The sequence below is a fragment of the Dermochelys coriacea genome, chromosome 7 (genome assembly GCF_009764565.3).
Source record: "Dermochelys coriacea isolate rDerCor1 chromosome 7, rDerCor1.pri.v4, whole genome shotgun sequence".
Lineage (NCBI taxonomy): Eukaryota > Metazoa > Chordata > Testudines > Dermochelyidae > Dermochelys > Dermochelys coriacea.
Genome location: NC_050074.1, coordinates 114,948,368 through 115,070,263, shown reverse-complemented (window position 1 = coordinate 115,070,263; position 121,896 = coordinate 114,948,368). Strand labels below are relative to the sequence as shown.

The 121,896-nt window shown below is 39.7% G+C and overlaps 2 protein-coding genes and 1 long non-coding RNA gene across 6 annotated transcripts; 2 read left to right on the top strand and 1 right to left on the bottom strand.

Moving 5' to 3' along the window:
* Positions 1-1,684: 1,684 nt before the first annotated feature.
* On the bottom strand, positions 1,685-28,750 carry DCLRE1A (DNA cross-link repair 1A). Of its 2 annotated transcripts, none has more exons than XM_038408383.2 (10): positions 28,585-28,750; positions 26,332-27,245; positions 23,351-24,970; positions 21,196-21,329; positions 19,425-19,543; positions 17,189-17,332; positions 16,116-16,261; positions 13,189-13,343; positions 3,523-3,664; positions 1,685-2,817 (listed from the first exon to the last, which is right to left on the bottom strand). In XM_038408383.2, the coding sequence occupies exons 2-10, from the start codon at positions 26,825-26,827 to the stop codon at positions 2,588-2,590; spliced, it is 3,186 nt and encodes a 1,061-aa protein (XP_038264311.1). In that variant the 5' UTR covers positions 26,828-27,245; positions 28,585-28,750; the 3' UTR covers positions 1,685-2,587. The 2 variants fall into 2 exon arrangements, with proteins under 2 accessions (XP_038264311.1, XP_038264312.1); XM_038408384.1 differs by having other exon boundaries at positions 27,419-28,586.
* LOC122461227 lies at positions 8,140-9,843 on the top strand. Its single transcript, XR_006283060.1, has 2 exons — positions 8,140-8,310; positions 8,414-9,843. It is a non-coding gene; the product is annotated as an uncharacterized LOC122461227 (long non-coding RNA).
* A 94-nt stretch (positions 28,751-28,844) lies between the features above and the next one.
* Positions 28,845-84,887, top strand: NHLRC2 (NHL repeat containing 2). Of its 3 annotated transcripts, none has more exons than XM_043520048.1 (11): positions 28,845-29,256; positions 33,990-34,142; positions 48,969-49,424; positions 51,890-52,011; positions 54,021-54,150; positions 71,977-72,076; positions 72,387-72,618; positions 73,069-73,191; positions 78,395-78,604; positions 80,731-80,956; positions 83,792-84,887. In XM_043520048.1, the coding sequence occupies exons 1-11, from the start codon at positions 29,091-29,093 to the stop codon at positions 84,046-84,048; spliced, it is 2,175 nt and encodes a 724-aa protein (XP_043375983.1). In that variant the 5' UTR covers positions 28,845-29,090; the 3' UTR covers positions 84,049-84,887. The 3 variants fall into 3 exon arrangements, with proteins under 3 accessions (XP_043375983.1, XP_043375984.1, XP_038264320.1); XM_043520049.1 differs by lacking the exon at positions 28,845-29,256 and adding an exon at positions 31,038-31,076; XM_038408392.2 differs by lacking the exon at positions 28,845-29,256 and adding an exon at positions 37,778-37,906 and having other exon boundaries at positions 34,006-34,142.
* The last annotated feature ends 37,009 nt before the right edge of the window (positions 84,888-121,896 follow it).

The following is a 121,896-nucleotide window of genomic DNA, read 5'->3' as shown; positions in this document are numbered from 1 at the left end:
CAGCCAATATCTTCTTGTTTCCTTCCTGTACTCAAAACGTACAATTTAAAACATATTTTTATCTACTTACACAGTGTCACTGGAAAATATACAAATTGAAAAATCTGATGAGAAATGCGGGTTGGATTTTAAATATTTACATTATTTGTACTACAATAGAGTCCACCTCATCTAGTAATTGTGAACGTATAGCATAAGATGACCATCCCTACCCCAAATAGCTAACTATCTAAACGCTGGGGGTGAGATTCTCTTCCACACCTCCAGGATGGGGAGCAGATAAGGTACAGCCCAGAGGAAGAGGACAAAAGAAGTTTTAACCCATCTTTGTGTCATTCTAATTCTGGGCTGCTTCAAGGGCTCAAAAAGCCCTGGTGTAACTTAAGGCAGCTTTGTGGCCATGGCCCCACTCCCTAGCACATCCCTCCCGCGTCCAAACAAGGTCCCAGTAAACTGTGTGTGTCAGTTCAGTCTCTGACTTGCATTGCTTCTAGCCCAGATGTAGGGGTATGTTCAGAAGGAAGGGAGCCTGGCCAGAGCGAAACTGTGCTCTGGTCATTCCTGGTTGGTGGAACATCTGCTTAAGGGCTGTTGGCAGCCAACACTAATTAGAGAAGTTCTGAGGCTGCTCTATGTTATGTCAGGAACCAAATCAGCCCCAATATCAGGGTGAAGCATGAAAACCACCTTTCATGACTCCCACTCCTGCTGAACGCAGCCTGGCCTAATCCAGGGACTGATGCCTGTACAAAGCTTTACTAATCAGTGGTATTAAGTAGCTCTTGTGATGAGAGAAATTCTCATAATTAATTAAGGTTAATCCTGAATGCTAAACACTGATTAAAGTAAAAACCTGACAGAATCGCAGATTTTTGAGTTGCTTAATGTAGATACAATTATGTAACTTACTGATACATTTCAGTACATCTAAATGTAATTGCTTCTAGTTGAAAAATTTGTAATGTAGCCAAGATCTTTTTTCAACAAAAAGATGTATATGGGGATATTATTTCCCTGTGAAAGAGAACTGAGAGACTATTTGCTCATCATAAACACAGAGCTCACTACTATAGGAAAGTGTCTGATTATCTTTACAAAGATCAGTAAAGAAAGATTTTCCCCAAGAAAATGTGCCACCTTTCTGGATTATTTTTATAAATGATGCTTTTTGTTGTTGTTTCTTCTAGATATATGCAATGAATCCTGAAATGAAATCTTATTCTGATGTTTAAATTAAAATACTGGTGTGGAAGCCCACAGTCACTTTCTTAAACTACGTGAACACTGTGCAAGATTCAGGAAAACAGCACAGCAGACAAAACTTATATTACTATTGCCATCTCCTAGTATTTGCTTCCCTTCTTTCTGTGAGGCTGAGGACAGACCAGCCTATATGTGCAGACTTAGGACCTGATCTTGCAAATATGCACATGGCTTAATTTTAAACACCTGAGAAGTTTCATTGGCTTCAATGGGACCAAATGCATGGTTAAAAATGTACATAAATGTTTGCATGACCCAGGGTATGGAATCAATCTTGTATGCCCAGGGCACATGTGTAACACATAGTGTCTTCAATGGGCATTCTGAATTAAGAAGGCTTATTAGGCTGGCCTTGCAACAGGTACTCACATTCACTTCCTCTTAATTGTGAAGGCCTTTATCTGAAGAAAAAACAACAGGCTTAATTTAGATTCTTTATTTAAAATAGATTTATAAAAATGTTCATATACTGAACGTTAAAAATACACAAGGGTGGGAATATCTTTATAAACATTCATTATTCTACAAAGTGCCTAATTGCATAATACTGTAGCAGCCCAAATTGGTCCTCTGTTATGGTGTAAAGTTTGCAGATATTGCAATTAGCGTTATAACCCTTAGCTCTGCCTCACAATGGAACAACCTGCTCTCCGAATTTACATTGTGCCACATAAACGGATGTCATCCCCTCATTCATTACAGTCATTTCTCAGAAATGCTTGATCTGGTACTGAAATGACTGAAAACTCCACTTCCTTTTAAATGATTTAATACCATGTTAATTCAAATGTCCTCTTGTACCTTTAGTAATATGGGTTGGTCTGTCCCGCATTTTAAAGGCCAATGTCATACATGTGGACATTAGACTGATATCAGAAAGAATGTATAATTCTGACACACTGGTAATAATCATGGTTCAGTTTCTTTTGTTGAACTCTGCAACATCCTAAAGCCATATCATGCAAGCAAAAGTTGGCAAAGAGGAGCGAAACTTAGGCTGGAATCCAGCACTTCAGCATGTGCCTAACTTTAAACATCTGAGCAGTCCCAGTGAACTCAATGGGACTATTCAGGGGCTTAAACTTATGAAAGTGCTTAAGTGTTTTACTGGATAGTTTTGTGGAAAGCAAATACACTGAATAATTTTCCAAAATAACCTGAAAGACACATTTGCAGTTTTTTTGAAAGTGTAAGCTAGGAGAAAATAGGTTAATGGTTACACAGGAAAGTTAGGCCTACTTGTGGGAAAATCTGACCGTACTCTCTCTTGCAGGAGAATGGCAGCTTGTTTCTTCTCAAACGAGGCTTCATAGAAAAAGGAAGGCTAGATAAAATTCCTGGGTAGTTCAATCGCTCCCCTGGCACACATGCTTTGGAACGTACATTCTTCCCTCTGCTCAGTAGGCTCCATCTTCCAGTCTCTAAAATGCTTTTCCATCATGTTTCTGGCTCTCCAGTCACCAACATTTACAGTGGGAATGATTTTCTGTGGCTTCAGCCACTGGACAAATCGTTTCATTTCTAGGTAACTGCTGTGTTCACTGTAAGGAATCCCTGTAGCAAAACAATGCAAAGGTATCTCAGGCAGTCTGCTTAGCTGTAGGTCTTACTAAAAATATTTTTGCAAGAAACAAAGAAATACTTAAAAAGAATATTTTAATTAAATGGAGATTTAAACTTTACTCCAAGGATCAAGTAAAAATCCAGACTTCATTATTGGAAGGATTAACTAGGATCAATCTACAGTGTCAATCATTAGTGCAAATTCAGTGAACCCAGCTACTTTGTTGAGTGACAAGAGGAGAGATTTTCTAGGAGCTTTAACTCCATCCATAAATTGTTTGCCAGAGACTGCACCAATAAGAACAGAAGAAACAGGCTGGTACCTACGGAAGCTCTGCAGCAGGCACAGCATCTTTCACATGAAACCACATATGGAGTGAAATCCCTGGCAAAACTCATATTGGGTTCAATGGGAATAGCATTTTACCCATGGAGTCTGTGTTTGTCTTAAAGCATCAGATCAAACTGTTTTTGAAAGAGGGGCATTAAAGGAAACAGTATTTAAAATCTGCATTTACAGTGTTCCAGACTGGTCAATTTTTAGACTTATGCTGGAGACATTTATCTGCTCAGCTTCTTAACAGAGGTGATACCAATAAGTAGATAATATGATGAACAATAAGAGGTACTAGAATAAAATGTATACAAACAATCCACACAGAATTAAATGTACTGAGCCATTTATAATGCTTGTACCATATATGGTGATCTTTCCCCTGGTCTGAGGTTTGATATCTGCCAGAGCGTAACATGAATCGGAGTACGTCCATCCAGTGGGCCTGAAAGCCAGAACTTGGTCAAACTTCTCTGAGAATTTGCTTAAGTGGTTTTGCAAGCCCTGTTAATAAAAAAAAAACAGCACATTCATGAAGACTATTAAACACCACCACAATCACAATGATCCAATAGTCTAAAAAGTTTTGGGGTTTGGAGAGGGAGACACTGGAGATTAAACTATATTTCTGTACAACACTTCAATAGGTTTCAGAGTAGCAGCCGTGTTAGTCTGTATTCGCAAAAAGAAAAGGAGTACTTGTGGCACCTTAGAGACTAACAAATTTATTTGAGCATAAGCTTTCATGAGCTACAGCTCACTTCATTGGATGCTTTCAGTGGAAAATACAATGGGGAGATTTATACACACACACACACACAGAGAACATGATACAGTGGGTTTTATCATACACCCTGTAAGGAGAGTGATCACTTAAGATGAGCCATCACCAGCAGTGGGGGGCGGGGGGAAAGGAGGAAAACCTTTCATGGTGACAAGCAAGGTGGGCCATTTCCAGCAGTTAACAAGAACATCTGAGGAACAGTGGGGGGTGGGGTGGAGGGGAGAAATACCATGGGGAAATAGTTTTACTTTGTGTAATGACTCATCCATTCCCAGTCTCTATTCAAGCCTAAGTTAATTGTATCCAGCTTGCAAATTAATTCCAATTCAGCAGTCTCTGGCTGGAGTCTGTTTTTGAAGTTTTTTTGTTGAAGGATAGCCACCCTCATGTCTGTAATCGAGTGACCGGAGAGATTGAAGTGTTCTCCGACTGGTTTTTGAATGTTATAATTCTTGATGTCTGATTTGTGTACATTTATTCTTTTACGTAGAGACTGTCCAGTTTGACCAATGTACATGGCAGAGGGGCATTGCTGGCACATGATGGCATAACACGATCCATTGTCTACAGCCAAGCTCTACGATATAACCGCATTTGCTCCAACCCCTCAGACAGAGACACCTACAAGATCTCTATCATGCATTCTTACAACTACAATATCTACCTGCTGAAGTGAAGAAACAGATTGATAGAGCCAGAAGAGTACCCAGAAGTCATCTACTACAGGACAGGCCCAACAAAGAAAATAACAGAACGCCACTAGCTATCACCTTCAGCCCCCAACTAAAACCTCTCCAACGCATCATCAAGATCTACAACCTATCCTGAAGGACGACCCATCACTCTCACAGATCTTGGGAGACAGGCCAGTCCTTGCTTACAGACAGCCCCCTAACCTGAAGCAAATACTCACCAGCAACCACACACCACACAACAGAACCACTAACCCAGGAACCTATCCTTGCAACAAAGCCCGTTGCCAACTCTGTCCACATATCTATTCAGGGGACACCATCATAGGGCCTAATCACATCAGCCACACTATCAGAGACTCGTTCACCTGCGCATCTATCAATGTGATATATGCCATCATGTGCCAGCAATGCCCCTCTGCCATGTACATTGGTCAAACTGGACAGTCTCTACGTAAAAGAATAAATGGACACAAATCAGACGTCAAGAATTGTAACATTCAAAAACCAGTCGGAGAACACTTCAATCTCTCCGGTCACTCGATTACAGACATGAGGGTGGCTATCCTTCAACAAAAAAACTTCAAAAACAGACTCCAGCCAGAGACTGCTGAATTGGAATTAATTTGCAAACTGGATACAATTAACTTAGGCTTGAATAGAGACTGGGAGTGGATGAGTCATTATACAAAGAAAAACTATTTCCCCATATTATTTCTCCCCCCACCCCACCCCCCACTGTTCCTCAGATGTTCTTGTTAACTGCTGGAAATGGCCCACCTTGCTTGTCACCATGAAAGGTTTTCCTCCTTCCCCCCCTCCTGCTGGTGATGGCTCATCTTAAGTGATCACTCTCCTTACAGTGTGTATGATAAAACCCATTGTTTCATGATCTCTGTGTGTGTGTATATAAATCTCCCCACTGTATTTTCCACCGAATGCATCCGATGAAGTGAGCTGTAGCTCATGAAAGCTTATGCTCAAATAAATTTGTTAGTCTCTAAGGTGCCACAAGTACTCCTTTTCTTTTTGCGAACACTTTAATAGGCACTTTCTCTTTTTTTTGTTTTAAATGCCAGCTGGCTAGAAAACAGTTATGATCAATACTTTACACTTAAATAGCACCTTTCAGCTTAGGACCTCAAAATGCTCTACAAATACAAACAAATATTATTAGCTCCGTATTACAGATGGGAACTCTGCTGCTCAGAGAGAGTAAGTGACCCACAAAAAACAACACAGCAAGTCCCTTGCTCAGACCATTAGACCATGCTTCCAAAAACCAAACTGAACATGACCTGAGGGAATAGTTTCACTTCTTTTAACTCAACTGATTCAAAAGATCTGTCCTGAAACTCGCATAATTTGCCTGAGGCAGCCTTCAATTTTGTTTATGGGTTAGCAAAAGAATAAGGGTAAAAAAGGGAGAGGAAGAAGTGTAAGGAATCTTCAATCCTACATTAGCATAAAGAGAAATCAGAAACAGGAAATCAGTTTCACATGTGTACTGTAGATATCCACTTTGTCCATCTGAAAGCCCTACAAGATGTTAGATTTCAGAACAGTTAACAACAAGCCAGGAGCAGGAAGAAGAACACAAGATAAATAATGACTGCTTGAAAGAAAAGAGAATAACTGTGATTTAGCACCAACTGGCAACTGCAGACGCTGCAGAGTTTCGGGAAAGGGAAGTGAAATGCTGCCACCAGCAGCATCATGGTTCCAGTATACACTTGACAGCAATATTCAGAACTACCAAGACAGGCACATTTGAAAATAAAGGACAATAAATAAATAAGTACACTCTTTATTCAGTAATGGGAGCTATGGCCATTCTTCAAAGACTCCATTTACCTAGTACAGTGGAAAAGGTTAGGTTTCATTAAGATGGCAATCATAAGCCTAAAAGGACTATATCTGCCCATCATGATTCGTTTTTAAGGAGATTGACATTTCGTACTGCACTCTTCATAAGATAATACACGTGCATTATACTTGCCCCTCTTGTCTTAATAACAACCAAGGACAGTACATGCCGTTCTAGTAGGACAATTATGACATGAACTAAAATTCAGTAGAACAATTATGAGATTAGCCTACTCTCAGATTTTGTTATGAGTTTATTAATCAGGTACATACTGTTAATTTGTAAGGGTGGGATTTTCTGTCTGACTGAAAGTCAAATGTGCTTCTAAATCACGTAGGTTATGTCCACACTGCAATAAGATACCCACGGCTTGCCTGTGCTAGCTGACTTGGGCTCCTGGGGCTTAGGCTAAGGGGCTGTTTAATTGTGTTGTAGATGTTTGGGCTCAGGATGCAGCCCAAGCTCTGGGATCTTCCTACCTCGCCCAGTCCTAGAGCCTGGGCTCCAGCCCAAACGTCTATCCTGCAATTAAACAGCCCCTTAGCCTGTGTCCACGAGCCTGAATCAGCTGGTACAGGGCAGCTGTGGGTTTTTAACTGCCACGTAGGCATATCCTTAGACTATTCTGAAAATCCCACCCTAATGCTTGTATATTACAGTCGCACCCCATTGTGGTAAGTCATGAATAGAGCACATATAAGACATAGACCTTGCCCTGGAAACCTTGTGCTCTTTGAAATTCTTCAACTATGAATTTAAATGGAAAAAGTCTCATGATTTCACTGATACAAACAGATGTTTGGGTGATTCTAGGGGAATTCTTTTAATGTTAACGTTTTTAGGGGGAAAAGGCTTCCTTCCTACAAGAACATGGCAAACTTCAGAGCTTCTTCATAAAGAGTTAAACAAGAAACATATTCATACTCCTTTTTTAAAATTCCTCAGACCCTCAGTCAATACGGCTCCAAAACCTTCATCCTTTTAAAATGGAAAATATAATTCATTCCTCAATCAACCTCCTTCAATCTGACAGCTGTTATCTACTATTTTGCTGAAGTCAGCAGCAGCATGAGCAAATGGATCCCATATGGTATAAGAAGGCTCAAACATGATTAAATGGTTAATTTACAATCAGCCCTGACAACACTTCCCTGCAGCTTGCTTATTCAAGAGCAGATATTCATCAGTATTTAAATGACCCCAGCATTTTTTTGTTGTCAAACTAAGCATTCCATTGAAGTAACCAGTCTCTTTGAAATACCCATTTTCCCTTTCTTTTCACACAGCAAATCCATTTGCATTACTGGAGCAATTAATCTATTTTATTCTTCCTATGCTTTCAAAAAACAAAGCTTTGCATAGTAAAGGATTTGGAAAAAGGACATCCAGAATGTGAACCTGTAACCCTGCATCTTGCTTTCACTTGATAGAATGTCTGTAAAATAGTTGTATTTTAATATCTAACTTTGATTCCTTTACTGGTCTCAAGAAAATGTTGCAAAATTAGTAGTTAATATTTGACCACACTCATCCAGTACCAGGCTGAAAGTAGTCGTAACTGTAACAACTGCAGATAGAGAATATTGAATTGAATATTGATTTGACTTGGATAACAAGCAGGGATGCTATTTATAGGGAAAAAAGGGTATGCTTGCTTTCCAGGTTTTGATTTGTTTCTTTGGTACACTCTTTGATGCAATGTGACTTACCCTTCCTGGTCTAGCTTGGGGGTTTTTGTGAGAACTGTTATTCAACGTATGTAAAGCTTTTGTAGATAAAAAGTTCTATATACACTCTATTGGGGCAGGTTTCAGAGTAGCAGCCGTGTTAGTCTGTATTCGCAAAAAGAAAAGGAGTACTTGTGGCACCTTAGAGACTAACAAATTTATTAGAGCACTCTATTGGGGCAGTTACAGCCTGCACCTTCAATGCTGTAATAGTCATTAGTGCAGATTGCACTTCAGTACAAAGAAGAATGGACCCACATAGGGAGAAGGATACACGCCCTCTGCACAGCACAGAACTTAGCTAACAAGCTTGGAGCCCAAGGGAGGAAGTATGGCAGGGATAAGCTTGGGATGCACTAGAGCCACAGAAGTCTACTTTGATCCTTACCGTGCCCTTGAAATTTCTAGTGCCCAGCCTGCTACTTGACTTATTATTATTGATCATAATCATAACTAGTACAGAATCTTAGAGTAGTGATATTTGTCTGCTTCAGGTCTAGGCTGAAGATGCTGATATTAAAAAAATCTTTAAACTCTGGACACTGTTTAGGAGAAAGGGAGAGCGATTTCTGTGGTTTTTATAATTAGCCAAGGGGTCTTTAGATGAGTGAGGTTCTCTGCTGAATCAACATAGCACCTATAAACCATACATGGAGAGCTAAACCACATGTTGGCAAATAATTAAGTAGCTTCTTCCAAAATGAAAAAAAAAGAACCTGTTTTGATTTTGCTCTTGAAAATCAAGATGGGATGAAGGCGCAGAGGCCAAATAAATTGAAATCTGGAATTAAGCAGATGTACAAAAGTTTAAAAAAAAATCACAACGTACACACACTTCTGATTCTTTAGCTTTAGAATCAGGGAGAGTGAATAAAAAGATAAGATATACAAGAGAAAGCAAAAACGCTAGGAAGCAATTTGAGGTTAGAAAAAGGAGCTGTGAGGAATGAAGTGAAGAGAGCATGAGTCCGTATGACTTGCAAAGTGCAGCTACAAAATATCAGAATATTTATCAAAAAGAAATAATCAGTTATCCCTACAATTATATTTAAAAGAAAGTATGTTTTCTAGTAAAGCTGTAGAAGTCTACTAGGAGGCTGGCATTTTGGAAGGAAGTGAATGTGCCTATGATCGCTTCAGAAGACCTGTTAGTGAAGAAGGAAGTCACGGAATGCAAGACTCTTTCATAACACTGAACTCATTTTTTGTTAACCCACTCCAGGTACCATCTCATGGATAACTTTGTTCCAGGCAAGTTTTAAAATATTCACTGTTTGAGAAGAGGCAAAATCTGACTTGACTGAGTGGAAATAAAAGCCAAAGACATCCAGCTTTGATCGAGGGAACCTCAGAAGTGTTCTTCAGAAATGCACAATTTTATGATCAGCTATCACTTAAACTAACCTTCAATCATGAAAAGCCTGTTTAATTTTTAGAGCTTCTTTTTCAGTTCTTTACCTGGAAGCAGGTTATTGGGGAGGCATTAACTGTCTAAGTGAGAAGAACCGCAGCACAATCCTTAAAATTGACAAGACTAACCTCTTTGCAGCCAGGACAGTCTTTTTGTTATGTGTCTGTACAGTGCCTAGAACAATGGGTCCCTGGTACATAACTGGGGCTTCTGGGCACTGCTGCAATACAGAATAAATAATAATAATGATATGCATCTTTTAAAAGCCACCTGATGTTTGAGATCACAGATGGATTCAAAACATAAATTAAATGCTGAACCTGAGCTCCTGACTTAGACAATTTCCCTAGTGACTTCATAGGCTTTGCAGGTCTCTGAGCTAGCACAAAGCTTTAGTTATCAGAAATCAATTGAGCTGAGGAACAATATCAGGACTAGTCCCTAAATAGGGCTAGGGATTGAACAAAATGCATATCAAAACAAGATACGGGGCAGACTCAGAAATCTTGATATAGGATGGACTAGTGGATAGGGCACTGGACTGGATTGGGACTCCGGAGACCGGTGTTCAATTCACATCTCAGTCAGAGAATTCCTGTGTGATCTTAGGGAAATCAACTATTTCTCAGTTCCCCATACGTAAAACTGGGATTTTCTATAACTCACAGGATGGGTTCAAGGATAAAATTGATTAAAATGACAGTGTGGTTTACATGTGTTTCTATCTGTTGTACATGACTGTAAAATGACAGTAATAAGGGCATACAAGTAGCCAGATTTCCTAGGTAACGAGTCTACAATTCAGGACAAAGGTTGCTCAGCTGAGCATGAAAAAAATAAAAGAGGGAAGAACCACTTGGGTAAACAAATGTATACTGTATAAAAAATTACTCATATTATTTATTATTCCTTAATCCAAACAGACTGCCAGATACTAGCTGATTTATTGTTTACAACATTGTTCTTTTGATTTTCACACATTTACTAAACAGACGCCAGGTTAATGCTGCATGGGCTCATCCATAAGCATTGAACACCTGTTCAACTGAGTTTGTGATCTCTATACAACTTAATGACATCACTGGCACCCGGACACAGACTCCAGCTATTGGCTTCACTGAAAACTTATCACACTGGCAGATCTAGATGGTTCTTTTGTTTGGGGGCAAAGTAATCCTCATAATGGTAACTGGAGGCCACACTGAGGTGACAGAAATGGTAAAATTACATGTCTGTAACTTACATACTAAAGGGACAGAAGGATGGGATTTTAGCAGGAAGAGCATCTAGAAAGGATGGTGAAAGGTAAAAAGATTCTCCCTCCACACATTTTTTCTTACACTTTCTAACTGGTTGTCTTTCCTGTACAGCCCTGGCCTTTCCCCTCCGCCCCACAGTGTAATTTAGGCAGGGGTTCTCAACCTTTTGCATTCTGAAGCACCCCCAAAAGGCAATAAAAACTCCATGACCCACCTGTGCCACAACAACTGTTTTTTCTGCTCCAGGGCCGCCAGTGGGGGGTAGTAAACAGCACCCCACACCACAGGGGGCCCCCATGAAGCCAAGTTGCTGGGACTTCAGCTTCAGCCCTGGGTGGCTCAGACATTGGCTTTCTGCATGGGCCCCAGCGACCCCAACGCCGGCCCTGCTCTCTAGTTTATTTTGGAGGATCCCCAGTAACCAGCTCATATCCCCCCCAAAAAGGGCCATGGACCCCCGGTTGAGATCCTCTGACTTATCGCACTACATGTGTTTCTATCTATCTACCTAAGTCAACTTATATGGCCCCCACCCCTGGAACATGAACACCTCAGTCAATGTATTTATCCTTACAACACCCCTCTGAGGTAGGACAACAGTATCATCATTTTACAGATAGAGAATGAGGCAGAGAGTGACTAAGTCATAGAATCATAGAATATCAGAGTTGAAAGGGACCTCAGGAGGTCATCTAGTCCAATCCCCTGCTCAAAGCAAGACCAATCCCCAATTTTTGCCCCAGATCCCTAATGGCCCCCTCAAGGATTGAACTCACAACCCTGGGTTTAGCAGACCAATGCTCAAACCACTGAGCTATTCCTCCCACATACACTGGTAGTCTGTGGCAGAGCAAGGAACCAAACCCAGGACCCCAGATTAGCATCCTCATCACTTCCTCTCTGTTTTATGTCACCTTTAAACTTGGTCCAATTGTTCTGTTTTTATTTCTTTTTTCAGTATTGTCCTATTTAAAGGCTAGACATATTTGCCTATACACTATGCATCTTTCATGACATGGAAATTTCCTGAGATTCAGTCAACATAACAGTACCTGTACACTAACATTAAAGTGTAATGTAGAATTTACCAACTTCTCATACAATTAAAGGGTGCAATGTATCTCAATTAGCATACAACAAATAGAGAGCTCCTCCCTATTGTGCTGACGGCCTGTTGTTGCTCTGCACTTTCAAATCTATTTCAAAAATGCTCTGTTTTCCCATTCCCCCTCAACCTATATGCTCTGGTAAAATCAACACAGACCTATAAACTCACCTTAAATCTGCTTTTTATGGGAGTCAATATTCTAGCTTTTAAATAAGAAGGGGGAATGAATCTTTTAAAAACTAAAATAAAACTAAAATAAAAATATTTTTATCCCTTCCATCATCTATGAATACTTATGATATGATCTCAGGGTTCATTTCAGAACAAACAGATGGCACTTGATTCCCTTGTATAAAACTTGTACACAAAAGTCAACTTAAAAAATAACACACACTTCTGTCTAAAATCCTTTTATTTACTGTCGTTACAAGTAACACCTGATATTCTTATAACTGAAAGACGGGAATCTATTTCTTCTTCAGTTTGATCATGATGTTCATTTAACTACATTTTGTGTCAGTTTCACTGTTTCTCATATAGTCCATTTCCTTCTGTAGTTTGTGCAGGTCTTCCACACAGCAACAGAGGAAAGAAAAACTGTCTAAAATGAGGAAAGGTGAATGTAAAACTATAAAAACTAGCAGTGGATTCAGGGGCATGTGTCATAGCTGAAATGACTTTTTTTTTTTAAAAAAACACAAGAATAGAATTTTTGACGATGTCAAGTTGACAATATCCCTTCTATTAACTGCCTGAAACGAGAGGAAGTTTGAGGAAGAGAACCCCTTCGGTCCTTTTTTATAGCACACAAATTAATGGAAAGAGAGAAGCCAGGACTAAGTGTCCCAGTATATTAATTGTTAATAGGAGAGATCCTGCAATCATTAAATAAAACCTACTTCAAAAAAAAGGCCACAAATGGTAAGCCTTTGAACAAGTCTCATCTAATCTTGTTCCATGAACACTACATTAGAGTGAAATTACACTTTCTGTGCATTATGTTTGGAGTCTGTTATTAATGTTTAATTGCATCTCATTTTCAATGTGTTGCTATATGTCAAAACATTGCTAAATAAATATGATCTGACAGGTGGCAAAAAGCACCAAAGATATCCTATTGCTGTTATATCATCCAGGCTAAGGTTAGCCAACAGGTGCAGATGATATTTTCTACACTTACCTTAAAATTAATTTGCATCATGGGAAGAAGGTGAAGCAAAGTATTGTTCCAGTCCATGGTGATGAGGGAATTAACAGCTGCTGATTCCAAGCACTGCAGCGTTTTGTATTTATCTTGGGACATGCTCACTTTAGAGCCCAGAACTTGAGCAATTGCTGTAAGGTGAAAGGGAAAAGATCAGACATAATGAAGACAAAGTTTTCAAATAATAAAGATTTCCATTGTTGTTTCTGAGATGTTCCTGATCATCTCACTGATTCACTGGTTATCATTACAAAAATCCATGCTTGCCAACAAAGCTATTTCATATTCTAAAATATATAGAGGAGAACTGTGATAACTGTTGGCAAACACTGATTGCTGTACTGTAGCTTCAGAATTATTTTCAGAGAGAGGAGTAGTAAAAGTATATTAATAGGTTGCAAATCATACCTCCTCAATAATACATTGATGTTCAAGGGAGCAAACGGACATTTCTTTCTAAGACGCTAGAACCTGGTACAGTTCTGAAGAAGGGACAAACAACCCATGTTAATGATGGCCTGAATTTCAGTGAGAGAAATTCTAGTACCAAGGACTTTGAAAATCTTTTAAAAAGTATGAATGTTGCATGGCTGTCTGCTCTAGAAAGTACAGTCAGGTAATCACTGTCCTGATTTAAGCCTGGGGCACAACAGGCTGAATTAAAGACAGAAAACAGCAGAAAGAAGCAGTGAGCTGCTGGGAATGTTTTTAATAAATAGTTCATTTGTATGACTTGCTTCCATTTTACAGGGAACTATATAATATCACCCTTGGAAATAAGTGTTAATAGAACTGAAATTTAAAAATAATTATATTTCTTTCACTGTGTTACTAATAGCACTCGAGATTATTAAAATTGAAAACAAATGTTATAATCTCACCAGTGATGCTGGTTTGTTTTTGTTTTTTAAAGTAAACTATTGGCACTTCACGTGGTATGGTTAAATAAATTAGATTGCTTAGTTTCACTTTCTGTGTGTAGCCACTTTGTGCATTCTATGCAATAGCACAATATGGTTTGGTTAAGTTTGCAAACATGGCAGGTGACTGTTTATATCATAAACTTGTTTTTAGTTGAATTTTTAAAACTTTCTGACATTTAAAAAAATTAATATTAGATTTTAAAATTTACTTTCTCTTAGGGCTGTCAAGCAATTAAAAAAATTAATCGCGATTAATCGCACTGTTAAACAATAATAGAATACCATTTATTTAAATATTTTTGGATGTTTTCTACATTTTCAAATATACTGATTTCAATTACATCACAGAATACAAAGTGTACAGTGCTAATTTTACATTTTTGATTACAAGTATTTGCACTGTAAAAAAACAAAAGAAATAGTATTTTTCAATTCACCTAATACAAGTACTGTAATGCAATCTCTTTATCATGAAAGTTGAACTTACAAATGTAGAATTATACACACAAAAAAAACCTGCATTCAAAAATAAAACAAATGTAAAACTTTACAGCCTACAAGTCTATTCAGTCCTACTTCTTGTTCAGCCAGTCACTCAGACAAACAAGTTAGTTTACATTTGCAGGAGATAACGCTGCCCGTTTCTTGTTTACAATGTCACCTGAAAGAGACAACAGGCATTTGCATGGCACTGTTGTAGCTGGCACTGCAAGATATTTACGTGCCAGATGCGATAAAGATTCATATGTCTCTTCATCTTCAACCACCATTCCAGAGGACATGCGTCCATGCTGTTGATGGGTTCTGCTCAATAACGATCCAAAGCAGTGCAGACTGACGAATGTTCACTTTCATCATCTGAGTCAGATGCCACCAGCAGAAAGTTGATTTTCTTTTTTGATGGTTTGGGTTCTGTAGTTTCCGCATTCGAGTGTTGCTCTTTTAAGACATCTGAAAGCATGCACCACACCTTGTCCCTCTCAGATTTTGGAAGGAACTTCAGATTCTTAAACATTGGGTCGAGTGCTGTAGCTATCTTTAGAAATCTCACATTGGTACCTTCTTTGCGTTTTGTCAGATCTGCAGGTAAGTGTTATTAAAATGAACAACATGTGCTGGGTCATCATCTGAGACTGCTATAATATGAAATACATGGCAGAATGCAGGTAAATCAGAGCAGGAGACATACTATTCCCTCCGCAAGGAGTTTAGACAAAATTTAATTAACACATTACTTTTTAATGAGCGCAATCAGCATGGAAACATGTCCTCTGGAATGGTAGCCGAAGCATGAAGGGGCATACGAATGTTTAGCGTCTCTGGCATGTACATACCTTGCAATGCCAGCTACAAAAGTGCCATGCAAACGCCTCTTCTCACTTTCTGATGATATTGTAAATGAGAAGCTGGTAGCATTATCTCCCATAAATGTAATCACACTTGTTTGTCTTAGCGATTGGCTGACAAGAAGTAGGACTGAGTGGACTTGTAGGCTCTAAAGTTTTACATTGTTTTGTTTTTGAGTGCAGTTATGTAAAACAAATGTAGTTTTTTTTTTAAGTTGCACTTACACAATAAAGAGATTTGCATTATGGTACTTATATGAGGTGAACTGAAAAATACTATTTCTTTTGTTTATCATTTTCTACAGTGCAAATATTTGTAATAAAAATAATATAAAGTGAGCTCTGTACACTTTGAATTCTGTGTTGTAATTTAAGTCAATATATTTGAAAATGTAGAAAAACATTCAAAAATAGTTTAAAAATTCCAGTTGATATTCTACTGTTTAACAGTGCAATTAATTGCGATTAATTTTTTTGAGTTAATCGCGTGAGTTAACAGCCATACTTTCTTTTGCTATACACAAAATCTAAGTTCAGCCTAAGCTACCTTCATGCATACTTTAAGGAAAAGCTCATTTTACATTGATTCAGATATGCATATATTCATTTTGATTTGATATGTCCATTTACACACCTAGAAAGACCTTTTCTTTTCCAATGGAGTAAGTTCCACAGATGACCAATGTACGTGGGTTTAGAGTTACTGTCTCAAAGGCAGTGTTGATAGCAAACTGGATAACCTCTTGTTGAGAAGGAAAAGTATATTCAGGACTGCAGTATCTAATAAATGGAAATTGGATATGAATATGTAATAGAACATAATACAGGAGGCATCCTACTTTATAAATAGGCTTTGTCAGAAACTGCACACAACAATGACATAAGGAAGAGAAAGCCAAGTTATTCGTCAATATCAATTCAACTTATTATTTACTTATTAAAAATCATGGTGGCATATGGTAATTTTTTTAAGATTAAACTTTAATCTTTTTCAATAAATCATTTTAAGTTATATAATGTACATACTTTTCTATATGCACATTTAAGAACACTGCCAATATTCACTCATCTGACACTATGGACTAGTGAAATCTTTTCCTCTTTTGAGTACTATTTTTATAGTCACATACTAATTACATCCATAGGTCTTGTATGACAATTATGTGCATTATGCCAAAAAATAAAAGGCATTATTCATTCACAGTAATAGAATATGGGTCAGAAAACGAAAGCACTGCAACTGGGTATTAGTCATCATACATTGAAAAACAGTTTCACATGGATGAACCAAAAAAAGGTCTAATGAAAAACTGGACAACTGACCCCAACATTTAGCAGCCTTTCATTGTTTGAATATTTGTTTCTTGCATTAAGGGCCTGACCCATAGAAAGCCAATTTCAATTTCATAAACCTCTGCTTTTACAGGGACAAATGGCACTCACAATTGAATACCACTTATGATTAATTTGGCCATCTCAAATGAATACTGCAAAAACCTTTATGCCACACACTATTATTATATCCCTATTTATATAAAGTCAACAGACATTATGCAAATGGCCTTTTAACAAATACCTTATTTCTTTACATACTCATTTAGCTCTGATGAGTGGTATCACAATACTCATATTAATTTTTTTAGCTATAAAGTACTATTATTGGACACAGTTGTTGTTGTGACATGAAAGAAGGATATACTAGCTTACGTAGTATCCAAGTACAGGGTGTGAATCTTTCGACTGATCAGAAGAGGACAACGCTCCATAGAAGGATCTGCCCTGAAGTCCCCAGTGTGTAGCATGACAGTTCCATTGGGAAGGCAAAAAAGGATCATTGTGGCACCTGGACAACTAGGAGAAGGGAAAAAAAAGAAAAAGAAAAAAACAACCCACAACATATTCTTAATTTCCAAAGTGGCATCCATTACCACACAAACTATACTGCTTTCAAGCAGCAGGGGGGATAAAGCACGGTAAATTACAGATATTCAGCCCCACGCATTGGCAGATCAAGACTGGGAAACTCCTGCTTTTTAATGCTAGCTATGCCACCTATTTGTCTTGCGACCCCAAACAAGCAACCACCTCTCAAACTGTGTCTCAGTTTCCTCATCTGAAAAATGAGGATAATGACTGCCCACAGTGCTGTTGGAAGATTAATATCTACACAGGATTTTGAAATTGTGAAGTGCTATTTAAGTGCAAAGTTTCCTTCGTCTTCCAATTCCAGTGAAGCTAAAAAAATAAACTCCTGTTTAAGTCCTATTAATAGACTATAATTTTTAGGTTAGATGGACAGTGGGAGAACAACAATTACACCTAAATGACTAATAAAGCATTAGCTGCCTTTTGTGTTGATCATTCTTCCAGCACATGCGGCACAAGAGATACACCAGGCTCATCTTTTTATGTTTATCAGTCTCTCTGGTCCAATATGAATTTTAAATAAAGGGGAAATGGCAGGCTTGGGAAAGAAGAGGCATTGTTATGATTTAGGAAAAATAGAAACTGAATAATTGTAGGTGCTATCTTCAGTGCTGTGGGAGTTGGTGCAATATTTGCTTTTTAAGTTCTCTTTGCAGATTTTAAAAACATTATTCTGCATCCAGAATTTATTGTTGGGTAGGTACCATTTCCTGTTTGCTATGATTGCAGTGAGTCCATTGCTACTAGTGCAGCTCCTCACCAAAATTACTCTGTTTTGTCGGGCAGACACTCAGACTGGGCAGCCAAAATAGGAGTATTTTGGACACGAGTCATATACATAAAGTTTAAAAAAAAAAAAAAAAAAAAAAAGGAAGGACTGGCCATAGATCATAGCTTAGAAGACAGAGTTTGTAAGTGCTCCAAAAACTTGAACTTTATACCTATAGTTTATATTCCTTTTAAAACGCAGGGGAAAGGAAAAACTGAAAAATGTCCAAATTACATAAGCTACAAGGCTTCTTTCATTCCCAGCAAGCATTTTCAAAGGACTTGCACGGAATCTTATCTCTCAAACTATAAACAACTCCTAAGATAAGTATTATTCAAACCAGCTGCAACAGAATTCTGCATTTAAATTTATATAATAAAAAGAGAGGACTTTTATTCCAATACACAAATAAGGTGCCAAGAGGCAAAATGATCAGAACTCAGGACTGAAAGCCAAAAGCTACTGAATTCTAATCCTGACATTACCACAGACTGTCTACATGGCCTTGGGCAGTTAAGGTTTGGCCCTGCACCGCTGAATTCAATAAAAGCTTTGCCAAAGATTTCAATGGGAGCAAGATCAGGTCTTTTTAGAGCTGAATTTTCAAACTGTCGAATGATTTTTGTGTCCAGCTTGAGACCCCGTGGGCCTGATTTTCACTATCTGAAGCGCCGATTGTCATCAGCAAACTGTAAAGTTCTTAACGTCTCCGAAAATAAGGCCCAGCACGCCTCACATTGGGCACTAAAAACTGAAACACTCAGAATCTGGACCACTTTGGAAACCCTAGTCCTAAATCTTGCTGTGCTTCTATTTCCTTACCTACTTCAGAGAAGAGTTCTAAGTATCAGTCAGGATTAATGTCTGTAAAGAAATGTGAAAATTAAAGCACTCTATCACTAGCATCTAGATATCTTGGTGATGAGCTCATTACAAATGCACAAAATATTTTTAGGGTAAAATTTTTAAAGGAGCCTAATTCCAATTCTTAAAAGTAACTTTGGCACTTAGAAGACTAAGTCTCATTGGCATTCAATAAGATTTACCTCCTATGTCCCTAACTCGCTTTTGAAAACAACATTTATGCTCCTAAATCACTTAAGCACTTTAAAAAAATTTATCCTTAGTCTTCCAGATCCACTGAAGCCAAAAAAATCATGACGGTATAAACCACTTCTAAACAATAACTTATCTTTGACATTCACTATTTGTAAATGATGTATGTAATTCAGCTGCAAAGATACATACTGATTGGCATCAAGCAAGACCACTTTGATTCCATTCACTATACACTCTGTTTCCATTGGCAATGTATGGACATACTGTTCTTGCACTCGAAGTTTACTCTTCACCAAGTTGCCAGTTATCTGAAAAAGAGAAAGAGCTTAGTACTGAGGGCTGGTCTACACTACATAGTTAGGTTGACATACGGCAGCTTATGTTGACCTAATTATGTTAGTGTCTACGCTATAGCCTTCCTCCTGCCGATGTAAGTACCTTATTACATTGACATCATAACTCCACCTCCACGAGAGGCATAAGGCTTATGTCAGTGTAGTCAGGACGACACAGTATCTGGGTAGACACTGCGTCCCTTACATTGGTGTCTTGTCAATTTCAGGGTAGGAGAATGGACCCTCCTCCCAGCTGGGAGCCAAGATGTGAAATTGACAAGGCTGTCCAACTCCCAGTAAGGAGCAGGCTGAAAAGCTGGGGCAGATAGACCCTGCTCCCCAGGGGTGAGAAGCCCTGTGCAGCTTCCCATGGCTCCTGGCAGGGAGGAGAGAAGCCCCAGGAGGCTTCCCCTGCTTCCAGTGCGGAACAGGAAATGGAAGTGGGGGGCAGTCCACCGGAAGCCCAGGAGCCTGTGGGGCAGCAGAGCTCCCTGTAGGGAGCTGCCAACAGAGCTGAGAGACCGGGCTCTCAGCTCCCCACACTGCCATTCTTAGATCGGTAAAAGAACTCCTGGTGAGGACACGCACCACAAACCCAAGGAGGGTAGTATGGACATGCACCACAGCAGTAAGTCAACCTTACATACATAGACATATTCTAGTGTGGACATACCCGGAGACAACAAACAAAAAGACCATGTCAACCCCATGTGCTTTACCTGATAGTTAATGTAGAAAGACAGAGAAAGACATCTAAACATTTCAGGGGAAAACAATTAATGGGAACAAAGTTCACTTTTTTAGTGCTCAGGGTTTTTTTTTTAAAAAGTCATTTTTCTACTAGTGCCAGAGGGTAAAAACCCAAGCATAAATACCACACAGTATGGCTAAAGTTATGGCAAGGACCATTACAAACAGAGGTAGCATCTCTGGTGTTTAGATCCTGAGACTAGGAGCCAGAAACCCCTAAATTCTATTCCTGACGCTACAACAGACTTTCTGCGTGCCTGCAGGAAAAGTAATCTTTATGCCTCCACATGCCAATCTCTACACTTGTTTATATCACAGGGACGGTGCGTAAGATTCTTTAAAGATATAAGCATTGTGGAATTTCTAAATATTATTTAATTTTATTAGATTATATTGTAAATATTTAGAAGGATCTCAAAGCCACAGAGCACAATATGTGCATTATGAAAGATTATGGCTACAACACTGGCCTGTGCTCCAGCATCTTAGAACATCTGCTATATCTGGGTTACAGAAACTCCTGGGTAGGGGGAGAGCCTCTAGTCCCCTCACGTACTTCCTTCCAGCTGGCTCAAGAAAGAGGATCTAATAAGGCCTTCCTTACATCTGTCTGATCCATCACTACTATAACAGCTCTTTGGGGCTGTTAGCAACTGGTGCTAGTTACAGCAGCCTCTGGGATACTGGCCTGACACAGAATCACCTCATGAGGGAGCGAAGGGTTCCTTTACCCAGATTCGCCATGCCAAATGCTCCTCAGCCACAGCAGAGATTCTGGTTCTATATCCATAGAATCTGAACACTGTATTCTTTTGGTTTTCATTCATAGTTGCATACTAATTTGGTAATTATCAAGTAACCTTAGCAAATCTTACCTTATTACAATAGATTGGAAATGTAAATTTTTTTGTTAGGCCAGTATAATGATCAGAATGGAAATGAGTGAGGAAATAGGCTACGCAGCCTTCGATTTCTCCATATTGAAATGCATCAACTGTAAAACCAGTTCCTACAACATAAATACAACAGGAGCAAGTCAATTAATAAGAACCGAGTAGCTACAGCCAATTACTGGTCAGATTTTTTTTTAAGTAGAAAATGCATTAAAATAGTATACTCCTTTTTTGCTGAACGTGATAACAAATGCAGCTTGCAGACATGAGCGTTATCCAAACAGCAAGGAGAGAGACAGCTTCACTGATTAAAGTCATAACTAAGCAAACTAAACAATCTTCAAATACAAACTTCGACATATTCCTCCCAAACAAACACCTGTTGTTCATCTGCCATCCTACATTTCAGTTATACCTGATAAACTGAGTAAACATACATTTGTATTCAAAATGGCATTTCTGAAATGCTTACACAGTGCAAGCTGCCCAAAGCACTGACTATGTATTTCACTTCCAATCTGCACCATGCCAGTTCCATACATATAACACTCTTCCTAAATGTTACTACCATTAGCAGGCAACTGACCTGGGTTCTTAAAAAATCTCTATCTGCTGATGGTTATATATCACAAATTTGGTATTATATATTTAAATCAGTTATTATTTCTCATGATAAAAACAGATGTAAGGAGTCTTTTCTATTCTCTGCAAATGAGAAATCAATAATGTGAAAAAACTATCAAATTTATTGGTAGACATTTTCTTTAAATTTAAAGGAGTACTTGTGGCACCTTAGAGACTAACAAATTTATTAGAGCATAAGCTTTCGTGAGCTACAGCTCACTGTTAGTCTCTAAGGTGCCACAAGTACTCCTTTTCTTTTTGCGAATACAGACTAACACGGCTGCTACTCTGAAATCTTTAAATTTAGTTATATATTCCAAAAAATCGCCAAAAATTTCATATAATTGCTCCCACACCATTCAACCCATTAAGATGTAACCATTTGAAAAGTACATTTCCAAGTTATTTGAAAACAATATAGAAAATAAATTCAGAAATATTTCAAATAAAACTGATGTGGTTCAAAACAAAAGCTAGATAGGCAGCCAAAGAAACTGACAATTATACTGTAGATATGGGGCCCGATCCTCCAGACTCTTACAAGCAGAGGATCCTCAGGACTTAACTGACATCATAGGGCTCCATACAAGCTTAAGGGTCTACCTGCATGCATCAGGTTGCTGAATCAAGGTCACGGAGATAGACTACATGCTTACGACATTTACTACCCCAACTTTCATCTTCCTTGTATCTTTATCCAGGATTCCAGAATCAAAAAGCACAACTAAGATGATCCTCTGTTGGTGATCTGAAATCTGTGAAGTTTAACCTTTTCAAACTATTCATCAGTCTTCCTTATACATTGGATAATTATTTGAGAAGATTTTGGTAAATTCTGAGCGCTTTCTTTAGCTTCAGAAAGTATTTTTTAAGAACGCTACTAATTAACACTGGAGAATATCATTCTAGTGTAATACTATACCTTAAACACAAAATGAAACTCAATTAGCGTACTTGGTCCATGGTAAAGTAATTACAAGAGTGACAAACATTTTGGGTATTAGCCAACCTTTCTTATGACTTCAAAATAAGTTATGTAAAAGTTACAAGTGATGAATTGGACAAGGCAAACATTAGTTAAGAGATTTGAAAAGATACTACAGGATTTAGGAGCATAAGTCTCACTTTCAATGGGACCTGTGCTCCTAAATCCCTTAGATGCTTTTGAAAATCTCCCCCTTAGGCTACGTGCCCTGTAAAACGTAATTTAAGTCAAAACATTTATTTTTCTAGCACTATCTTTAAAAGATTATATTTTTACAAAATTATTTCCTTTTTTCATTGCTGCTCAGTCATAGAATGAGCCGCTGTAATCTTGTAAATGTCTATGGCCCTGAATCCTACTAACTTCAAGGGGGTCCACCCAAGTGGAAATCATTAAAGGATTGAGGCCTAAAACGTTTTTACAATGAAACAGAATAAAAAAGCCTCATATTAAAATGGGAAAAGAGCTATATCCACTAGACAGTTCTAAAATCAACTATTACAATTAAAAGTCACAATTACATCTCACCTGGTATCTTCTTATAAAAGGGACACTTTTTGTTTTTTGTTCCTTCTTCTGTAGAAGATGATTCTCTAAATTTTTTTCTCCAACTTCGCTTCCCACCAGATGTTGTATCTACACAGATTCCATTTTTATTTGAACTTTCTGTGACCGCATCTATGTCCCCCAGAGATCCTTCAGCTTTCCTCTTTTGTTGTCTGGGCCTCTTTCCATTGGGAGTTACAGGACTTGAGGACTGTGTTCCCTCACCAAAATGTTTTTTTCCTTTGGTCTCTTCTTTTGCTTTGGGTTTTAACCCAAAGAAAACACCAATGTCCATTTGTTTCAGTTCTTTGGCTGAAATAGATTTGGCGTTCATATTTGCAACAGAAACGGATGGCAGCGTTTGACAGACCGTACTGGGAAGGGGTACGGCCACTGTATTAGGAAGACTTCCTTCTTCCTCTATTACTGGCTGTGAACTCTTCTGGTATAATGTAGTTCCACTTGTGTTAGTAGTCATTTTATTTCTATTGATTAGGAAGTTACTAGGTTCCTTCAAAACTTCACTTTGCTTTGACAGAAGAGATCTACCACCTTCTTCTTTGACTTTCAAGGGCAATGATGGATCACTCACAGCCAAGTTTGCATAATCCAAATGGCAAGCATTAAAATCTTTTAGCTCCAAATTACCTGTATTAGAAACAGAGGCACTGAATATTGGCCAATCAAATTCCTTCTTAGTTATATCACAATTAAGGGAAAGAGAGGATTGTGCAGGTAGTGCCCCTTGTGGGTGTTTTAACTGATTAGCAGCACTTCCTGAATTAGAGAACATGCTGTTCATGTGCTTCTGCGAAACAGGTTTAACAAAACCATCTAAACTACTCAGTCCATTCAATACTTCACAAGGTTCATTTTGTATTATGAAACCACCTATTTTAAGGCAGCCATACCTGTGTACTTGCTGAAGTGGAGAACAATCCAATTTAGTAAACAACATACAGCTAGATTCCTCCTTTTCGGTGCTCTCATCTTCAGAGTTCTGGGTGTGAAATAATCTCTTTTGTGAATTTTTTACTTTCTTCTCCTCCTCCTCTTCCTCTGTTTCCTCTTTATTTTCCTCATCAGTATTAAGTGGGGAGTAGGAAATTTCACAGTCACTGAAGTCAGCTTCTGGAAGTAGCAGCTTTAACTGATTTGAGTCATTCTGACTATCCAGATCTCCACTAGCTTTGCTTCCTTGAGAAAATGGAAACTCCGAAGACTCAAGCTGGCCATTATCATCTGCTGACTGTGTAAGTGGAAGAGTCTGTTGGGGCTTTAGAATGTTTGTGGAAGACACAGTAGCTACATTGGTTACATTTGGAGATTTTGCTTGTGTTGAACTCTGTATCACCAATGTATGATCCTCATTTGGGGCATTTCTTACATTCCTGGTCAATTTCTCACACTGCGAGGTTCCATCCACAAGGCCTGGGAAACAGCTTGAGTTAGCAGCATCAGAGCATGTGAACTTTCTCTCTGGGCTATATGTTGAAGAGCTGACAAGATAATCCCCTGCTCTGCTTGTAGCAAGTATGAAATGGGTATAGCGCTTGTAGTGCGATGGAAGTGTGGAAGTGCACATTAGACCATCAGGACACTCTAAGGAAACAAACAGAATATCTTGTCAAAAAGCATTTTTAGCACAAACACATACAGTGATTTTATATTAACGTTATGGCATAGCTGTTAAGAGCTTTCCCTTAAAAATTGAGTTGTCTGAGGCCAGAGCCAGGCCTGAGCTATTCTGAATCACATCAACCTGACATTCCACCTCACAGTTGTCAGCTGCGATACAATGAACTTTTAAAAATGCTACTGGAACTATTCACAGGAATTAGTGTTTTTATGTTCAACCTTATGAAATAGTCAGTAGTTGTCTCTCTCTTTTTGTTTTTTTAACATTGTCACAAAATGTTGAGGTCTATGTCTTACTAACCTAATCACATTGAGAATTTTAGGATCAGTGGATAAATCAGTGCCAAACAGCAAGATTCTACAGCTGTTACTTTAAAGCTGGAAGTAAGGTGGGAGATATATTTGCCTGCAGTTAAAACTATAAAAAAACTAAGGGCTAAGGGCTTCATTTTCATAATAAAACAGTGACTTCAAACATCCCTTCAATAAAAGACAAAGATATAAGAAAAGGGGCAGCCTTTACTTTAACTTAAAGTTTCCTGGCTGTTTTTCAAACAGAAAAAATGTATTAAAATCACAGATTAGGTTCCTGGAAGATTTACAAGGTCTCCACAGACCCATGAAAGCACTGGATATCATCACATAAAACTATATGTTAGAGGGTCCCACCCATCTCCCAGACTAAAATAAGTCTGTGATCTCTTGTGTTCTCACAGCATACCCGGTCAATATAGGGTTGCTAAAGTACACAGGCCCTGGGATTGAGGTCTGAAGTATATCATCTCCAGTCTTTGGTAGACCAAGCATTCAGATCTTCATTTCAGCTTCCAACTTTTGTAAGTATCCTGGAAAATCTGAAAACAGCGTGGGCCAATGTTCCTCCCCACCCCAGGAAGAGGGGCTGTGTGGCAGAAGGAAGCAAAAAATTCATTATGGATTGAGACCTAAGTGTCAGTGGTTTAGATCTCAAACCTGTGAGATGCTGAACAAGCAATACCCTCAAGACCTTCAACTCCTATTTCAATCCAATGAGAGTTGAGTGCAACACCTCTAAGAGGGAGTCAACACCTTTAAAGATTGGACCTTCAATCTTTATCAATGCTTCAGAAAAAGAGATCACACAGCCCCAGATCTGATATGAAAATAATGCTGATAAACAATTAATAACATTGCAATAGTCATTCCAACCATACTATACATTCTCTCAGATTCCAAACTGATGTGAGGTTCTATACTACTAAATCTGACCTAAATTTCAAGCAACTTTCTTTGAATAACCTTTAAAATCTATTTGAATGGGCTATTTCTCCTCACCAGAGCCTTACCTTTTTCAGTGGATCTTTGAGTGTCCAAACATTCAGTAACATGCCACCGAGGTGTCTGGGCTAACAGTAAAGAGAAAGGCATCTGGCAGCTTGGGCAGTATCCATCATAAACTGGCTTTGCATTTGGTGTGGTTTGTTTTTTGTTACAAGTCCTGCTTTGCTTTGTTGGCGTAGTTACACTTTCCTGGGACTGCACAATATGGTCCTCTTTAGATAGATTTATGTTCTGGTCAGGTTTTATAAGTGGTTGAATACCTTTCTGTCTTGGTCCCTGTTCACTTTTCTTAGACTTGTCCTTGTTTTCAAATACTTTTTTATTATTCCTACCTCCACTTCCTTTTGATTTGCACTTCCCATCATTTGCTTTCTGCACAGATGTAGAGATATTCACTGAATTATTATTTTGATATACTGACTTTGGTTTCCGAATGGATTTGTACTCCCAAATATCTTCTTCCAATTCGTCATTTTCAGACATGGTAAAATAGCAACACATCAAATATTTTCCTCAGCTTTAAGCAATAGTATTTCAATGTTCCTAAGTCTGGGGATTGTTCTTTTAATGCTTTTCCTTTTTAATTTCCCTAGACCTGAAGCTGAAAGGCACTTGAACTCCATTTGAAATGTTACACTGGGCCACAAACTGGATAGCCATCACAGATGGGTCTGAAAGACCAAGAGCTCTAGCTTTAAAAGAACTCAGGGGAGGGTTGTATATTTTAATGCTATTGTTAAATCAAATCGAAGTGGATCATAGGTGTACTTATTTGTGCAGAAAGCCATTTGCCGAAGTTACTGTTCTTCCACTGGAGCACTGTAGATAATCACAGCCTCTGTAAAGCCAGGTTAGAGGTTGCAAATCCAAATCTGACAGAGACTCCTTCCAGGGTCTTGCGGGCCTGAAAGGTGGGAGCCTGAAAGCAAATGAGATGTTAATATGTATGTGGATGCCCACAGAACAAAAAGCAGTATGAGGTGATAGACTGAGTGGCTTTATCGAGCAGATCCAACTCCTGCTGCAGTGAGTGGCAAATCTTCCATTGACTTTAAGGGGACTTGGATCAGGTCCTGCCTTTGGTTCACTCACACGTCACACTTGCAGTCTTCTGCCTCAAAGGCACCTCCGGGCTCAGGCTGCCAGCACCTCAGTGGAAGGGCTAAAAACTGACCCATTGGGAGGAGACATCCCCCATCCCGACCAGGGTTGGGTGATCTGGAATGTTGTATATATTGTTGTATATATAAGGTAAATCCCCTAATCAGTGGTGGATTAACGCCCAGGCTCATGGGACACAGGCCCAGGGGCCTCAGTCAATTTGAGGGCCCGCACAGGAGCATCAGAACCTGGGTAGAAAGGGGAGGCCATCACACTGGAACAGTGGCCCTGCTCGTCCTCTTCCCTCCAAGACCTCACCCCCTGGCCAGGCCAGAAGCTGGAGCCAGGCAGTGGTAAGAGCCACCCAGGGAGCCTGGGCTGCTGTGGGGAGCCGTGGACCCTCCACCTGTTCTGAGCGGGGGCCAGAGTGCAGCCCCTAGCTGGTGTACCCATCCCCCACCCGCGGGCATGCTATTGCCAATGGGACCCAGGGGCAAGGGCTCCCGTCCTGCCTCCTACTCCCTCCCCAGAGCCTGTAGACATGCTCTGCGGGGAAAGGAAGCCCTGCCTGGCCTAGGAGGAGGAGCTGGGGAGCCCCAGGAATGTCACAGGCAGGGAGGGCTTCTGCAGCTACTGCACACCTGGGCTTGCTCAGTGCCTGTGCCCAGCTCCCGCTGGCAGGCTGCCCCACCAGCTGCCGTCTGGGCTTTGTGCCTGAGGCAGCAACCACGTGTGGCACCGCTCCTCCTGTCGCCTCTGGCCCGAGGCTTGCAACTGGGGGGGGGGCATTGCCCCCCAACTATGCCCATGCCACCACGGCCCCGTGCATGCCTGAGGCTACTATGTCCATGTTAAAGAGTGGACGGGCATGGCCCCCTTGGGCCTCCCGCCAGCTCTGGGACCCCAGGGTGTGGGGGACCCAACTGTTCTTGGTGCCCAGAGCCCCAATACATCTTCATCCACCTCTGCCCCTGATGGCGGGATGTCTGGTGTCCCTGGGCACAGCCCCCCTCCCACTGGTTAACCCACTTCTACGGGAACAGCCGCCCCACTGCCACAGGGGCCGGAGCCCCAAGGGTCTTGTCCCGGGAGGGGCCGACCCCCTCCCGCTCCCAGCCGGCCCAGCCCCCTCCTCCACCACACCCGCGGCAACAGACCTTCCACTCCCTCCCGGCAGCATCGCCCTATCCGCTGCCGCACATTCCATTCCACTGTATAGCTCCACTTTCCGCCTCTCCCAAAGGGAAGGGGGGACTCAATAGTAATAGTCAAGGTTGTTTTAATCCTTGAGTTTTTCACGTTGCTCCCATCCTTTTTTTTTTTTTTTTTTTTCTTCTAATAACCGGCGAACCAAACGTGCTGCGTCGAATCCGCTAAGCCGAAACTACCACTCGCTCGGATTTTGTTTGTTTGACGAATATGCTACTGGGAATATGAAGGGTGTTTTTAATCTTTTCAAAAATCAACCGTTTGCTTTGCTTTAAAAAGGTATGAACTTTTTATTATTTTAAATTTAGTGATTTTTTTTAAAAAGAAAAATCCCCCGTTTGTTGTTGTTCCTATCGATCGAAGAAATGGGAGGTATGGGTGTCGAATATGCTGAGAGAAAAAGGCAGTTCAGTAAACAGTGTCTGTCGTTACACCGGCCAGGCAGGAAGACAACATGGCGGCGGGGGGCGGCCTCCCTGGGCTCCTGCCTGCCCAGACCCAGCTGGAGTATGCCCTGCTGGACGCCCTCACCCCTCAGGAGAAGGACAACCTGGTCTACCAGTACCTGAGGAAGGTGGACAGCTGGGAGCAGGACCTCAAGGTCCCCGACTTTGGAGGAGGTGGGTGATCGGCGAGGGCTGGGCCCTTCCCCGGGCCGGGGGCTGGTGATAAACCCTGAGTTCTAATCCCGCTCCTTTCTGTAAAAAGAAAAGGAGGACTTGTGGCACCTTAGAGACTCACGCATTTATATGAGCATGAGCTTTCGTGAGCTACAGCTCACTTCATCGGATGCATCCATATAGCCCAGTATCCTGTCTTCCGACAGTGGCCAGTGCCAGATGTTTCAGGGGAAAGGAACAGCGCAGGACAATTATCTAGTGATGGATCCCCTGCTGTCCAGTTCCAGCATCTGGCAGTCAGAGGCTTAGCCAGCTTGGCTAATAGCAATTAATGGACCTACCCCCACGAATTTACCCATTTTTTTTTAACCCCATTATACTTTCGGCATTCACAACATCTCCTGGCAATGAGTTCCACTGATTGACTGGGATTTGTATGAAGAAGTACTTCCTTTTGTTTATTTTAAACCTGCTCCCTATTAATTTCATTGGCTGAACCCATGTTCTTGTGCTACAAGAAGAGATAAATAACACTTCCTTATCCACTTTCTCTACACCATTCATGATTTTATCGACTTTTGTCCTATCCCACCTTAGTCATCTCTTTTCCAGGCTGAACAGTCCTAGTCTTTTTAATCTCCCTTCACATGGAAGCTGATCCATGCCCCCAATTTTTTATAAACCCTTCTCTGTTCCTTTTCCAATTCTAATGTATTGTTTTGAGATGGAGCAATCAGAATTGGATGCAGTATTCAAGGTGTGGGCATATCATGGATTTATATTGATATTTGTCTTATTTTCTATCTGTTTCCTAATGGTTCCTAACATTCCATTAGCTTTTTTGACTGCTGCTGCACACTGACCAAATGTTTTCAGAGAACTACCCACAGTGACTCCAAGATTTCTTTCTTGAATGGTAACAGCTAATTTAGATGCCATCATTTTATTTTGTATGATAGTTGGGATTATGTTTTCCAGTGTGCATTACTTTGAATTTATCAACATTGAATTTTATCTGCCATTTTGTTGCCCAATCACCCAGTTTTGTGAGATCCCTTTGTAACTCTTTGCAGTCTGGTTTGGACTTAAGTATCTTGAGTAATTTTGTACCATCTGCAAATTTTGTCACCTCACTGTTTTCCCCTTTTTCTAGATCATTTAAGAATATGTTGAACAGCACGGGTCCTAGTTCAGATCCTTAGGAGACCCTGTCATTTATCTCTCTTCATTCTGTAAACTTACCATTTATTCCTGACGGTTTATTCCAACCATTTATGTTTCTTATGACAGGTTTCAGAGTAGCAGCCGTGTTAGTCTGTATTTGCAAAAAGAAAAGGAGTACTTGTGGCACCTTAGAGACTAACAAATTTATTGGAGCATAAGCTTTCGTGAGCTGCAGCTCACTTCGTCGGATGCATAAGTGAGCTGTAGCTCATGAAAGCTTATGCTCTAATAAATGTGTTAGTCTCTAAGGTGCCACAAGTACTCCTTTTCTTTTTATGTTTCTTATGTTAACATTGTTCACTAGCCAGGAAACTGTTGGAGCTTCTTTGACTTTTATTATTCTGCATATCTACATTAGGAGTATTTGGGCTCTTAAGCAATTGAAAAATGCTATTGCTTCTTAAATGCAAAGCTAGAATTTACTAATTATTTGACAGGGGACCTGAAACAAATACTTCACCACAACTACTTGGCATTATACAGACTTCCAGGCTTGTTCTTTCCCACACAAATACTGTAATTTTTCTATAATAGATTTAAGGACTGCTTCAGGATTTTTCCCAAACCCTAAAGGATGATGTCCCATTTCTGCCCTGGTACTGTATTTACAGTATTAAATGAAAACCTCTTCATGCCTATCCATCTAATGCTAAAATAAAGCAAAATTATTTACTTTGATCTCCATGGCAGATGTTCAAGATACCACTATTGTCAATGGGAGCGCTCATGTAGTGTGAACAAATGGTCAAACCATCTTTTGTTCAGTTTTGAGAGAAGAATTTTGTCCTGTATAATTTAAGCTACAATTGTAGGTTGTTTTTTTCCTCCCCAGTTTCCACATTTTTCCTTCTGTTGTATATGTTGAGACAGTTTGACAGATTATCCCCAGCCTTTCCCAGATCTTAGATTGGGAACTAGGCTACTTTGAAAGAAAATAAGAATAAAGAAATTTATTAGCAGTTTCATTATTTATTAAAAGACCTGTCTGTTTTTGTCTCCAGTATATCTGATACCGCACTCATACTTTGTCCTTGTTGATCACTGGGACCACCTCATTGAATCCTTCCTGAGCTTTCCCTGTTACATTGCATCAAGTTCTTGTTCTCCATTTAAAGACCGTTCACCACTCTTCCTCTCCCTACTTGTCGTCTTTGATCTTTTTTCTGTTCTTTACACTCCACATACCAAGTCAGTGATACCAGCCTCACATGCTGAGGTGTCAGTTTCTCACAGGTATGCCTCTGTACCTTTTTCCATACTGCCTTTTATGTATCAAAGCTTAAATACTTCAAGAGGGTTTACCTACACACAGCCATACTGACTCAGACAGCTGGTTGGGGTGTGCGTGTGGGGTCTAGGAGGGAGTTTGGGTGCAGGAGGGGGCTCAGGGCTGGGGCTGGGGATTGGCGTATGGGGGGGTGTTTGGGGTGCAGGCTCAAGGAGGGGGTTCCAACCTGGGGTTGGGGTGCAGGAGAAGGTTCAGGGTGCAGACTCTGGCCAGGCAGCACTTACCTTAGGCGGCTTCCAGTTGGCAATGCAGCAGGACTAAGGCAGGCTCCCTGGCTCCGCACCGCTCCAGGAAGCGGCTGGCATTTGCAGCCCCTAGGTGGAGGCATGCTGCCTGCCCCCGCAGGCGCCGCCTCCACAGCTCCCATGGACTGTGGTTCCAGGCCAATAGGAGATGGCGCTGCGGGCGGGGTCAGCACGCAACACTTCCCTGATCGCATCTGCTCCTAGACGCCGGAGGGACATGCCAGCTGCTTCTGGGGAGCTGTGCGGAGCTGGCAGGGAGCCTGTCTTACCTCTGCTGCGCCGTCGACAGAACTTTTAATGGCCCGGTCAGCGATGCTGACCTGAGCTACCAGGGTCCCCTTTCGACTAGAACCGGATGCAACCCTACCATATAGAGCAGTTTGCCGGCTTGAGGCCTAAATGTGTAAAATTCAAAAAGCAGCATTGGATAGGTTAAAATGAAAGTATCCATCATGGAAGTGCATTTGATTTGTGACTAATGAGGCAATATGAGCTGCTAGCTAGATTTAGGATTCTTGGATTCCATTCTCAGTTCTGCCACTTATGTGCAAGCTCACCTTGGGCTGGTCACTGATAGGTTAATCCTGCTCCCCTGTGCTTTTTGACAGGGCCTGAAAAGCAGCACAAATAAACAGCAAATGTTTTCTATTCCCTGCATATTTGTATCCAGTTCATGAAAGATATTTTATGGCATTTCTCCTTCTCTTACTGGAGTTAAAGTATAAATCTCATTCTGTTGCGGTTTTTAATAATTGATGGTCTGGTAGTGTAAATAGACTCTTCTTAGCTTATGTGAATAAGTGCCATTAACGTTACCAGTGCTGTAAATATGTAGCTAAGGCCCAGTCCTCTTAGTGAAGTAAAAGGCATAACTCCTGTTGACTTCAATGTCAGGATTGTCCTGGAGCCTATGGGCTGATGAGAATCTAGTCTGTTGAAATAGTCATAAAATGGAATTTTCAGAAGTGCCTAAGTGGCTTGGGAACACAAGTCTTATTCAAAAATATAATAAAATTTATTGTCCTAAATCACTTAAGTACTTTTGAAAATCCCACCCGTATGTTGATCTTTATTATTTTCAGAAAAAGTGTTTTCTACTGTTTAGAGCATATGATTGTAAGATAGGATTTTTAATTGAATTGTCTCATTCGCACCATCCCCCACTTGGTAAGGCAACTCCTTTTTCATGTACTGTGTATTTATACCTGCCTACTATATTTTCCACTCCATGCATCTGATGAAGTGGGTTTTAGCCCACGAAAGCTTGTGGCCAAATAAATTTGTTAGTCTCTAAGGAGCCACAAGTACTCCTCGTTGTTTTTGCTGATACAGACTAACATGGCTATCATTCTGATTCCTAGCTTTGTTACTGACTTCCCATCCATCCTTGGGAAGTCACTTCTTATTGGAATAGTAGTTTTTATTATTGGAAATTAGTATGTAAACAGATATTTATAGCTGTCATTTAATATTGTTACAGTAAAATTTAAGGAGAACAAAACCAGAAACATAGCACAGGTTATTTAAATATACTTTCAGTAAGAGATTTTACATCTTTGTAAGACATTCACAACAAAGTTCAGAAGGTATTTAATTTACTAACATCAGTTATTTCTAAGTATCTGTTCATTGCATTGATGTGAATACAGATATGTATCTATATGATTTTCTCATGTGGTTGAGTTTTGGAGATCATATTTTCTGAACAGAACAAATGTTTCTAAGGTTTATCTGTGAATTATCATTAGCCTATGTTAGATTTCTAACTGTACACTAATGTTCCTTTAAAATAATTAATTATGAAGAATTACAGATCATGAAAACACGTTTACCATCTGTAAGTTTTTTGGCTTGCCTTCCTGTTTGCATAGAAAGTTATGTTTTATATTGTACTGAAGTGTACCAAGAATTTTGAACACTGTCATCTGTTCTTTCATTCTTTAATTAATTGAGTACCTCTGTTTTCAAAATTCCAGATTTAGAGTGGCTGAACACTGAAGGTCCCATTGCTCTGTACAAAGACCTTTGTGGAAAAGTGGTGGTTTTGGATTTCTTCACTTACTGCTGCATCAACTGCATACACCTGCTGCCTGACCTCCATGCATTAGAGCACAAATACTGTGATAAAGGTATCAGTGCTTTAGTTTGTTTGGAATAGAATTTCTTAGCAATGTCACAGGTAGAGTAGCTGAGTCACTTTGTTGCTGGTTACTAAACACTTGGCAAGACTTCAGTGGTGTCTAAAAGTACCTTCTAATCTATGATAGCCTTAAAAAAAAGGAGGACTGTATGTACTCCCACAGCACTTCTAAAAGGTGTTACAACTGCCATTTGGCAGTTGTTGCATCTGTGTATTTAGAAAAGCGATATTAATACGTAAAAGTCCAGGTCTGCTACTCTCATAAATAGGGCTGTTTGCAGAGTAAGGTACTACTCAATGTGAGTAAGGGTGCAAGAACTGGGCCCTGAATTTCTAGACATATGTGATCCACTGAATTTGCTTTCAAGGCTTGATAAGTTTAAAAAAAAAATAAATCTGAATTTAAGAAGGTGAGGTTCCCTACCTGCTCTGATCAGAGGATACGTACATTGTGGATGATCTGTACTTACACCATTCCTGGGATTTGGTTTTATTAATGACTGCAATAACAACAAAACAGAAACCTGAGCTAAAGTTTTTTCCCAAATTTGGCTTTTCCTATGGTTTTTCCTGCAGGACCTCCTCATCTCCACTCCTACTCTTCTTTGATCCAGAGACGCATTTCGACTCTTCCTCCTAAATTCTGGTTGGAGATAAAGTCTGCCTATCTTTCTTGACTAGGGTAGACAGGTAATATCTTTTACAGGACCAACTTCTGTTTGGTGAGAGAGACAAGCTTTCGAGCTACATAGACGGGTAGTAATTGCCCTCTATCTTTATGCAAAATTCTGATCTCCTGACATCAGGATGAGTCAGAAGAGGAGAATTGCATTCTTATGCAGGCTCCTAAATGCTTCTAACCTGTGATGGACACTTTATGACATATTGGAAAGATATTTTCTTCTGATGAGATGAAGAGAATTGAAACTAATTTCATTAACTCTTTGTTACAAACTATGATAATTTATTATGTTTAACCCTCCCATGTACCTCTCTTATTAGTTATCTTGTTGATATTTAACTTTATTGCATTGTTCACTTCAGTTAGAGTACTAAAACTTAGCTAGTTTTGCATAAAGTACTGTTATTTATATACTGTAATAAATACACACAGCACTTTTAAGAAGACTTAAAAAGAGAAGTTCCCTGCCCTGAAGAGTTTATAACTTATTTCAGAGAAATACAATACTTGGTACAATGGTTGAGATGCAAGAAGTTGCCAGTGAGAAAATACTGTAACCACAATTTGTGAGAGAAGCTAACTTTAGGTGGGATGGGAAAGTGATTGACACACACAAAATGGGCTGTTCTGGAGTGGCAGGAAAGGTTTAAGCAAAAAGTGCTGTGTATGGTGACACTGGTATTTCTGTGAATAGTATATCTTTTTCTTCTGCTTTTAGCCTTAGTTTTATCTATATGGCATTGACTCTTCGAGTTCCACTCCATTCCAGTCTGTCTTGAAGCAGTTCCTTGGAAACTCTGCAGCTAATCAAATCATTTTGAATGAAATCCAACCATCTAGTTTTTGTGTCTTTAACTCTTCTGTTACCCTCCATTCCTAAGTTGAACACCCTGTTTCCGATCTTCTTTTCATATGCCTAAAACATTTATGCTTTTCTATAACTGACACCACCTTCACACTTGCCCTAATTCAATCATTCTGAATATGATCCATCCTTGTAACTCAAAGCATCCATCGTTTCCACTGTATTCAAGGTCTGCTCCTGTCTCTTCCTCAGTGCATTCAGAGCCATTCAAAAGTGCAGGCCTAATTAGCATCCTGTAGACCTGACTTTTCAATTGACAGGCATTCTTTATTGCAGATCACTTCTCTCCATTTAGTCCACGTCTTTCCTATTCTGATTATTATAAGTTCGTTGTTGAGTTCACCATTATCCTGTACTCTTGAAGCTAGGTGCTTGTACTGCTGTACCTTTGTTAGTGCCTGACCTCCCCAGACTTAGTCTCATTGTCTTCTTGCAAGGTATCATGGGATCTACAGACCATATATTCTATTTTATTTATGCTGATTTTCATGCCATTTCTTTCAAGTGTGCCCTTGGTTTTCTTTCAGTCTCCCACTTGGTCTTTGCTCTCCTCCATGAGCAGTACATCATCTGCAAAAAGCATGCACCAAGGTGCCGCTCTCTGAATGTTTTCTGTAAGTGCATCAGGCATCAATGTGAATAAAAAAGGGCTTAAGTACCGAGCTTTGATGTTCTCTGACTCTTATTAGAAACTGTTTACTTTGTCTTCTCACTGTGGTAACAGCACCCGTAGACATGTTCTGGAAGAATCTGATGCAGCCTTCATGTATCTATTTCATTCTCATGCATCACTGGGATGACTTCTCTCAGAATGTGGTCCTAAGCCTTCTTAAGTTCAGTGAATGCCGTGTGCAGAGTTTTCCTCTTCTCTCTCCATATTTTTCCACAAGCAGTCTTATTGCAAAGATAGCATCTAGTGTTGACTTTCCTGACATGAGTCAAATCTGATTGTCCTGACCTCTACTGCTCTTTAAAGTCTATTATCAATAACTTTCTCCTAGATCATCATCATCATGTGGCTCGTAAATTTAATGCGCAGTAGTTACCACATTCTTGTGTGTAGCCTTTTCTCTTAAATATTGGTGGTAATTTTTTTTTTTTTTCAGGCATCTTCTTAGTCCTCATGATGCTATGAAACAGTTATGTCAATGTGTTCAGACCTACTTGCCCCAAGCACTTGTGTACTTCTGCTGGTATGCTATTGGGGCTGAGAGCTCTCTTGTTTCTTATTGCTCAATGCCTCTGCAACTCGTATGACTGGTGCCACCAGATCCTGTCTTGGTTTTATCATTTGGCGTGCTTCTCTTAGATTCTCTTCATTCATAATCGGTTCAAAGTTATTTCTCTACTGTTCATTAATCTGTTTCTCATTGATCAACATATTGCCACTTTCATCTTTAGTGACTTTGATCTCACTGATGTCTTCAGTTCTCTTATCGCAGGTCTTTGCCACTCTGTGTATTTTTCTAAACCTTCCTTCATTTCAAGATGGCTATATACGCCCTCCATGGCTTTAGGCTTAGTGGCTACCACCTCTTTCTTTGTTGTCTTTTTGGGTATTTTACACTGCTGAAAATCCTGCTGTTGGAGCCTCATTTGTCAAAGTTTAAAACAGTTTTTATTTTCTTTCACAGCCTCTTGAACTTCTCATTCCACCACCAGATCTCACTGGGGAAAAAGGCTTTTGCTTTTGTTTCACAAATAGGCTCTTTGCAAGCAAAATTTAAAAACATGCAATATGATTCCACCATTGATTCTGTTTATTCAAATTATATTATATTAAATATTTGAAATTCATGGCTTTATATTAGCATACTAGGGTCCTTAGCACTCAGCTGAATGCCAAGTTGGGGAATTTTTCTGTTTTGTTTTTTTCTGATTATAATAATTTACTTAACTTTCCTAGCACTGTGCACTATTATAGTGAATGTAGGTGCTACTACAATATACACAATAATACAGTAATCAAGGTGAGAGATTTCTTAACTCAGAGAACAAGGGTTTTAGTAGTGGTGACAGGGAAGGAAGGAAGGGGTGTGTGTGTGTGTGTGTGTGTGTGTGTGTTGATATTAAACAGGAAAGTGACTCAAGACTTAGCGAACATTTGGATAAGGAGAAAAGGACCAAGAGAAATATCAGAGTTTGTGAACCTGGGGAGATGAAGGTTAAGAAGAATAAGGCTGGAGATAAAAGGACAATAAAATGGGTTAGTATTCCAATTTATGTAAAATATTCATCTAACAAAAAATGCAGTAAAAAGAGTGAAGAAAGCTTGGTTTTAAAATAAAAATTTTTTAACAGACATTTTGTTTTTCAAATCTATATACTTCAGGCTTTAAAAGTATATATAACTTAAAGTTCGGGAGGTTTTAAACTCCATTTGTGTCCCTACAGCCAGCCATCCGCTCACTCTCAAATACTGCCCTATTAGCTCTTGAAGGGTGGGTATACCTTCTAGTGGAAAACCTGAGTCAGGAGTTGGATATGATCTCAGTTTTAGCTTTTTCTTCTAGTAAATAAAACTTTAACGATGCACACCTGCAACTGTAGCTCTGTTGAACTTAGAAAGCAGATGTGTGCTTCAAAAAGAAGAAGAAAAAGTTTTAAAAGGCCTTCTTTGGCCATACTGTTCTCCTTTCAGTAACCTTTCACCAGAAACCTGGGATTTTTTTTAAGTTAAACTGTTTCAGTATGTTTCCTAAAATAATCTAAAGATTGACTGCAGGCTAAACAAATTGTTGAATGCAATGATTGGGCCTTCGGGGATTAAGGAATTGGGGAATGGGCCTGAAATAGGAGTTCAGGAAGAGCTCTAGACAGCTTCAGAAAGTCAGAGTTGGACACGAAAAGATTTTTAAAAACAATGAAAAGATTTGATGCAGATGGTACAGTGTGTTTCTTCTACTTTTCTCCTAAACTTTTTTAAAACATTCCCCCTGAAAAGATATGTCCAGTAAAATGGAGATGATATTTTAAGAATGTTAAGATACGATTATGATTATTAATGTAGTGCCTCGATGGGCTGATGTTCAGTGTATAAGAAAAACCTTAGAAATGTAGATATAATACCCTATATGCATAAGAGTCTAAAACCACTTTGCAAACTATACACATACAGCATCACTGAAATGATAGAGGATGTCAGCCTGGTGGACAACTTGTTTCACAATGGAAGGGATAGCGGAAGTTTTGGCCAGACATCGCGGGAAACTTCTGTTTTGACAAAAAGAGATTTGGGATCTTTTAATGTCTATGCAGAGCAGAAATGCTGGGGTAGGTATGGGAATGGTCTGTACTACTTCTTCCCACCAGCCAGAGGTGGGGAGGGGTGCTCGACCCTTGCTGTGCCCCAGGTGCAGCCCCCACTCCTCCCTTCCCCCCCCAAGGCCACATCCCCACCCTGCCTCTTCCCACCCTGTTCCATCTCCTCCCCCAAGGCACCCGCCTTTGCTCCTCTCCCTCCCCTCCAGCGCCTCCTGCATGCCACAAAACAGCCAGTTGTGGTGGGCAGGAGGCACTGGAAGGGAGGGTGAGGCTCTGATCGGCGGGGCTGCCAGCGGGCGGGAGGCACTGCAGGGGCTGCCGGTGGCTGCTCAGCACAACCGGGTTTTTTTCCCATGAGTGCTCCAGCCCCGGAGCACCCACGGAGTTGGCGCCTATGCTCTTAGGCAGAGTCAGACTTGTTTGCTGCTAAAAACCTCCAATTTTGATTTGCCTGAGTGCTTTGCCCTGCTATAGGGTTCCACTACTGCTTGTGACAAAAAATAGCTTCGGGTAGGCAGCTCACAGGGAGATGGTGGCTTAATGCCTGGAAGTCTCCCTGCTGAAGAGGTTTGCAGGAGATAGGCTGGGAGGCGGTGAGGGGGGTTCAAACTGTGGGTCGTTTTAAGCCGGCCTGCAAGCTCCCACTGGGGAGCAGGGTCAGGGGCCGCACCATGGTTCCCGGAAGCCGCAGCCTGGCCCCGCTCCAATGGCCCTCTCTAGCGCTTCAATGGGAGCTGCAGGGGCAGTGCCTGTGAATGGGGCAGCACACAGAGCTTTCTGGTTACGCTGCCGCATAGGAGCCAGAGAAGGGACATGCCGCTGCTTCTGGGAGCCACTTGAGGTAAGTGGCGCTGGGAGCCTGCACTCCTGAGCCTCTCCCTATACCTCCACTCCCTCCCCCAGCCCTGACCCCCTTCTGCCCTCCAAACCTCTCGATCCCAGCCTGGGGCACATTCTTACACCCCAAAGTCATCATCCCCAGTCCCACCCTGAACTCCTAATTTCTGGCCCCACCCCGGAGCCCGCACCCCCAACCGGAGCCCTCACCACCACCCCCCGCACCTCAACCCCAATTTTGTGAGCATTCGTGGCCCGCCATACAATTTCTATTCCCAGATGTGGCCCTCGGGCCATAACGTTTGCCCCACCCCTGAGATAGGCAGACCAGAAGTGAGAAACTTGCTCTATGAAGGGGGGCAGTGATGACTAGGGATATTGGGATAGGGGAAGGAGAGCTGTTCCCAGAGAAGGGATGGAAAAGGTGACAGAACAATGAGGGTGGCAGGTTGGTGCAGGTTGCTGCAGGTTGGTGGTGAGAGTGAGAAGAAATAGGGGCTGAATTTACTTGTCTCCCATTCCTTACTTTGTAAGAGTGAAAATACTTGGTGTTTCTGTGGCTTAATGTATGATCTGGATATTTGAAGGCACACTGCCTTTTTTCCCTTCTGCTTTACTACTACTGGAAACGTGCATTAATGGTCACATAAAACATGCATGCGAGTATCTTTTTCCAAATTATTGTACTGTACACTAACTTCAGAGTATTTTTTGACATTCTAACATTTTATTTGATGATCGCATGGTGCAAGTACCATCTTAACATACAACAGTATGATGCCAGAATGATGGAACTTGAGCAATATGCTGCTGTGACATGAGATGCCTGAACACAAGAATCTGTTGTTTTAAGATGATCAGAAACATCAACTATATCTACATGCATATACACACGTTTATTATCTGGATCTTCAATAGGTTTATCTCAAAATAAAGCTCACTTTCCATTGGACTAAATGCCACACAAGGTCTTTATCTGATATGTTCTTGCTCGTATCTGCAGCAGCACTATTTCTGTTTTCAAAGTCGCATTCAGGCTGTTATTTTAAACCCTGGGGCATATTTAGTTCATGTTATCAGTAGACCAGAAATTGCCTGTTGGCAATTTCTATAAGAAGAAATACTTTTTAATATTCAGAAACAGTTTGGCAGAGGTCCAAATTTGTGCTTTTGTATAATCCTTGAAACTAAGGTTTAAATCTGGGGTATATTAAAATGGCAACACATTCATCAGTTCACACAGTAGTGTGCACAATTTAGATTAAATTGGCTTTTAAAAAAAAACAACCCGAAATCTCCTCTGGGCTCACATATTGTAGGATATATTTAAATCAAATGCAGATTAAAAATCATTGAAATAACTAACTTTCTTAGATTCCTACCACAAAACCATTTATGTCATTTAAAATTCTATGAAGGCAGGAACTGTGTAGCAAAAATAACAACTTTTAGCTTGGCAGCCATCTTTACAGAGTAAATCCAGTGAGCAGTAACAATCAAAAATGCATTGTAGCAGAAAATTACTTTTGCTGAAACAGGAGACAGAAAACCGTATTGTATTTTTGTATGCCAAGTTCCTTTTTTGTAGCAAGAAGGGAAGGGATTGCCTTTTTTAATCTCATAGTACATTAGAAAGGGGGAGCAGTTAATTTCTCTCATTATTTATATGGCACCATAATTGTGCATGACACTGTAGAGTGGGTGGGATGTGCTCAATGGTTAACAGAATCCTGCTTCAAAGATAGACACTACAAAATAATACAGAACATACTAAATAAAGAGTGGAGCTTTAATGCCTTGCATGTTAAATGGGTCCTTAGAATCTTTGAATTAGGAAGTGGAGCGAACTGGATGTACATTATCCATAATTCCAGATGTTTTGAATGCTGGGAAGAAAACATGGGATTAGTATTTACTTTTGGGGGATTCTGTGCCACTGTGCAATGCAGAATTTTGCAGAAATTAATGTTGTGCACACAGAATTTCCTTTTTTCCCCACAGAAATGGGCCGCAGAGATGTTGGCCGCCACTAGGAGACGCTGGACCTGGCAAACCCCAGCTCATAAATAAAAGACAAGGCCAGGGGGGAGTGAGCGGGAACGGGAGGGTTTCCAGCAGTTGCCGTTTCCAGCATGTCCTGAAGGAAGGTGACCGCGATGTGCAGGAAACTCCCGGCAAGCCCAGGACCCAGCATCAGGCTGTTTCTCCCTCTGGATCCCTAGGTTCTAGGAGATAGAGTCTGTGAGTGTCTTGGCCGGGGGCAGCCCGCAGCTGGGCTCTGTGGCATAGAGGATATGAGTGTCTGGGCTGGGCAGAGGGACCCTGCAGCTGGCCTCTGGTGGGTAGGGGGTGGTGGTGAGAGTGTGTGTGGGCTGGGGGGGCCCTGCAATTTGCTTCTGGGGGGAGAATGTGTGGGCTGGGGGGGGCTGCAATTGGGCTCGGGGGGGAGGGAGGGAGAGTGCGGGAGGCGCTGCAGTTGGGCTCTGGGGAGGGGTGGGGGTGTGAGTGTCTCTGCTGGAGCGGCCCTGCAGTTGGGCTCTGGAGGGGGTGTATGTCTCTGGCCCCCCAGTTGGGCTCTGCAGGGAGGGGGCAGAGAAGCAGGAACTGGGTTGTCACAGAGGTTTCTTTAACTCTCTACTCCTAGGGAGGGTTTTGTGTGTCTATTGTTGCTGACAGGTATTATGAAAAAAATTACCAAAATAATTGAAAATAGCATGGTTAGATAATGTTATTTTGACAAAATGTGCAGAATATTGCAGAATTTTTAATTTTTTAATGCAAAATTCCCCCATGAGTAAGTGTTGGATGGAAGAGACAAAGGAAATGGCTAGGATGGCAGCTTAGGTGGGAGTGTATGGTGAAGCAGTGAGCGGATACAAAGATGGAGGGGAGGTGCAGGCACTTGAGGGGGAGGAGGAGAAGCTTGAACTTTATTGGCTCACGCTTTTCCTCTACATAAAATACTTAAGAAATGTAGGAGACCAGGTCAGAGCAGTAGGAAAAGATGATGATTTTGGCAGCTTTGTTTTAGATGCATTAGAGCAGGGCAGCCCATAGGGGGAGATGTTGCAGTTTTTGAGCCAGAATATGAGGGCATTGACTGCTGTTTTGACAGTAAGACTAAAGAAGACAAGATGAATTTGAGATATTATAGAGGAAATAGTGGCAGGATTTGACAAGGACATGAATGTAAGAGGTAACAGGAAGGAGAACAATCAAAGATTGCACCATGGTTGTGAGTGTGGGTAACAGGAAGAATGGTATTGCTGGCAGGAAAAGTGAGGAAGAGAATGAGTTTGAGAGAAAAGAGTAACTTCCTTTAGACCAGTGGTTCTCAAACTTTTGTACTGGTGACCCCTTTCACATAGCAAGCCTCTGAGTGCAGACCCTCTCCCCTTATAAATTAAAAACACTTTTTTTAATATATTTAACACCATTATAAATGCAGGAGGCAAAGCGTGGTTTGGGATGGAGGCTGACGGCTCACAACCGCCCCTGAGAGCTCCCGAATCCCAGTTTGAGACGTACTGGACCAAATTTGCTGTTGGTATAACTTCATTGACTTAATTGAACTTGCTCCCATTTATGCCTGTAGTGAATTTGTTCATTGAATGGAAGGTGTTGGCAAGACATCGAAGAAGAGTGGTCAGAGAGGGCAGATGGAGATGTGCAGAGATGGACAGAGATCACAGGTGGATAAATATTTGAGAATAATTATTGTAGAAGTGGTAGCTGAATCAATAAGAGCTGATCAAATGAGTTAAGGATATTAGCGTAGAGGAAGAAAAGGCAAGGACCTAGGATGGAATACAGTAGAATTCAGGGCTTTGGAGCTGTACTCTGGCTCCGCTCCAGCTCCAGGCAAAAACCTGCAGCTCCACTGCTATGGAGCTGCTCCGCACTCCAGCTCTGGGCTCCGCTCCAAAGCCCTGGTAGAATTCCAGCTAAGACACCTGTAGTAATACTCTTTTTCGCTACTGATACTGAATTGTAACTAATTTTGGTTTCTGTTGAAATGAAGGCGCTATTCTCTTGAGAGTATTATTAATGGAAACTCTATAGATTTGTTGTAGACATTACAGTGTTTGAGTGAGAATTTATTGTCGAACATTATTTTTTAACCACAACCTAAAATACAAAACAATTCAAAGCTCTTTTATTCTACTACATGAGGACTCTGAAGTGTGTTGCAGAAATCAAATTGAAAGGAAAATCTGATAGTTGCCACTGTCTTTAAAAACTTGTTTTTTAGGATTCAGTTTATTAATACAAGGCATGTTGTGTATTTACAATTTCATTTATGATGATATTCTGTCAACACTGTATAACAGAAAGGAAAGAAAACATTCTTCTGAGATTTTCTATGTGAGGTGCTGAAAGGTTGATGTAACTTGTGTAAAGATTTTAAAAAATCAGTCTGTCAGTATAAAGTATAAACTAAGCTTGTTTTTTCACAAAGAAAGATTGATTTAATCCTTGGCATACGTATTTCAGTGCCTTGGACCTCTACTGCTGTATACAGAAAGTAAGTTTTCAAATGTTATCTGAAAGTTTCATTGCTTAGTGGTTTTAAACACTTCCATGTTTTTCCACATCTTAAAATTATTATATTAATTTGTGATTATTTAGTTTTTAAAAAGACTGACAACGAAACAAGCGTTCACCTTTGCAGAAATTACTTTAACACAGTAAAGAGCTGTACTTTGATTTAATGCCTAGTTTATCTGTATTGTTTGTTTCATTTGTTTAATATTGCATAACATACTGTACAAATTATACACAGGCTAATTGTAAAGATTTCCTAAGCATACACTGTATTAAAAATGGGCTGGAAGAATAGATCAGATACACAGTTATCTATGAATATTTGAAGACTCTGTTCAGTAATCAGAGAGAGTTTAGTGTGGTACAAAAAGGGTTAAAATGGAGTAAGTAGTTGAAATCACAAAAAGGAAAACTAGGCTGAAAAAACTCCTAATGGTAAGATCTGTTGTACTGTAGAATAGTCACCTATGAGAACTGTGGGAAACCCTATTATATGAGGCATTTAAAGTAAGACTGGACAACGTACTAGAAAACATATTAAGAATGGCCATACTAGATCAGACCTGTGGTCTGTGCAGTCCTGTATCATGTCTTCTGACAGTGGCCAATGCCAGATGCTTCAGTGGGAATGAACAGAACAGGGCACTTATTGAGTGATCCATCCATCCCCTGTTGAAAGAAACTATCCTGCAATGGCAAGTAGAAGGAGTAGGGCTCTGATTCTGAAATCAGATCTATGCAGTTAGACACTTACCCAATGGGGCTTCCTATGGGTGTATATCAACACTGCAGCTGGGAGCACATCTCCCAGCTCAGGTAGACAGACACATGCTAGCTCTGCATTAGCTAGCACACTAAAAATAACTGTGTGGATGTTGTGGCAGGGCAGTGGCTTGGGTTAACCACCCTAGTTCAAACCCTGGCAGTCGGGTGGGCTTGGACTGAGGCTGCTAGCCCAAGCCACTGCCCATCACAACATCCACACTTACTTTTAGTATGGTAGTTGAGCAAAGCTAGCACAAGAGTTTGTCTACTCAGGCAGGGAGGCGTGCTCCCAGCTGCAGTGTTGACATACCTACTGACTTCAGTATTCTCAGACTAAAAACTTAAAAATGTGTTTCAGTGGAGTCCAATAAATTCCCTCCTCCCACCTACCCAGAAACATGTACTTTACAAAATATTCCTCACTGCCATGTACTCTTTCGTTCTTTACTATCACTCCACCTGATTTACCACCACTGCATAATACAGTTATAGTATAAGAAACAGAGTGACGTCTATATTCAGGTAGTATACACATTTCTATTCAAAGGAATCGTTTTTGTTTCTTTAACACTTTCCCTTTTACCTGTTAGACTGAAATTTTGGCAGGTGTTCAGTGTGCAAGAACTTCTTAAAATCTGAGCCAAAAGTTTCAACCGTTTTCCAGAATGAAAAATATTTTCCCATTATTTAAAAAAAACAAAACATGCAAGCTAGAAACTTGAAATCTTGGCAGGGAGTTGGTGTCTTGGTTGCTAATGTGCCTGTGGGTGATCTGGTGATTTGTCAATGGTATAAGAGTTTAAAAACATGTTTGTGTGTTTTGTGCATGCACGAGCATGCTTGATTGTTACACAATATATTCACAAGGAGAGAGAGAGGAGATGCAGCAGGGGCAAAAGCCTTTCAGCTTCTGTTCACCCTACCCCACCCCACCCATGGCTCCCATCCAAGCACTATAGGAGGTCTTCATACTGTCGACCTATAGTACCACTTTGACAGATTTACTCTGGTCCTTCCGATTAGGAGTCCTGTCTGGTGAACCGCAGAGAATTCACCTGAGAAGCAAACTGCTTCATAATCAAAGTTGGTAGCTCTGCTCTTGAAGTAATTTCATTTGCCATTTCCCCCTCTCCCTGCTCCTGTTTATAATGGCTAGGAGTATGGATAAGGAGAGCCTTGAAATTGAAGGCTCAGCACAGAAACACTCAACTTCCTGAGTGCTACTCTCTCCTAAAGGAATAATACAAATTGGAAGTGGGGTGCTTGGAATCTCTGGTGTCATAAACTTTTTCTGTATGCATGGTAAAAAGAAAAGTTGACATCAGATGAAGAAAAGAATACAAAAAATGGTCAATTATCTTGAATTTGGCCCTTCGCACTCTACTCTGGCGAGGGATGCATGGGGAGGGTACTATGCGCAGCCTGCAATGGAGCAGGGAATGGATTCTAGAACGGACAGTGGGGACTGGTCAGTGCCCTGGGGCATGGGGTTCTCCGATCCTCCACTGCAAATCAGCACACCCAAAGCCCTCCACTAGCAACCAAGTTGGAGAGGATAGTTCGATGCATGATGGGGGGGGGGTTCCCAATACTCCCCAGTGCAAAATATCATGCACATACCCCTCTGCCTGCAAGCCAGATGTTGAGAAAGGGAGGAGAAAACCTTCCAGCTGAGCCTCTGCTGCTATCCCAACCCAACTTTTCTTCCCCTCCCCCCCCCCCCAAAATCTCTCTTCCAATCCCTCACTCCAAACTCTCCCTACACATGCTCTCCATGCAGGCTCTATCAGGCAGGGCAAGTGGATGAGGTTGTGCGCCTTGGAACTGTGCTGAAGGGCCAGGATTGGGAGGGGAGTGGAAAGATGCAGTTTGGGAGGGACAGTGCCCCTACACGCCCCCCCCCATCTCCACTCCCTGATGTGATATCACAACATGACAAACGTTGCTCTTATGTGGTAGCTATGTTCCTGTTACCAAGTGGACAATTCACAGTAGGGAAAGTCTCTTCTCAGGGGAAATATTGCTTGTAAGCGGCGGTTGCTCTTACAAGGTGTTGCTGCAAACCAGGGTCTGCTGTACCCTAGATGTTGTTTATGGTTCCAGAACACTTACACTATCCAGAAGCATAAGTGATCTTGGAAAAGTACTGGCTATATTATGCTTTGCCAGGGTTTTCCATTGTATTAAAAATTCTGATTTCTTGTCAAGTAGTAGCTTTATACAACTGCCTAGTTGATGTAATTTTGCTCCATTCAAGAAAAGGAATGAGAGACAATGGGATCATAGCTGTGAGCAGCGCAGTCTGGGAAACAGATTCCAGAACTTGTCTGAACCACAATCCCAGACTATCTGATCTGTTCCACTCAGATCTGTAAGGTTAGGAAGAACAGAGTTCGTGAATTACTTTTGTATAACATAAAAATATAGCTATGGCTAATAGCACTCTAGGATTTTGCTAAGAAAGATTGGGAAATATCATTGTCACATACACAGTTAAATTCCTTTAATATAACAGCATAATCTCTCACCAAAACACAATATAAAACCTTAAATAGGATGTACCACTCTCCTATAAACTGAATACTACAAATAGTACTGTGCTTTCACCTCTGTCCCAACTATAAACAACGTGGGACTGTTTGCGCCTTTTATGTAATATATGTAGTTGTGTCCTGAAATGTAAAAGTATGCAGAAATGATACATAATAAAGGTATACAATGAACCTTGGACACTAATATCGATTAATCCTTCTGAGATAGTTCTGGTTTCTCCTTGCCAAAATATGGTAAATAGAAAATTAAATAGTCTCGGCTTTGTTCCCTGGAAGATTACTAAAAGGTGAAGTGAAGCTTCTTTCTCTTACTTTCTGGCAGGAGAGGAGCAGCGTCCATAAGTGCCAAGTATAATAGAACTAAGTAAACTTAACCTTTGTCATGAAAAGAAAATTAACTAGAAATGAAAAACTTACTTTGAATTTTATGAAAGCAGAGAAAAAGTAGTCAAGGAACTTAAGGATAGTGACTAGCTGATTGTTTCCATCTTATTTATGGAATACCTAGGGTGGCTGCTGGTGTACATTACTTGAATTATAATAATACTTTTCACTTATATAGCACCTTTTCTCTTAGGATATCAAGGCTGTTATCCTCTCTTTTTCTTATGGGGAAAATCAGAGGCAGTTTGGGTTCTTTAGCTGATTTCTAAGACTCTGTATTAATCCTCCCTAAAATGAAGTACATGAAAAGTTTTATATCTGGCTTGTCATAAGCACTATTTGTTATACTGATGTGTTTCTAATGTTTGTTAAAACATTGAATGCTACAGTATCTCAGTCTCCAACTATTTATTTATATCCTACTTACTAGTTCCAGAGTTCTGTGGTAAGTTTGATTACCAGTTTTAGAATGTAGTTTTCCATTACTGTATTTTTCTAAAGCAGAAAAGCTGTGCAGTAAAATTAAAAGTAATATGTTGATGAGATGAATGCTTGAGAAAATTTTAAATTTCAGTAGAACCATTAGCATCTCCATATTATTACCTGTGAAGGGGTCCAAGCAATCAAGAAAAAAATTTTGATGCACTAAATCTTAACCAGCTTGGGAAGAAATAGCATCTAAACTGTACTGAAATCTTACTTGTAAACCATAGTATTTAGTATTAATGGATAGGTTGTGCAGCCATTACTATATTGAGCTTTGATTTTTATTTTATTTAATTTATATCGCACCTCTTTCACTTTGTAATGAAGTCAGTCATGTTGTGATTTAGGATTGTACTTTGTTTTTAATCTCTTATTCAAACTCTTATTCAGATGCAGGCATGTTTCAGTGCAAGACTCTTTTATTTTTGCTTTCAGATGGTCTTCTTGTTGTTGGTGTCCATTCAGCGAAGTTCCCAAACGAAAAGGTTCTCAATAACATTAAAAGTGCTGTTCTTAGATATAACATTACCCACCCTGTGGTAAATGATGCTGATGCAACACTTTGGCATGAGCTAGAAGTGTCTTGCTGGCCAACTGTGGTCATTCTTGGACCTCGTGGAAATATGCTGTTTTCTCTTGTTGGAGAGGGACACAAAGATAAATTATTTTTATTTACTTCTATTGCTCTAAAGTTCTACAAAGAGAGAGGACAAATTACAGATAACAAAATTGGAATAAAATTGTACAGAGACTCTCTGCCTTCTTCTCCCTTGCTGTTTCCTGGCAAAGTGACTGTAGACAATTCAGGAGATAGACTTGTGATAGCAGATACCGGACATCACAGGATTTTGGTTGTCAGGAAAAATGGGAAAATCCTACATACCATTGGAGGTAAGATTTACATAAATTTCTCAGAATCACGTTATTTTAGAGCATAGGCTTTTCAGAGAAGTCTGCATTCTTTGTGTTCAGCGCTCAGCATATTGTAGACATTTGAAAATAATTACTGATTTTTTTAACTATTTTGTTTAAGCATTTTGCTTACAACTCCCTTTTAAATATTTTTTGGATAGTAAAATAAGTTTTAGAACAAATCTGTGTGAGAGACTCTATGAATACACTTGTTTAAGGTGCCTCATGTTTCTAATTGTTAGAGTAATTTTGACATTTTTATATTTATTTCAACATGCAGTATAGATAGCAGAGTATAGAATCTGTCCAGACAATTACTAGTTGTAGATCGCTTTGTGTACATGGTGCTATACATCTAAATAGCAGGTACTGTGTCGCTCCTTCCCTGACACCACAAAGACAGAATCCACTGCAAGGGAGTGGGTGAGCCAGGGAGATGGGGCGAGACACAAACACCTCCCTCAGTGCACTGAAAATGCAATGCTGATGAACCCTTTCTTATTAGTGGAATCCTGAGGCCAGCTGCTAACTAGGGATTCCCTAGGATTGTTGCTCTTTAACAATCTCACGTAGTGTCTGCAACAAATTAATTGAAGTCTTGTATTGTTGTTGTATAGGAACCTAAAAGTCTAGAAATTGACTAGAAATAATTGTCAAACTGCCTAGTCATTTTTGCCTAACAAAGCAAGAATGCAAAAATAACATACTGCATAGTGAGAAGTAAACTACATGTTTAAATTTAGTTGCTAAGATAGCCTGAGTAGCAAAGGTAATTTTTAATGTCTCTTTAAAAGTGTTCAGCTTTCTCTTTTGTTCACCACACAGACCTAATCATTCTTCTGCACCTCTTGTATGCATTTTTTTGTTATAATCTTACATAAAAAAGTGAACAGTGATTCCATCTTATAGGTGCTTTTGGTCATATCTATATTAAGCGTATACCTGTTATAACAGCCCAATTACAAGCCATCCTACTGACAACCACTATTGACAAATTTTGCTATGGGTCTGATGCAAAACCATTAAAGTCAAAGGAAAGTTTCCCATTACATCAGTGAGTTTTTTGCACCAGGCCCTCTGTGTATATATGGATTATTTCAATTCATCTGCCATTGAATAACACCTGCTTCATTGTAGGATGTAGCAGTTATTAAAACAATGCCAGCAATACTACAGTTTTTAAAACAGGAACCTTATTACTTGAATCACAGCAGATTAAGTAGGCAGAATATAATTATCCAAGTGAAAAATCTGATCAGGACACCAGCGTTAGCACCTTCCACAACAGCAGATGTTTTATGTGAAATTCTTATGACCAGTAAGATGGCGTCTCTAACAGAAAGGTATTCCTTAATATGATGTTGGGTTAGCCATTCAATAGTGATTCAAAGGGAAGAGTACTATCTATTTTAATTAATAAGACCACTTATCACATCTTGTGCAGTCCCTGAGAGGTCTTGCATCCAAGTACTTTTTGAGCTTGATTCTGCATAACTAATTAAATTTGGCATTGTCACATCCTGTATTTGCTATCTGTAAACCCTAAACAGTCATCTTACAATTTATATGTAAAAGTTAATAGTAATTTGTTTATTTTAGTGACTCAGTAAAAGAGCTGTGGGCAGAAAACAATGTAGTGAAGATTATAATTAAGTAATAAGTGTTGGTATCCACTGAGGTTATAATAACTGGATTTGCGTCAGAGATCGTGATGCAAACTTAATAAAGACTAAATGTCTTCCTGTGACAGCTGCAGCTAATTCATTTTACAGTATACTCTGTCTCTGATTGTAAGATATGATACTTACGTTTACAGTTTTTTATGTAGATCATGATGCTCTTCTGTCTCCTTATCGTGCTGTCTAGAAGGCTAACTAGATCCATTCTTCATGCTGCCCTTTACATGCAGTTCAATACCTCTTTGTTGCTAATAATTACTGATCAAGAACTGTTTTTGCTAGCTGAACATTACCTTGATTTGTAGCTTATCCAGAACACTAAATAATTGAAGTAAATAAAAGAAAAGTAATGAAGTTAAAATGTTTGTAGCTAATTTGCTTTGATGTAGCCAGGATTAAAATACAGAGGGATGGTTTTTCTGAAATTGTGTCTTTTAGTCCAAGAAAAGAGGAGCAATTTAGAATCCCAATAAAAGACTTTTATTGTGAATGTTGCTTGAGTGGAGAATCCATGTATGCCTAGAACTTGAGGAGAAAAATGTCAGAATATTGAATTGTATCATTGCTGTTGCACAGCAAGGTGATTCTAAAATGAAACTATATAGAAGAGATCTAAAAAATAACTGAACTGTATGCAGAGCTGCAAAAGCACCTTGTGGAAAATGCTTAAATCTGTAAAATAATTGTAAATGTGATTGCTTACTGTTTTTTCCTTTTTTTGCAGTGTGAAATTTTATTCTCTTAATTGGGTTGTTTCATGTTTAGGACCAAACAGTGGGAGAAAAGATGGAAGATTTTCAGAGGCAACATTCAATTCACCACAGGGAGTGGCTATAAAGAATAACATTATTTTTGTAGCTGATACAGAAAACCATCTGATTAGAAAGGTAAAATTTTCATTTAAAAGCAAGTTAAAGGATAACAGTGGAAATTCTATTCCCAGTTGCACAGATGAAAATTGACATCAAAGAAATTATTCACAAATTATGCTGTGTAACTGAGAGTAGAATTTGGCCCAGTATTTATCAATAACTAAACCAATACTTTTTTCCCAATTTGTTTTTAGAGGAATGATGTCCACTTTTGCTATATTTAAATACTTGAAAACTATTAATGACAGCAGTTTAATACTTTCCTAATGGAAAATGTTCAATAATAATTGAAATATTGTGTGCCAAGACATTTTTTTCCAGTAAAATGATGCATACATGATTGTCCTGACAAACCCCTGATTTGCCTATTATTTGGCTATGAGAAATATCTAGTGTTAGTAATGAATATGGAAATTGTTTTCCCTTCATTTCAAGTTACAAACCTAACATCATATTCTTATTTACAGTACAAGTATTGTGGCGCTGAGGTAGAGTAGGTCTCATAGTTTTTGTAGAGCTATTCAGTAGAGTAACAAGCCACAAGTAATCATTTATATTCTTATAAATTTAGGATTCTCACTATGTGAATTTATAGACTCAGTTCCTCCCAGTTATTAAATGAAGGGCTATGCTGTCATAAATGCGGTACTCCTTAAATTTGTGATTTGGATCTTGGATGTGACCTGTGATTGATTCAGAAGACCCAGGAGTTGAAGTTCATGGGAGCAAAAAGACGACATCTTACTGATTGAAAGTATTTTCTACATACCATAGAAACTTATTGCTTTAGCACATAGTTATTCCTAGATGATTAACCATTGCCCTTTTTGTGAAGGGGTACCTCGATAGCACAATCTTTAAAGAATTGAGGTAATCTAAAGCTATTTTTGTGTGCTTTCAGTTGTTTTTGATGCTGGCAAAAGACCAATTTAAATGTAAAAGTGGAATTATTGGTACAGATGTGGTGTAATATTGCATATAAACAGACTCTTTATTCCTTTTTTACATAATCATCAAGAGTAATTAATGGCAAATTGGAGGAAGACTCAATCAGAAAATCCTTTGTGAAAATTGAAAATGAATGCAGGAGGAGAGAGGGGGATTGGGAAGGCAGAAATGAACAGAACATTCTTTTTCACTGAAATAGGCATAAATTAAGCTTTGTCTACACTAGCACTTGTGGAGGAGTGGAGAGCTCCTACACAGGAGACCTTATAGCTGTGCAGCTGCAGTGGTGTAAGATCTGTAGTGTAGACATAGCCTGAGTTGCATATCTTACTAATTAATTAAATTGTAGAGTATCATTTGCTGTGTGCACATTATGATACATGGTATGTTTTTGTGTGTATATTTTTTTAAAACACGTTGTTTTATTTTAAAATAAAATTCTAACATAAGTGTCCATTGTCCATGCAAGAAGACCTGATATATTTCTTTAGTTGCTTTGACTTAATGATGACAGAAAGGTCATTTACCATTTTGGTGCAGATGGAAAATAAATTGAGGCTTTTCAATAAGTCTACTAATTTTAGCAAAGTTGTTAATTGTCTTGTAAAATACCTGACTCTCAAATTGGCAATCAGTTTCTGTCTGTAGGCAACTTGTTACATAGCAGACTTTCTGTTTTAGGGTAAGTCTACACAGGAGCTAGAGCTGTAATTCCTAGCTTGTAAACATATCCACTCTAGCCCTGATCAAACTAGCTTGTTAAAAACTAGAAATGAAGCCTCCATGGCATGAGCAGTGCGTTGGGCTAACCACCCGTGAGAATGGTCCTGTCTGAAACCATAGGCACATACTTGGAGCGGCTTGCCCGTTCCATCGCTTACAAAACCACAGCTATACTTCTATTTTTAGTGTGCTCACTCGATGAGAGCTTAGCACAGGTGTAATTACCCAACTGGGAAATTACATCTCCTGCTCCAGTGTAGACATACCCTAGATATTTAGATCAGTTAGCGAAGGAAGAAGTCAATATCACTGCCTATAAAATTATTGCATGTATTACTTTTTTCCCCTCATAGATTGACCTTGAATTAGAGATGGTGAACACTGTAGCAGGCATTGGAATACAAGGCACGGACAAGGAGGGTGGAGCAAAAGGAGAGGAGCAGCCCATCAGCTCACCATGGGATGTGATCTTTGGAAGTTCAGGTCTTGTATCAATTGAGCTTGAAATTTTGCACATTTAAATAAGAATTTTGGCATATTTAAATCAGCTTGCTCAATATTTTTTTTTTTTTACTAATTATCTAATTCTTAGATGTAAAATCAGTTTTTTTTCATAATCTTGCCTAATGAGCTATGGCTTTCATACACACAGATACCACAGTTTTCCGCAGGTATCAAATCCAGGATTGTTAGCATAAAAACTTAAGGTTCTGCTACCTGAGGAGAACTTCGTGAATTGTAGGAGGCTGAATAATCCCTGAGATCAGACGCTAGAGGGAGTCATGATCACTTGCACTAGCCCAGGGGTAGGCAACCTATGGCACGCGTGCCAAAGGCGGCACGCAAGCTGATTTTCAGTGGCACTCTCAATACCTGAGTCCTGGCCGCCGGTCCGGGGGGCTCTGCATTTTAATTTAATTTTAAATGAAGCTTCCTAAACATTTTAAAAACCTTGTTTACTTTACATACAACAATAGTTTAGTTATATATTAGAGAGAGATTTCAGAGTAGCAGCCGTGTTAGTCTGTATTCGCAAAAAGAAAAGGAGTACTTGTGGCACCTTAGAGACTAACAAATTTATTTGAGCATAAGCTTTCGTGAGCTACAGCTCACTTCATCGGCCCGGAGCTGTAGCTCACGAAAGCTTATGCTCAAATAAATTTATTAGAGAGAGAGACGTTCTAAAAATGTTAAAATGTATTACTGCACTAGCCCATTGTATTGCTCAAGAATCATTCAGACAGCAACTGTAATTTAATAGGATCTTTTAAAATGTGTGTATACATTAGAAAGCTAATGCACCACCTTCCTACAATAAGCCATCCAAAGATCTCTAACCATTTGTAAACATTAGGATTCAGGAAATGGAAATGACACTAATTTGGGATTTGCTTTGTTCATTCCTGGATCCGTGACAAAAAGCATTGCTAGATGGAAGGACTGTTGTTGACTCAGTCTGATATTTCATGAACAATCTGGGCTAAAAATGAAAGCTCTACTCTGGTAAGACAAAAAATATCTCAGCTTCCCACGGATATATAACTTTCTTTCCCAGTACAGTTGATACACATTTGAGCTTGACATCACATAACTGTGATTTAATATTTTACTTTTTCACTCAATGTCTATTCCAACGTGATTTAGCAGCTGCTATTTCAAGATCCATAACAACTAGAAACCAATATTTCATATCACCTTAAAGTTTGGAACCTCAGCATTCAGTTGGTATAAAAAGTTGACTTCTAACTCCAGCTTTTCTTCTAAATAAGCCTCTAAAATAATGTCAGAAGTTGAAGGTGTAGGCAAAAAAGAGTGTGATATGAATGGTATGAGTTGAGTCTGATATCTCTAACTAGAAGTACTTTGGTGAGCCCAGTACAAATACTTCCAGGACAGTAAAGTTTTCTAAGCACTAATCTTGGATCAGATATCAGAGAAAAACAATCTGAGTGTGAATTCAAAGAATTTAAATCTGTGTAATGGAGAGTGGTACCATCAGTGGTCTTGGGTATTGGGAAGTGTGACAGGTAACTGCACCCATATGTATTATTAGCATTTTTAGTTTGTCCTGAATTAGTGCTACATGATCTTTCTTATGTATGTGGTTTCTGTCCAAAGAGTTTTCTCCATATGGTTAGGGTTCATCAATAACCTGCCTACAAAAGGCCTAGTCACTAATGTGAAGTGAATGCCTTGCGTTGTGCAGTGTGGTGTAGCTAGAGGCTGAGTCTTCTGAACTTTATCCTGACTGGTTATGCCATTCTGCTTTATTTCTGGAACATGATGTAATGAGTAGCCAATTGCCTGGATTATATGAATATGGTCTTTTGTGGGACCCTTGGGACCATGCGGCGCCCTGAACTTGGACAAACAGATACGCACAGCTTTGAACTGTGCAGTGTGTAACTTAAGCTGCTTAGTGAAGTAGTTTGAAGTATCCAATAAGCAAGTGTATATTTTGCTTATAATTTATTTCATGGTTCTGGCCTCTATTTCTATCAGGTGCCAAAAAAATCTGTTTATTTTTTGTTTTTTAAAGATAGCATTGATTGTTAAATGAGGCATTAATTGATGGGCTCTTTGTGAGAGACAGGAATAGAAATTGTGGATAACAGCCTAGGCATCTGACACATTAAAAATATAGTGCCTGATTTTCCACTGCCTTTCACCTTCTGATTTGATAGCATTTTACTGTCACATTTCACAAATATAAATGACTGCACATAATGAAAGGCAGTTGAGAATCAGGTCTACATGGTATTTAGCTTCATGACATATTGATTCTTGATACAGTTGCCAGATTTTTATATATGCCAGTTTTTGTAAATGCTCTTACCTCAGAACTTGTGTGGATTTTTCAAACTGCATTGGGTCCTAGCAATCAGTTGTCCATTTATGTGCATGTTTACTAGACTTAAATCAATACTCTCTTTTTTATTTATTTACCTTTTAAAAAAATGTTTAGTGCTTCTCTATTGCCAACTAGACAGCCCTGGAGACTGAAATCTTCTAGCTAGGTACAGAACAGACACAGCAGGAACATCAGTAGGGCCTGCTTTTGTGACATTCTGCCTCGACCTTGACCTCGAGGTCCATCTCTGTTGGTGAATAACAGAGGTTCATCTGGTCTTTTGGTGTGTGTTGAAGCCATTGAGTACCAATTCTGATGTTTTTAGATACGTATTCTCTAGAAATTGGTGAGTGACCACAAACTCATCTTGCTTAATGGAGGCTATTGAACAGCCTTTCAGCTCCTAATAATTTTTATCCATCACCAGCCTCGACCAAATTTCTACCAAGATCCAAAGACTATGATCTGCATTCCATTTCCAGTCCCCCTTAATCAGTGCCATTTGTATGACTTCAGTTCTTACTGACTGATATGCAACAATTTAGAGTTGGCAGAATATTTTCATGATTTAGAGCAGGGGTCAGCAACCTTTCAGAAGAGATGTGCCAAGTCTTCATATATTCACTCTAACTTAAGGTTTGCATGCCAGTAATACAGTAACAATAGTTTACTTATATATATTATAGACTTGTAGAAAGAGACCTTCTAAAAACATTAAAATGTATTACTGGCACGTGAAACCTTAAATTAGAGTGGAAAAAATGAAGCTGCTTAAACTTTTTAAAAACCTTATTTACTTTACATACAACAATAGTTTACAGAGTAGCAGCCGTGTTAGTCTGTATTCGCAAAAAGAAAAGGAGTACTTGTGGCACCTAAGAGACTAACAAATTTATTCATGAGCTACAACTCACTTCATCGGATGCATTCAGTAGAAAATACAGTGGGGAGATTTATATACACAGAGAACATGAAACAATGGGTGTTACCATACACACTGTAAGGAGAGTGATCACTTAAGATGAGCTATTACCAGCAGGAGGGGGGGAGGAAGAAAACCTTTTGTAGTGATAATCAAGATGGGCCATTTCCAGCAGTTGACAAGAACGTCTGAGGAACAGTGGGAGGTTTGGGGGGGAGAAATAACATGGGGAAATAGTTATATTTTGTGTAACGACCCATCCACTCCCAGTCTCTATTCAAGCCTAAATTAATTGTATCCAGTTTGCAAATTAATTCCAATTCAGCAGTCTCTCATTGGAGTCTGTTTTTGAAGTTTTTTTGTTGAAGAATAGCCACTCTTAGGTCTGTAATCGAGTGACCAGAGAGATTGAAATGTTCTCCGACTGGTTTTTGAATGTTATAATTCTTGATGTCTGATTTGTGTCTATTTATCCTTTTACGTAGAGACTGTCCAGTTTGACCAATGTACATGGCAGAGGGGCATATCTGGCACATGCTGGTATACATCACATTGGTAGATGTGCAGGTGAACGAGCCTCTGATCGTGTGGCTGATGTGATTAGGCCCTATGATGATGTCCCCGGAATAGATATATGGACAGAGTTGGCAACGGGCTTTGTTGCAAGGATAGGCTTCTGGGTTAGTGGTTCTGTTGTGTGGTGTGTGGTTGCTGGTGAGTATTTGCTTCAGGTTGGGGGGCTGTCTGTAAGCAAGGACTGGCCTGTCTCCCAAGATCTGTGAGAGTGATGGGTTGTCCTTCAAGATAGGTTGTAGATCCTTGATGATGCGTTGGAGAGGTTTTAGTTGGGGGCTGAAGGTGATGGCTAGTGGCATTCTGTTATTTTCTTTGTTGGGCCTGTCCTGTAGTAGGTGACTTCTGGGTACTCTTCTGTTTCTTCACTTCAGCAGGTGGGTATTGTAGTTGTAAGAATGCTTGATAGATATCTTGTCAGTGTTTATCTCTGTCTGAGGGGTTGGAACAAATGCAATAGTTTAGTTATATATTATAGAGAGACACCTTCTAAAAACGTTAAAATGTATTACTGGCACGCGAAACCTTAAGTTAGAATGAATAAATGAAGACTTGGAATACCACTTCTGAAAGGTTGCCAACCCCTGGTTTAGTGTGATCCTTCCCCTTGCTTTTCCTTGCTGAGTTTTCCAATATCTGGCACGTATTTGGATAGTTTAAGGTGCACACAGGCTTCTGAGTGATCAGTTGTTAACCGGCTCCGAGAGAGACAGACGACAGATTTCAAGTGTGAAAATACCTGTTCACACAGGTATGTGGATCCAAATGCTGAAAGCATTGCAAATGCAGTTTTCTTCAGACAGTTAAATTTCACTGGCAGGGATGTCCAGCAGGTCAGAATAGAGGCCCCATAATCTCTCTCGGTAGCTTTAAGTGCACTCTGCAGATCTCCAAACTTTGTTGCCCACAATTCTGAGATTTTTAACTGAATGAGCTGCATTATGAAGTCTTCAACACCCATCCACTGAAATACAGACAAATCCAAGTCGCTTTCGTTGACCTTTTCAGGTTTAATTAGAAAAGAAAGCATTGGGCCAAATCGCTGGAAATCTTGAAATCTGTCAGAAAATTCTGATTCCAGTTCTTGCATGTACATTCCAATCTCATCAGCACTGATAGTGCAATGTGTTGATAGCTCTTTTATGTGTTGGAAGTAGCAGAAAGTCGAAGTTCGAATATCCCGAGAAGAAACTGCGAGTTTTACAACAAATGCCTTCCAGGTTTCATAAAGTTCCGGAACCATTTTCCCTGCATCCTGGAGACTGAGGTTGAGTTCATTTAGGTGAGCGGTGATGTCAGTTAGAAACATGAGCTTACATAGCCATTAGTCATCATCCAGTTCGGGGTAGTTTTGTCCTTTTTCCAACAAAAGGCCTTGATTGCATCAAAACAGTTTACAAAGTGCACCAAAACCTTGCCACAACTTAGCCACCAAATGTTGCTGTGAAGTGAAATGAATAGACATCTAACTTTGCTTTCTTAGGAGCTGACATTTTGTCAAATGTACCCCTCAACTTACAGTGGGGGGAAAAATAGCGACAGACAGCATGCACAATGTCAAATGCAATGTGCAGTTCCACATGACGTGATAGTGATGTAAGCAGCAAATCAGGACTTTAAAATATCCCAGCAGAGTGGCGCTGGAACAATTTTTAAGATGGGGGTGCTGAGCTGTGCCCCCTCTTGCCCCTGTCTGCACCCCTCACTACCCCAGGCTGGGGGCAGTGGGCCACAGCTGGGGGCAGCTGTAGAGCCGCAGGCCAGCGTCCGGGACCCGGGCAGTGTGAGTGCCACTCAGAATCATCTTGCATGCTGCCTTTGGCACGTGGGCCATAGGTTGCTGACCCCTGATTTAGAGTATATTTTTATGTTTAGATGCTATGTTGCGTTACAGTCCTATCACTTATACTAATGTATCTATGTAAAGGACATTCAGATTTATCTTGTATGGTGTTCAGAAAATATTACTATTGTAATAATATTTTTAAATGTGAAATTAGATGAAATGTGTCACACTAAAGCTTTGTGAAAGCACAAGGTAATGTCAACTGCTCTACTTTAATAGTGGTAAAATATGTGATTTGATATGTTAGAAGATATATTCAAAATTCAAGTAATGCTATATAAAATACAATTTTGTAGGAATATCCTGGCCCAAGAAACGTAAAGGTTCCATTTCCAGGCAGAGATTCAGCTCTCCTGTTGATTTTCAGTGTGCTATGTTCGGATAAGTAGAACTGATATTCATAGTGCATTGGGAATTGATGTTTTAATGTCTGTGTTGTGGATTTGGATGGATGAAATAAAGGACTGGATTTTCAAAAGTCACTTCTGTGCATGTCCAAATGCCAACAGGATTGAACAGTCTCTAATTTGCATATGCAGCAAGTATCTCCGGGCAAGCTGGGGGTTACACATGAGCAAATTAAGGTTGATGATCTATGAATTGTTTCATTTGACTTGTGTTACTAACTGGCATAGTGTATGGAATGGAGAATACCTATAGCACACATTTTCACTTTCCTGCATGCTTGCTCCTCTTTTAGTAGGATGTATATAACTTAACTATGCCCCAGAAGATTTTTTTTTTTCAGCGCCTATATGTATACAGATTTCACAGGGTTTTAAACAGGAGACAGTTGTGCGTCTCCTTTTCTGTGCCAAAAGCCATGATATTCAGGGTATGGAAGACAGGCGAAAAGGGGCTTAAATGCTTAAGCTCTGTATATATTATACTAGACACTTATGATATAAAACAACTTGTGCTGACCTTTTTCAAAGTCTCAAAGAAAAAGGTTACATCTTAAAAGTGACTCACTTTTTCTGTTGTTTTAAGAGATTAATCCTTCTCTATAAAGTAATTTATAGCACGTATTAGTATTTTAAAAGACTTCTATACTAAATTTTTTTTTAATTGCCTGTGTGTTTCACTGGAGAACAGAAACAATTTTAAATCTTTTGTATTGGTTTAAAAGACACATTGTTTGTATTGGTGTATCACTGGTGCTCTTACAACACTAGATCAATTAGTGGTCAGTTCTATTTCAAAATGTTTATCTTCAAAGATATGAAGTATATGGTTGTGTTAGTTACAACATTTCATAGTGTTTGGATTCTAGGTGATAGGCTTTGGATCAGGCCCTTACTGTGGAATTGTGGCTTGATAATTCAGGAAAGGTGTCTTATATCAAATAAATGGATCATAGATTTTTGCCTTAGGTTTTTGAGTAAAGCATTTCACAAAATCTGTTCTGAAATTTGTTTAAATTCCATGTGCTTGCTGTTATTTTGCAATATATCAAGGAGTCTTCTAAATTCTAGTGTGAAAAGCTGTGTAGTAGATGGTCTGGTCATCCTAGAAAACACTGCAGAATTTTTATTTAGAGGGACAAACCATTCAAACAATCAGACAATCAAAATGGATTGAAATGGATACACTAATAGGTATTATTCTAGGATCATCAATACAATCTGTGTGTAAAGATCAGTACTTGATGGATTTATGCCGGACCTGGAAGGAAGGTGCATTGTACAAAAATGGTCATGGAAAAGCAAAATACTTGGAGCACATTTCATCAAGGATCTCAGTGTCCCATTTATCAGGCCTCACAACATCTCTATGAGGTCAGTTAGCTTTTTGTATACCCATTTTACAGTTGGCAAAAACTGAGGCAAAGAGGTTAAGTGACTGCTGAGCCACCGTAAGAAAATTGAAACAAATATATCTCTTTAAAGTAGGGAATTTATGAAGACAAGGCAAATTATTAAATTGTTGATTAAAATCCTGTTTTTTATCTCTGATTTCATTGCTGTACCCATTGAAATGTTGTCTTAGTATGCTTTATAATTCTTGAGTGAACCCCATGGGTTAAATCCTGGCCCCATTGAAGTCGATGACAAAACTCCCATTGACTTAAATGGAGTAGGATTTCACCCCAATTTTTCATATGGAGGGGTATGCCTTTAAAAATGTATTATTAATTTTGAAGCTCTCTTCTATTTTCATTCAGTGGCTGTTGAAAGCAAGTGATACTTAAATGCACAGTTGATCTAAGTGCGAAATGTTCTTGATAGCTGCATTCTTACTGGAAGGAACAGAACTGTGACCCATGCTTAGTGACACAGCTGTGTGTTTTAGATTCCAAAATCCAGTCTTGAACTACATGATTTGCTTCTATTTATAGAAACGCCGAGTATTGACCACACTTTCAGTAAACTACCTGGAAGTTTGTACTTTCTTCAAACCGCTGTAAGTTTTATGTGGATCAAATTTAAATGAAACTGCAATATTTTATTAAAGAAGTACAAATTCTATAACCTTTAAAAGGCAAAGGAATGCAAGATTTTTCCGTGTTTCTGTTAACGGCTTATTTACAAAAATTGCATACTATAATTTTTCTGAATTATTCCTGATGATTCACCCATAATTCCACAAGTTAATAACAACTCCATACCATTTAACAGGTGCTCTTTGATTTCTCAGACCATCAAGGCGCAGAAAGAGCTCTGAACTTTGGCTCTTTGTTATCACAGAGTTTAACTATTTTAGGCTCTCTAAACGCACATTTCTCGTGATCTCATTACACAATGTGTATTCTAATTTACAGACAATCTTGTAATAGAAATATAATTGGAATGTAACAGTAGGGGCTACAGATGTATTTGTGAATGAGATCCCAAAATTCCCAGATATGTCTTTGTAAAGGAAAACTTAAGGGTCTTTCTTTCAAATACTTTGGAGAACAAAATTAAAAATTGTTCAATAGTGAGGACAGGGCTGGACAAATGAGTGGAAGGTAACACTGGGATTTTATTTCCCATATCAAAAGTACTTAAAGAGAAAAGGTCTTTTGAGAAATGTGATATAAAAAGTCACAGCAAAACATCATGCCATGCACAAGTGGAGTAGCCAGGAAATTTTTCACTGTTTTGGAAAGATTTCTTAGTGTGTGATTTCCTTGTACGTATTATCTGAATGTATGGAACAGCTGTCTTCAGCCTTGCTTACAAAACTCACAGAAGGAAAGAATAAATAGATATAATGGGAACTTTCACATGTCCTAAACAAGTTGTATCCTGGGTTCTCCACCCCTATCTGGCAAGTGTAATAATTCCTAAATTGGCAGTGTTTTTCCATTTAGGCATCTGAAGGGAAGCTAATCGAGGAGAGACTTGGCACAGAGTTGATATAGTTTTGTGTGGTCAAGTAGTCAGCTACTCTGGCATACTTCGTAACAACTACACAACAATCAATTTAAGCTATTGACTTCTATTTACTGTCCTTTATCAAGCCAAAAGAGTGGTGTTTAGGGGGTTATTAAAATGCCTTATATTCCATTAATAATTTAAATGTACATAATAGAAATATGTTACAAGAAAAAAATGGGTGTTTTAATATTACAAAACTGCTTTTTACTAGAAAAAGATCTTTTGAACAGAAATAACAAGGAAACACTTCATTCCATAGAGTGTAATGAACTGTAAAGGTGAATTTCCAGTGACAAACTTATAAAACTTAATTTGACAGCTGTAATGTCTAATAATTTAGACATCTCTGAATTTTGAGAAAGCAGATGATTATGATCCTTTCTAATAGTAAAATGAAACTTTGGTTCTAGCAAAGTTGTCAACATAACAGAAGGCAAATTTAGTATTTCCCAATCTGCAAATTTACAATGTACTTTGTAAAATATTATGATATTTCTACATGCAATGGTGATTGACTGTTTTCCACAGGCAGTAACTTTGTTCTGTTAATCATATTAAGACTGTGATTAAAAAAAACCTAAACAGTGGGCATTAATAAATTTATTGTGAATTAGATTCCTAAGCACTGTTTGAAGTTCTGGATTTTTTTCTGTACTGTGAATGCCAGATGCATAGCTGCCAAAAATAAATATGCTTGACAACTCCGAAAGAGATTTTTAAGTCGTCTTCTATTGCTCTAATTCAATGTTAAAAGTTCTTTTGTAATGTTATCTAGTTTAAGGGGAAAATCACCATTATTGCTGCTCAATACTTTTAATATATTTTTAATATATTATCAAACAAGATATGTAAGCATGCTTAGCTGTCTATCTTCGATTTTTGCAAAACAAATGCTGTCACATGAAATAATGCATCAAAAGCTATAATTTGTGAGTGAATCTTTATAATATAACTATATCACATTAACAAGAAAAACTTTTGCTTTGATGCTGCAAGCAGCACTAGAGATAAAACTATGCATTCCCAAATAAGGAGAAACTACATTGGATTTAAAAAAACCTTCCAAGATAGATTGGAATGTAGTGTTTAATTGTGTAAACGTAAAAGAATTACTTTGTTCTTTTTATTGGATAATTATTTTATAATAAAGCCTTTGAAAATAAATAAATCCTCACCATACAAGGATTATAAGGAGTACTTGGTATTATCATATTAACTGCAATGAGAGTAAAGTCTAGTTCAGCATTTGGTTTCCTCCCTGCTTTTGTCGGTGTCTTCTTTCTATGTATACTCCTGGTTTTGCTGTTTTTTTTTTCTAAATTGCTTCCTCTTCAAAGTAGAGCATTTTCTGTCATTCGTGTAAGAAGAATAAACTTTTGTAATATGCCCATCATCAGAGCACTGTAAAACAAACTAAGTGTCTTACTTTTAAAAATACCCACGGATATGCTACGACAGATGTTAATTGTTTTGCTTTTCTGTGGTAATTTTGAGATTAGAAATCTTTTCTTGTTTTTCATAATCCAAACATTTGGTTTGTGCCATATCTGTTTCTTTTTTGTTGTTGTTGTTGTTGATCTAATAGTTGTCCTAGAAAGAACTACTTGACTTGCATGACTACAGTTGTTGGGTATTTTTCATAGTTCTTCTGTCTCCATTCTTTGGGGAGAGAAGAACATTTCTCTATACCAATATTTCATATATTTAATAAAACTTAAAATAAATACTGATACTTGGTTTCTCTGCAACACATTTAGTGGGCTCTACAGGCACATAATTTGAAAAGAAAGTTTAGATTTTATTATCTTTACACCATCTTTCAATCTTTCAATTCAATTTCATTGAATAGAAATGCCTATATTTGAACAATATTAGAATTAATCTTTCTAGGTTGGATTTTCATAAGCTGTAGGTGTTGGCCTAACTGCTGTCACTGAAATCTATGGGAGCTTTTGAAATCCTGAGTGCTTTTAAAAATCCTACCCCATATTCTGATTTTGGTAGAGCATCTTTGCATACTCATCATCCTGTAGTCTTGTAATCACCACTCTCTATCTTTGTTGCAAGAATACATCTGAAATCCATGACTTCAACACCTAATTTTTTTTAACCTTGCTTTTTTTCTCTCTTTTTCATATAGTTCTTTATGGTGTTGTCCCAGTTACAATGAGATACTTGCATAGAATATCAGGGTTGGAAGGGACCTCAGGAGATCATCTAGTCCAACCCCCTGCTCAAAGCAGGACCAGTCCCCCAATTTTTGCCACAGAACCCTAAATGGCCCCCTCAAGGATTGAACTCACAACCCTGGGTTTAGCAGACCAATGTTCAAACCACTGAGCTATCATTGTTCTTCAGATGCTCACTTAAATGTTTAGTTCACTTAGGACATGTACAATGGTAATATGAATGTGCATTGTCACCTAGCAGGGTATCTTTTTTTTTCTAGGTAAGGATGCAACTTTTGCATTTCTGCTTTTAGCTGTGGCATTTGGGGCTGCATTTTTTTTTTTTTTCAGATCTTGATAGCTAAGCAGAATCAGGCTTAGCCAGTGATGTTAGCGCCAAGGAAAATTTAAGGTGCGTATGGGTGCTTTTGTGCTAATGTTCATCATGTGCATAGCTTTAGTCATGTGAATAGCCCTAAAACATTAAGTAGAGGTATACATATGTAATTGTGTGCAGTATCAAGGCCTTTGTATGTGTCATTCTTTCCACTTAGTCAGTTTTGAACCAGTGCCACTCTGTAGTTCTGGAGATCTTATGTTTCATTTGAGATGTAAATTACAGGTACTGAGAACTTGTAACCATAAAAGATCCCATGGCACTTTGGGCAATCATTGGCCTAGGATTTTTAACCTGAGTTCATGGGTAAATTCTGCTTTGGGTAATTATATTCTGTTTACCAAAATCCTTCCCTGACTTTCAGTGAAATAAGGTGAGCTTCATCTGATAGCTCAGTGGTTTGAGCATTGGCTTGCTAAACGCAGGGTTGTGAGTTCAATCCTTGAGGGGGCCATTTAGGGATCTGGGGCAAAAATTAGGGATTGGTCCTGCTTTGAGCAGGGGGTTGGATTAGATGATCTCCTGAGGTCCCTTCCAACCCTGATATTCTATGATTCTATCTCCTTCTCTAAATAGTTTCGATTGTGTTGCTATTTTATGTTGAAACAGCTGCTACTTTCCACCTCAGAGTATGCTGTATTTAATTGGATGGATGAAGTGAATATTGAATAATTTATCAAATATTTTGAGATCCTTCAGAATAAACTGCACATATAAATGTATGATAAAATCCTAAATTTTCAAAAGTGACTAATGATTGTCAATACCAAACTTGAGGTACCAAAATTGTGACTCACTTTTGAAAATTTAGACCATAATGTATTAGAATAGTAACATATAAAATTGCTGTGAAATTAAGCAGATACTAATACACATTTCTATAGCATATTTACTTAGAGAATCTTAGGTGAGCTGATAGTAATATTTTCTTTCATTTTGAGGCTGGAATGCAGCATAGTGATTATTAATGGATTATCTGTACCAGACTCCAAATGTATCAAATTTCCAATTAATTTTAAAATAGAAAAGAGGTAACAATTTTGATTTTTTCCAAAAGGTATTTAAAATCCTTAATGTATCAAATTGACAAATTACAAGAATTGACCATATTCCATTTGACTTCTTTCCAGGTAGAAAGTAATTAGGAGATGATATTCCCAAATAACGTCTGTTAGCATGGAATATTTTTATATATATATAATATAATATAATGAAAACTGGAATGTCATTTTTGTTAATTGTGTGGAAGCCTTTGATCAACCTAATATATTCTATTTCGAGCGAATAACTTGGAATTATGGTGGGGGAAAGTGTGAATATTATCCATGTTTGTGTGGTGTTGGCATTGTGCACATGATCAGAGGATGACAGCATATTTAAATTTCTGTTGATTTAAATTTTACTTCAATTTTAAACAAATTTCTCTAACACAAACATAGCTACTATAGATTTAAGATTGATGTCTCAAGTGCAAGATTATAACTTTACCAGCAGGATCCATCAGAAGATAGGCTGTGAGGGAAAGGTCCCCTTTAAAAATGCACACACTAAATAGTGGCAAAGGAAATAATGAAAAGTACTAGTCAGGCTGATTATTTGTATTCTCACAAGTTTGTTCCAGTACAAAAATCCAAAGATAAGTTTCTAGTAATGTCCACCAGGATGCACTCTCTGTTTTCTAACTGAAGATAGTACACAATATTGAATTTTCTTTTAATGCTGTTTATGGATTATTTGTGGAAAAACTCCTTAGAGGAAGGTTAAGGAATTTATCTGCTGGTTTAAAGATTTACTACATAGGTATCAACTGAATCTACCAAATAAAACAGATAAGAATTAAAGCATATATACTGTGTGATGCATAATTGCTGTCCTTACTACAAAAACGTATTTTCCTTTGTCCTGTCTCCTCCTTGCTTCTCTTCCAGTTTTATTATTGAGAAGAGTGATTTAGATATTTACCAGTTACTATTGGATAGATTGTGACTTGGACTACAATCCCATATGTGAGGGGACAGGGACTGGGGCTGGGGGAGTAAGAACCCCTTACATCTTCATGTGGGCTTTCTGGACCATGGGTCTAAGTATGCAGTAGTAAGTGGATATTCTGTATCTGATATTCCCCCATGCACACTGGAGGAGGAGAGGGAAGAGGTGGAGCCTTTGCTCCATCATCAGTTCACCAGCCAATACAGCAGAGCTATTGTTGGGGGTGTAGCCAGCAGCAAATTATAAACTTCCCTGGAGGCCTAATTTGTTCCTTGTGCTGCTCCTGTGGTGGCACAGCTACATGCCATCCCGTACACCGGGCTTGTTCCAAAGCCAGAAATCTAGCTCTGTATAAATCATTGCTGTCTGCTGTATTCTCCAGAACCTATGATCAGACACTTTAAATGTAGCCTTGCTGTGGTTCAAGAGCTAAACGTAAAATTGTATATTTACTGTTTAGTAATGGCATGTGGCACTTTACAAAGCACATTCTCTAAGCACTTCACAGACTGTAATTGTTTTGCATCAACTCTAACACATTTTTCAGATGGAGAAACTGAAGTACAGTGGTGTTAAGGCGTCCTAGTAATTCACTTTCAGAGAGAGCTAAGTGAAAAGAACCCATGAGATCTGTCTATCAAATTTGGTTCTAGTTATTAGAAAGCATTCCCACTTGCCACAGTACACTTGTCCATACAACAGTCTCATTAAAATATTATAGGGCAAAAATAGACATTGGAAGTTATATTATGCAGCAGCCAGACTTTTTAAATGATATAGTGGTTGCTCAGTATTGACTGTGTTCTCTCTCTCAACTGGTTAACCAACTGTGTTCTCTCTCTCAACTGGTTGATAGAACAGTGGTAGAAATTACTTTTAAGATGCCTTCGTATGCTACAATAATTACAATATATTCGTCTTCCACTTGAAATTAGAAATTAGGAAATAAGACTCTCAAAAACAAGCGATGATCAAAGATGATGGCAGTGGCAGACTTCTCTTAAGAATGTTCTGTGCTTTGGTGTACACCCCCCCCCCCCCGAGTTATAACATGTTTGTAATTGGATTTTTGAACTCTTCGGCAGATCTTTCTACTCACCAACAGTTTATAGATGATGTATATGTTAACTTTATTCCTGGAACTTTTGTTTGAATAAAAATGCTGAGTATGTGGAGGAGCAGGAGATATTCAGTGGCGTTCTCTTTGATCAAAGTCTTGGAAACTCATATCTTGATCCCTGCAGAGGAAAGGCATGGAGAAAATTAATGGCATTAAGAGTGCATTACTTTTTTGGTATAGGCAAGGAATATTCTTAGGATGGCTCACCAGTGTCAGAACTCTGTTTTTGAAGTTGGAAAAAATACAGATTTTTTTTTTCCTCCCGATATTGCAAGTGTAATCCCAGCCACATGGAAGTTTCTCCTTTTAATGAAAAAGTGGGTTTGGAGTTGGAAGGACAATTTGGTGTTCCAGATGTGACATGGAGGCTTAAAATATTGTGTAGATTTCTTGGGTTGGTTTTGTTTTGGGAAGGTTGATCTGGTCTAACTCTCAGGATGTAGTACATGTAACTTTTCTGCAATGGAATTTGAAACATAGGTAATAAACTATTTAAATTCTGAGGTTAGAGAATCTAAACGTCTGGTTGCCCTATTAACATCCCTGCAAGAGCAGAGCTAGGGAACCCAAAGTTACTGGATATTTGTGACAGGTTTCCGATGAAGTGAGCTGTAGCTCACGAAAGCTTATGTTCAAATAAATTTGTTAGTCTCTAAGGTGCCACAAGTACTCCTTTTCTTTTTGTAGATATTTGTAAGTTCATGTTAATGATTACGAGCTTTGATATAAATTTAAAAAAATTTTAAATGTAAGAATTCCAGTATTTGATGTAATGGGGTTTTTTTAGCTCTTTTGAAGGTCTGTTAATCAGTGTGTGATTTGCAATGTTTTAATAGCTAATTGGTTTTGGAAAACAAAAATTCTTAGTGCAGTATGTGGCTATATATGACAGTTGTGTGCAATTCATTTAGATGGATCCTATTCTTTATTAGTGCTTTTATTAGGAAGATGATAGATTGTGTGCTTTAATGCAATACTCCTTGGTCAATTTTTCTGTCCTTTTTAATTTTGTTCTTTTTGTATAGAAACATGAGTTTAGATAGTACTTTTCTTTATCTGTTCCTATAGGCCTTTGATTGCTCGCATTTATATGCCATTCATTGTGTTGACTTAACGATGGAAATGTAATATGTTGTAAAATGAGGTGCATCCATTTAATCTTATATTTAAATCTTTGTCATTTTTTACTGGAAAATAAATAACAGCTGGGCAAATTTTGTGTCTAATTTTATAAATGTGCTGATAATCAGTAGCTTTATAGTATATAAATATTTGGCAAAATGATAAGCACTATATACCTTTTGTAAAAGCAAGTTTTAAAAAATTAGGGAATTAAGAACCACTTATCTCAACAGCAAGTTTATCTTATTATGTAAGTGGGGACTGAGGCATATAAGCAGGGCAGTGTGGGAGTAGGGGGAAATGTGGGCAGTGGCTATGCTTGGCAGACCTGCTTCTGGAAAAAATAGCAGATTTCAGTCTCCAGTATTGATCTGCACTTCCAAAAGCACCACGGTCAATTGGCCCCGATCCTTGACTACTTTGAGTGGTCCCATTCATTTCAATGAGACTTTTCAAGGTTCTCTTAAGGATATGCATATTTGCAAGATTGGGGCCTTAGATTTTAAAGCTAAACTAAATGAACTAATAATGAATATAAAATATAAGTGAGAGGCTATACTCTTCACTACATATCTCCTAAATCCTATAAAAAGCTGCATTCAATGATCACTTCCAGTTTTCTCACTAGTTCGACTCTTCAGTGTCTCTGCCAAGTTCTGGTTTGTTATTCAATGGTTTCAGAGTAGCAGCCGTGTTAGTCTGTATCTGCAAAAAGAAAAGGAGTGCTTGTGGTACCTTAGAGACTAACAAATTTATTTGAGCATAAGCTTTCGTGAGCTACAGCTCACTTCATCGGATGCATGCAGTGGAAAATAAAGTGGGGAGATTTTATATACACAGAGAACACGAAACAATGGGTGTTACCATACAGACTGTAACAAGAGTGATCAGATAAAGTGAGCTATTACCAGCAGGAGAGCGGGGTGGGAGGAGACCTTTTGTAGTGATAATCAAGGTGGGCCATTTCCAGCAGTTGACAAGAACGTGTGAGGAACAGTAGGGGGGGAAATAAACAAGGGGAAATAGTTTTACTTCGTGTAATGACACATCTACTCCCAGTCTTTATTCAAGCCTAAGTTAATTGTATCCAGTTTGCAAATTAATTCCAATTCAGCGGTCTCTCGTTGGAGTCTGTTTTTGAAGTTTTTTCTTGAAGAATTGCCACTTTTAGGTCTGTAATCGAGTGACCAAAGAGATTGAAGTGTTCCCCCACTGGTTTTTGAATGTTATAATTCTTGACCTCTGATTTGTGTCCATGTATTATTTTACTTAGAGACTGTCCAGTTTGGCCAATGTACCCAGCAGAGGGGCATTGCTGGCACATGATGGCATATATCACATTGGTAGATGCGCAGGTGAGCGAGCCTCTGATAGTGTGGCTGATGTGATTAGGCCCTATAATGGTGTCCCTGAATAGATATGTGGACAGAGTTGGCAACGAGCTTTGTTGCAAGGATAGGTTCCTGGGTTAGTGGTTTTTGTTGTGTGGTGTGTGGTTGCTGGTGAGTATTTGCTTCAGGTTTGGGGGCTGTCTGCAAGCAAGGACTGGCCTGTCTCTCAAGATCTGTGAGAGTGATGGGTCATCCTTCAGGATAGGTTGTAGATCCTTGATGATGCGTTGGAGAGGTTTTAGTGGGGGGCTAAAGGTGATGGCTAGTGGCGTTCTGTTATTTTCTTAGTTGGGACTGTCCTGTAGATATTGTTATTCAATATCATTGTTGAGACACTGAGTAAAATGTATATCCACTATCAGAACGACTGCTGACTGCATTTCCTAGTAGAAGTGGTATCTTCAACAAAGATTAAAAGGTACAACTTTTTCTCCCCTAGTGAAGCTACAGAAGAATAATGGCTAAGTAACTGAAAGTAATTCACTTTTTTTTCATGACCGAGGTACTTCCTTTTTGCAAATATTGCCCGAGGTCCATTCTACGATATTTATACTCATATTTGGTAAAGTTTCAGGGACCCATGAAGATGATGTTCTATGGATAGCCATGGCAGGTACTCATCAAATCTGGGCTCTCATGTTGGAATGCGGAAAACTCCCAAAAGGAAGGTACGCCACTATAATTATAGATATTAGAAACAGCTATTAACTTTTGATGAGCAAGAGCCTTTAAACTTCAAGGAGACTTATCCTCGTGGAGAACACTTATACATACATATAATTAAATATTGTTTTACTTTTCATTATGCTATATCATTTAAGTATTAATTATAAACCAAGATGAAATACAAATTAAAATAAAAGCATTTCAAATGCCGTTATTTTGGTAACGTATATTTACCAAACAGAAACTATATAAGAATTCTGTCTGAACTATTTCAGACTTGTCTTTGAACCTGGGCACTTGTTTTTTCTTTAGTGATTTAAAGAAAGGAACCTGCCTTCGATTTGCTGGGAGTGGGAATGAAGAGAACCGAAACAATACATACCCCCATAAGGCAGCCTTTGCCCAGCCTTCAGGTCTTTCTCTGGCTTCTGAAGAACCCTGGAACTGTATTTTTGTAGCAGACAGTGAGAGCAGCACTGTGCGAACAATCTCACTGAAAGATGGAGCAGTGAAACATCTTGTAGGAGGAGAGAGAGATCCATTGGTAATAGACTAACACACAACTTCAATCTTCCCGGCAACATCCTACCAATATTCCTCAAGCCTGATCTTAAGGAACCACTTTTAGGGGCAAGAGGGTAGTTCTGTCTCCAGGCTCATTCATTTCTTAATTTCACTGTTTAGTGTGCCAACACAAGTTTTGTAATGCAGATTGTTGGTCAATGAGAACGGTACTGACCAACTCATTCACAAAATCCACTGAATAACCATGTGTGGCATTTGATTGCTATTGAAATGGGTGGGATTGGTGGCCTAGAATGCAAAGGCTCCACACCTATATCCAGTCCCCTAAGTGCTTCATTTCCCATGAGTGCATTTTTTTAAAATTAGCCAGTTAATTTCCATTTAATTACGATGATTTCCACTGTCTACTGCTTATGTCAACATTGCATAACCAGCTAATTGTACAAATATAATAAATTCACTCCTTTAGAATTTGTTTGCCTTTGGTGATGTTGATGAAGCAGGAATAAATGCAAAGCTGCAGCACCCCCTTGGAGTAACTTGGGACAAGAAAAGGAAACTGCTTTATGTAGCAGATTCCTATAATCATAAGGTAAGTCGGTCTAATATATTATGCAAAACACTATTTATGTAACTCATTTCACCACCAGCATCAGAGTCAGATAGCATCAGAAAAGCATGTCTCTATGGTTCAGTAACATAAAATTATATTATAAGGAAGTAAATGACATACTTTTTTTTTTTTCTTGTTTTTGATCTTGGACCTTTATCTGGTCACGTGGTTTACTATGTGTCTAGACTTGTGTACTGATGGGCAGATACACTGGCCGGGGAAGGTAAAATAAAGCTCTAAACAGTTCAGTCCAAGGCCCTTTCTTCAAGGCTGGTTTTATTAAGACACAAAAAGATGCAAAACAAGAGCAGAGTAATTCAGAATGCTTGGTCACAGCCACTAGCGGTCTTTTCAGCTTTGAGCAATTTGGAAAGAGGATATGCCCCTCATCCATATAGCCTCCCATACCTCTGAGAGATAGAAGGGTTGGTGGTTATGCTTATTGGATCATTGATGGGCCAGTCATGAGGTGAGATAAAGATTGTGAAGTGTAGATGTTTTATATCCCTGTTTCTATGAGTGTTGTAATTCCACATTGATTAGCTTATGTACTCAACTAAAACAAATTATTGATCCTGGCCAGGTCTACACAACTCTGTGTGGGTTAGCGTTGTGCTTCTCCATCTCTTCCCCCACTCCCACCCTGACTTTTCTATACTGGCAAAATCCTAGCGTAGGCACAATTTTACTGGCATAAAAGTGCTTTTGTCTGTATACAGTTAACTTAGGCTTGGATAAAGACTGGGAGTGGATGGGTCATTACACAAGTAAAACTATTTCTCCTTGTTTATTTTCCCTCCTACTGTTCTTGTCAACTTCTGGAAATGGCCCACCTTGATTATCACTACAAAAGGTCCCCCCCATCCTCCCTCATGCTCTCTCCTGCTGGTAATAGCTCACCTTTCCTGGCCACTCTTGTTACAGTCTGTATGGTAACACCCATTATTTCATGTTCTCTGTGAATATAAAATCTCCCCACTTTATTTTCCACTGCATGCATCCGATGAAGTGAGCTGTAACTCACGAAAGCTTATGCTCTAATAAATTTGTTAGTCTCTAAGGTGCCACAAGTACTCCTTTTCTTATAACCCACTCAGACATCTCTCTTATAGTTTACATTGCTGACCCATGAAGTAGACCTATAGCCCTGTACTCTACTTCATAGCTAACAGAAAACTGTTTCGTTGTTTTCTACATTTAGGGCATACATTTAGTTCACTCAAGACTAATTTCTTTGAATTATGGCATAAATCTTACAGTAATAAATAGCTAAAATCATGCTTTAGGAAGGGAAACAACTAGTTCCCCAGGCTCCTATTGAAAAGCTGAAAGTTTGAAGGGACTTGACAACCCTGTGATTAAATAAACTCAGTCAATCTTTCTCCCTTCCCCTATTTTACATAGAATTAGATAAGATGCCTTTTAACCAGTGAATTGTTACCCAGCTCATAAATTTTCAAGAAAGTGACTTTTTCATTTCCAGTTGTGATAATGAAACTACAGATGGATGATTGAAGTGATAGATGTTTGTATAATTTTTATTATCCTATATCTTAATTATCTGCGAGACTTAAATTGCATTTACTGCTTATTTTGCTGTAAAATAGATTATTCTATGGTTCCATTATTATAATGTTTTTAAATATTTACTGAGGGTTTATTTAAAATTACACAATATGATGAAGTCAGTACTGTAAATTAAAAAATAAAATAAAAATAGCAACAAAAATTAAATACCGAATGTTATGAATTACAGATGTAGTATTAGCATTCATTGTTTTTATCCATGGCCTTCAATCTCTTCCTTTCTGCTTTCTTTTATCTTTCATGTTGCTAAGAACTAGGGCTGTCAAACAATTAAAAAAATTAATCGGAATTAATCTAATCGCACTGTTAAACAATAATAGAATACCATTTATTTAAATATTTTTGGATGTTTTCTACATTTTCAAATATACTGATTTCAATTACCACACAGAATACAACGTGTACAGTGTTCACTTTATATTATTTTTATTACAAATACTTGCACAGTAAAAAACAAAAGACATACTATTTTTCAATTCACCTAATACAAATAACGTAGTGCAGTCTTTTTATCTTGTTTCAGAGTGATAGTCTGTATCAGCAAAAAGAACGAGGAGTACTTGTGGCACCTTAGAGACTAACAAATTTATTTGAGCATAAGCTTTCGTGGGTTAAAGCCCACTTTGTCAGATGCATGCACTGGAAAATACAGTAGGAAGATAGATCATGAAAGTTGAACTTACAAATGTAGAATTATATAAAAATTAAAACCTACACTCAAAAACAAAACAATGTAAAACTTTAGAGCCTACAAGTCCACTCAGTCCTACTTCTTGTTCAGCCAATCGCTAAGACAGACAAATTTGTTTACATTTGCAGGAGATAATGCTGCCCGCTTCTTGTTTACAATGTTGCCTGAAAGTGACAACAGGTGTTCACATGGCATTGTTGTAGCTGGAGTTGCAAGATATTTACGTGTCAGATGTACTAACAATTCATATGTCCCTTCATGCTTCAACCACCATTCCAGATGACATGCATCCATGCCGATTACTGGTTCTGCTCAATAACGATCCAAAGCAGTGCGGACTGACGCGTGTTCATTTTCATCATCTGAGTCAGATGCCACTAGCAGAAGGTTGATTTTCTTTTTGGTGGTTCAGGTTCTGTAGTTTCCACATCGGAGTGTTGCTCTTTTAAGACTTCTGAAAGCAAGCTCCACACCTCATCCATCTGAGATTTTGGAAGGCACTTCAGATTCTTAAATCTTGTGTTGAGTGCTGTAGCTACCTTTTGAAATTTCACATTGGCACCTTCTTTGCGTTTTGTCAAATCTGCAGTGAAAGTGTTCTTAAAATCAACAACTTTTGCTGGGTCATCATCCAAGATTGCTGTAACATGAAATATATGTCATAATGCGGGTAAAACAGAGCAGTTTCTCCCGCAAGGAATTCAGCCACAAATGTAATTAACACTTTTTTTTTTTTTTTTAAACGAGGCACATCAGCATGGAAGCATGTCCTCTGGAATGGTGGCCGAAGCATGAAGGGGCATATGAATGTTTAGCATATCTGGCATGTAAATACTTTGCAATGCTGGCTACAAAAGTGCCATACAAACACGTATTCTCACTTTCAGGTGACATTGTAAATAAGAAGCAGGCAGCATGATGTCCCGTAAACATAAACAAACTTGTTTGTCTTAGCGATTGGCTGAACAAGAAGTAGGACTGAGTGGACTTGTGAGCACTAAAGTTTTACATTGTTTTGTTTTTTGAGTTCAATTATATTAAAAAAAAAATCTGCATTTGTAAGTTGCACTTTCACAATAAAGAGAGTGCACTTCAGTACTTGCATGAGATGAATTGAAAAATACTATTTATCATTTTTACAGTGCAAATATTTGTAATAAAAATAATATAAAGTGAGCACTGTACACTTTATATACTATGTTGTAATTTCAGTCATTATATTTGAAAATGTAGAAATTTCAGTCATTATATTTGAAAATGTAGAAAAACATCCAAATGTATTTGATAAATTTCAATTGGTATTCTATTGTTTAAGGATTGAAAGTGTGATTAATTGATTATTTTTTTAACCACAATTAATTTTTTTGAGTTAATCGCATGAGTTAACTGCGATTAATCGACAGCCCTACTAAGATCCCATTTATATCAGACTGGGAACAGAGTTAAAGAACTATATTTAAATTTAGTTTAAGATGCATTTCAGTTAAACCATTTATTAAAATAGTTAGGTGGCTGAACTATGTTATAATTAAGGTTTTTTGTTTTCTGGATTATTTTTGCTTTTTAAACTGTATTTGACCTACAAATCTTTAACTTGCGTCACGGGAATAACATGGGGTCCTTCATCTTTTTTTCTTAATCTAGTTTATGTTAAATTAAGACAAAATATATGAAAATAAAACAGATTGTGTGTTTGTATAATTCCTACCACAGCTCCTGATTAGGGCCTTTGACTGTTCCCATAATATTTAAAAAAAAAAAAAAAAAAGTTTTTTAGATCACATCCTACATTTGTGACACAAACAAACATTCAAATGCTTTGCCATTCAAACCAAAGCATGTCACTTGTTCTTCATTTCTTGCTGCAGGAACACTAATACAATGGGAAGGAAGAGTCATTTTTTAAATTCAGTTTTTTCAGATTGTTACTATTGTTTAGTATTTATATTACATTAGTACGCAGAGGCCCTATTATGTTAGGTTTTGTGTGTGTGTGTGTGGAGAGAAAGAGAGAGATACTGTCCAACCCCTGAAAATCTAACAGTCCAAGTCCCCAGTCCTGTAAAGTCTTAACATGTTTTTAACCTCTCAGTAATCCTATTGAATTTAAAACTTGCATGATATAAAACTTAAGCATGTGTAGAAAACTTTGCAGGATTGGGGCCTAAGAAGCAAGTGGCATTTGAAAAAGGCACAGGGTGAGGGAATAAAACCAAATTGTTCATATACATTTGCAGCTTTTTAATTTAATAATAAATACAATGTGTATGAACAATCCCCATCTGCATGTGAACTAATTATTAAAACAGTTTTTAGTTTTTAGTTTTTTTTTAAAAATTGTGTATGCTCAAGGCTCACAAGGTATGTTTAGAATCGTGAATTTTTACAGTGGAGGTATGTGTAGGTTCAAGATAATTGATTAGAGATTCATTTAATAATTATTATTACTTATTAATAAACTTCCTAGAATTCCTTTGGCTGCACAAATACTTACAAATTGATACTGTAGTTAAATTAACATTAAATTAAAAGTAGTACAGAAGCATGATGATATGAGTTTGGTTACTTTTAGTGTTGGTTAGGTAACCTGTTTTAGAAAAAATGTGATTAACTTATTTACTATTTATATGTCCTGCATATATACTTCTAGCTTTATTTTCAGGAAAAAGGAAAATTGGCCAATAATTTCAAAACTGACTAGTGAATTTGGGTGCCTCAGTTTTTAGGTATCCAACCTGAGACACCTAAAAGTATCTCGATTTTCAAAGTGCTAAGTAGTGTGTCAAGTTGGGCACTCTCAATAATTAAGGTACCCAAAATTGTTGGTGACTCCTGAAAACACTAGCCATAAGTTTTTGTTATAATTCTGATGACTTTTCAGAGTTTTCATTTTGTTTTCCTTAGATTAAGTTTGTAGATCCCAAAATGAAGAATTGTGCTACACTGGCAGGTGCAGGAGAAGCAAGTAATGTTGTTGGTTCCAGCCTTACGCAGTCGACTTTCAATGAACCAGGAGGATTATGTGTTGAAGAGAATGGCCGTCTGCTCTATATTGCTGACACAAATAATCATCAAATTAAAGTGCTGGACTTAGAAACAAAAATTGTTTCTATGGCAAGTAAAACTTACTGAAGCTTTTTGACACAAGATTTTGTTAGGGTAAATTATTAGTATAGGTTTTTCCTACTATATGAGCCTACATAATCGGCTCATAGTGATTTGGGGTGGTATAAAATAGCATAGTTGGTGAATTTATTCAGTGCAGTAAATGTATACCTGTAATATTTTGTGATAATCAGACAAACAGAAAAGCTGTCCACTTTAAGGATATCCTGTTAGGCTTAAAAGAAATATTCCATCTCTGCTAGGAGTTTGGGAAGGACACTTATGCATAGAGAAAGAAATTGATAAACTTGCATGAAAGAGTTAGAATACAGAAACTTCATCCCTCCAGAAATAGTCTCTGTTGGCCCAGTCCTGCAAGATGTTGATCACCTAATCAGGGCCCTGAACAACCACAATTCATATTGGAATTAATATGAGTTAAGATTGCTGAGCAGCTCACCAGGTCAAGTCCCAAAAGAAAGGGCTGGTAAGACCCTCTTGGTGGTATTGTTACATGTACAGGTGCCAGTGCCTGTAGTTATCCAGCTATCTTTCTGATTTCTAATGAAGGCAAAAGGCATATGGAAGAGTAGGAATGCAAAACACAATATAACAAAGTTCACTTGCAACAAAGACCTTGAGAATGGTAGCATGATGTTTTTATTTCATGTGCCCATCGGGGGGAAGCAAAATACCCCATCACTCTTTTACAAACACATATATTGCTCATAAATATATGTTTGTTTTATTAAATTGGATGTTTTCCAAATCCAGTACGGCTACAATGTTTAGCACTGACAGCTTTTTTTTTTTAATGGCCCTTAATCTTGCATGAGCAAATACAGAGTTTTGTGTGTTCCTGATTTCTTCACAAATAAGTGGTCAAGTTAAGTGCCCTTTCAAAACTGGATTCCACCTTATTTGCTTATTACAAATAAGGCAAAACAGATGTGAATGAATGATGACATCATTTCTCTGTCTGATGATGGCATCAAATATATATCTGAGTAGCTATTGCCATGTAGGTACACCGACACAAAGGCTAAACTGTCTTCCTCAGAACTGTGTATTTAAATAAATTTGGTAACATCTACATTTTTAATGTGTTTAATATTTAAATACCAACTGTGCAGTGCTTCCTGTATGACAGTGGTTCTCAACCAGGGGATTTGTCAGCTGATCTAGATCAGTGTTTCTCAACCTGGGGGTTGCAGCCCCCTTCAGGGTCATAGGACGGGTTTAGGGGGATTGCAGGTGCAGAGCTGGCATTAGGGAGTGGCAAGCAGGGCAGTTGCCAAAGACCCCACACCACAGGGGCTCCCACAAAGCCAAGGTACTTCCTTCAGCCCCATTGCCTGGGGCTTGGACTGCAGAGAAGGCTCATAAGTGAAAAACAGGCTCAATTATCACATTGAAATGCAAGTACAATATTTATAGTCCAATTGATTTATAATCATATGGTAAAAATGAGAAAATAAGCAATTTTTCAATAATAGTGTGCTGTGACACTTTTGTATTTTTATGTCTCATTTTGTAAGCAAGTAGTTTTTAAGTAAGCTGAAACTTGGGACACGCAAGGCAAATCAGACTCCTGAAAGGGGTATAGTAGTCTGGAAAGATTGAGAACCATTGCTGTCTGAGATAATCATGTCCTGGACTGCATAATCTCCACAGTCGAAGACCAAGAATTTTATTATCTCAGAATAGTTCCAAGCTAACAGAAAGCACTCTTGGGTTATTATTAAACTGGTATCTGTATTATTCAAAATTATTCAAATTTTAAGTGAGAGAAGACAAAAAAAAATCACAAAAAAATAGATGCAGGTGTTGATATTGCTTAAAAGTAAATTATTTTCTTTTTTTAAAAAAAAATAAATAAAATTTCTCTTGGCATTTCCCCTTCCCTCTCCCATCAGTGCAGAATTTCTGTATGCTGGCTAAGAGGGTTCCAGTTCTATACAGTAAATATATTGAAATGTGTAAATCATAATTTCAGTACAAATTCCTTGTTCACCCACTAGCTGTGTATTTTGGTGATATGAATTTATGATTGCGAGATGCTCTGCAATCTTATACCATAAAGCAGGCTTTCAAATAGAAATACTTGTTAATATTTCTTTTGGTTTCTTTGACAGCTGCCTATCCTGAACACTGAAATGTTTGATGTTGTAGATCATCCATTTGTCCAAAACAATAAGATGGCAAACATCCCCAAACTGCCTAAATCTGCACCAAACATCCAACTTCCTTCATTGACTGTAACCCCTGGCCAGACCCTTCAGTTTTTATTAAGGTTAAGTCTTCCTGCAAATACGAAGCTGACTGAAGAAGCACCCAGTTCCTGGCTTCTCACAGCAGAAGGTAAAGTGCCTACATTTTTAGAAAGACCGCATATATTGCAGCCTTGGAAAGTTCTACTAGCTCACTCATCCAGAGTGAATAATGTATTTGACAGACAAGTAAAATACCAAGTTTTGTTCATTATCAACAATCAGAGCCCAGCCCCTTTATGCTCTTTAGATGGTTGCCCTCCCATCGTCTTCTGGGGATGGGCACCCTCATCATCTGTCTTTTGGGAGAGTGACAGATCTACTAAGAATTTTTAGCAGGAAAGATGATGTATATCATTTAAGGAAGTCACATTTTTATCTTGAGTGAGAACTTATTTTCAAGTTTAAACCAAAATTTGAACCTGATTCACCGTACTACATACAGAGCAAGGCACACAGTTACACTAGAGGGTGGACTGTATTGTTGTTAGTGCACTGGAAACAAGGTGAACTGGATTCTGTTCCTCGCTCTTCTACTGTTCCTATGTAATCTCTCTGTGCCTATGTGTAAAATGGGACAAATAATAATACTTCCTTGCTGAGTGCTGTTGACAAGCTCATTGTCTCCTAGGTTCTCAGTTATTGTACTTATATTACATTTATAAGCACCATAGAAGAATGCATTAAAATGTTCTCTGTACATTCATGATGTGTAGTGCAATAAAGTTGTTCATGCTAAGGCCTGGCTCAAATACTAGTAGTTGCCTACATTTATGCTTTTTTCTACTGAATATTTTCCATCTCACCGTAATTTCTGAAAAATATTGCTAAAGTTCAAAGAAAATTTATGTATGCATTAGTTTGAAAAATTAGGAACGTCATGTCACCTGGAATTAACTTAAATATACATCTGAAAATGGGTGGATGTTTTTATTACAGGCACACTACAAAGAAAACTAAAAAATATATCCTCCAAAACATGTGTGTAAACTATCCCTTGATAACATTTCTATCTCTTTGCCAATTGTTAGTGTGTCCGACCTTTTGTTCAGACAAAGGCCATATGTTGGACTAATCTAAGAATGGCACAAATGCTCCCCATTGATTGATTTTGCTGGACACAATTTGCAATAGCAGTTGAAACAAAAGAATCTCCACAATCAACTGGGAAACTGCTGTGTGAGCATCTTAAGAAGACACTACTAGTTGCTTCTTCCTTATCTAATGTTACATCCTTCAGGTGAATATCAGCCAGCATTTTTCATCGGAAGAACTGTCATATTACCCCCTAATTGAGAGTGCGAAGTCTGTGCCTAGATATGTGTTTCTGTCTCTCTCTCTCTCTGCATTCCTTTAATAACACATGCTTCTCCCTATATCTTCCAGAATTTTGGAAGCTAATGCACCTATGCCTTCTTAGTGCTGGGTCTTTACTCTTTTTTCATTCCCCACCCTTAACATATCCCATCTCTAGGATTCTTTTGAGTGTTGAATTTAGAAATTACACAAGTACTTTAATGGTAGAAAAAAGGTGTGTAAAAAAGTTCTACTAGAAGCCCTAAACCTCTACCATCCCCCTTGGTAAAAATCACCCACTGTTACCATACCCAAACTAGGGCTATTATGGTACTATGGGCCTAAATTCAACTGCCACGATAGGATATTGTATTTAGAAAACATTTCTCTGAACTAAAATGAATGCCATATTGCCTGCCATTCTTAAAAAGTGAGTTCATGATCTTTGTGCACTTAACCAGGAACATTTTTTCTCTTAGATGTTTTAAAAAATAGCGTAACTACCCACTGGTAATCTCCAGATATCTAGAGAATAAGTGATGCCCTCAGAAAAAGATGTAGTCTACATATAATTAGGTGAACTCCTTTGTGCCAGAAAAGTATATTGAAAGGCTTACAGTCTGCTTTTCCTAAGCATCACCTAAAGGGAAATTTTAAAAAAGTGAAAAATTTCATTGTTAAATCTTATTTTTCCACTTCTGAGGCCAGATTTTCAAAGGTCCTGATTACAACATTTGTTCCTGCAGTAGATTGCAGATACAAATCTAAAGTCAATTTACGGCCTTTTAAATTGTCTTTACTCATCTGCAACACTGAATTGGACAGTGTTTTAATTTTTTGAACTAAGGGGATTGATATAATTTTAGTAGATGTTACAGAGCTGTATTTATATTCCATATAGTTTGAGGGTTAGTAAAAATGTAGAATGTAAGCAGTTTAGGCACACAAGTCATTTTAAGCTCATAAATCCAACAGGGTTTTTTTTGAAGTTGTAGTTATTTTATGAAAAATGCCAAAAGTGTACTTCATCTATCTCACTTATGGCAAGACATAGGTTGGAGCAGCAAATTAGCCATATTCTCATTTTGCGTGTCTATATTGTTATATACTCTTAAATATTTAAACACACAGGAATTTCAGGTCTCAGTCAGCCTAAACATTATTAACTTCCAGTAAACCGTTATAAAGCCAACACTTTTATTAGAAAATGTTTCATAAGAATCTAACGTTTTATGTACTTTTGGAGCATTCAGTCATCTTATCTTGAGTATTAGGTCTCTGATATATGTGCACAGCTTCCTGTTAATGGGGAAATTGGAATATCAGCTAACAAAGCATATGGGAGATGCTTTGCCTATACCTAGGACAGTCAGTGTAAGGTGCACCCATATGTTTAAATCCAGGCTTTATACAATAAAACTTCATAACCTAAAAATTACTTCTAAAGAAGTATTTGTGAATAATTTTTCAATTTTCAACCAGAATGGGAGAATCCAAGGACGTTTCTACTACTGTTGCATGTAAGAAAATATGATATGTTGTCCTAAAGCTAAAATCATGCACAAATTGATGCCTCGTGAGATTTAACTTGGTGTATAAAAGGCAGTGACATCATGCTTTTCTTTTCCAGGTAATGAGTGGCTGCTTCAGGGACAGAATCCATCTGGAGAAATTGAGGATATTTCCCTTCAACCTCTCATCGCCTTGCAATTGCCCAGTAGCTGCCTGTCATCTGAAGTTGTACTGTCTATCAAAGTATGCCTCTATTACTGTAGCAAAGACAGCAGTGCCTGTATGATGAAAGGAATCTCATTCAGTCAGCCTTTACAGGTGGTTAATACAAACCAAGGTAACACAGCTCAAGTAGAGTTGACGTATGCATTTTAACTAAACCAAAAAGCCAACAGATTCACACTAGTTTTACTTTCTAACGTTTTTACAGGCGAAAAAATATTAGTAGATTCACCTCCCCCTCCCCGGTCTTCCAATAGCATATGAAGAGTTCTAAAGCATAATATGCTTTATAAGATGAAGCAGAAATGCCTTGTGTTGAATCATGAAAAATTGTAATGAAATCTTTATTTCTTTTTGTTTTTGTGTGAGCAAAAACATCCTTAAACCTTTGTCTGTTGACTATTGTGAATAGATTGGGCTGAGGCCATTTTAAGCAGTGAGCAACAATTTTAAGAGTCCATTTTTGAAGGACCAGTATTACATTGTGATATTACTGATATTCTTTTGCACTGCATACCATAGCAACATTGGTAGCAACATCAAAATCATTTGGGGAAGAACAACTGCAACTTTCCTTTTTTTTTTTTTTATGCCCTCTGTTTTTAATAGAATGTTAAAAACTTGATTTTTGTTTCTGCAGGTCATAAAAGAATTATTTTTCTTATTTTACAATGAAAGCATTTAAAACACATTTAATGTATTTTGAAAACACAGGGCTGTTTATTTTTGTGCAAATCAAGTCTGTTTCTTAAAACTAGATATTTATGCCTTCTTTGAAGAGCACAATTGTATGGAAAAACTTTTGGGAAATGAACTGTTTGAGGTCATATAGAAATGTTACATAACGATGTCAAACCACGAATGTGCCTATATAAAATTGGCATGCTGGAGTTTGTCTAATTAGTGTTTCCATTTGTATTTTAGAGAGTAGAGTGTAAGTAATATTTGTGACTCTAACTTGCAAGAATTAAATGTCAGCTATTTCTGTCAAATGAATGGTTTCCCTTTCATGTTTTTACAACTCCTGTGTGAATAGTATAAGATTCCTAATTCTGCAAATATTTGTGAGTAACTTTATATACTTAGGGCCTGATCTAAAGGTCTTTGAAGTCAATGGGAGTCTTTCCATTGATTTCAGTAGGCTTTGAATCAGAACATTGTGTTCAGTAGGGCAACTTGTATGGTAAGTAACTTGTGCGTGTGTTTGGAGGATCTCAGTCTTCATTAGCAATCAGTGCTAGTCTTCTCTTCCAACAATACTATAATACAAAATTCTGTTTGCTTCAAGCAAGTTTTTTCAGGCGAGTAAATATCCTTCATTTCATCACTATCAATTATCATGGTAAATGGCATAAGTAGAGTTCTTTACATGGATTGGATCGACTCCTGTTGAATTCAGTGGTATTTGCATTAGGCCCAATGCTCTAATCACAAGGTTTAATTCTAATAAGAGGGGAAAAAAAACGCAACAAAATAGACTAGCTTTCTAATGTGCAACATGAATTTGCACATAGTTTTAAAATAATAGCTGTTATAAAGTATATTTTAGTATGTGTAAGTGAATGATATTTTTAATAGCCCATTCTCCCAAAATAGTCAGAATAGTTCCTAACACCTGTTAGTAAATGGCTGAGATGATTTGAGATATTGAAGGTTTTTCCTTCTCTGAAATTGACTAAAACATTGCTTGTGAACTCTGAGACTTTTGTTTTAAGGGAACAATACACAGAGGCGTGGCTTTTCCTTCCCTCTTAAAATCAAATGCAAGCATATCTGTGATAGGCTTCTGGATCTACTTGCTGTTTGCAAATGATATTTGCAGGGTTAAGGAAAAGATATTGAGAATTTACCAGTCCTTATAGTTAGTTTAACAAAAGCTGTGCTCTTTTTAAAATACATATTCTCTATATATAATTTACATAAGAATCTTGGATAATAGCCAAGAAACCTGAGTTCTACTTCCATCTAGTTCATAATTTTTTTTCACCTACCAATAAAACCAAGTATGAGCTTTTGTAGTTAAAAATGGCACATCAGACTATTTCTGTTGTCTTGAGTATATCATTCAGCCAAATTGGACTGTTGTCTGAATTTTAAGATAATTAATTCATATTTGTCCATTCGAGTTGTTCAAGATTAATAAAAATTTGGGTCAATCAATTTCCTAGATTAAAAAAGCTTGTACAGAGTTAACCAATCTGTTATCCTAAAGTATCACTTTTTTGAGCTTCTTGCTTTAGAAAAATTATCTGTGTGTAGCTCTTATTTTATTTAAATGTAATGCATCAGAGCTTTAAATATAGTATTACAGGTATTATTCTCTGCCTAAATGTGCGTGTATAAACTGATTAAAGGGCCATACCCTGATTTTTAAAGCTTCCACTTCTTTTTCAGCTATTACTAATTTAAAACTTCTCTCTTTCATATATAAATGTATTGGGAAGAGATATTACTAAACACTGGGTTTACCATCACAGGCACATAAATCCTAGGCCTAGGATCAGGGCATAACAGACCTTTGAACACTTTCATCATGGTCAACTTTAAGTTATCCTAGTTTTGGGAATCAGCTTACATTTTAGCAATAGAGGCTAAGAGTTGTTTTTTTATTCAGAGCAGTTTACTCTTTTCTGTAGAGGAGAGGTGTGCAGATTTTAATTGTGGGTGGAATATCAATGCAAATTGTAGGGGAAGGGAGTTATAAACAGTGTAAGTATAAGAAGGCAGGCCAGAGACAAGAGTCTTTGATTAAATTTATGACTATTTGCTCACCTCATTGCACTCCACAAGTTATCTGTGCAAATAAATTGTGCCCATTCCATTTTTTGTTTGCCACAAAGCTGGAAATTGTCCTTAACTACATCATTGAGATGGTTTCATGACAAAAATAGAAAACATAATCCTCCAGACGCAGAAGATGCAATCTTGTCTCAAGCAAACACTTCACACCTATTATTTTAAAGGAAGAACTTCATTTTTCCCCCAGAAGTGCTACATATTGTGTATGCTGATCCCTGACACACAATTCCCTTTGTCCCTGCTTCAGTTCAATTTGTAGCTCATAGAAACTTGCACTCACTTTAATTACTGTAATGCAAATTTTTGTATGTCTGTGATATCCATAGGAAGTTAGAAATCCTGCTTAGAGCAGGCAGAAGGCTAGGAAGTCTAATAGTTAGGGACTTGGGTTAGAGAGACCTAGGTTCAGTTCCGATGTGACTTTGGGCAAGTCACTTGATCCACCCTGTGCTTCAGTTCCCCATTTGTAAAGGGCAAAGGGAGAGGGCACAGCCAATGATGTGGCTCAGACTTCTTTTTTTAAACCATCAGTGAACAGTGGACATCCATCATGTAACTGGCATCCATTTCACCCCACAGATCAAAGACCATGGACTTCATTCTGATCTCCATTACAGTCATCTAAATGCAGAGTCAATGGAGCAATTATAGATTTCACATGCATTTTTTACCTCTCTTCACTGGAGTTACTCTGGATTTATACTAGTGTTACTGCCATCAAAATCTGCTCTATTACCTCTGACCTATAAAGGAAAATCCCCAAAGTTGCTTCAAAACCTCAGCCTCCTGCATAGCATCCCAACACGCTAGACAGGCTATGCTGGAAAAGTCTTGATTTTATAAAATAAACACTTCAGTCGCTTGGTTTGGAAAATATACCTTTTTTCTTCTTCTATCTTGTTGCTATTTTGGTTTCATTATTACCAAAGGTTGACACTTGTGTCATAGTTAGAAAGTTTGAAAACCCTGGCTGTGAGTTGGGGAATGTTTGCACAACCATTGCTATTCATTGTTTGGTGTACCTCTTCTTTGCTTGCCTGCTTTTCTCAAGTATACCAAAGAACATTTTATCCTACCAAAGGCCCTAGCACTAAGCAAAAGAATTGCAAATATTTCCAAATCCTTTCTAGTTCCTGTACTGTATCTATAATGGTGAGCTAAAAAAAAACCACTTGTAAAAATACACTCTTAAGTCCGCTTCATTGAAATGTTCTGCACTTAACATTTTGCAAAGGAATGCACCCATCTAGGCATGCTAAATGTTTCTCTTTTCTGTTTAGCCTGTTTAAGCTACAACATTTCTGTGAAACCTGACAATGGCAAATAAAACAAGATGATTTAAAACTGAGTTGGGGATATTTAACATTTAAAGAATAGGAGAACTCATTTTTTCAGTTGTTTTTATTTAAACGATCATCTGTGGTTTTAAACCACACAATCAAGATTACTCTGTTGGGCTGTGATTTACAAATTTAAAATATCTTGTAATGACAGCAAAGTGGGAGGAGCACAATTGCTACTTGTGTTGATGTAGCTTCAACTTTAAACTGGATTCATCGAAATAAAAACATTCTTGGCCTGATCCTCTGCTGTTCTGTATCAACATAGGTCCCTTGAAGCCAACAGATTGAGATCTGTCCCTCTGTATTTTTAATATGGAAATATGCATGATGATTGTAAGTTAGTGGCAAAAATCCTATTTACTTTCATGAGGCCAGATTTCACCCCTGGATTTTACATGTGCTATATAAATATTGGAAGATCTTTTTAAGTGATGGGGTTGTGTACATATAAAATATAAATTATGGTAAATACTAAAGACCAGATCCTGAAATGGCATAAAACAGAACAACTTCATTGAGGATATCGCCCTAAGAATTATAAGACGTGTGTCATATTTTAACAATGTTGAAGAACAAGTTTTCACACCTAAACACCTTGATAAATGTCTCTTAAGTCTTCGTTTTTGTTTTGTTCTTCCCTGAATATAAAAAGTTCAGAATTCCTTTTGGGACATTGATGTTAGAATAGAGTATTATTGTTGTCACGTCTGCTATTCCAAATATAATGCAGCTACATTCCTTTTTAAATGTACACATTACAAGGTAGTTATGTATTAATTGGTACAGAACCTCCAGAGAATTAAGGGATCTCTATCTGCAACCAGATGTGTAAGCTCTTTACATGTAGCATTGTGTGTTTGAATTTTTTAACATCTTTTTCGGATTACGTTTCTTTAAAAAAACACTATCTTTTTTAAATACAAAGCAAATGTACTGTAATATCCTGGAAGGAAAGAAATTGCTATAGTAGATGTGGTGGCTTCAGAGATCAGCTCTAATGGATAGACAAACAATGATTATAGATAAGCATGAATTTTCTCTGGATGTTTTCATTAAGATCTGGTGCCTCCTCTAAAGCTTTGTAAACCATTTTCATGGAAAAACAAAAGATTAATATATACATTTTCTTTCTAAAGCTCAGCTTGCTTGATACTTTTCTCATTGAGGTGGGCATGGAAATAATGAGACACATATTGTTTGCCATAGTAAGGTTACATGCAGAAGCTGCAACTTTATTAAAAGCATCAATCAGTGTGGATTTTAGCTGGGTTGCCCCCTCTATGCCCTCAGGCCTGCCCAGGGACCCTGGCTGGAAGTCAAAGTTGCAACCCACTTCCCTCAGTGCAGGAGGTAGGAGAAATTAGATGAGTGAAGCCACACGTTGGACAAGACATAGCAACATACCCCCTCACCCTCCATTCATCATTTTGGAGAACCAGATTTGGGGGTTCAAATTACATTGTCACAGCTGTGATCAGAAACGCAATGGGCTTCTTGAGCATGGCTATGTATAAGTCTGTCTTCCTTGGTACCTGAGTCAATGGCCTCCTCCCTTAGTTGGAATTGGGTTTTTAGGACCATTGACGGGGGCCAGAGCAAATGTGAGGAACTCATCTGTTGTGAGTCATGGAACACTTTTACGTATTTAGCACGATAGCAGTATCTTCTTTTTCTCTTATATGCAAAAGGTATTGGAAAATGATAACCATGCCCTCAGTTTTGTCTCTCCACACTTTTAATATCCTAAGTAACTCCAAATGTTGGATTTACCAGACCACATGGGATCATTCATACTCCAATAGCCACACAAGAGAGCACATATCAGGGCTACCTAATTTACTAGAGCAGAACAAATCACATAAAATCAAGGAACAATTAGATAAGAATGTAAAGATTGCAATAGTAAAATCATCATTGTTTAGCCAATCTTTAACTGCACCTCAAATACGCATACCAGGTAAACTCCTACATTAGAACTACAGGTTAATTTTGGTCTTCAAAACTTTAAACTTCTGTTGCAATGACAGTAATTTTGAAAACCAGTGTGCACTAAGGTACCTCTTGTCATTATTTCTGAATGTTGTCTGTGTATCACATGCCAAGGCAAGGGCAATAAGTCAGGTTTAACATCTTATTTATATCCCAGGGCTTGGCAGGGCAAATTACTTCCTTTGTGAAGATCTGAACCCAAAATATAAGATCTCATGTAAATACTGAGCACTTCAAAAGTACAGTCAATTTTTTCCCTGTGTGTGTGCAAGTATTTTGCTGGATCCAGACTTACTGTATTTACTGATTTGAAAAAAAAACTTTATAGATAATTACAGCAAGAAAGCAAAAAATAGCCAGTATTATTTCTTTTTGAAAAGCAAAAGTTTAGCTCTTACTTGCAAAGTGGTGCTATCTGTGGAAAAAGTTATAAGTAGGTGCGATTTTGCATGGTGCTGTGCTGGGCACTCCATTAGATTTGAATGAACACTGGTGCTGCTCAGAACCTAGAAAGTTAATTTTAGGGCTGAAACAATCCAAAGAAAGCTATAAGCTTATTAAAAAGAATACAAGTTTACATTATGTTAGCATAATTCACTTTTTTCTTATTTTTAACTAATAAGTGTTTAATTTCAGCCAATGTAGAAAATTCTTCAGACATATAGAAAATAAGCAAAGTTATACTAAAGCAAGCTTTTAATAAACTAAGATACAATTCTGACCTAGCAGCATGACAATGTGTTTGCAATGCTATTATATGCAAGAGAAGTAGCTAATAATATTTCCTCTTTTTTCAGTTGTAATCCTTTCCACTGTAAACTAAAGAAAACTAATTTTGGGGGGGAAATTCATAGTGAAGGTTCAATTTGTGTGTGGGCGTGGAATATTTAAAGGTTACATCTCAGCACTAAAGTCTCAGGCAAACTCCTCCAAAGAGAAGAAAATTCAGCTGGAGGTTGGGACTATATAAAGTAAACATTTTGGGGCCAGATTATCAGGTGGTCTGAATCAGTTCCATTCAAGTCAATGGAGCAACGCTGATTTTTACCAGCTAAGGATCTGGCCCAAAAGTCTACATTTCTCATGTTTTCAGTAAAGAATACAGTAGATTGAGGCATTTTCATCTATTTGCAATTGACATACTTTAATCTATACTTAAAAGGTCATTTGGGTAAATTTGATAATTTTATATTTTAAAAAAGTCCATAATTTATAATGGTCATTTAGGGGTTTAAAAATAAAGACAAATCTTCATCTTTTCCATTCATTATTTGTTCCTGGTTTCACATGAAGTTGAAATTGGTGTGGTTTAGTTGTTCGTGCTCTAGAATCTTCAGTGGCATCACTGGCCGACATTTTCATATGTGGATGTCTAAAGTAAGACGTATACGTGAAAGTGGACTGATTTTTCAGAGATGTTGAGCACCCACCAAAGTCAGTGGACTGACCCTTTTAGAGGAGTTGGGCTTAGCCTTGCCTGTGATGGATCAACTACCTCCTGCCCCCACTGATTCAGATCAGGTAGAGCAGCTGGGGAAGAGGCGTGATTTCTATGGAGGGCTGAGCTCTCAGTTGGGGAGGAGAAGGGTAGGAAGGAAGGAATTGTGAATGGCCTTGAAGGGAAAGGATAGTTGAGGAGAAGGATGGTCCCATGGCAGGCCCAGGAAAAAGCCCCAGCAGCGTAGCATGAAGGTAGATTGATAGTAAAGAATCCAACCTGGGAGAACTTGGGGGAAGGACTTCAGCATAGAAGACCTATGGGTCAGCAGCTCAGGTAGTATCTGGGTCATTAAAGAGACAATCCAGAGGGTCAGCACTTTATGAGAGAGCAGGGTGGAATGGTTGCCCATAAGGGATGAAAGAACCCCTCCTTTTATGTTTTCTTTAGACTAGAGACTGCTCCTTGATAGAACCTCCCTGAAGGAAAGTAGGACTGTTAGCAGGACTAAGAAGGAAATGGAAACGAGTTGCTTCCACAGTGGGCCACAAGGTGGGTGTGGAGGGTGGGAACAACGGCACTGACTCTAGGTGCTAAATTATAGAACTAGGTGCCTTTAGTGCTCTACTTAGTCCATGCATTCAGATGTGTCTAATTAGTCCACAATTAACAGTTGAGAACCATTCACTCATACAATAAGTATTGGAACATGCTTTTAAAAATTGTTTTAATTTTTAAATAACAAAATTCAGCTACTGTGAGCTCAAGAATCTGACTTATATCCACAAAAGCAAAGGTGTTCCAGTTAAAAGGCAAACTGTGATGCTAAAAAGTATGGGTCCCTTTACAGTGCTTTTATGATATATAAAGAGAGTGTCAAACTTTGTTATTTTTAAAAAATACATTCAAAATAAGTCCTGACTTCCATGATTTTGCTGAAAGACTGGCACTTAACCTCAAGAATTGTCCAGGAAAATGAGGACTCAGGATCTGATGATGATGGGTTTTTTCATGTAAAAATAAATCAAACAAAACTTTTTGAGACTGTCTTTATCTATAGGGCCTCATCATACCACCTTGATTTGAATGCAGCTGATCCCATGTGTCTGCAGATGTGTTCATGGCTGCAAGAATGGTGGGGGGAAGGATTCCTCTGGTTTAGCACCTGAGAATGAGGTGGGACAGGGAGAGAACAGGGCAGTTTTGTTAAGTTTGGGGCCTTCTGCTACCTTATGGGTGGGCTCAGAGAGCTTGTGGCTCTTAGAAGTATTGTTTTATCGTCTCTGTAGAATCATTGCTGCATATTGTTCCAAACAAAACCCAATCACAGGTATTCTGGTTTTACCATATTCTAGAAAAGTGGGAACTAACTTGCACATGTTCTCACTATACATGTTTACTGGCTGGTACCTCTTAATGGAGATTGTTTATTTCCATAGATGTCTGTAACTTGAACAAAACATCTTCTTTTTTTTTTTAAAGGAAGCGGGATTTAAAAGCGGGAATAATCTATTAATTCTAAGAAATCTTGCTTCCATCACTCCAGCTGTATGCTCTCTCCCAATGGTGCATGTGCAAATCTCCCATTGTTCTTCCACCTGAAGTTTCAGCAACACACAAAATAAACAGAAAGATGCCTCCCAAACTGGTCGGAGTAAATCATTAGTCCAGTAATTCTGCAAGGATCTAGGGAGTTCAGTTGCATGAACATCCTCCAGATTCAGCCCATAGCGGGAGCTGGATATTTCATCTTGCCCTTTATACAGATGTTTGATCACATGCTGGAAAAAATGTGATTATCCAGGAAGGTGGCAGTGTTAGGTTTGTTTAGTTTGTTCCTGGGGATAAGGAGGAAGTTTTGCTATTAATCCACCTTTAAAAAGCATAGCACATGCATGCACACTGGGTCTGATCCTCTTCTGGGGTACAGCCACTTTGTTTCACACTGTCAGCCAATTCAGGGCATACGGCCAAGTTAGTTGCTCAGAGGAGAGTCCCCACAGCATAGCAGGATCCTCTAGGCTAGTGACATACTAGGGTCAGCATAGAACAGGGGTTCTCAACCTGGGGGTTGGGACCCCTCAGGGGGTCGTGAGGTTATTATTTGGGGGTTTGTGAGCTGTCAGCCTCCATTCCAAACCCCGCTTTGCCTCCAGGATTTATAATGTTAAATTAAAAACACTTTTTTATATATTTATTAAGGGAGTCACACTCAGAGGCTTGCTATGTGAAAGGGGTCACCAGTACAAAAGTTTGAGAACCACTAGCATAGAAGCTCCTATGCCACCTCCCTACCTGCTTGGATGGGCTGGGAGAAAGTGGTATGGCCAGGATGACCCTATGCAAGAGTTGGCTTTTTTAAAGGCTCATTGGGACTATTGTCAGTCAGCACAACTCAGAACCAGCATCAGGTTTCTTTTTGCATCAGGGACCAGCCCACACCCAGGTAGCAAAGGATTTTAAGGAGGCACAAAGGCAAGCTTTGCACACCCATCTCGTGAGTTGTGCTGTGTGATCCTTGGCTATGGCCAAAAGGTCTGTAGGACCTTTTATGGAAACGTTTTGGGCCCACGCAGGGAGAGTTGCACAAAAGGATTACATGCATGTCTTAGACTGTATAAGGTGCTCGAACACTGTGCTGGTGATTCTGTTCTACTTAAGTTCTTATCCTGCCCTTGGCACAGTAGTATCTGAGCACCTTCCTATAGTTCATTAAACAACATGACTAACATGTATCATGCATGGTCTGCTCTTTCTCTCATCCTCTCCCCCTGGGGAGAATTGCATGTGCAGTGAAGTGTTTTGTAGGTTTTGGGGTTATTTTTAATATACATACCTGCAGCTGTAGGTATATAGTAAGGAAGACAACCTCAAAGACACTCATCTGGCACTTGGAGCAGAAGATGGTGAGGCTTGTGTGTTGGTTCTTCTTTGAGTGATTGCTCATATCGATTCCAATTAGATGTGCGCGCGTCGCGTACACAGCTGTCGGAAAGCTTTTTCCCTAGCAGCACCCGTCGGGTCGGCTGTGGAGCCCCCTGGAGTGGTGCCTTCATGGTGCTCAATATATGACCCTGTCAACCTGGCGCCCCCACAGTTCCTTCTTACCGCCCATGACAGTCATTCGAACTGTGGTGTCTTGCTTAGCAAGTTCTCCAAATTTCCCTTGCTTGTTTTATAGTAGTTGTTATAGTAGTTGCTCCAACTTTTCTTTAATTCTTGTAGCTTATTTTTGTTGTAGTTAGTAAGCAGTTGGGCTGGGGGGTTTACCCTCTGTCCCGACCGCTTTTTCTTGGGAGGGCTTTCATGCCCAAGTCCCAGGGATTCAAGTCCTGCAAGTCCTGCTCCAAGCCCACGCCAAAGGGCGACCCCCATGACTCTTGTCTGAAGCGTCTGGGGAAAGCTCACCAAGCTGATAGGTGCAGGATTTGCAAGGGGTTTTGTCCTAGGACCACAAAGGAGCATAACTTTCACCTCGGAACCGCCTTACATGGATTTCCACAAGAATAATGTGCAACTCAGACCGCACCCAGCCTTCCTCCCCAAGGTGGTGTTGAACTTCCACACCAGCCAGGACATTTTCCTACCTGTCTTTTACCTGAAGCCTCATGCTAGTTTCCGGGAGCAGCGGCTACATTTCCACTATGTCCGGAGAGCCCTAGCTTTCTACATCAAGCACACTAAGCCGTTCAGAAAATCAAACCAGCTATTCCTAGTGGTGGTGGACTGGATGAAAGGCCTCCTGGTCTCATCTCAAAGAATGTGCTCCTGGATCACGTCCTGCATCCTTACTTGCTATGAGCTGGCCAGGGTGCCGACCCCAGCTCTTACCACACACTCCACTAAGGCCCAGGGCTCGTCAGCAGCGTTCCTGGCCCAGGTATCGATCCAGGAATTTTGCAGGGCAGCAACTTGGTCCTCTGTACATACCTTCACCTTGCACTACACCATCGTGCAGCATGCCAGAGACAATGCGACTTTCGGTAGAGCAGTGCTACAATCAGCATTTCTTAACTCCGACCCCACCGCCTAGGTAAGGCTTGGGAGTCACCTAATTGGAATCAATATGAGCAATCACTCGAAGGAAAAGAAATGGTTACTTGCCTCTCATAACTGTTGTTCTTCGAGATGTGTTCATATCCATTCCAAACCGCCTACCTTCCCCTCTGTCGGAGTAGCCAGCAAGAAAGAACAGAGGGGGCGCCGGGTCGGCAGGGTCATATATTGAGTGCCATGAAGGCGCCACTCCAGGGGGCTCCACAGCCCATCCAAAAGGTGCTGCTAGGGAAAAAACTTTCCGACTCTGTGCACGCAGTGCACACACACCCAATTGCAATGAATATGAGCAGCACATCTCGAAGAACAAGAGTTATGAGAGGTGAGTAACTGTTTCTTCTTAGTTCTTTTGCAGATTTCTTTCACAGTCTCAAACTGCCCCTGAGACAGCTCCGTTTCCTGCGCAGATGAAAGTTCCATTGGGCCTGAGGATCCAGTGTTCTGGATCCTGGAACTTTAGGTGGCATTTTATATATACTGGTTCCAGGCCATTGAGCTGCTATGTGAGACCTTAGCCGCAGCAAGGAATCCAGGAGCACTCTTAAGTGCCGTGTAAATGCCTGGAAACATAAATAAACTTTGCTCTCAATGGGATTTCTGCCGCCATGTATAAATCTTCCCCAGCCTGCTTTGTTCTTACAGAAATTCTTTGGGATTAAGCATATGATGTCCTAACCTTATTTGCTCTCATTTTACTGGATGTAATTTATGAAGATTCATTCCAATATGGGTGGGATCCAGAGTGCAGTGTTTCATTAAATCTGCTTCTACTCTTCCAAGACTTCCTGATTTATTTATTTTTTCACCTTTAAGGTAACAAAGAAGCAGCTGAAACATCTGCACTTTTCTTTCTTTTTGCTTAAAATAGAGGCAACTTAAAAACAAAAGCACATCTTAATGTCATATTAAGATTGAGGAAGTCAGCACCCCAACCCAAAAAATTCAGTAGTTAAAGTTCTTTCATTAGCTTGGTCAAATGGTGGGCACGCATCCAGTTGCGTTTGACCCTGGAATTTAAATGGGATTTGAGAGCGCTCAGTACTTGGCACAGTGGGGTTCTGTGTTAGCGTCCCAATACAATGGACTTTAGTTCAACGTTGTTAGATCCGGTTGACATTTTTATCATGAAAACTTTTCCCATTGGAAAATGTAGTTTAATGAAAATTCTCCATGGGAAATTTTCCAATAGCATTTTTCAGTTTCTCCATGGGGAGAATTTTTTTTTAAATGTCAAGTAAACATTTCAAAGTGAGATATTTTGTGTTTCATAATTCATTTTGATCAAAAATGTCAACATTTTTAGTTTTAAAATGTCAAATTGTTTCCAATACCAATCCTTTGTGGAATTTTTTAATTCTGGGAAATCTAGGTATGGTTTTTTATTTCTTTACTTTTTCCAATTTGAAAGGCCAACTAATGTCAGAGTGTCAGTCTCCATGGGATGAACATTCTATTTTCCAGACAGCTCTGGTTGATATTATTTATGCTGCTTTAAAGCCTAGACACCTCAACCCAACTGTTCTAGGCACTGCACAAACATACAACAAAGAGATGGACCTAAAGAGTTTACAACCTAAGTGAAAAGAAAAGGAGTACTTGTGGCACCTTAGAGACTAACAAATTTATTAGAGCATAAGCTTTCGTGAGCTACAGCTCACTTTGAAAGCTTATGCTCTAATAAATTTGTTTGTCTCTAAGGTGCCACAAGTACTCCTTTTCTTTTTGCGAATACAGACTAACACGGCTGCTACTCTGAAACCTACAACCTAAGTATAAGCCAAGAGGCAAAAGGTGGATACAACAAAGAGAGAGGGGCAGCAGTGTCATAAGCAGCAGTCACAACATGTGTGTAACCAAAGCATATCTTTTCATCCGCTGTTACAGATATTGCACAAAAATTGAGTGGCCATTATAACCACGCTTTGTGAGTGAAATCCTAGGCAGATGATGAGGATCTGTTAGAGAACTGGTTTTAGGAACCATGTTCATTCTAAATCCTATTCAGTGACCCCAGTCCTGCAAGCTCTTATGCATGTGCTGAAGTACACTACGGTGAGTAATCCCAATGACTTTAATGGGACTCTTCACGGGAGTAAAATTACTGGCATGTGTAAATATTTGCAGGATCAGCCTTTGGTTTGTCCAATGCTTAGCATAACGGTGCCCTAGTTCTAATTTGAGGCCTTTAACTGCTACATTTATAGAAATAAATTATAATTGTGGATTCCTAATTGCATACCCATGATGGATTTAAAAATAAATGCTACAGTCTTGTTTAAAAGCTTTCTGTGCAGAAAATGGTTTGACTGCAGACCACCTCCACTCCCGGAGAATTGATAACACCTTTCTAAGCAGGCATGTTTGACGACAGATATATGATTATATTTAAATAACCCTATCACACAAAGCTTTTTATCTAGGTTTTTTTTGGTTTTTGTTTTTTTACATGTCTGGTATTTGAAAATCTGCATTGCACTTTCTTTCATTTTTAATGAAAGCCTTCTGCAGTTTGAACATTCTTCGGATTTACTATTCAGGTGATCTTTATTCATAATGCAAAAACAAAGACGTAAAATGTGCAAACGGGTTTGCAGGAGTAGGGAGGAAATATTGTGTTCAAAAGACAGGCAAATTTGAGGCTAGCTTCCAAAGGACGGCCTCTCTGGCTCACCTCTGGTCTCCTGTTATTTTAACTCACCAGCTTTAGTGCTGATAAAACCTCCTTGTTATGCAAATGTTAGCTATATTAAAGTTTATTTACACAGCTTCTTAAAACAGCCATTTTCAGTGCTATGGTTAGCATCTATTGTCCAGGTTTTTATGAGCTGTCATATAAAGATTCTCTGTCCTGTTCCAAGTCATTTCCTCTCTGTATAATCTTTCCTCTAAAGCACTACCACTGACTCCCAGATTTATCTCTGGTACTCCCTTGCTCCTTTGTTTAATTTTGATATGCGTGAACACTTGCCTATAAGGTTGCACATACTGAAATAAACATGATTTAAAAAAAAAATAAGTAAATGTCCTAAACGGAATTAAAATTTAATAATTGAATTAAAAATCAAATAGGAAGCTGGTAGTCTGATGATTACCTGCACACAAAGTATCTCACCATTGGAAAACATGGGAAAGATATAGATTTACCAAGTTGTAAGGTGAGATCTTCTAAAAGTGGCTACTGATTTTTTTTTTTTGGTGGGGGGGTGCCCAACTTCAGATACTTTAAAGGGGCCTAATTTTGGGAGGGTGACTGCTTAGCACTTTCTGAAAATCGGGCCCTTTTCATTTGAGCACCAAACAAGTGAAGCAACAAATTGCTTATCACTTTTTAAAATTTAGGCCAATGTTCTCTTTTAATGGTCCAACTTATCTGCAACCCCTGGTTAAACTTACAGCAGCTTTGAAAGTCTGTACCTTGCCCAGGCTTTTTAACGATGAGATGCTTTACCTGTTTTTGTGTATTATGTGCCTCATTAAAGAGAACTGATTTAAATATCAGTAAAATGGCAGCTCCCATTGCCAGAGATACCAGCACCATATACAGGTTTGGTAATAGTGGAACAGTTCCAGGAACTGGAATACTTGTGGCACCTTAGAGACTAACAAATTTATTTGAGCATAAGCTTTTGTGAGCTACAGCTCACTTCATCGGATGCATTCAGTGGAAAATACTGTAATTCTCAAATCTTCTTTAAAAATCCATGTTTGGTATACAGGTTACTTAATTATACAGGTCAAAATTTTCAGGAAGAAATGCTTAAAATTGGACTTCTAAGTCCACATTCAGGCATCTAGGGATTTTCAAAATCCTCTATATTGGCCTAACTCTGCTCCCACTGAAGTCAATGAAACCTTCATCATCTACTTCAATGATTGCAGAATTGGGCCAGTGCCAAGAGTGTTTGAAAATCTTGCTTCTGTGTAAGGAACATGGGGTGAAATCCTGACTGCCCTGAAGTCAAAGGGAGTTTTGCCATTGGCAAACTCAATGACTCAGTAGGGCCACACTTTCACTCCTGATTTTCCAGTGTGTGGAATTCAGTTGAAGCTGCTCGTTGCTCAACATTTTCTTAATCAGGTCTATGATTAAGCAGCCTAAAAATGGATGTAGCTTTAGGCCCCCCCCTCCCCATTTTTCAAAATCATGGCCATTCATTGATACAGAATAGACTCTCATCTTTATATTTAGTTCTACTAGGTACAATTTTCAAAGTCAAACAATTGACTTTGGTTTATCCATAAGCTCCAAAGTGATGTAGCCCTTTTTTTTTTTTCAAATGAGATTCAAGCTCCAAAGTACCTAAGTTGCTTCTGAAAATGTGACTAAGGGCAGGTCTACACTTAAAAAGCTGCACTGTGTAGCTGCCCCACTGTAGTGCTTCAGTGAAGATGCTATTAACCCAACAGGAGAGTTTCTGCCATCAGAATAATTAATTCACCTCTGCGAGAGACAATAGTTATGTCAACGAAAGAAGCTCTCCTGTCAGCATAGCACTGTCTATAGCGGGCATTCGGTCAGTGTAACTATCAGCCGTGTTAGTCTGTAACCACAAAAACAATGAAGAGTCCGGTGGCACCTTAAAGACTAACAGATTTATTTGGTTTCAGAGTAGCAGCCGTGTTAGTCTGTATTCGCAAAAAAGAAAAGAAGGACTTGTGGCACCTTAGAGACTAACAAATTTATTTGAGCATAAGCTTTCGTGAGCTACAGCTCACTTCATCAGATGCATTTGGTGGAAAATACAGTGGGGAGATTTATACACACACAGAGAACATGAAACAATGGGTTTTATCATACACACTGTAAGGAGAGTGATCACTTAAGATGAGTTATTACCAGCAGGAACCGGGGGGGGAGCAAACCTTTTGTGGTGATAATCAAGGTGGGCCATTTCCAGCAGTTAACAAGAATGTCTGAGGAATAGTGGGGGGTAGGGTGGGGGGAGAAATAACATGGGAAAATAGTTTTACTTTATGTAATGACCCATCCACTCCCAGTCTCTATTCAAGCCTAAATTAATTGTATGCAGTTTGCAAATTAATTCCAATTCAGCAGTCTCTCATTGGAGTCTGTGTTTGAAGTTTTTTTGTTGAAGGATAGCCACTCTCAGGTCTGTAATCAAGTGATGGAGATATTGAAGTGTTCTCTGACTGGTTTTTGAATGTTATAATTCTTGATGTCTGATTTGTGTCCATTTATTCTTTTACGTAGAGACTGTCCAGTTTGATCAATGTACATGGCAGAGGGGCATTGCTGGCACATGATGGCATATATCACATTGGTAGATGCGCAGGTGAACGAGCCTCTGATAGTGTGGCTGATGTGATTAGGCCTTATGATGGTGTCTCCTGAATAGATATGTGGACAGAGTTGGCAACGGGCTTTGTTGCAAGGATAGGTTCCTGGGTTAGTGGTTCTGTTGTGTGGTGTGTGGTTGTTGGTGAGTATTTGCTTCAGACTGGGGGACTGTCTGTAAGCAAGGACTGGCCTGTCTCCCAAGATCTGTGAGAGTGATGGGTCGTCCTTCAGGATAGGTTGTAGATCCTTGATGATGCGTTGGAGAGGTTTTAGTGGGAGGCTGAAGGTGATGGCTAGTGGCGTTCTGTTATTTTCTTTGTTGGGCCTGTCCTGTAGTAGGTGACTTCTGGGTACTCTTCTGGCTCTGTCAATCTGTTTCTTCACTTCAGCAGGTGAGTATTGTAGTTGTAAGAATGCTTGATGGATATCTTGTCAGTGTTTTTCTCTGTCTGAGGGGTTGGAGCAAATGCGGTTATATCGTAGAGCTTGGCTGTAGACAATGGATCGTGTGGTGTGATCTGGATGAAAGTTAGAGACATGTAGGTAGGAATAGCGGTCAGTGGGTTTTCAGTATAGGGTGGTGTTTATGTGACCATCGCTTATTAGCACCGTAGTTTCCAAGAAGTGGATCTCTTGTGTGGACTGGTCCAGCCTGAGGTTGATGGTGGGATGGAAATTGTTGAAATCATGGTGGAATTCCTCAAGGGCTTCTTTTCCATGGGTCCAGATGATGAAGATGTCATCAATGTAGTGCAAATACAGTAGGGGCATTAGGGGACGATAGCTGAGGAAGCGTTGTTCTAAGTCAGCCATAAAAATGTTGGCATACTGTGGGGCCATGCGGGTACCCATCGCAGTTCCGCTGATTTGAAGGTATACATTGTCCCCAAATGTGAAATAGTTATGGGTGAGGACAAAGTCACAAAGTTCAGCCCCATTCAACATTATCGGGGATACTGTTACTGATGGCTTGTAGTCCATCTTTGTGTGGAATGTTGGTGTAGAGGCTTCTACATCCATAGTGGCCAGGATGGTGTTTTTAGGAAGATCGCCGACGGATTGTAGTTTCCTCAGGAAGTCAGTGGTGTCTCGAAGATAGCTGGGAGTGCTGGTAGCATAGGGCCTGAGGAGAGAGTCTACATAGCCAGACAATCCTGCTGTCAGGGTGCCAATGCCTGAGATGATGGGGCATCCAGGATTTCCAGGTTTATGGATCTTGGGTAGCAGATAGAATACCCCGGGTCGGGGTTCCAAGGGTGTGTCTGTGCGGATTTGTTCTTGTGCTTTTTCAGGGAGTTTCTTGAGCAAATGCTGTAGTTTCTTTTGGTAACCCTCAGTGGGTTCAGAGGGTAATGGCTTGTAGAAAATGGTGTTGGAGAGCTGCCTAGTAGCCTCTTGTTCATATTCTGACCTATTCATGATGACAGCACCTCCTTTGTCAGTCTTTTTGATTATGAGGTCAGAGTTGTTTCTGAGGCTGTGGATGGCATTGTGTTCTGCACGGCTGAGGTTATGGGGCAAGTGATGCTGCTTTTTCACAATTTCAGTCCGTGCACGTCGGCAGAAGCACTCTATGTAGTCTGTTATTTCGACCTTCAGGAGGAGTCCACCCAGAATCCTTCTTTTTGTAGTGTTGGTAGGAAGGTCCCTGTGGGTTAATACTTTGGTTAGAGGTGTGTTGGAAATATTCCTTGCGTCGGAGACGTCGAAAATAGGATTCTAGGTCACTACAGAACTGTATCATGTTTGTGGGGGTGGAGGGGCAAAAGGAGAGGTCCCGAAATAGGACAGATTCCTCTGCTGGGCTAAGAGTATAGTTGGACAGATTAACAATATTGCTGGGTGGGTTAAGGGAACCACTGTTGTGGCCTCTTGTGGCATGTAGTAATTTCGAGAGTTTAGTGTCCTTTTTCTTTTGTAGAGAAGCAAAGTGTGTGTTGTAGATGGCTTGTCTAGTTTTTGTAAAGTCCAGCCACGAGGAAGTTTGTGTGGAAGGTTGGTTCTTTATGAGGGTATCCAGTTTTGAGAGCTCATTCTTAATCTTTCCCTTTTGCTGTAAAGGATGTTGATCGGGTGGTTCCTCAGTTTCTTTGAGAGTGTGTGGCACAAGCTGCCAGCACAGTCTGTGTGGTATGTAGATTGTAATGGATTTTTTTACCTTCAGTCCTCTTGATATGATGTCCATCTGTTTGCATTTGGAAAGGAAGATGATGTCTGTCTGTGTCTGTACGAGTTTTTTCATGAAGTTGATAGATTTCCACTCCATACGGCTAAATTCATTGCCTTGCATAATAACAGGTTTCACAGTAGCAGCCGTGTTAGTCTGTATTCGCAAAAAAGTAAAGGAGTACTTTATGGCACCTTAGAGACTAACAAATTTATTTGAGCATAAGCTTTCGTGAGCTACAGCTCACTTCATGCATCTGAAGAAGTGCAGGTTTTTACCCACGAAAGCTTATGCCCAAATAAATCTGTTGGTCAGTAGAACTGCGTGGCTTGGGGTGTGGATTTGTCACACACTGAGTAATGTAGTTATACTCGACGTACATTTGGAGTGCAGACTTGGCTTAAGTTCCTAAATCACTTGGACAAGTTTGGAAAATTGTTACCCAAACTCTTATTAGGACTTAGGCACTTTTCAAATAGGAACTTATGTACTTGTATCACCAAAGCGCTTTTGAAAATTCTCCCCATTGCAACTATTTAACACAAGCAATCTCACCACTTTGGATTCCAAGAGCATTTTTAGCTTCCTCCTGCATTTGAGAGAGAGCAGTATCCAACTATAAAAGAATTACTTGGAAAGTGTAAGAAAATGTATACGTGTGATCATAGAAAATTAGGGTTGGAAGAGACCTCAGGTGGTCAACTAGTCTCAACCCCCTGCTCAAAGGAGGACCAACCCCAACTACATCATCCCAGCCAGGGCTTTGTCAAGCCAGGCCTTAAAAATCTCTAAGGACAGAGATTCCACCACCTCCCTAGGTAACCCATTCCAGTGATTCACCACCCTCCTAGTGAAATAGTTTTTCCTAATATCCCACCTAGACCTTTCCCACTGCAACTTGAGACCATTGCTCCTCGTTTTGCCATCTGCCATCACTGAGAACAGCTCCATCCTCTTTTGAAACCCCCATCAGGTAGTTGAAGGCTGCTGTCAAATCCCCCCCGACTCTTCTCTTCTGCAGACTAAATAAGCCCAGTTCCCTCAGCCTCTCCTCATAAGTCATATGCCCCAATCCCCTAATCATTTTCGTTGCCCTCCGCTGGATTCTCTCCAATTTGTTCACATCCTTTCTGTAGTGGGGCGCCCAAAACTGCGCGCAATTCTCCAGGTCTGGCCTCACCAATGCCAAATAGAGGGGAATAATCACTTCCCTCGATCTGCTGGCAATGCTCCTACTAATGTAGCCCAATATGCCGTTAGCTTCTTGGCAACTAGGGCACACTGTTGACTCATATCCAGCTTCTCACCCACTGTAATCCCCAGGTCCTTTTCTGCAGAACTGCCACTGAGCCAGTCGGTCTCCAGCCTGTAGCATTGCCTGGGATTCTTCCATCCTAAGTGCAGGAATCTGCACTTTTCCTTGTTGAACATCATCAGATTTCTTTTGGCCCAATCCTCTAATTTGTCTAGGGCCTTCTGTATCCTATCCCTACCCTCCAGCGTATCTACCTCCCTCTCCCCCCGCCAGCTTAGTGATCCGCAAACTTGCTGAGGGTGCAATCCATCCCATCATTCAGATCATTAATGAAGAATCCCATGCACTGCTACAGACTAGGGACTGAATGGCTAGGCAGCAGTTCTGCAGAAAAAGACCTAGAGGTTACAGTGGACGAGAAGCTGGATGTGGAAAAATTGGAAAGAGTCCATCAGAGGGCAACAAAAATGATTAGGGGGCTGGAGCACATGACTTATGAGGAGAGGCTGAGCGAACTGGGACTGTTTAGTCTGCGGAAGAGATGAATGCCCAAATAAATTTGATAGCTGCTTTCAACTACCTGAAAGGGAGTTCCAAAGAGGATGAATCTAGACTGTTCTCAGTGGTAGCAGGTGACAGAACAAGGAGTAATGGTCTCATGTTGCAGTGAGGGAGGTTTAGGTTGGATGTTAGGAAAAACTTTTTTACTAAAAGGGTGGTGAAGCACTGGAATGAGTTACCTAGGGAAGTGGTGGAATCTCCTTCCTTAAAGGTTTTCAAGGTCAGGCTTGACAAAGCCTTGGCTAGGATGATGTAGTTGGGGATTGGTCCTCCTTTGAGCAGGGGGTTGGACTAGATGACCTCCTGAGGTCCCTTTCTATTCTGTGATTCTATGTTGAACAAAATCGGTCCCAGGACCGACCCCTGGGTACTCCGCTTGATACTGGCTGCCAACTAGACTTCGAGCCATTGACCACTACCCGTTGAGCCCAACTATCTAGCCAGCTTTCTATCCACCTTATAGTCCATTCATCCAATCCATACTTTTTTAACTTGCTGGCAAGAATACTGTGGGAGATTGTATCAAAAGCTTTGCTAAAGTCAAAGTATATCACTTGATGCTGGATTCGACTGAATCCCCAGTTTTGTGATTACCTTAGCCCTTACTTTATTGTAAAGTTCATTCAATATCCTGGGAGACAGGTTGAAAGCTTCCAGCAGGAGCAGTAAATGGTGCAGTAGTAGCTGGTGCAAATGGGCCAAAGACTAGAGGTAAGATTTCCAGCGAAAAAGGTTGAGGTATTAGAAGCTGGAGAGCAGGGGCACTAATATTCTATTGTGGGTTTTAATCCTGCTTCAGATAATAGTTTATAGGAAATACTTATTACCGTTGTTGTTAAGGGAAAGCATTGTTATTACTGAGAAGAGGGCAATGTGGAATTGGCAGTAGGAAGCTGTGGGAGCCGGGTCAGAGTTGAGTGCGGAGCAGTAGACCCACTAGAACTGTGACACTGGCACTCTTAAATTCCTGCCTTGATGTTACTGTGTAATACATTTTCTACTGATAAGATGGTGATATATATTCTAATATTTAAGAAAAAAGTAAGTTTTGCATGATTGGGCCAAATACCCAATTCCTTTGCAGTCTGAACTCATCACACTTGGAAAACTCAATCTATAGCTGCATTGGTTCAGTTTTTCTTTAGATTGTTTTAGCCTGATGTCCAAAACAAAGCAGTAAATTAGATGAATCCGTCAGCTAGAATTTTATGTGCTTAGCTGAAACTTGGCATGCCATTTTGCCATCTCGGATTTGAGATTTGTGATGACTATTTGGCTGATTATTCTTTCTGTGCTTTTTTTTATTTTCAATGCTTTAAATGTATTTTCCATTACAATAGCTAGGCACATCAAAGTACCATCTTAATAGCTTTTCTGATGTATCCTTTTTGCCTAAATATTCTAAGACACATGAAACATTTTCTATTTAACTGTCAATTTGCTTTTTGGGTCAGACAACCCTATTTTTAAAGTAAATTTTCATGTTAAGTAGATTATAAGACAGGAAATTCACTTAGCCCAAACTAGAGCAAAGAAAACACCAATAAATGTATAGTAGCAACAATCCTGAATGGGCAGGCACTTACTCTAGATGATCTCATAAGTCTTTTCCGTCCTGGGTTCTGTAACTCCAAGATTTTTGAAACCTGGTTTTCTTCAAGTGTCTCAATTCAGACTCTGAAAATGCAATCCATTTAAGATCAAACAGTTTTATCAGTGTGCAACCTTGGAATCCCCTTGCTGCACAACCAAATATTGTGTTGTTTTAAACCTGTCAAACAGACTTTTTTAAATGTTGCTTTGCCTTCTCCTTTTAAGGAAAAATGGTGCCCTCAGTACTTCTTCTGAGTTGTTTTCTGCTTGTCTGTTAGACTTGAAATAACAGCTCCTCAATTCCTTGGAAGTTGCTCGTGTCTTTGGACGACCTGAATTGTCACATGAGGATGTTGCCTGACTTGCAGCTTTATTCTGATCCTACAGCTGATTGGGGGGAGATGCTCACTCATGAGGACCAAAAGGTGCTAGGTGATTCTAAGGCCACTATCCTTTCCCTATTCTCTTGGAGGTGGCTGAGAGGATGCTAAAGAAGATGGAGCACAGGTCTGAGTCAATATGGCAGTCCCTACCTTGCAATGACATGAGACCAATAGACACCGGGGGGTTAACTTGTATTTCTTCCACAAGGTGGTGTCTCACAAGAGAGAGAAGTAAAAAAAAAAAAAGTAGGATTTAGAAGCCACATCTCTATCTTGGCATTTGTCTTCAGAACAGGGATGCTAACTGCTGACTGGGCAACAGGATGTAAGCACTGTCTCACACCCCCAAAAGCTGGCCCCTTCAAAACACAAGCAAGGTGATTGGCAGGGCAATGCATGGAGGCTTAAACTGCTTATCACATGCTACTTGCTCTGCAGCTGCACAAGGGACATCGATCCCTAGGGTGCTCCGTGAGACCCCTTCAGCAGCACAGAATTCCATTGTTTTAAAATGATGTTTATTCTGTGGAAGTCCCTTTGATTATTCCATAGCTTGAAACTGATAAAACAAGAATTAAGCAACTCTCTCCCTGTCATAATCTACCATTCTACATCACTAGTCTCTGCTGACATACTGTGATGGATGAAATGTCAGCTCGCAAACTCAGAGATTTAAAAAAGAGAAAATTAAAAGCTGCCTCGTTTGATTAACCTTTGTGGCCTGCATTTGAAAATAAATGATGATGAAGCTTACTTCCATGTAATGCCAGTGATAACTCTCACCTCACAGCCTGGAGCTCTGTCATTTACTTAGTGTGAGAGTCACTTACACATGATATTCTCTGCAGCCATTTTTAATTATTTACGCACACACCCCCGTCCTAATGACTCTTAGCATTTCTACCAGTCAACATATGCAATGTAGCTCAAATCAATGCCAGGTAACCACCTGACTGTTACCTACCAGCTGTTCTGCATCCTCATCTCTACAGACTTGAAATGGAAAGCTGACATTTTGTCTAAATGCTTTAATTTAGACCATGGATAAATTAAATCCCTGATCTCCAAATCTTTCAACTTCTCTCCCAAACCTCTCCTGCTTTGTTTTCTTTATTTGGTTGTGGAAACTTTCAACTGAACTGAAAACAGATTAATTAATGATAGTACCTAAACAGATTAGTTAATGATAGTATCTTTTTTCCCCATAAAACAGGGACACACATTAAAGATTCAGAATCTATTTTAGAGCTATTGAAAATGTGAAAAATTAAGCAAGTAACCAAGCAATCCTCCTCTAAATTATAGATTGTCTGATTCTGCTCTCAGTAATACTAGTGCAAATCCATTAATTTCAATGCAGGTTAGGGTGACCAGATAGCAAGGGTAAAAAAATCAGGACAGTGGGGGGGTGGGGTAATAGGTGCCTATATAAGAAGAAGTCCCCAAAATTGGAACTGTCCCTATAAAATCAGGACATCTGGTCACCCTAATGCAGGTTCTCCTGGTTGACTGACAGGTTTCAGAGTAGCAGCTGTGTTAGTCTGTATTCTCAAAAAGAAAAGGAGTACTTGTGGCACCTTAGAGACTAACAAATTTATTTGAGCATAAGCTTTCGTGAGCTACAGCTCACTTCATCGGATGCATTTGGTGGAAAATATAGAGGGGAGATTTATATACACACACAGAGAACATGAAACAATGGGTTTATCATACACACTCTAAGGGTGCTGCTGTCAGCAGACTGCTAACAGTCATTATCCACCGCTTCTGCTGCAACTCTGTTCTCCTGGTGCCATGACTCCACCTTGCAGGTCCTCTCGTCATTCTATATAAATATCTATTCTCGTGGCATCCGTCGTCATCCACCGCTTCTGCTGCAACTCTGCTCTCTTGCAGACATGGAGCCTGCTCAACTCACTGCTGCTGTTGTGGGCATTGTAAACACCTTGCACATTATCCTGGAGTATATGACCATCAGAGGAGTGAAGTTTTGGAATAGCCTTCCAAGGGAAATAGTGGGGGCAAAAGATCTATCTGGTTTTAAGATTCTACTCGATAAGTTTATGGAGGAGATGGTATGATGGGATAATGTGATTTTGGTAAGTAATTGATCTTTAAATATTTAGGGTAAATAGGACTAATCCCCTGAGATGGGATATTAGATGGATGGGATCTGAGTTACCCAGGAAAGAATTTTCTGTAGTATCTGGCTGGTGAATCTTGCCCATATGCTCAGGGTTTAGTTGATCGCCATATTTGGGGTGGGGAAGGAATTTTCCTCCAGGGCAGATTGGAGAGGCCCTGGAGGTTTTTCGCCTTTCTCTGTAGCATGGGGCACGGGTGACTTGAGGGAGGCTTCTCTGCTCCTTGAAGTCTTTAAACCACGATTTGAGGACATCAATAGCTCAGAGATAGGTGAGAGGTTTTTCGTAGGAGTGGGTGGGTGCGATTCTGTGGCCTGCGCTGTGCAGGAGGTCGGACTAGATGATCATAATGGTCCCTTCTGACCTTAGTATCTATGAATCTATGAATCTATGAGAGTGATCACTTAATCTAAGCCATCACCAGCAGCGGGGGGGGGGGAGGAGGAAAACCTTTAGCCACTCTCAGGTCTGTAATCGAGTGACCAGAGAGATTGAAGTGTTCTCCAACTGGTTTTTGAATGTTATAATTCTTGATGTCTGATTTGTGTCCATTTATTCTTTTACGTAGAGACTGTCCAGTTTGACCATGACATGGTCAGAGGGGCATTGCTGGCACATGATGGCATATATCACATTGGTAGATGCGCAGGTGAACGAGCCTCTGATGCAAGGGCTTTGTTTCAAGGATAGGTTCCTGGGTTAGTGGTTCTGTTGTGTGGTGTGTGGTTGCTGGTGAGTATTTGCTTCAGATTGGGGGGCTGTCTGTAAGCAAGGACTGGCCTGTCTCCCAAGATCTGTGAGAGTGATGGGTCGTCCTTCAGGATAGGTTGTAGATCCTTGATGATGCGTTGGAGAGGTTTTAGTGGGAGGCTGAAGGTGATGGCTAGTGGCGTTCTGTTATTTTCTTTGTTGGGCCTATCCTGTAGTAGGTGACTTCTGGGTACTCTTCTGGCTCTGTCAATCTGTTTCTTCACTTCAGCAGGTGGGTTTTGTAGTTGTAGGAATGCATGATAGAGATCTTGTAGGTGTTTGTCTCTGTCTGAGGGGTTGGAGCAAATGCGGTTATATCATAGAGCTTGGCTGTAGACAATGGATCATGTGGTATGATCTGGATGAAAGCTAGAGGCATGTAGGTAGGGATAGCGGTCAGCAGGTTTCCGATATAGGGTGGTGTTTATGTGATCATCACTTATTAGCACCGTAGTGTCCAGGAAGTGGATCTCTTGTGTGGACTGGTCCAGGCTGAAGTTGATGGTGGGATGGAAATTGTTGAAATCATGGTGGAATTCCTCAAGGCCTTCTTTTCCATGGGTCCAGATGATGAAGATATCATCAATGTAGCGCAAGTAGAGTAGGGGCATTAGGAGACGAGAGCTGAGGAAGCGTTGTTCTAAGTCAGCCATAAAAATGTTGGCGTACTGTGGGGCCATGCACCCATCGCAGTGCCGCTGATTTGAAGGTATACATTGTCCCCAAATGTGAAATAGTTATGGGTGAGGACAAAGTCACAAAGTTCAGCCCCCAGGTTAGCCGTGACATTATCGAGGATACTGTTCCTGACGGCTTGTAGTCCATCTTTGTGTGGAATGTTGGTGTAGGGGGCTTCTACATCCATAGTGGCTAGGATGGTGTTTTTAGGAAGATCGCCGATGGATTGTAGTTTCCTCAGGAAGTCAGTGGTGTCTCGAAGATAGCTGGGAGTGCTGGTAACGCAGGGCCTGAGGAGGGAGTCTACATAGCCAGACAATCCTGCTGTCAGGGTGCCAATGCCTGAGTTGCTGGGGCGTCCAGGATTTCCAGGTTTATGGATCTTGGGTAGCAGATAGAATACCCCAGGTCGGGGTTCTAGGGTTGTGTCTGTGCGGATTTGTTCTTGTGCTTTTTCAGGGAGTTTCTTGAGCAAATGCTGTAGTTTCTTTTGGTAACTCTCAGTGGGATCAAGGGTAATGGCTTGTAGAAAGTGGTGTTGGAGAGCTGCCTAGTAGCCTCTTGTTCATACTCCTCTAGTTCATACTATTTCCCCATGTTATTTCTCCCCCCCCCCCCACCGCACTCCTCACTGTTCCTCAGATATTCTTGTTAACTGCTGGAAATAGCCTACCTTGCTTGTCACCATGAAAGGTTTTCCTCATTTCCCCCCGCTGCTGCTGGTGATGGCTTATCTTAAGTGATCACTCTCCTTACAGTGTGTATGATAAACCCATTGTTTCATGTTCTCTGTGTGTGTATATCAATCTCTCCTCTGTATTTTCCACCAAATTCATCCGATGAAGTGAGCTGTAGCTCACGAAAGCTTATGCTCAAATAAATTTGTTAGTCTCTAAGGTGCCACAAGTACTCCTTTTCTTTTTGGTTGACTGACGTAACTGACAGCAGAATCTGGCTATAGAGTTTGATTCTCCCCAATTACTCCTGATGAGTAGTACATTACACCATAAATAGTCCCATCTTTTCTAGCATGCTAAATTTTCACACAACAGACCTTATGTGCAAATGGAAAACTGCACTCCGATTTTCTCATATTCTGTTTGCAGTTGGACATACACATGCACACAGGTTCATCATGAGTGTATGCTTGCATGTCCAGCTGCATGCTTGTGTGTGCACTGTGTTTGGAAGTCTAGTTGTCTGTATCTATTATTTTACACGGCACATTTTATTTTATCTGGGCACAGCTAGGGGTTGGAGTATTTCTGTGTGCATTTTGTACAATTTTTCAACACTCTGGGCAACCCCTAGAAGTATTCCAACCAGCTTCTAAATCCATCCTGACAAATTAATCTTCTGATAACTTGTGTTCTGCATCCTCCTGGCAGTGGATAGGAGAAGCCAAGAAAAACTTAAATGATACAGTGCTAGTGAGGAGATCGTTAACATAATAAACCTTTACACTTGCATGGCTAGATCCTCAGCTGGGTTAATTGGCAGAGCATCTTTGAAGTCAATGCTGATTTATACCAACCGGCGAGCCGAACCATATGTCATAGTGCTTTTCCTCTGAGGAGCTCAAAGTACTTAATAGAGATGAGTACTATTCTCGCCATTTTAGAAATGTTAACGTTGGGTCATGGAGAAATTGTAGGCCTTTCTGGAGTTACCAAGCAAGCCAGTGGCAGAGCCAGGTGTCCCTTTTTCTAACCAGTGCACAACACTTCCTTTTGTAAAGCTGGGCCTTGGATCTTCCTTTTGTAAAGAGAAAAGGAGTACATGTGGCACCTTACAGACTTACAAATTTATTTGAGCATAAGCTTTCGTGAGCTACAGCTCACTTCATTGTAAAGGTGGGCCATGTTGTTAGCACTTGCCTTTGTTAGTAACGCAAAGGAGTTAAAAATGAGGAGCTTTCTGCTTTGACATATTGTGAGTGAGCTAATGGGCCCTGTGGGACGGCTTCGTCCGGCACTGCTCATGCCAGATGCCTGTACCCTAAGACAGCGCAGTCGGTGTTTGTAAAACTTGCTGAGCATGTTACATAACTCTGACAAAATAACAAAAGGGTGAGGAACTGGCTGCAGAATCTGAGCTTTGTTAATAAACTAGATGTGTGAGAATTTTCCCGCACTCAGGATTGAAGGGGACTAGCTGACTTGGGGCAAATCAAACTCATCAAATAAGAGTACCCAGTGTTGTATTGAAAGCATATTCCCACTACTTTTGCCTCAGCCTCATCTGGAATGAAGCAGGTGATAATTCATTCGTTTCCAGTAAGTGGGACAGTCCTCTGTACTCCAGCTGTAATTAAAGAGATGGTTTGTTTTTAAAAGTCTTTGGTGCAATCTTATGTCTATGTAGCCTCACTTGATGGTGTACAGCACCTTCTACTTCTAGGTCACTGGTTCAAATCCAGCCCAGGTCAATAGTAATGGAAAATAGTTATGATCCAAAAGCTGTTTGATTTGCCTGTTTGGTGGGTCTCTCTTCAATTCCCAAAAGATAAGTGATCATTGTAAAAGCTACCACCATGACCTAGAAGAATAACCCTTTGAGGTGGTGTCTTCAGGGAAGATAGAGGCCACTTGATGGAAGATGGGGAGGCTGTACTGTTTCGCATGTGAATGGAGGACTTCATTCTCCTGAGCTGCAGATCCTGCATTAAAGTAATTTCAAATACTGTGCCTTTTTTTAGAAAAAACGGCTCTGCTTAATCTGTTTGGTATGCTACAGCCAAGTCTACTATCTAAAAATTCATTGCATCTGTGGGTAAATCAAAAAAAGAATTAAAATCTTCTTGAAAAGTCATGTCAACTTTCCATTCATTATTTGTTCCACCTATGCCACCTATGCTAAGCAATAAGCCACCTATGCTTGTGTTAATTAGGCTGGCACTTTGCAATCTCTCTGCCTTTGTTTTTAAACAATCAAGCCAGAATTTCCCAGGAGTACAACCTGCAAGAAGCCTGTTAACACCTCCTTCACATGTGAATGTCAAAGTGGCCGATTATGGCAACCACAAACCTGATGATAAAGATTACAGCAAGGGAATAATGGGCTCTAAAAATATCTATTGTCTTTGATCAAGAAGTTTAGGGAAATCTGTAAGCGACAGGTCCATAGAATAGATGGCTTACACAATATCCTGGTAGTGGACGATGAAGTGCATTAATAGTAACTTTGTTCTGTTCAGGTTTCTCTAGCAATAAAATTGGTATAAATGCTGAGTTTTCTAGTATTCGCTGTGAACGTCCTTCTAACATTGAGTTAGGCTCCAGGTTATTGAAGAGTTGCATATAGAATCATCTATAAATAAGCTTGAAAGGGGTATCCCCTCCCTAGGATATCCCAGGAAAGGATACAGGACAAGGATATCCCAGGAAAGGATACAGGACAAGATGGAATTCCAGCTGAAGTACTGAAATAAGGAGGACAGGTTGTGCAGGTGTTCAGACACAGTGTTTGGCTAGCCTGCTGGAGGGAAAGAGGGGCACCACAAGACATTGAAGGATACCAACTTCATAATGTCGTGGTAAAAGGAGATTGCAGTGATTGCAGCAACTTTAGAGGATCCTCTCTCTCTCTTTAGTGGTTCTGGTAAGGCATTCTCATGGGGCATTCACACAGGTCACTGTCAAACGACTGCATGCTTTTGCTGAACGTGTATATGCAGAGTGTCAGTGCGGCTTGGGTGCCAGTAGATCAATTATCAACATGGTCTTTGATCTAAAGCAACTGCAAGAAAAGTGTCAAGAACAAGGAAACCTCTCTACATAGATCTTGCGATGCTTTTACCCTGTTTAACAGAAAGGGACTTTTCCAATTGCTAAAGAGACTTTGTTGCCCCCAGTCCTCCTCGGTCTGATTGTATCCTTCCATGAAGGCTACAATCCAGGTTCCTTGGCCTCCTGTGGATCCTCCCAGCAAGGAGGGATTGCTAGGTGGTGGACAGCAAGCAGTGGGTTCAGCTAAATAATTGGCATGAGCACATAGCCAAAAAAAGTCTTCTATGGGTAAAGCTCAGTAACTGTGGCTTACAGTAGTGCTAATACTAAACATCCAGGGCAGTGTAATGTTCTAAATTAAGCAATACACTGAGAGTAACATGAAACATGAGAGAATTTGTTAGTTATTAGCATAGTGACAGGGATAAAGTAAATTTTTGGGAACAATTTTCTCTCAAGATCCCTGCAATGCCTTTGGACCTAAAGACAAAGGTTTCCTTCTTTTATAACCCTATAGAGGCTGGAGTCAACCTGCTTACTATTCTCTTTATTCACTTGTGTCCTCCTCTGTTCTGAGAAAGAGAGAGAGTAAACTGAACCCCTCTCATGACAGGGGAGGCAGGTTTCAGTATAAGTGGCCCTGCAATGCAAAGCAGAAATCTTCACATCCCTAAGAATAGAAGACGGATGCAATGAATGGACAGTTGAGCTTCTGAGTGATTTGTGTCCAAAAGTCTGAACGTTAAAGAGGTTTGGGGCTAGAAACTTAGTTGGTGAAAATTGGCAAGGCTACATGAACTCCAATGAAGCTATACTGATTTACACCAGCTGAAGATCTGGCCCCTGATTTAAACATATATGACTTTTGAGTTGGGCACGGCCTGATGATGATGCTACTTCGCACTTCTACAGCCAAGTGGAGACCTTGGGCACAAAAAGGGCAGCTCTGGTCCAGTAGACTTGGTATGGAGCTGGGAATCCACAGGGTTGTGTTTTGAGCTTGTAGAAACCAAATTGTGACCCGTCTCCCCTTTTATGTGAAGCCTCAGTGTTGATTATTGTTTCTGCCTGTCTCTAAATAGTCTTTTCCATCATGTTTTTCAAACCAATTCTCCATTGTCACTGGAAATAATAACCTCTTTGAAGTATTCCCACCTTTCTCTCCCTGTTGTATGATGACTGGCCCCTTTAGGAGATAGTGGTCCAGCCCCCACACCCCGGCCTCACTCAGCTCTTCTCCCCAGGAGAAAACTATCACAGCCACAGGGATCGGGAGGTTGTGTGGCTAAATCAGTCCCATACCTAGGGATAAAAGAGAAGCCTCCAAAGAGTTAAAGGAGCAGAGAGTGAGCAGACAGCTTGAGAGAGGCCTGCCTGCCTAGGGGAAAGGACAGATTTAAAAGATGCCTGCTCAGAGAAGCTGATTCGGGGCCACAGTCAGTCTGAGTTGTCGACACAGGCCATAGAAGGAGGACTGGGGACATGTGAACCAAGGAGAACATTTTGCCTTAATCACAGCACAGACCCCCAAGGAGGGCTATGGCGTTCCTGGTTTAAAGGGGAACAAGAGTTGGGACTGAAGGACTGATAGATCTATAGTCCAATAAGACTGGACAAGGGTCTTATTGCAAGAACCTCAAGGGAGCTGAGGGTGGAATACCTGCAGAACCAAATCTTGCCACCAGGGGGCATGATGTGGGACTTGCCCCCATCACACACTCCATCCCTTCATTGAGGCGCTTAGGACTTGCAACAATAATAAAAATTACCTACAAACAGGGGTGGACCTGACTTCTTCAGACCTACATTTGTGCTCAATGGCAACACACTCCCTGTGTAAATGTTGCAGTGTTTAGATTTGGGCCTCAGTTCAGCACTTTATAAAGAGAAGTGGCAATGCCAAGCTTTGGATCTCTGATTTCAAACGCTCCCAGATAGGTAGGTTTAAGGTCCAGTTTGTCCCATTATAGTAACAGGGGCCCATTCACAGAGTCTGGATTTTTGTCTGGGTTTTAAATCTACTACTTTAGAGCCTTTTGGAGTTGGGCGTCCAGTTCAGGCCTGTGTCTAGTTCAAGCGTAAAATGAAAACATTCTTAGCAATAAAGACATGACTTAAGAGAGACCGTTTTTGGTTTCTGCTGGAGAAAAATCTTAATATCAAATAACCACAAACATTTCAATTCCCTATAATTTAATATCCTTGATAGGAACAATAGTTTATGAGCCATCCAAGTGTGGATGGTAACAGATGCTTGCTCTTTATTTTTTTAATGTATGATTCCTTCATCAAAGGCATACTGCAGTTTTCCTTACCTCCCAGATATACTATTCCTCCGTTTGCACTGTGTTCCATTAAAAACTGACACACCTACTGGCCCACTCTGTGGTACAATGAGACATAAAGCCAGCTTGAGCGTCTCTTGTGGATTCTCCCAGAGCTGAGGAATGGCCAGGTGGTGTAGTTGGCCATTGTGTTCCTGTGCCTGGTGGAGAGGGTGTGGCAAGGCAAAAGTGGGCATGGCCCAAGTGCCTTTGTGCTCTGGCTATATCAGGTTTGAGCTGACAAGGCTGGGTCAAATCCAGGCGCTGCGGAACATAAAGCTGGTGTACAACCGCCTTTCCCTTCCCCACCTCCAGGCTTTGGGCCCACTATATATAAAAGCAAACTATTCACTTTAGGGATGGCAAATTCCAGCTCTTAAACTAGTTCGGTCAGGATAACTCTAATCTTACAATTATGCAACACTCTTAATAATAATAATAATAATTTAATAATTATGACCTAGCTTTTATGTACAGCATTTCATCAGTAGATCTCCAAGCCCTCTACAAAGGTAGCCAGTAGATTCTCACCATCTTATACACTGGGCAAGGCACGTCACTTCTCTGTGACTCAGTTTCCCCAATCCACACAGCAGGTCAGAGCCAGGAACAGAACCCCAGTCCAGGCAAGTGCTTGATCTGCTTGGTTTTAAAGAAGGTAGATGAATGTTTGTATGCACCCACAATTCATGCAAACTCTTGAACTGTAAACCTATAAAATACTATATTGCATATTTTTAAACCACTCCTCCTTTGCTCCTCTACTGCAGCCCATCATCCATCTAATAGGGATACACTTATGTTGTAATCCCAGTTTTAGAATTGTTTTCAAAATCATTGACTATAAATGAAATTGTAATGTGTTCTACACACATGCTACAGTAAAATAGTATTGTACTGGCCTGACCTGAGGAGTAGGCTCATGTGAACTCAGTGTTTCTTGTTTGGCTGTTTCCCTGACACACAAGGGAAAAGTAAGTAGAGAAGATGCTGGATTTCCTGCCCATGTAGGGTGGTTATGGTCGATTGGCTTTTCAGCCTTATAGTGGATGGGAGGGGGCGGGAGGGCAGGAGGTGTATAAGGTAATATGTTGTGATTTCTTAACAGTTGTGGGATGGAGAAGAAACCAGTCTATGGGTAGGAAGTACTGTTCTTAGTATGCCTGGCTAAACAGTGAGTGAACTGGAAGACAGTCCAGGGCTGGATCTGTGAAGTAGAGGTGACGACTTGGTGATGGCTGGCAAGTGTCTGATGCAGGGAGAGTGGAAACGTTTGCCTTGTGTATAGATTGAGGCTGTGCAGGGAGACAAGGGCAGCAATGTGATGTTTCCACACGTGTACTTTTCTTTTGGAGACATCGGGGGTGTTACACTATTGTAAAACTCAAATAATATGATGGTGAATCAGGCCCCTAGAAGTGCAGGCCTCTCAAATGCATAGTGTTTATTAAGACTTAGAAAGCAAACATTGCCTGAGGTTGTGTGGCAAAGAGCTTTGACTGTTGTTTGTTCATTGTTGTAGGTTTGGATTCAAGTCCATGAAAGTGAGTTTAACATGATCCCTATCCTGGGGGAGGGATAGTTCAGGGGTTGAGCATTGGCCTGCTAAACCCAGGGTTTTGAGTTCAATCCTTGAGGGGGGCCATTCTGTGTGATAGTTGTTTTCAGGGGCAGAGGGGTAGCTCAGTGGTTTGAGTATTGGCCTACTAAACCCAGGGTTGTGAGTTCAATCCTTGAGGGGGCCATTTAGGGATCTGCCCCCAAAATTGGAGATTGGTCCTGCTTTGAGCCAGGGGTTGGACTAGATGACCTCCTGAGGTTTCTTCCAACCCTGATATTCTATGATTATGTGTGTTTGGAGACATTGGTTCATTACAAGATCATCCCAAACCAGCTAATCCTGTTCGAGGAAGGCAGAGGACTTTTACCTTGAAACGCAAAACTAAGGGGCTTCATGCAAGTTGTGGCCATTGATGACATTTTCTCCTGAGGTAGGTGCGGGTACTCACCCCCCTTGGAATGGAATGGTTATATGCCCAGGACACTAAGGAAAAAAACCTGCCATCGCTTCAACTTTACAGCTGAGGAGCAGCTTTTCATGGGGACGCTGTCTAGCTGAGGGAAGAAAAAGAGGGAGGAGTCTAAGGTAAAGCAACATGCTCTAGTCTAGCAGATGGATTGGGGGACTTGGGTTCTAGTCCTGGCTGTTATTGCTGTGTAACCCTGGGCAAATCACCTCACCTCTTTGTTTCCCTTCCCAGGGCCTGTCTCTCATGTGTGCCTGTACAGTGCTTAGACAATTGATGATGATGATGATGATGATTGGACTCTGAAGTTTCCCAGTGACACTGTTTAACAGGGACAGAGAAATGGGGAATGGAAAGGGGTTCAGACATTTCACAACATGAGTCCACTTTTAGCTCTTAGGAATAAGTTGACCACAAGACATGCAGGAAGGAAGATCAGAGACAGGCTGAGGGGCACTACCGGCAGGATGGAGGCAGATCAGGAATGATTAAGCCTATGGCTGTTGTGTGTCCTTTTGCAAGCCCCATTCTAAGAACACCAAACATGCATTTCCCAGTAAGCATTAAACCCTTCGGTTAGCAAATGGCCAGCTGTCTCCCAGGCTAGTGAAAGTGGATGGGATTAGAAAAGAATAAAGTATGACTGGAATCTTGTCCTTCACAGAGCCCCAAGTGAGTCAGTACCAGGGTTGTATTTTTTTCCACATCACCCGTTTGTGTCAATAGGGTCACAGCACACACCAGTGCTGATTATTTACTTTGGTTGAGGTAGATCAGTGACAGCATGCTTCTCTTTGTTGGAGGTTGCTAAGTTATAAAACCACAAGTTCCACAACAGCACAGCAGATGACTACGCTCGGCTGGCTCTTGGAAGAAGCAGTACACCACAGTCGTAGCTGGGGCTTACAAGGGTGCAGTAGGATCCAAAAAGGCATAAAGGGAGCTGGGGAGAACTGTGCAGCACAGTAGATATGGACAAGCCAACACAGTCCATGCATGGGTGTAGTGGGAAATATGTCACTGTGTGGACATGCTGAGCTGTTTTATATGCATCCTGTTTGTATGCAGATGCATGTGGACGTAGATGGGGTCCTTGAGTCACAGCCCACGTTTCTGCACTTTCCGGTCTTTGTGTTGCATAAAGATTTATTCAAGGTTGATTTTTCATTTTATATAACCCCTGGGGGTTTGCATGTTTTTTGTCATTAGAAATATCAGACGCTCACTTTCCCTTCTGGGCTGGAAGATCCCGGAGGTCTTTGGACCCCGACGCTGATGTGACACATGGTTGTTGCTCTGCCTCCCCCATGGCAGTGGAGTGGGGATGCTGTGTCTGTAAGAAACACCCTGTTCAGGAGCTATAGTGCACTACTCTCCCACATGAGATGGCTGGTCCCTTCGTTGCCTTTCAGGGTATCACTAGTACCAGACTTACCTTGGTGTAAAGCATCTTTCAGATTAAATCACATTTTTATAACCATCTGATGGAAATGACCTTTGTAGAATACTTTCTATTTCTGTAGCTGTGGCAACACTGGGCATTTGAATTCCTTTTATTACTTTCTTTGCTATCTACAATATACTTTATTTATCTGCTTTACACCCAGGTATTCTCTGCCTAGCTCAGTTAATACACAGTGACTAATAACACCATGGTAACACGCTGATAATGAATGAACTCACAAAGAACCCAATGGAAGGTCTGATCTTTGTTGAATCTGAATATTTCCTATGCTGTCAGCCATTGCTTAGGGCACAAACAAGGCTCTGCCATCCCTGTGTCTCAGGCCATTTGCTAAGCCTCCCCTGGAGCAGCCACCACTGCTGGACACCAGGTACCAGATTTTTGATGGTTTGCATGGGCTGGGCTTCCGCCGGAGGAAGTTTTTATTATACACCATGCAGATTCCAGGTTGGCTGAGGAGACAGTGTCTGCTACTCAGCTCCCAGGAGAGACTCTAGAGAGATTACTGATGAACCCTGGAAGCTGAGTAGCACATACCTCCTCCTCAGCCACCTGAAACCTGCATGACACATATAAAAAGCTCAGGTTCTTTGGGAAGAGCTTTTGTTTTTCCCATGGGGCATCTCGGCTGGGGCAGCTCAGGCCAGCCCAGAGCTCCTCCAGCTGCAGGGGGCTTGGAGCTCCTCTGGCCATGGGGGGTATAAGGGGTGTCTTGGGGATCCAGCCATGGGGGCCCCGGGCAGAAGGGCAGAGCCAGGGCTAACCTCCCCTAAGGAGGGCCCACCCATCACCCATGCATTGTGTTTCTACTGCTTAACTTAGTTTTACAAGGAAAGGTTGTTGGCCTATCGCTCAGTCCCCAACCTGAAGGACTGGTGGACTGCTTTATGTCTGGTCCCTGCCCTTTGACCTTATCCAGCTTGGGTGCCTAGCAGATGTTAAACTTAGAAACCTCACCAACATAGCTCTTGGGATCATCGGGACATGAAAGCCTTCCCACCTCATCCTGGTGTAGTCTGCAGGGATGGGATCTTTGGTGGTGGCTCTAAAAACAAACCTCAAAAATCAGATCTTACAAATCTCTGTCATTCCTTCTGCATTTGTGAATGATTGAAAGGTTCAGGCTCCCGGCAAAGCTTCATGAGAATCAGCCAAGCAAACATTTGCCTCCCCTCAGCATGTAATGGTTAATGGTTTAATCTCATTGCTATCTATTACTTCACAAGGGAGGTCTCTCAGCAGTGTAAGTAGATCACTACAAGATACTCAAGCTCATCTCAGCTAGAAGCCACTCTTTAAGTCCTTTGAAGAGTGTTTCACTTTTGTCTTATCAGGTGGAGCTACTGTCCTGCCTGGGGATCAACAGAGCCCAGTTAGAGTCTCATCTGATGCGATGTATGTGGCAGATATGTGGCAAGTCCTGCCACTGATGAGGGACTTGAGTAATCGATTATGTTTTGCTTCTAGTCCGCAAACTCCTCCATTACTTAGTATTACGGAGGCATAACTACATCTCTGCACATAAACTAGGCAAAGCTAGTGGTGTGTGTGTGTGTGTGTGTGTGTGTGTGTGTGTGTGTGTGTGTGTGAACTTAGAAAATTATTTTACTTCAAGCCAGTGTTCAATTCCCTCCTTAAATTTTGATGAAAAACTTAGTAGGTGCATCCATTTTATATGTCTAAGCTGCGCATCTCTATGGGCAAAACAGATAACTTTACATGCAGATGCTGATTTGCACAGACAAACTGGCATTTTCAGTCATCATTAATCAATTTGCTCATGCAAGGAATCGTTTGATTTATGAACACACACATTTGGCACTTACAGTTAATGTGTAATATACCAAATACACTGTAAATGTGCCATAAAACTGTAAGTGTGCTCCAGATACTCTCTAGACTGTATTTCTTCGTGCAGGGCAGTAAGAGGAAATGAGGACTCCTCTCACATCCTACCTGGGATACCCAGACCTTGGGTTCAGGCACGTAGGAGTCTGAACTG

Bases quoted from the DNA above. Each gene is read 5' to 3' on its own strand.
- DCLRE1A (XM_038408383.2), bottom strand. From the start codon at position 26,827: ATGTGTTGCTATTTTACCATGTCTGAAAATGACGAATTGGAAGAAGAT. The intron at 16,262-17,188 runs GTAAGCTAGTAT...TCCATTTATTAG, and splicing joins ACCCTGTACTTGGATACTAC to ATACTGCAGTCCTGAATATA. The intron at 3,665-13,188 runs GTAAGTGTAGAA...TTTTATTAACAG, and splicing joins TGATGCAAATTAATTTTAAG to GGCTTGCAAAACCACTTAAG.
- NHLRC2 (XM_043520048.1), top strand. From the start codon at position 29,091: ATGGCGGCGGGGGGCGGCCTCCCTGGGCTCCTGCCTGCCCAGACCCAG. The intron at 72,619-73,068 runs GTAATAGACTAA...TCACTCCTTTAG, and splicing joins GAGGAGAGAGAGATCCATTG to AATTTGTTTGCCTTTGGTGA. The intron at 80,957-83,791 runs GTAAAGTGCCTA...TTTCTTTTCCAG, and splicing joins CTGGCTTCTCACAGCAGAAG to GTAATGAGTGGCTGCTTCAG.